The following is a 119,166-nucleotide window of genomic DNA, read 5'->3' as shown; positions in this document are numbered from 1 at the left end:
TGTGTAAGGTGATTTCATCCAGAATGTTATTTGTCTTGCTCATTATTATGCAAAAGAGTATTTCCAAATAACTTTCTTCCTTATCTATAATTTGCTTTCTTATAGCTCTTTCTGACTGCTTCAAAATTTCCTTATTTGAATTCCCATGGTTTGACTCTCCTTTCAGCAGGAGAACAGGACAACTTGGACAGTATATCAAAGTATTTTGAAGTTGCTGGTATTGCTGATATTAGTTTTCTTTCCTTCAAGCTTAGCTTTTTCCTACTTGGCCTTTTTGCCCATCACGTTAGCAATATCCTTGTCTGTGGATGTCTTGCAGAGCAAGCATCCTTGAAGTAATATGCTGTGTTGTACTTCTCTAATGCTACTTCTCTTGTTCTATTTCTTCTCCAATTTCTTCATGCTGGAAGATGTCCAATAACACAGCTCTAGTAGTGCAGATATCACGATACTTAAAGAGTAGCAAAGTGACTTTTTAGATCTTCACACTTAAATGAGGCAATCTTGCTTTTATTTCTTTGTAGATATTTAAATACAAGGAAACTTTTACAGACTCTGAAAAGAATTACTCTAAGGGATAGACCACAAGCAGGTTGGTTAAGATATCTAGGGGCACAAAAATACCAATTCTAGTTATAAACCTTCAAAGTTCAGAATGTATAATTTAAAAGTTCTTGGCCTACCTTCCGACAGCTGCAAATATAGGCTTTTTTACACCTTCTAGTAAACATCCCTTAGATGAGGTAATCCTTAGGCGCATAAAGGAAAATACGTGCATATGGACACTGTAACTGAAGCAGCAAAAGTATGGGCATCGTTATGGCTATCTTCAGTGATAATTTAAAGTGATGCAATTAAATGTCTGTACTGATGAACTGCTAAATTAGTCCCTTGCATATATTGACCTGAGTGAAAAATAACCTCCTGACCAGCTTCACAGTACAAACTGCCTATGCCAGGGCCCTTTCCCAACAGGCAGGTTGGAAGTGGCTACCCTTTTTCAGGGGCTAGGAGGACAGCATGGGCACAGCCAGCCAATGCCATCTGGCCTGGGAATCTATGAATAAAGCATGGGATGAGTTAGTTCCCTGTATAGAAGTCACTTTCTTGTCCACTGAGTGCTTGATGAGGTTGTAGCCAGCAGTGAAACTGTGGTTAGATGGATGAAAACAGAAAGAATTTGGTCAGTTGTTTTCTGCAAGGATTGCAAAAGATTTTGCTGAAGCAGAACTTGAAGTACTGCTACAGATCCTGAAGACAGGTTAATAGATGCTTACATTTCTACTAAATTCTTATTACTGAGATTACAATTTTCCAGGCATATGCTGGAGGACATATATAAATAATAAGGCCCAGTTATTACTACATAGGCACAAGAGTAACAAACATAATGGATTAACAGTCATAACTAGAATATGGGTTTTTGCACCATGATGAGTTGATAATTGAGTCATTAGAAAGAGATCAACATTTAGTAGCATAAAACACAAAGAAAAGGATTAAGGAGTAGTTTCTTGAGCTTCTGCAGTGAGTTAGGAGCTCAGATTGAAAAAAAAAAAAAAGGAACAAAAAAACCCATGTATCTGATAGTGATCCTGTGATAGATTGATATGATAAAGCCATATAAAAAGAATTTCAGCAAGAGTTTACCTGGAATGTAACATACAATTATGCAAATGAATTAAGCATGATAAAAGGCGGAGAAAGATAATTAAGATAATTAAGGGGAAAAAAGGTTTTCTTCTGAGAGGAACTTGGCATTCTCAGTCTAACAAAGAAGAGGTCTATAATGTTGCATGCTAATACACCAGAGAAAAGCTATTTGAACTAATGACTACTGTTGGCACAAGAACAAATGAGCATATCGTGGCCATTAATAAATTCATCCTAAAAAGTAGGCTTCTAAGTATAAGAGCAACACAATTTTTGAACAGCTTTCCTAATTGCTGCCAAAAAATAAAAAAAAATAAAAAAAAAAATTTAAAAAGTTGTTAGAGAGCATGATCACAACCAAGAGTAAATGATGTGATTGACCAAACAGCAGAACTCAGATGCTTTTTTATGGCCTATATTACTTGAGGGAGACATTACACAAGGTGTTGAGTAATAGAAGCAAGGATCCTGGATGTGTGTCTGAATTCACTGCACACTAATAACAACATCTGTTTTTACTGATTTTTTGTTTGCCTCACTTAATGCTTGTTTTCTGTATCTCTTGTTAGTAAAGAAGAGTTTGTACACTTGATTACATGATGTTTTACTACTGAGATGTTTAACTACATTTTTTTATTATTAAAGAATTAAAGTAATTAAATATCTCAGTCATTAGATGTGCACTTATTCTTTCAATAATGATGTATTGTTACATTTCAGTTTGGCATGCTGATGCATAACGCACATTCCCCTCTTCTCTTAGGTTTCCATTGGTTGTTATAGTTACCAGCCATTTCTCCCCTCATGTCATTTATGTAGGCTAAATTCCTTATGACACTAAATATCTTATCATGCCCATCTTGCTGTTCCAATTTCATGGAAAGGCAATGCACACAGCTTGAAATAGGAAGAAGACTTAGGAAGAAATGAATATAGCTCATCTGCATGACAACCTTGGTCTACAGGTCTGCACTGCCATATATTTGAAATCTATGTTGACAATAACCCAGCAAGGTGTTGCACATGCTGTAAAAGAGACTGTCTTGATATTTAGTATTTAATCTATTAAAACATTTGGCTCTGTTCACACACAGTTGGGGAACCAATTAAAAGTCCAGAAAAACCATACACATTTTCTCATGTAATTAGGCATTTCAGGGCATGCTATTAAGGGCCATCTGTTTTCCTGGTTGACTAAAACTGAGAAATGAGATGTTTGCTTTTGCAGTTGGGGTTCCGTCTGTCTTGAATCTACATTTGATTAGTGCTTTAAGGGGTGGAAGTTGAATTTATCTATAATGGCCTTAATTTGCATTGTCTGCTAAGTATGTTTCATCAGATAGGATGTTGAAGTACTTACCATTCTAGATGCCCTTTATTTTTTCCATGCAAATAAGTTTCTAGAACAATTTTCTCCATCATTTTTCTTGTTTACTTTCCTCCACCACCTTTTTTTTCCCTCCTACCATTTATCCCATTTTTCCATGAAGTACACCATCACAACCAGAGAGAAATAACTGATTTTTCATGCTTATTGAATTTAAAATCAAACAGATCTGAGCATAAAAACATACATTGTAAAGGTACAAGAATGGTCTCGCTATCAGCTCTGTAACTTCTGTGTAGTCCCACTGAAGGTAATACAGAATATGTGATACAGCAGCACAATGTGGAGGTACCCAAAATAACTTTTAATTCAGGCATTCTTGCTATTTCACCAGCCCTGTGTGTCACTATCTTTGAAAGGAGAGCTCAGACCCTTTGAACTGGTACAGCTGGTTCTCCACATCTTTCTCCAAGCATCTCTATATTCTACGAGGGCAGTGATACATAGCAATACTTTCATTTAACATTTCTAACAACTAATTGTTTCAGATTGATTTTTACTCTAGCACAGACATAATTAAAGCCTGCACCTCCCTCTAAAAAATACTTTTACATATAGGTTAATGCAAATAAAATAAAAAGTCTCATATGATCTGGCAATAACAAAATATTTACAAATGCTGTGCCAAGCCACCTCATCATTCTGCTTTAGTTAAGACATAGCACACTAATGTTTCACCTGCTGTATGTACAGCAGCAGATACAGTTATAGCACTATTCAAACAGTGTATCTGTCCATTCATTCAATCTAATGCTATCTTGCATGAAAATTAAAATTGAAAAATGTGTTTATAACAGAGACTACTGCTGGATCCTTCTCACTGTTAATGTTCCTGCTCTAGCACTACCCATAGGAATGTTATCCCTAGCACTTGCTCAGGCTGAAAGTCTTACTGTTGGATTTTGAAAGGGCTATCAAAATCCACAAGCAGTTTAAGATCAGTATTTAATTTTATTTTATTATCTGATAATTTTATTATCAGTATTTTTTAGACCCTTAGGGTAGGACCATTTCACCAACATTTAGAGAAAGTCAGTTATCAAGGAGCGAGTTACTTACCTTTAAGGTCAGCAGATAATAATGAGGATTTCTAAGCAGTGATTATTTTCCCTAACTTAGAGAGGGTATGTAATTATATGTAATTAGCTATCTTATTTGTAGTGAGATGAATCACCCAGGAGCCAGCAGCTCTTAACAGTAAGAGCTAAACTTTGACTTGTCTGTCTAACTTCTGACTCCCGTAAAGTTGATTTCATTCCCCCTTAACTCCACAGACGGCTTCCTGTCCTGCAATAGAAAGAACTCAGCATTTTTCAGCTGTTCATAGATGACTAGAGATGTTCTTCCTCCCTCTTGAAAGCAAGGGTATGCATTTTTCTGCAAGGACAATAGAAATGCAGCCACTGTGACCATGAAGCTACAGCTGTTTGTGATGCACACCATAACAAACACAATTAATAAAGTCGTCCGAAGTTTATTATCCAGTGAGAAGGAAGTGTGGATACTTCTGGATGTAATTGGAAAGAGAATTAAACCTCCTTTTCAAAGAAATTTCCCTGAAAAAATAAGTTCCTTTTTATTAAAGTGAGTGAAGTTGCTTAAAGAACACAAGGAAGCTATTAAAACTTTGACAGATGTTCTGCTCTGTTGAAATGTACAATTGCATGTTAATTTTAACCTAAATGACATAGAGTGTGTCAGAACTTTTTGTTACAATGCTTTTGCAGACTGAAATATTTCTTTTTTTTTTTACCCCTTAGAAATTACTTTGTTTCAAATTTGTAGTTATTCTGTAATCAGAAAACTGGAAAAAAGCTGAATTATTATTTCAGAATTTTTTATTTCATAAATAATGCTCGAAAGCATCAAGATTGGAGAACTGGAATCATCTGAGAAAAGGAATTTTCATCATTTTGTGCACTACTTAAAGGGCGATCTTACAAAGGTTTTTTTCATCCTGGGAGCGGTCATGTCTGCTCCACTGTGATAATGATGTACAGCACTTCACACAGATTTTATAACAAATCACTGCAGATTACATCATTACAATAGCACTATGTTTATGGATGTTATTATACAAGACAAAATTTTCTGTGCGTTTTAAGACTTGTGTGTTCCAAGTCCAGATATGCACACAAATGCTGAAGTCCAAAAAATGGCAGTGCAATGAGCAGAATGGAGAAAGATGACTTCTCCAGACCCCTTGGCTTTCCTATGCACTAGGGAAAGCATGCAGGTTCTCCAGGCTCCTTTCCAACGTCAGTAAATATGTAAATAAATACTTATAAGTCTTCATTACAATCTTAATATCTACAATTTCCATACAATTTTGACTGAGTAGCCAGAGATTCAGTGAGGTCTCTGCTAATCAACGGCAAGAGTGCTTTTTCATTCCAGTACTTTACCAAGAGATACAACAGCCCACTGACTCTCAAAATTTAAACCAAGATCCAGTTTTTATCTTAATGCTGTTACAGGTTTGATGAAAAAACCCTTTAGTGACATCTATAGTTTTCATGTTACACAGTAGGTCACAGAAGACCACCACCTCCTGATCCAGCTGCAAGAGTCCCTGAAAACTTTAGAGATGTTTTCTCTGACTGCCATGGAGACAAATCCCTCTTCACATCATCAGCCCTCCTGCATTCCCTCTGAGAAGAAATTGTCCATGGAGTTTGTTTGTTCTCACTGGCAGATGCTTTAAATCCCTTTGTCCCTTGGCCCAATAAACTCTAGACATGCCTGCAATCTGTGTCCAGTCCCTGCTGCACATCCTCATGAAATGGGTCTGGGCTAATGCAGCAACACAAACAAAAACACAGCACTCAGTGCTTGGGGAGCTTCTATTTCACTTGGATTAACTTGCCTTGTTTAAATCCTGCATTAGTAAAGATACAAATAGTTGCACGTATGTGAAATCTCTCCAGTTAGCAGAGCATTTTAGACTCCATGTTTGATCTTTATTTTAATCAAGGATATAAAAAATACAGACTGAATGTTAGAGATATTTTAACAGGCAGAAAGAAGGATGAGTGAGAGCTTAGCAGAATAACATGGGCTTGGAAAATAAGATTCAATGACCTTTTCATCACTGGCTTTCTGGGTTTGTAGAGGAAGATCATTTATTTTCCCCGTGCTTCAGTATCTTTCAGTGCAGTGGAAAACTTACTTTAAATCAGCCTAGTGGGGAGAGATGTGAAATATTGGAAGTTTATTACGGCTTTTGATCAAAGCATCACACCTTGCTATTTAATTGGGCAAGTAAATTACATGTGTAGAAGCAGAATTTCAATATAAAATAGGTCATCAAATGATGATGTAGTAAGGCATTCTGCTCTGACTCTGGTCAGAAGGTACTAGAGGACCTGTGGTATCTAATGAGACGTTTGTACCATGAGCTAAAAAACAACTGGACGTTAGAGAGCCTTTAATAACCTTCAGAGGAAAAGACGGGTTATCACTTTTAAATCTGAAATTACAGATAATTACATTTTCCTCCCTCAGTTCCCATGTAGTTCCAATTAGAGATGCTATTTCTCACTTCTCCTCCCAAAGCGTGGCATGATGCCGCTATGCATTATTAAGCAGCTGCCTCATTTAACCCCAGAGGTGACTGCTTTTGGAACTGGATGGAGCCAGCCACACAGATTCCTTGACTATACCACAGAAATATTGTGACTGGTTTAATTAGATAATGCTCAAGAAGTGTTGTGAGATACTTGGATTAGAAGCATTATGTAAGGCCAAATTAATTATGAGTATCAATACGATCTTGATCTAAAGAGTAATTTGAATAAAGGATAAAATAATAATGAGATCTTTGTGAGTCACATACAAGAGTGCTTTGCCTCACCATATAAAATATCTCCCACATCATTTAAAATGTTTCTGTGGAGCAGAGCAGGGAGGGCAGTGCCGCTCAGAAGTGACAGAAATACGCACTGCTGAATGTGAGTCACAGCTGAACTCCAACACTCTCTCCTTTGTTCGTGTAACAGGCATAAGACATCCTGTTCCCTACTACAGAATTGCCTGCAGTTACCTTGATAGAAGGGAAAATGAAGAACCTGACAGACTAAAAGGGTTGTTTGGTCTTGTTTAAAGGAGTGGGGGTTTAGCTTTACTCCCTGTACAGATCTCTGGTAATACGGCACAACCATTCTCATCACAGGGTGAAATTCTGATGTTTCTGAAATCAAGGAAATATTTCCATTGACTTCAGCAGAATCAGGATTTCAACCACTTTTTTAGTGCCGTGCTCTTTCGGGTTTCAAGAAAATGCAGAAATATTGAGAACGGCATAAACATATATGCCATGCAGACAATTTCCCTACAAAAACAAAAAATGGAAGTCAGACTGAACTGATTTGACTGTTCTACAAATCTCTCTCAACAGCTGGGTGGCCAGCACAGCTTTCCGCTAAAGCTTTTGACCTGGTAAGTTTTATAGATTTTATTTGATATACCAAACTAAAAAGTTTGGCATCAGATTTATTTTAATGAAATTTGAATGTATGGAGATCAGATTTTTAAGTCTCAAGTTCTTTTATTTCCTAGGGTAGATTATTTTGATTAAATAAATATATCTACAGGATATGGAAGACTGCTTTAGTGTGAACTGAGCTGCTTCTAGATTGGCACTGAGTCTAAGAGATATCCGCAGAAACTAAGCAAACTTAGTCACATGGACTTTATAACTTTCTACTTAAGTTTTGGTAAGTATTTTAGAGCTTTAATGACACGGGGCTTAAATACTGAACTATTTAATGATACTAAGCTAGTTAGCACAGAAATGTGAGTACAGAATTGTATTTTACTTTTAAAAGCAGTATATCTTTGCAGATTTCTTCTTTTGTTTACTACACAGTGGAATATTTGAACTGAACAATCACTGTCTTTTCAGGTACCGGACAAATATCTCTAATGACTAGTCTTCACTTGAACTCCTCTTACAATACCACATTTTCACATGCAGACTTCCTCATTATGTAAAACTTCAGTTTGGCTGACTACAGCAAAACATATAAAATGATGTTCTGAACATTTAGTTCTAGTTCTTTTATTTTTGTTTACTTCCGTACTTCATTATAATGAAATACACATTTCTGTGTGTCAAGGATTATAATTACTCATGTCCGTAGAGCAGCTCACTAGAGACTATAATTATTGCTTGCATATTGGCTCAAGGCAAGAATTAGACTAGCAAGTCTGACACGGTCATGACTCTTACATTTTAATTTGTTCACCTCCTGGTAGCACCCAACAGATCACCTATGCCTCTCCTAATTTCTCATTACAGAGAGATGAAAGTCCTGCCCATCTTTTTTTTTTTTTTCCCCTTTTTTTTTTTTTTTTTTTTCCTGTGAGGATGCTGTTCATTCCTTAGAATGAAGTTCACATTACAAAGTTGCAGAGCTGTCTGAATTTTCACCTGCTGCAGTGAAAAGAATGGCACATGGGGTGGCTGACCACACAGCACAGCCAATGCCACAGAAACGTCCAAGGCCATGGAAACATTGGGTAACAGAGCTGAGCGCACAAGGCCAGAAGGCATTTTCTTGTTTGGGTGAATTCAGCAAGGTCATGGGGCAAGCTACCAACCTACCATGGCTGGAGAGATATATTCAAGCTGGAGGCAGCATATTACTTATGGGCCTGGTGTGACTGCATCCTTGAAGGCAGATGCTGCAGTGAGAGTCAGCACCTCCCACTGGTAGCCACTCCTTTGCTATTACATAACCGACAACTTCTTACTTATTTCATTTTCTCTCTGGTAGATAGTTTAATTTCCTGAGAATTCTTTTGCCTCAATCTATCAGAAGTCTCCACATTTTAACATGCTGGCATTATGGTTTGAGCTACATCTTGGACTATAGTAAACAAATTCTATCAAGCAATACAAGCAGGTAATGTCCTTTCTTAGTCTATTACCTGTGAATTATGAGCCTCTAAACCACTGAAAAACACCAGGCATTCACACTTTGTCTGAGTTGGACGACTCTGACTATATGCAAAGATTTTCCTCCACAGAAGGGAGCCCTGACCATGTCCTGAGACATAAGCTGTGGGAGCTTGATTTGGAAATGACAGCCCTGGGTATAATGCTAGCATCAGCCAAGACTTCTCCATGAGGCCTTGATAAGGTACCTGAGAACATGCAGAAATGGCCTTTCTCCTCTACTTGTTATAACTGAGTGAACAGAGCAGCCATGTCTTCCTCTATACCAGGCACGTTCAACTCAGCCTGTGGGCTGCACGCAGCCTCATGCAGCTAGTAATGCGGCCCCATGATTAAAAACTTCTAACATTATGTATTTTTCTGCAACATTTTTCATGAGCTAATTCAACCTAACTAGCAATAGGACTAGACAGAATGGCCTCAAGTTGCTACTGGGGAGATTCAAGTTGGACATTATAATACTGCTTCTCTGAAAGAGCGGTCAGGCACTGGAGCAGGGTGCCCAGAGAATAACCAGCTCTAGAGGTGTTCAAGAAACATTTTGATGTTGTACTGAGGGACATGGCTTAGTAGGAAACATCGATGATAGGTGAAAGAATGGTAGGACTGGATGATCTTGGAGGTCTTTTCCAACCTTGGTAATTCTACGATTCTATACAGCTTGGCTGTGGACTGCATAGAAGGCAATAGAACACTGTATAAATACTTTTCAGAAAGAGTGGTCAGGTGCTGGAACAGGCTGCCCAGAGAAGGTGCAACTCCACCTCTTGTGTCCACCACACAGGTGCAGTCAAATCAAAACCTGCCTGTAGTACACATAACATGCACTTGTGCCACTGGGTGAGTAAAACATAGTGATTACTGATAATAAAATTTCAACCTACCTATGTCGTCTCAAAAAAAAAAATAAATAAATAAGTAAAAAAAATTGGGGATGAAGGAAGAGCGTACAATGAAAAATGCACCGGTGAGTACTTCTTTGTTGAGACAAATAGTAAGGCACTATGCTTAATTTGTAAGAAAATCATGTCAGCTTTCAAATATGACAATTTGAAAAGACATTACGTGCAAAAAAAACCACTACCAAGTTCAATGCATATCAAGGAAAGTTTCCTATGGAAAAAACAGTGGAACTGAAAAAAGTCTAAAAAAAGTAATTGTTGAAATGATAAAGTTACAACTCAAACATTCTATTATAAAAGCAAGTTATGCAGTAAAGAACTTGAATGCAAAAAAAAAAAAAAAATCAAAATAATTTATTGATGGTAAGTTTATTAAACAATGTATGGAAAGTGTGGCGGATATAATTTGTTCCAATAAAAACAATTTTTTCTAACATCAGTTTGGCTCACAAGACTATAGCCAAGCAAACTGAAGAAACAGAAAAATACATTGAAATAAATTTGGAGAGTAAAGCTGCTAATTTCAAATTTTACGTTTTGTCAATAGATAAAAGAACTGATTCTAAAGATGCAGCTCAACTGGACATTTTTATTAGAGATATTGATAATAAATATAATGCCACTGAAGAAATGACTTCTTTGGTGCCACTGATAAACAGCTAAGTCACTTGACTGTTTTAATAAAATATATAAGAAATAAAATGTTTTATTACTTATATACATTAACTGAACTACAGATTTTATATGCAGTTCAAGACAATTCCTGTTCACTCAGTGCCACCCTAGAAGGCCAAAAGTTTGGACACTTGTGCTCTGTACCCTTGGCTGAGGATGTTCCTTTCACCTTGTCACCATTTACAGTTGGCTGCATGGACTTTACAAAAACCATGTCTACCTTGAAGCCAGGGTAAGGAAATAAAGCATCTCCAACCTTCTCTTCTTTTTTCTGAATCATGATTAATATTCTGTCACAACATTTTTAGTATTAGAAGCCAGTTGCCAGTTTGGCCATTAGGAGCTTTGTTGGTTGGAATATCTCACTTATTGTTAAAGCGAAACAGAATTACATTAAATTCGACATGGGATCAGAACTCGTGGGAGTTCCATGCAAACACAATTGGAATGACTTGAATGTACTATTTATCTCCTGCCTGAATTTAGCCCCATACAAGTTCTTATAAAACAATATTTTTTTGATAAATTTTTTGATAATGCAGATAATTGTCTGCATTACAGAATTGCTGGAAGTGGTAAGAAGAAAGTGAATTAGTTGTAAATATTGCATTTTCTGTTTTAATAGCTCTGTGTTGTAAATGTTCACCAAAAAAAGTGTAAATCAAAAAGCTAGTTCCACATAATTTAAGTCCACTTGCTTATTTTATAAGACATCTCACTGTTAGGCGTTTTCACAAAATTGCTTTAAAAAAAAAAGATTATTCTGTACTGTTTGCATACATTTGATATATATCTTTGCAACTGTTTGTTCTCCTGAGTTCTTTTACTTACAGAATAAAGACTGTTTAAACTTTTACTAAGACAACTTGTAATTTCTTAATAGCAAGTAATGAAAGCATTTAAAGAAGCATTTAAAGAAGATTTAAATACAAGAAAAAAGCTTTTCTGTGAGAGCACAACTGTTGAAAAATAACATCAGCTCTGACACTGAAATCTTTATTATTTAATGAAATCACATTAAGCAGTACTTTATTTCATATGTGTTAGGGATTTTCAGTCCAAGAGAATGAACTAATGTGTACTTTGGGAGAGAAAGGCACTGGGAAAATATTACAGCAAGACATCTCAAACTTAGTTGGCTCAGTTGCTGATAACAGCAGTTCATGGTGTATGCGTGCAGGGAAAAAAAAGAGTCCTGCCCTTTCCTTCCCTACTCACCAGCTACAGTTATCTATACGTTGATACCTAACTTGTCTCACTAGCCTTCTGCTCTGCATCACCGTGACCCAGGTACATCTCTTAACCCACCTATCACGTTTAACAGAAGCTCTCTTTTACCACCACACAGAACTGTTGTCTCTGCCAGCAAGTCCAGGTGTGGACACAAGCTGCCAGTACCATATAGGAGGCTCCTGGCTTCTGGTTCCCAAGGCACTGATGTACTGCATGCAGCAGCAACGAGCCACACTCACCAGGCAACACCTGCCACCTCCATGGTCATGCACAGTTGGGTACCTCCACAGCAAGCTGCAGCTGCTGCTCTGCAATGCCTCTGCACTGCTGGTGGCACCTGCACTCCAGCAGAGCAGGGAAATGCATTAAGACCCTGAAGCTGCAGTTTCTCTCACCAAACTCAGCTGTCTAAAGCTCAGAGATCTAGGTACTGCTGTGCACTCTTCCTAGCTAATGGAGGGAGACAGGAATAGCTGTGCTCAGAGCCAAAATTCCCAGAGAATCTCACCACTCTCTGAAGGCGTCTGCCCTCAATCTATGGGGAAGACAGCTGGCTAACACCAACTGCATGTGACACTTGTAACTGCATGAGGCACCATTATGTCTCAGGAGTTACCAGAGTTTGTCCTTAACGTACAGCAAGTGCACTTTAGTGTTAAAAGAGCTCCCTTCCCTCAGTGAGCAATTTGCTCTACGTAAGGAAAGAGATGCACGCAGTCCTTGCAGTACCCAGTCCTGATATTTCAAATTTCCCTTGAAGATGTTAAAATGCAGGAGAAAAACAAGCAAATAGTGTTCTCAATGGCAATGAAATACTGTAGTTAGAAAGCTAATGAAATAACTATCCCACACCTTTCTACACAGGTTTGCCAATATCCCAAGGCTTTCCTGAGTTCACCGGAAAGCATTACAATGACTCACTTTTGAAAATTAATGAAACATAAAATCACACTAGCTTTATCTGAGCAAAATTAAAGATGTAAGCAAAAGAAGTGGAAGCAGATTACTTGCACTCCTCAAAGATTATTTCTGGACACATGTATAAATGGAAGGGGGAAATTTAAGTTGATACCAGTCAGAAGCCAGTATATTTAAAGTAATACTTTCAAGAACATCTCTAAAGTATTGATCCACTTGAAAGTGATATAACAAAAAAGAACAGTATTCTTGTTATGTGAAGTGCTTTTTAAATTAAGAGAATCACAGAAGTCACAGAAAAAGTGACTTACTGAGTAAACCTGCATCATTCAACACCTGCACAGAAGATAAATCTTATCAGTGAAACAGAAAAAAAATTAAGCCTGTTTTTGTTCAGTATGAAGTTTTTTACTTAAACTTACTCAGATTTTTTTTTTTATGTCAGTACCATTTGATTCTTTATATTAAAGATGTTTCTGAACAGAAAACCAAAGTCTTTTATTTCCAAATAAGAAATAACTTGAAGTTTGATTAAATACATTTGATCAAATGACAAGTATGGCACCAGTAAGCGATTGTGAAACCCTTCAAGTATAGTAAATGACTTTTTTGAAGGTAAAAAGTTACTTGCTTGATAAAAAATACACTTGCTGTACCTTACCTTTTATAACAGAGCTGTTTTGTCTGATTGTGTAGTTTTAGAAGTCAGTGAAAAAAAATGCTTCACTAAAGTGAACGTCTTGATCAGGCACTGCTGCTTCTTAAAGCTGAAATAAACACAGAAGCACATTTCTTAGAACCCTTAGATCAAACTTTCCATCTGCTCACAAATAAAGAAATCAAGAGAGGAGGCAGATTAGGACTTTCTCCAGGCCCAAAAAGAAAGATGGGGGGAAGTTTCTCCCTAAATTTCTTGTAGCACCATACCTGTCTTCTCTTATGTGTTTTCTGAACAAGGTTTTCAACAGATTGGTGACAAACGTGGGTTAGCATAACCATCATGAGTGCTACTGGGAGCGACCAATTGTAAATATTTCTCCTACACTGACCTGAGGGACACTTGCTCTTTCAGACAGTCCAAAAATACACATATAGATGGATATAAAAGGTCAAGGCCATTTATATAAATGAAGCTCAGTTAGTTGTATAGTCACTGAGCTTGAGCTGAAACACTAAGGCTGAGAAAAGACAGAAGGGTCTTCTGCCATCCCAGGCACTGGAGGTGGTGCTGAGCTGGTGGAGGGGCAAAGAAACCCTAAATTCCACACCTCTCGTGTAATTCAATTTCTTCTCAGAATTCAGTAGACACCATATTTTTTCTTTCAACTATTACTGAAATGAGGAGAAATAGCTTTCCACATCGAACACTTCCACATCTTTTGCCTTTTTAAGTGGTTAATCAGCATTGTCTTCTGAGATAATAACAAGTTACGCAAGTCATGCTGCTAGATTGTTGAAATTTGTTTGATCCTGTGCAATGTCAAGTTTTTCCATCTCTAGCTCAGAAACTTATACCAGAGTAACAGTTTTCAATTTGTTGAAGAACTCATTCCTAGTTGTTTCCATTCGACTACCTTTCTTGGATGCTGGGTTGTTTGTTTGGGTTTTCTTTCTTCTTGGTTGAAAGGTATTGTTTATTGATGCAAACATTCCTTTCTACACTGCATCCATCCCAGAACATGGAAAATGAATTATGCAAGTATGAATGTGTATATACACACGTGTATACATACCACAGTCACACCTCCGAAATCCACACTGAAAATTAAAGAGTCTGTTTGATATCAGAACACGTAGATGCCAAACTGAATTGAAAATTTGAATAAATTTTTACCTTATAATTTCTTCCTATTGAGACTGCCAACTTAACTAATATTGGTCACGTTTTCAATTAATTTTCTAAACTTTTTGGTTTAAATCTATTTCTCACCTAAGTTTCAGAAGTGTGAGATTCCATAATTACATACTATTTCACTAAACAGCCTACTTAATCAGCTCAGTTTTCATTTACTTGTGAGAAGAATATCAAAGAATCTCAAGATTTTCTTTGATCTTCTTATAAAGCTTTAGAGATCTCTAGCAAGAATCAAGATAATGTTACTGATTGATATAAACAAGTTTGACACCTGAGAAGGAAGTCACTGAATTGACTGAAACACTGAAATTCTTTGAAGACCAGATTTCTTCTAAAAGATATCTCCCTCCAACAACTGACTTGGAAGTGCTCAGTGAAACTGAAAAGCCTCATAGCTTCCCAGTTAAGCTAATATTAATTCTATTAACTAAGCTTATCATTAACTACTTATATATTAAGTATTAGAAACAACTTGCCCTTCTGTTAACCAGTGTCTTAAAAACCAGTTGTAATGATCAACCCTAGTGTCATGGCTGAACCAACCCAAAAAGGCTTAGAGAAGTCTTGGCTCTAGATAGGTTTGAAGTTTGAAGAGCATTTTCAATGCAAAAATAACAGATGGTTTCCAAGCAGCTTTTCATTCTGTTTCCTTATATTATATAAGATGGATTTTTATTCTCTTAGTACCAAGAAGGAGCTAGGAAAATTGAACAACAGCCTAGATAGATGGTTACACATAAGATATTGAGTATTTGAATAGGATGTGACATGCTGCATATTGCAAATGATAGAAGTCATTAAAAACTTTAATGTTAAAGACACTTAAGTAATTTATGCAATTTATTGGCTAGCCCACAAGTCAGTGTTTCAAGATTAATAGTATACTCTTATGGGTTGCTGAACTGCCAGTGGTCAGTTACTTTCTTTTTTCACCACCTTATTTTGTGGTTGTCATTAGCAATATCACATAATACTTTACTGAACTTCCATTTGCCTGTTTTCCCACTGCAAAGAATCACAGAATCACAGAATCACAGAATGGCCAGGGTTGGAAGGGACCTCGAGGATCATGAATCTCCAACCCCCCTGCCACATGCAGGGCCACCAACCTCCCCATTTAATGCTAGACCAGGCTGCCCAGGGCCCCATCCAATCTGGCCTTGAACACCTCCAGGGACGGGGCATCCACAACCTCTCTGGGCAGCCTGTTCCAGCACCTCACCACTCTCATAGTAAAAAACCTCCCCCCTGACATCCAACCTAAATCTCCCCTCTCTCAACTTAAAACCATTTCCCCTTGTCCTGCAGTTATCTACCCTTTCAAAGAGTCGATTCCCCTCCCCTCTGTAGGCTCCCTTTAGGTACTGAAAGGCTGCAATGAGGTCACCCCGCAGCCTTCTTTTCTCCAGGTTGAACAAGCCCAGCTCCCTCAGCCTGTCTTTATAGGGGAGGTGCTCCAGTCCCCTGATCATCTTCGTGGCCCTCCTCTGGACCCTCTCCAACAGCTCCCTGTCTTTCTTGTACTGGGGCTCCACACTTGGATGCAGTATTCCAGACGGGGCCTCACAAGAGCAGAATAGAAGGGGACAATCACCTCTCTGTCCCTGCTGGCCACCCCTCTTTTGATGGAGCCCAGGATCCCATTTGCCTTCTGAGCCGCAAGGGCACACTGCTGGCTCATGTTAAGTTTTTCATCTACCAAGACCCCCAGGTCCTTCTCCACAGGGCTGCTCTCAAGGACCGCTCCTTCCGGTCTGGAATGGATGCCTGGGATTCCTCTGGCCCAAGTGCAAAACTCTGCACTCCGCCATGTTGAACCTCATCAGGTTCACCCAGGCCCACCTTTCTAGCCTCTCGAGGTCCCTCTGAATGGCATCCCTTCCTTCAACCGTGTCGACCGCACAACTCAGCTTGGTGTCGTCAGCAAACTTGCTGAAGGGGCACTCAATTCCGCCATCACTGTCATTGATAAAGATGCTAAAAGATATATTTCTGTTCCCTGCAGCCAAGTACCAAGACAATACTATAAGTAATATCATTTTCAAAATTTAGTGCCATTATGCATACACATAAGAACAGAAAAATATTTCAAAGACCAGCAAATAGAGTCAAGTCAATCTTGGATAGCATTGTTAAATTATGATTTTTCTACTTAGACTTGTACATTCATTGAATTATAGGATCACACAGTTCATAAAAAATACTAGGTTATTTCTACTGATTTTGCAACAATACACACCATTACATTAGAAAAATGGAACAGGAAAAGAATGAGAATTGTATTTTTTTATTAATCATTGAACAGCGTATAAAATTCTACTCCGAGCTATTCGAAGTTTCACCTGAAAATTTTAGCAGTAATTGGTTATTGAAATACACATATAGCACAAGAGAGAACTTTATTAACTTCATTAAAATGGAAAAACAGATGTCAAGCACAAAGAATTCCACAAATTATTAAATGTTCCTTTAACATCATCCTCCCCATAAGGTAGCTGCCTAAATGGATTACCTAGTTGTTGGATAAAATACCAAGCCAAACACTGTTACTTCAGTCTCTTATTTTTAAAAAAAGTTGCACAGTGCCAAAATATTTTATTCCTATAATGTGACAGTTATTTTTTCTCAGTATGCCTTTTTGTTTACTTCATGAAATGAATGAAAAAAAGGATAATAGGAATAAAAAAGTGGAAGTTGGGGCTAAAATAAACTATTAATAGTCTTTCATCTCTGTAGAAATGCTAAATATCCTTGACCTAAGGATAATTGCAGCCTTGGGTGGCAAAGGGCTTAAAGAGACAGGTTTCTTTGGTAATTCTCAGGCTTACAGGCTACTTGCAGAGGAAGTCCACCTGTTCAGTCCACATCTACATCCCCTGACATGGTCACTCTTGTCATGTGTCGTCTTGGAGGTTTGTTGGAGAGGTATGACAGGAACAACCTTTCCTAATCCAGGCAGATGCAAGAAGCGTCTGTCTCTTTTATAGCATGATTCCTTTGCATCACCCACTGATTCAAACCATGCAATTAGACTCACTCTGAAGAAGAAATATAGAGAAATCATTCTATATTCCATCCCTGAAAAATTTTATTGTAGTGTAAATTACAATCAGTGAACAGAGGATGGATAAACAGATGTTATTCTGGTGTGCATTCCTCTTTTGTTAATATTATCAATAAGAAAAATCCCTCGCCTTCTCAGGCGGGCTGGGAAATACAAACATCTGAGACTTGACTAGCTTATTTACACAGGTATTTTTTGCTAAATAGACACATTCTTGTATCTTCACTACATGAAGAAGACAAGGTAAACAAATATCCCATAGAGACTGCAGGTACTTATTTAATCACAGGACCATTCACTTGATTTTCTTAAGCTCTCTGCATGTTACTCACTTGATTTCAAGCCCATCTATTACACAGAATAAGCAATTCACCAAACTTTTAGATTCAGACATCAGAATAAGTCTGATTTATCTGATCAAGTAAATTGAAAATAAATTTTCACAGTCCCTGACACATTAAAAGAAAAATCTTTCCCTTCCTTGCTCTCCCTCACAAGCTTACACCTTGTCCCAGAAATTCACTGGAGAAGAAACCTGCTGCATGGGAACTGCTGAATCATGGCCTGAACCTCTGATTGATCACCTGAGGCAAGCAATGAGTCAGCCCTCGGAGCACAGGTGAAGGCAATTCACCTGTGCTGCCGGAAGGGGTGGAGACTGGCTCCACCTCTCCTAGATCCATTTAAGAGCTGACTACCAGTGCAGAAGGCTCTCTTCTGGAGATTCCCTCCTCTGGGGTTTTATAGTGAGCCTAGGATGCAGGTAAGCATTCTATCTATTCTGTTTTGGTATAATAATATTCTGTTTTGGTATAATAATATTCTGTTTTGGTATAATAATATTCTGTTTTGGTATAATAATATTCTGTTTTGGTATAATAATATTCTGTTTTGGTATAATAATATTCTGTTTTGGTATAATAATATTCTGTTTTGGTATAATAATATTCTGTTTTGGTATAATAACCTGCTTAGCCAAACTCTCTGGTATATTTCATAACTATAGCATCTATACATTCATTGATTATACACCTGTCAACTACCAAAGCTACTAACACTAAAACTGGAAGTAGACAGAATATAGAAAAGTGTTTCAAAATTAATGCAGTAAAGAAATGTGGCAATAATAAGGGTGTTCTTATGCTTCTGTTTAGTATTTCCTCATTTGGGTTATTGGTTTGCAGCATCAACATCTCCTTAGAGCTCAGGCTAAAAAGAAGGCTTTAAGATAATATAGCTTTAGGCAAGAATGAAGGAAAAGGGACAAGTTTTCAAGTCAGTGGAACTGTGTGTGAGCAGTAAGGAAAAAGGGCTTAACTGTAGACTTAACATGGAGCAATTACACTCTTGCAAGCTCTAAATCTCTTCCCCACCCACAATCAAAGGTATAGGTAACTTCTTAATGTACAGCAGCCGACAGTTCAGATGACTGAAAATCAGTATCTATCAGTCTCTGTTTACCTCTCGTTACATAAGGGGAAAATCAGCCATTCACAGAATACATGAGGGACAAAAAGAGCTTGACTAGCAGTGTAGAGATCATTTCCAGTATCATCTATCAACTCTCTCCAGCAGTACGTAACTGGGTGTTTCATTTGCAGAATGCAGGTGGATATATCAAAAGAAGAAACAACAGCTTCAATTACCCTTTCAGGCAAAACTTCAAGATCCTAATGACTTTCTGAAAGTCTCTGCATGGTTTCCTAAGCTTCTTTGTTTGCTTTTTTGTCCTCAGAAAGATAATTACCAGAAAAGTTGATTTGAACTAGTAAGCATTCATGAGGAGGGGGGGAGAAAGGAAAGGGTGTGGGATGTTAACAAGCACAATTAATCAACTCCTGAAGTCTCTCTTTAGTTTGCTTTAAAGCTTATTCAGACCTCTAACCAGATCTGTAAGAAGCTTTAATACCCAGTACCTCATCAGGGCCTTTCAGTGCTTAGAGGGCTCATGGGTTAGAGACTTTTTTACCCCTTGTCATATTCTGCCCCTTCTGGTCATTTGGGAAGCCCAAGTGAATTACTGGCACCTCTGCTTCCTGGGCCAGACACCTCCTTTACCAGATGCTCAATCATCGGTTCATGCCATGACATAACAGCTTTCATATAAATGGCTTATATGTGCAGTATTCATTTGCCTAGGTTACTTGCTTGCCTGCCCTTGCAACTATATGAAAGTCTGGTAGATTCTTGCTAAAAGCTGAAAAGCAGCAAATCCTTCTGTTGTCTTCAGAAGATGCAATGGCCCTGACCTGAAAACCTACTTCTCTAAGCAATATGTGGAAGGAGCTGAATTAAACCTCTCCAAAACATCTTCCAAAAGAGAAAAATAATCTGCAATCTTTGGAATATCTTGAGTGCTTTGTACAATGTTATATCTCAATCTTATGACATTGAAAAATTAAATCAAAACCTTTCTGTGTCACTTCTGCTGCTTCAGGATTGTATTTCAGTTTCAGATTGGCAGCAGACTAGGGCAAAGTAAAGATAGCAGGTACTGATCTACATTGATATGATTTACCTTTTTTATTCATTGACCTAAGTGATTGAAGATCACCCTCATAAAAACTGGCACCAAAAAGGCCTGATCAGCTGTTTTTCACCTCACTAGTTACTTTACTCTACATCTGCAGCAGTATTTTTATATATGGTAAGAGAAGATTCTTGCTTTGATCTGAGAATTTCCTATGCCTTTTTTATCAGTTCAATCACACCCGGGTAGCATATTTTTGTTTAAACATACTGCACAGAGATTTGTATCAAGAAAAACAATGAAAGAAGTTATTCTTGGTTCTTGTCTACAGTTTCTGTGCAGAAAATTTCTACAGTTCTTCCAGTTTCTGAATCTTGGTATTTCCTACTATTACCAGGTTCTATTGAAAAGACATTACAAGGTGTTTGGTTGTTCTACTTCAGACATCAGAATAAGGCAATTTCCTCAATAAGTTTTAAAAACATACTTTAAAATGAGATGTTGCCAAATATTTCTACAACCTTTCAAAATCAAAGGTATATAATCTCTATACCTTTTGTAACAACATTGTTTTTGTAGCTTTTACAACTATGTTTGCTATGAAGCAGAATACTGAAGGATAATATTTCTCCTTCCCTCCCTTCCTTTCTTTTTGTCTCTTTCTTTGAAATTGATTATTCAATCCCTCACCGAAAAGTATCACATAAACACCATGTAAGCCAATCTAGCTTCTTAGAAGTGTGCCTAGACATTAAAAAGGCTACTGTTAGCCTTTATTATATTGGGAAAAATAATAAAAGGTATGGGAAACATTTCATGTGATTTTGTGGAGTCTCAACTTTAAGACTTGAATTTCACATTTATTTTTCATTTGAAAACAGCAATTCACATTTTTATCAATTTTTAGCTTTAGCTGTTTTAATTGCCTAACCACAGTTGTTCATGATTTTATTATATTAATAGCTCAGAAATTTCCCTTTCAAGGATCTCCTTTGAAAACTCACTAAGCCCTTACAAAAGTCTGATCAGAGATGCCTTTATGATTTTATAGCTAAGGACCTGTCAGCTTTTCTATTATAAAGTTTTACTGTCAAGGACATTTACATCATCTCTGAATTCTTTCAGGGACATCTGAATGATTCTTTCAGGGTTTCCTATATTTGATAGGAACTTGCAAGTTTTGTGAGCTACTTAAAACATTTAACAGAGACTTTCTTAGGTCTGTGGTGCAAGCTTATTGTATACAACTCATGCAGCTGTGACTTAAGTACAGAAAATCAGTACGGGATGACACTTCACAGAATACTTGATTTGTACCCGAACACCCTGCTATCATGTAGGATCTCTGGGAGTTCTCAGATTAAAAAATAAAAACAAACAAAATACCTGTCTTGCAAATTTGTGAAGATTTTAGTACTGAGTTTAGAATGACAGTTTGTACACCTCCTAAAATCTACTCTTTTGAATTTATAGTCAAATTTATACCCTAAGCACTTGGATTTTGAAAACTGCATTAACATCTCTGTGGCTTTACACAGCCACATCTTGGCTTACAGCTACCACTCCTCTGGAGGAGGAGGAGAACAAAAACAAAACACAAGCTCTACTCTCTAAGTTAGTTGTTTAATATATTTGTTAATCACATAGGTTAAATTGGATAACCATCTCTGCTGGGTGGAGTGCTAGTATAGAAGCTGAAGACAGAAGTTTAATTTCTTACTCTGTGGTTGATTCCTTGTGTCACTCTGTTTAATAAAGTTTAAATAATGGCACTTTTCCTACCATGAAAATGGCCTAGGAAAAAAAGGAAGATGCTCAGCTATGGTAGTAATGAAGTGTTCAAAACTGTTTAAATGCTGAAGCAAAGTGCAATGGAGAAAACAGATGCCAGCCAGAAGTCTTCAAATAATTTTCTAACAGTCTTTTCCAGTGTTGTTGTAAGAGAGAAAAATAAGTTAGAGAGGCTCTGGGTCTGACCCACTGGGGACTCTTATGCTTTCTGTGCACTTCCATGTTTGGTGTCACTTCTACTGGACTTACCTGATATGGAGACCCAGGTGAAACCCTATTGTCTGAGACTCTAGGGAGTGATCTGTGTTACACTGGGATAATCTGTTTGCCTGTGTATTAATTTCAAAATGCCATAAAGTCCCAGAGCATTCAATTAGTTTATCCTTCTCTGTTTTCTACAAAGAAATTAAAAACGATGAGGACAAGTTCTGCCAATTTTTGTGAATACCAACAATTTCTAGCTAGGAGAACAAATATATAGGTAATTATTTCAGAGGGAGAGAGGTGTTCATGGCATGTGAGGAAACACCAGTGACAACACAGGTTTCTTTGAGCTCTGGCAGTGCCTTAAGAATTCTGGAGCAGTCTGGAGCATTTGAAGTATTATTCCTTGAAGATATTTGATAGTATCATGAGGATTACCTAAATAAATATTTCAAATGAAGAAACAAAAATGAAAGCATACATTTTACTTTTTATATTTACTTTTTATACCATCTTGCTTGCAGTGGCCTTAATTATGTTTGAGAATGAGCATCTATCATGATGTTCAGAGGTTTAAGAACTTAACCTACATTTTTTTCATATTTTTCACTACCCAAAAATGAATTTTCATGAAAGTGTGCTAAAAATCCACTTTGGCTGGTCCTGAGTTGGAATATGAGCAAATAGATTTTAAATCATTTGAAAAAATGTTTAGGGTGCCCTTCTATACTCCAATTCAAGTAACATTTAGCTTAACTTATACCTGCCTTTGGCATGTTTAAAGAAATCTGGTTTTTTAAATCACCAAGTTATGCATCTTAAAACTACATACCTCAATCACAACTGTGCCTCATTGCATATTTATTAAAGGCCACATTTTCCCTTGAGAAAATGACTTCTCTGAGAGTCATACACATCTTTGTGTAGAATTTGGTGATAAAGCATAGATAAAATAGTAGAGTTGAAGGAATGAAAACTGTTGGAAAATAGCTCCCATCCAAATGCAAGGTGCATGGAAATACAAGTGGATTATCTCCATAAATACATTACTTGGCCCAATTTCACCTCAGATTCTCAAAGATAAGTGCAGAGGAAAACTGTGGATTAAATCTTACTTTTAACTCTTACAGATCTTAAGGAAATTACATATAAGCTACATATGTCAAACGTTACATATATTCTACCAAACTCAGATTACTTCATTCTTAAATATGAATTATCCAAGTAACCTACATAAGAATTTCAGTCTGCTGATTTGCTATTTTATTTTATTGTCCTCCAAATCCTTGAGAATTCAAGTTATGCAACAAATCAAGCTTACAGTAAGGGGCGCTAAACCAAACATTACTATGCACTAATTTTATAGAAACAGTGAATTTTACAAAAGTAGTGAATTACTTCAACAAAAAGGCTAGAATCAAACTCAGAGCTGAACTAATTCAGTTAATTTTATGAACATCACTTATACAGCAGCTTTCACAGATTTAAATGAAATACTCACAGGAATCTTAGTGATGTTGTAAATCATGACCACTTGGTCTAGTTCCAAAATTACACATCATAAATTTATGGTCACCTTCATTGCATATTCCTTCCTTATAGTCATTTGTTTCGGACAAATTCCTTGCTGAGTAATTGAGAAACCTTTGACTTTTTTCTTTAAAGTTCCTTCTGATGTTTTTTTCATTTATTAGAAGTATGATTAAAGATAGCATGTGTATTTTGTCAGATGGACCACTGCCTCTTAAATACTCCTACGGAACAGGTATTAGTGGAGTCTTTCAGGCATGTACAATTTTCTCCCCTTAAAATATACATACCCTAGCCTTCGTGGTTCTTTTCTGCAACCTGCAGACTACTTACACCTGTGTATTTTGAGATGGATGCAACGGGATTTGTTACAATTCCATTGAATCTGAAATCCTGTCACTTGAGCCATGCAATTGCGTGCAATGTCATACAGATACTCAAATTTCAATATCACCATTTTATTTCAGGCATGGGAACCACAGTAATCTGTCTCTCTCATGCTCTCAGCAGAAGCTCCTCTCCGCAGCAGCAGCTCAGCAGCTGGAATTTTTGCCGGGTTCTTCCTTCCCAAATGGGCTTCAGGAACCCTAAGAAGCATAGCATATGAGTTTCAAAGCAGATTCAGTATTGACTGGAGCTTCCTTGATGTGCTAAAACTACGTTCAAGCCTTTAGCTGTAAAGGACAGTAGGCACTGAACTAGGATGTGATTTTTCTGAGGGAAGGAAAATTGCCTGTGTAAGGTAAAAAAGTGTTTGCTTCATCTTTAGAAGCCAGTTGGAACATATTAGTCAGATAACAAACATTATTTTCAAAGCTTCTTTATGATAATTTGTTTCACTTTCACTTGTAACTGTCTGCCTATGTATCTGTTAATCTAAATGTGTGTATGTACATCAATATAAGTACATATTTCTGTACATGAACTATTCACAGTATATATTGCATTAGAAATTAAAGTTATAATTCTAAAAAATATTAAGTTTTTCTGAGCAGAATTTCTTTTTTCTCCTGTCTGCTTTCCCTACTTGTTAGATACAAGGAATTCTGGGCTTCAAGAATCTACATTTTAAAAAATTTAATCTGAAGCCTACACTTGACACCAGTAAAATTGAATGTGTTAACTGTTTAAGCTTGTTAAACACAGTGGGACACATTTACAATTAGAGCAAACTGACAAAACTCCTTTCAATTGAATGAATCCTTGATAATTTACTTTGCTGATTAGATTGCCCTTCCCATCTAGGAGAGCAATGTACGTCTTTTGAGGGAAGAAGTTGCCCTAGTTTTGAAGATCAAACAGGACTGCTTGGCCCTTAGGAGTAGGTCATTAACCGCTAGTTATGTGCATGCCTCTGTATGCGTGTGTGCATAGGCTTCCACAGAATGAGAAAATGTTTGCATTTCTTTTTGTGGACTGAAGGAGGAAAAATACTTTGGGCCATATCCAGTTCACAGGCTCTAGGTCTTGAATAGCCATGTCTTTAAACACTGAAGCACAGCCAACATCCTGATTATCTGCTTTGCCTTTTTTCTTGACCTGGATTTGTGGGGATGTTTTTGTTTCTGAATGGTGATATTCTTCATTGGGAAGGTTTTTTTTTGCTTAATGTATACCATACAGAAAAGATAATGACAACCAATTCTGTTCTGACTAATTTCATAGTGTTATATAAGTGAGACCCTGGAGCGTGTTCAGAGAAGGGCAACAAAGCTGGTAACAGGTATGGAGCACAAGCCTTATGAGGAGTGGCTGAGGGAACTGGGATTATTTATTCTGGAGGAGGCTCAAGGGAGACTTTATCTCTGTCTACAACTACCTGGATGAAGGTTGTAGAGAGGTGGGGCTTGGCCTCTTCCCATGTAAGCAGCAATAGGACTAGAGGGAATGGCCTCAAGTTGCTCCAGGGGAGATTCAGGTTGGACATTAGGAACTAGATCTCCGAGACAGTGGTCAGGCACTGAAACGGGCTGCTCAGGGAGTTGGTGGAGGCATTCAAGAAACGTTTAGATGTTGTACGGAGGGACACAGAATCAGAATGGTTTGGGTTGAGAGGGATCAGCTTTAAGATCACCTAGATCCAACCCTCTGCTATAGGTAGAGACACCTCCCTCTATACCAGGTTGCTCAAGGCCCCATCTAGCCTGGCTTTGAATGCTTCCAGGAAGGGGACATTCACAACCTCACTGGGCAACCTGTTCCAATGTCTCCCCACCCTCACTGAATTTCTTCCTAATACCTAGTCTAAACCTAGTTTAAAACCATTTTCTCTCATCCTGTTACTATGTGCCCTTATAAAAAGTCCCTGCCCTGCTTTCCTGTAGGCCCATTTCAGGTACTGGTAGACTGCTATGAGGTCTCCTCAGAGCCTTCTCTTCTCTAGGCTGAAGCCCCAGCTCTCCCAGCTCATCCTTACAGGGGAAGTATTCTAGTCCTCTGTTCACCTTCATGGACCTTCTCTGGACCTGCTGCAAAAACTCCATGTCCTTTTTTGTGTTGGGGGGGCTCTGGAACTGGATGCAGTATTTCAGATGGGGTATCATGAGAGCAGAGCAGAGGAGCAAGAGCAGAGTAGAGAGTCAACATGGTTTAACAGAAAATATTAATGATAGGTAGGCAGTTGGACTGAATGATCTCAGAGGTTTTTTTCCAATGTTGGTGATTCTGTGATAACATTTAAATAAATCACTGTGAAATATCTCTACCGTGGTAACCAATGGCATATTGCCTCTTATTGGTAGCAAGTTGTTTCCCTGTTCTCAAATCGTGTCTAACTTTTTACATCCCTTTTGGAGAAGGGGGATTTTTACTGCTTCAGCTACTGGAGTATAATCTCCTTCCTGCTGGTAATGCTTTATTTCTGAGCAGTAACAAAGAAGTGATTGCATAACTCCCTGAACATCCTAAATCAGATGATTTGTTTAGAATTGCAGATTATGATCAAAGGGGCTAATAATATACCCAAACCATATTTCTGTCATCATAAATACATACAAAATAGAGCAATTGAAAACACTTTACGATCCGTTTTGAAGAGTGTGATGCCAAGTAATCAAGACGCATGATGCCAAAATTTTTATTCTTAATTAAATATGCACTGTAACACAGAAGAATGAAAGCACAAATGAGAAGACACTGGTACTGTTAGTGATTTTCACTCATCCTTCTCAAGTTAGTAAGCACTTGTTCCACATCAGCAATACAAAACTGCAAACTACATCATTTGAGACAACATATTTTGTATGTGTTTTCAGGCATTTTCGGCCCATGGGTAAATTGAGATGCACTAAAACATAAAGATGTCTAATGAATTCTGACAAACTGTAGTTCTCCAAATGAAAACTTTTACTTTCATGTTTGCTTAAATTGTTGTTGATACTGTAGGCATCCAGTAACAGCAGGGCCTGCATGTTCTACAGAGATATAATTTATTTATACTTAACATTTGATTGAAGGTCGTGCTCTTATGTTCTTAGTTGACCACTGACCTGTTTGTAAATATTCAGCATATAGATTGATTAAATACTGAAATTGCATGACCTCTAATGTGATTAAACACCAGCACTGCTTTTATATTTAATTATTAATAAAAGCAGCTAATTATTTTGCATGACCTTTTGCCATGAATATATCTTTTGACTGTTTTTCAGATCAAAAGGCACCTTCAGAAATAGAGATCAAAGGAATTTATCTTCAGCTAGTAGAATTGGCTCCCTTCATGATCTACAAACTGCTTGTTTGAAGTCAAAGCTTGGTTTTACTTTTGCTTTGCCTGTGATTACATGAACTGCTAATCACTCAGTGTTTGGATATTAAAATGGAAATTTTTTATTTATTGGTTTTCCTTAGCTTGCACACATGCACAAATTCGCACATGCTCACTCACTGTTACTTGATTATAAAACTGATCTGTTAGATTAGATAATCACCAAGAACACTGAGGACAAAGTTAATACAAGTTTAAAAAAACATACAAATTATTTTTGAAAAGTGTTCTTCAATAGACCGGAATCATATATCTCGAAGTGAATTTGCAGTTGATTGTGCCCTTATTTGCTGCTTTCTGATGAATAAGAAAGAGATGCTCTGTTTAACCATGGGTTAAACAGAAGGTGAGGGGGAGGGGAGGAATCAGCTTTTTCCATCTTGAAAAAATTGAAATTCTTCCATTTTAAATGAAAACCTAAGAACTGTAAAGAAGAGCAGGATAGCTGGTATTCTGCAGGTTGCATACAGTGAGTTTAGAAGTACGTGACAACACTGCTTTTAACTACTACTAGTTCCAAATCCAAAATAAAAGGGTCATGCAGCTAAAAGAAATTTAAGTAATCTTGAATGATTAAATACAAAATAATCAAGCCTAAATCATCCTATCCCAAGACAGCTGCAGAAGGTCTCAGATTTGGTGCCTCTCAGTTAGCCTCCACTTGCAGGTATGACTTGTACTCTAAAATAAAGCAGTCAGAGCCCCTTTCATTTTTAAAACAGTAACAAACTTGCTTCTGTTTAATTCTTCCCCTAGGTTTGGAGGTAAAAGTACTAATGTCTTTCTTTCAGTCATACCTAAAAATATTATGTGAAAAGATGGATGTTTTGTGCTACATAATGAATGACTGCTTTGAAAAGTATCTGCATCACTTGCATGCACAGAAGATGCACAGAAAAGAATATATGCATTGTGGCTGTAAAAAAAAAATTAAAAAAAAAGGCTGAAGAATATTTTATTTTCTTATTTTTTCCCCTGGGCTTCATTGAAAATTCAGTACAAAGCAAGAATGAAAATATACTCTAAATTATTCAGTCAAGCTTATTTTTATCATTTGAAGTCTGAAATGAAAGTTCCAACGTGTTAATATTTTTCTCCAGTTGAGATGGTAAACTTATTTTTCAAATTAGATTTTTTAAAAATACAGTAGATCAGAAATCTAGCACTATGTCTCCTGATAAAAGAGCTTTTATGAAGGGATGGGCTTAAAGTGTTAAAAACAAAGCTGTGCAAGTTATCTGAGAATAAAAAAAAAGGGCTTGAAAGTTGTAAAAGTATATACTGCTTGTCATATCTGCTTACAAAGACCAATCTTCCTATACTGAAAAGTCTCATGCATTCTGATCAACCTAACTCCATCCCATGAAACTGGCTGTTACTGTTTTCTCACCTTGCCTCCCTCCCTCCTCAGCTGCAGACTCCATTTCTGGCCCAGAAGGCCTTAATTCAAACTTTTCAATAGTTTCTGTAAAAAATATAATTGTACATACAATATTAACTTCTTTGATGAGACAAGGGGAAACGGTTTAAAACTGAAGGAGGGAAGATTAAGATTTGATACCGGGGGAAGTTTTTCATTCACAGAATGGCAAGGTGCTGGTACTAGCTGCCCAAAGAGGTTGTAGCTGCTCCATCCCTGGAGGTTTTCCAGGCCAGGTTGGATGGGCCCTGGGCAGCCTGATCTATTGCCTGATTTAGTGGTTGGCAAGCCTGCTCACAGCAGGGGTGTTGGAACTAGATGATCTCTGAGGTTTCTTCCAACGTAAAGCCATTCTATCATTCTTAAATTGACTGACAAGCTTTGGTCACACAGTTTTAGCCAAAAGGAAGAACATATTTCCAGTGTGCTGTGAATGAGATATTGATTCCAAGTGTCATGAACTCTCAGACACCCAAACGTAAGAAATCTTTAAAGAGACTCAAATTAAACACCACAATCAAGCTTCATTCTCAGTGCTGCAACTAGCTGGGCTTGACATCAAGCACACATCAGTGCAAAAACGTGTGCAAGACCATTTTAGGTGACTCAGCTGATAATGGGCTCCAAATAAAAGCACTACTGTATGAATGTTGCTTCTGTGTTAGAACAAGATAAATATTTTACTAATAGTTCTTTTCAGAAGGATCTTTTTGTTTCATCAGAGGTCTCTGATAGTCTTCGCATGCTCAGCAGATAGATGAAATAATTCATGGTCAGAGATTAGGCAGATGGAGTAATTTATAGGTAGGAAGAGTTCAGCTCTTGTTTGTCCAGTCATCTGCAATACCTCTGAGCCTTGAGTTAAAGACAAGTTAGCCCACAAACAGTGTGACAAGGACGCCAATAGGCTCGTTATGTTGAAACACTACTAATTTTTGGTGCTGGACAGAGAAGACCTGAGTGACAGAAAACTTAAAGAAGAGAAGTAAGACAATGAGCAATGTGTATGTTCAGATAGCAATGATTTATGTTTAGCAGTTAAGCATCAGGAGTGTTTGTGAATGTGAAGCCCTCAGCCGATGAGGAACCAAGGGAGGAAGAGAGAAGCGTCGGGTAATAGGGCATAAAAGATGTAACGTTCTCTGATGTAAAAGATGTAATGTTCTCTGCTCGCGCTTCTCTTTGCAGGACGTCCGCCATTGCAATCGCAAATCTGCCGAGCAGGGCCCATAAAGCCTTGGATCCGGGTGACTGCTTGCCTCGGCGCGGTCCCTCAGCACGGAGCCGGGCCGCTACCCTCGAGGAGGCAGCGTGGAGTCGACGGCGGTGCCTGTTGAGCGCAGCTCCCCGCCACCGCTCTTCTCCATGGAGCCGACGTGCGTCCCCCAGGGCGAGGAAGTCGCTGCAGGTAGGTTGGAGCTTTCCGGAGCCTCGAGCTCGGTGGGCTGGGGAGGCGCTAAGGGAAGCTAGGCGAGCTCGCGGCCTGAGGAGATGCCCTGGCCCGCCGCCATGTCGGGGCCGCGGGTGGGCGGTGTGTGCCGTGTGTGCCGGCTGCGGCTCTTGCGGCGTCGAAGGACTGCCGTGGCCGGGCATGGCTGCAGGCGAGACTCTGATGATTATTTTTGTTTGTTTCTTTCTTTTTTTAATGCAAATAACATTTAAGCACGTTGTGTTGTTGCTAAGTTGTCTTCTATAGGTGCGATTTTTTTTTTTTTTTTAATGCTGTTCGGCTTTTAAAAATCAGTTTGCATTGTCTTTTTCATTCCGTGCTTTTATCAGTGACAAACAGAAGACGTTACTTCCTTTTCTTAATTTGAACGAAGTAGCTCTTCAGTTGAGTTAAAGTGCCAAAACATTATTTATTTTCTGTGGTCTCCATTGTGAATGCCTGGCACCTCACATTCTTAGTCTGCTGTCTTTCAGAGCTTCATAAATTATTACTCAAATGCTTCATTATGATTATAGTTAAGTTAGTATCTATAATGTAGTAAAGCTTTGGTCTTTTACTGTATACTTTTCCGTAGGCTTCTAAGACTCTATCTCTGTGCCTCCTCTCAAGAACGTTTGCTTACTTGTGGGCCATCTCACCTTTCATTCTTCCAGTAAAAATTTGGGAAGTAAAGCCAAGCTTTCTTGTAAGTTATCTGAAGGAAACTTCTCCACTGAGAAGTACTGATGTGGCAGATTTAAGAACTTGTATGAGAATGGAATTACTTGGATAAAATTTGAAAAGTATGGTGGTGTTCTATTCAATATATATGGGAAGAGGAAAGAGCAAAATAATCTCCGTGCAATCTTCCAGGCTGTTGTTGCTTTTTTTTTTTTTTTTTTTTTTTTTAAACCTGCTCTGAAATCCTATGTTTAGGAACAGCTTGTTGCACTTGTTGCGATAGGTAGAACTTGGAGGTACAGCTACTTGTCAGCCTGAGATTATGATTCAGAGTCCAGAATGCCAATTGTGGATTTATATTTAATGTAACTGAATGTTGTTGGCACATGTGAATGTTTGTAATTGACTAACCGTCTGACTTCCGCTTGTAAAGCTGTAATGAAAAGCATATCCTTAATTTCCAAAGCAAGTGGGGTTACATCCAATTGATTTGATTACAGCTCTATTTTGGAAAGGAAGCATCTGTGCCAATGTAAGAACAGAAAAATGCACACCATTGAGTTATGCTTTAGTTTCTGAACAGCAGGCTTTATAGGATAAGTTCTCTTTTGTGTCCACCCCTGAAGGATGTGGTATTAGTAACAGTAATGTGTGGCAGATTGACTAGGTAACGTTGTAAATGACAGAGCAAAAACAAACAAACAAATCTGCTTGAAAAGTGAAACCAGTGCAAGATGAATTCTCCACTTATACTTAAAATGTATTCATAATTTAAAGCAATCAGAAATCTCTTGCTTATGTCACGTTTTCTCACTTGGTCTATTCTGATGGGAATAGAACAAAAGCAGAATCTTTTTACCTCTTTAAGCCTTCTGTATTTCATACGCTGTCCTTGCTATCAATCCTTTGTAACGTTTCTTTAATAATAGTGTTAGGGTTGAGCTTTTGAGTGATTTAGGATACTTCTTTGTAAAAACTGATATGTTTTTTCTCTTACAGAAGTATCAGTATAGCAGTATGCTGGGGAGGCAGGGGGAGGGAGAAAGGTTTTAAGAGAACCAACCCTGTCAGCTGATTCTGTTCAGAAAGCAAAATGTCAAAACAGCCCAAATCTGCAAAGAGCTAAATATGTAATATAGGTGTGGCAATATTGATATTCTTGTTGCTGAGAGAGTAGTTTTCTTTGGTATTTAAAAATGTGAGTTTGCACATTTTCAAATGGGAGGGAAATAAAGTACAGTTTCTTCATGTGATCTTACTGAACTCTAATGTATAGTAACATTATGAAGAGCTAAACAGGTTGGTTTATGCACATTTAATTCTGGATGTGCTTGATGCTTCACTTGTCTTACTCAGCTCGTGTATGCAAAGTTTTCTGTGCGTGAGTGCTACTAAGTATTCACAAAGCAGTTCTCAATTTTTTTTCCTATGATTTTTGTGTTTTGTTAATTTCTTCAGAGAGATTCCTAAGACCTAGGATTACAAACTTCTTATTATAAGTGCTAATTTTAGCCCTGCATCATTTCCCTCTTTGGTTAGGCTCTTTTTTGAAGATCTGAGCTTTAACTGCTTGTGGTGCACTCATCTCTCTGAAGTTTGCTGTTTGTGAGATGTGTTTGTGCATCACATCTAGTCATCTGAACTCTCTCTGTAGCCCAGGGAGGGAAACAAGTGTTTCTGGGGCACGACTGACTTAATCACATGGCAGATGTACAAATCACTTCATTTATTGTTGACTTTAGAAATCCCTTTTTCTGCCCATTGATCTTAAAGGAAATCTAGACAGCTCTGCTGAAGCCTTCTACTCTGTAGATTTCCGTAGTTAAAAGGAGATAAATTCTGCCTCTTAAGTCTCACTGAAATCTGGAGGGGGTTATGCTTGCTTATGTACTTAGTGCTAGGCAATGTTTTATAGTTGGTGAATGCTAAGAAGCTCTTTAATTATTTTTGGGGAATTTATCTGACTTCTGACTTCATTTTAGAGGCCAACATGATTTAAGAATTAAATGGTTTGAAGAAATAAATTTCACGATACATTTTAATTGAGTTTCTTTGTGCTTTTGACATATTTCAGATTTTTTTTTTTTAGTTTTAGTATCATTTTAACATTGTGAGTTCTTTTTTATAAAAGGAGATTTTGAAAATGGGTATGCTGGAGGTAGTGTTTAGACTAATGGTAATAAAACTGAACGTTTCAGTAAGTATGTACATGTTATGTATCTTTGTTTAAAAATGACACTGCCAAGCAGCCTTGGTTTAATAAACATTTTACATATTTTACAATAAAAGCTGCTTAATTGGAACACAAGGCATACTTTAGTTCATCTTGATTATACAGCTGTCCCATTATCATTATTTATTATATACATAAAAGACAGCATTATGTTAGGCATACTAATTAAATCAAGTTTATTTTATTGTTGCTTAATATTATAGCCATATGCGTCTGCAGCTCAGCTCAGTTCCGCTAGAGCGCCTGCATCATTTTGTGATCTATTTTGTGTTCCATTATAACAGGTCAGTAACTTGGTTGCCATCATGTAATGCGTGAGATCACGCAGATATGGCTAATTTTTCACCTTTATCTGCAGCGTGTAATTGACAAACCTGTTAAAGTGAAAATTGTGCAGACAAAACTGTTTTTCCTATTATGCTTGTACCATTAATGCCAGACCATACACTTAATTTGAATTGTAAACTTTTAAAGTATTTATAATGTGATGTTATGTGGGGCTCTTAGATAACTTTCAGCTGCTCAGCAGTGGTGACAGCAATTTAGTGCTGCCCTCATAAGTCCTTTAGTTTGTAACCGTCTATTTCAAATATGAGGAGAACAGAGCCTTTTGATGCCTGGACGTTAACTGCATTATAGTCTATTTTGTGTCTTACTGCATGAATTCTTGAAGTTTTCAATCTTAGATGATGATCTGAACAAGAAATTGATGTCCTCAAAACAGTAAGGTTTTTCTCAGTGGCATTTGAAGTTTCTTGCATTATTAGATGTGAGTTACGTGTGTGAACTTAAGGTTGATGCCCACGTGTGATGTCCTGTAACAGCAAACAGTTCTTCAAATACTTAATGATTTCAAATAAGTTCAGGTTTTGGTTTTATTTTCAAAGGCCTTACCACTTTAAATCTCAGTATTTCCCTGTTTCTATAAAGACCACTGATCTAACCCTCTTCCCTCCTATCATTGTGGTATCCATGTCTTCAAGGTCAGTCAAAAATTTATAGGTAGGGTTCAGAAAGATGAATTATTTAAAATTCACCTCGCTTACCCACAAACACATACTGAAGGACTTCTTAAAAGTTCTTGAGCAGAGGCTTTGCCTGTGTGAACTGATTAGCTAATCCCTCAATGTCTGGGTTATGCAGGCGTTTTCTGTGATAAGAGCCTGATAGAGGAACCCAAAACTGCCTAGGGAACACTCGGCTCATCCCAAGGTCACTGCTTTGGTGGGGTTTCTTTTGTTTGTTTTACTTCTTCATTTTCTTTTTCTCCTTAGCGAGCAGTCCAATTTGATCTGACAGCTGACTTTAAGTTTAACCCTTTCTGAGCTGACTGAGGTTCAGGATGGATTTTAGGGAAAGGTTCTTCACCAAGAGACTTCCATAATTTCAATGCACATTTTGATATTTTTTTAACAATAATGTGAAGTCTTTGAACTTTAGAGTAGCGCTACGTATATGAAGTTTCCAACTAAGAATAAAGCAAACTTTAAAGATGATTATCTAAAATAGGTGTTTTTTTCTTATTTTTGGGTATTTCTTTCTGTTTACATGTTGTGGGCAGCCTCAGAACTGAAGTGAGATCTGCCAGAGAGGTATCTCCCTGTACCAAGTGGTATAATATGAACTGCTGCATCAAATGCTGCTGCAGAAACAGCAAATCACTGTAGTAAGGTCGTGTTTGTGTCTCAGATTTAGCCTGATTATTTCTGCTTTCTTACTAATTTTCTTACCTGAGGGAATGGCATGGAGCTGCTTCAGAGGAGGGTCAGGTTGGGAATTAGGCAAAGATTCTTCACCAGAGTGTTTGGGCACTGGAACAGACTCCCTGGGGCACAGGCCCAATCTTCAGGAGTTCATGGAGCATTTGGACAGTGCTTTCAAACATAGGATTTGAGAATTTTGGGTGATGCTGTGTGGAGCCAGGAGCTGGACTCAATGATCCCTGGGGTCGCTTCCAAATCGGAGTATTCTATGATTATATCTAAGGTCCTCAAAACATCTTTTACCACCTCCTTGTTCCTGTTTGTCATCTACCATTGAGCTGTGTAGGGCAGCTCGTGACTGCTTGGTTTGAGGTAATCCTAAATAACTATATAAACTGGGAGAAGAATTCCTTGAGACTTCGGGGTCCTGGTTGATGAAAAACTTAACATGAGCTGGCAGTGTTTTCTTGGAGCCCGGAAGGCCAATGGTATCCTGGGTTCCATCAGAAGTAGGGTGGCCCCAACACAGGGAAGATGAGAAGTTGTTGAAGAGGGTGCAGAGGAGGGCCACAAGGATGATCCAAGGTCCGGAACACCCCTCCTGTGAAGACAGGCTGAAGGAACTAGGCTTGTTCAGCCTAGAGAAGGGAAGGCTGCAAGCACATCTCATTGTGGCCTTCTGATATCTAAAGGGAGTTTATAAACATGTGGGAAAACAACTTTTCGTATGAGTAGATAGTGACAGAAGAAGGGAAGAAGATTAATCTCCCCTTAAACTAAAGGAGGGGAGATTTAGATTAGATGTCAAGGGGAAGTTTATACTGGGAGAGTGGTGAGGTGCTGGAACAGGTTGCCCAGAGAGGTTGTGGATGCCATGTCCCTGAAGGTGTTTAAGGCCAGATTGGATGAGACCCTGGGTAATCTGATCTAGTACTTGCTCTGGTGGCTGGCAACCTTGCCTTTGGCTGGGGAGTTGAAACTTGATGATCCTTGGTGTGCCTTCCGACCCAAGCAACTCTACAAATTTATGATTTCTGTAATTTCTTTTGTACTTCTTTCAGTATCTGAACACTTACTCGGTGATCCTTCACAGCTGAGACCTACCTTAGTAGGGTTTGCAAACAGGGGGGCTGGAGATAGGTTTCCTTCTTTGTGTCAGGAATCTGGAGACTCCAGTCCTGTTTGATATCCATATTAGCTGATCCCGTCCTCTGACTGCGCTCATAGAGGTTTGAGGCTTTGCATAGGAAACTTGTCATCTGTCTGTACACCTTAGTGAGGATACTACTTCTAGCTGGGCTACTGAGAGGGACAGAGATTTCCTTCTTAGCACTGAATGAAAACAGAGCTTTCTAAGTTGTTATTCTTACTGTAACTTGGGTACCAGACATGTTTTTGTGAATGATTCTTCTTTCTATTCCTGTTGATATATTTTGACATTAGGAGCTAGGATGCTTGATGACTTCTTTCTGCTCTTGTCGTGGTCTTGTTTTGTAATTTTCAGTCTAAAAAAATTTCTGGTTTAGTTCTTAGCCTTTTTCTACCTAGTCTATAGTGTCATTTCTGTGCTGATGTGAGCAAAAATATTATTGATATCACTGTAGCTGCCAATATGCTTTTAGTGAAATGCATTCACAGTTGCTTGTCTTTGGTGTGATACTTCCTGAAAGCAACAGCTTGCCTTGCAATTTTTGCTAATGCACAGTTGGCAAATCTCTAGCAGCATCATCCAGTGTGTAATTTTCTAGGAGTTTTTTTATACAGTGGTTTGTGAGAGAGCAGCTTTCCATTTAGGGAGGTGTGGGAAACTTGAATTGATTTCTGCAATTCCTGCTTTTAGTCCTGGATACATCTTTTTCTGTGATCATAAAAGAACAATGAGATGGTGACAGGAAGAGCAAAAAAAAGAAGGTAGATAAGCTGTTTATTTTCTATAAAATCTTCATAGAATTCATTGTTTCTAGAAATGCACATAAGTATATCACCATTAACCATGAATTACCTGGTTTCAAGGTTCCAATAGAATTATTTTTCCAAATATTGCTTTGTTTTGCCATGTTTCTAAAGAAAACCAACTTTGTTATCAGTACTGTTTTGTGGGCTTTTTCGTTTTTTGTTTTCTTTTGAGCAGCCCTATGAGGGTTTTTTGCACAAAAGTAATTCCCTTTTTCCAGAGTGAGAACTGCTACTGTACAAGTCTGTATAGAAATTTAAAGAGGAAAAAGCCTCTTTAAATTCAAATCTCATTGCTTAATTCTGTGTTGTGGGGATTAATGTGGATTGCTGTTAAGTGTTTTGATAACTGGGTTTTAAAGCAAAGCTAGAATGGTTTATGTGATTTATTTATTTATTTACTACTCTGAATCACTGGATATTTCAACTACAAGGGCTGAAAACTTGGAATATTCAGAAAGAACTTGCTAATTTCTTGGACTTCTGGTAATGTAGACATCCTTTCAGTAGTGGATTTTCAGAGGATGTATGGATTTATTGATTTACTTTCATAATGAAGAGTATGGGCCAAGGAATATGAAGTGCAGGATCATAAAGCATCAGTGGTCAAACAGCCAACTGATTCTTTGTCGTATGAATAGAAATAAACAACATGATAGAAAAAAAGTATTGATGTTGATTTTTGTAATGATAAAAGTGTGTGGATAGTCATGAAGCACTTCAATTAAATACTGTTTCCTGCCCCATACCTTCTTGCAGCTTTCTTGAATGTAATTTGTGAAAAAATGCTTGTACTGACAAAATATATCACAAAGCAGAAAGTTAGTATTGCCTTTCTCTTCTATAAAAGCAGGTAAATCAGAAAGATTTTGCAAAGAGTTCCCCAGAGAACTCAAAATGAGAAAGCAGCAATAAAAATCCATTTGAAAGAAGAATTTCTGTCTGCCTTAATCTATAGCTCTGTTCTGCAGATAAACTTTGTAAGAATGGAACTTGATGTGTGTGTCGAGTGATGCCTGGGTGAAACTTATGTTTAAGACAATGAGAATCTGGGGAGTGTATTTCAAGTTCAAAGGCAGAGATCTTTGATCCTTAAAAGTTACTACGTACTCTTCTTTCTGTGTGATTCTAGGTATTTCATTTCATGCAGAGCTTTGATAGTACTCAATTACTGGCATGGTTCTGTGTTTGCAAAATACTTCCTTTGATGTATAAGGCAAAGAGCCTTACAGCAGTTTATTGTCCCACAGCAGTGTAGATTCTTTTTGGGGGAAGTAACTTATGCTTTTTCCATGGAATTCTTAATAAAGTTGTGTGAAACGGATTTCAAAAGGCAGAAATCATGCAAAAATATTGTTTATGTATTGAATGATATAGGTATATAATGGCATAGATAGTGTTGGTTAGTTTCTAAGATCTTGCTGTCTCATTAATCATTATCGGTACACTGATGCTTAGACTAATAGTTTTTGCATGGGTAGAGCAGAAATGTAACATTTCAAGTGGAGAACAATAATTCTGAGCATGATCCATCTGATCCATCTAGATGGAACCCTAGGAATTCTTATCATCTTACCCTTCGTGCTCATGTTTCAAGATGTGACTGGTGCGTATCTGAATGGGTGGCGTGCAAGGAATGTACAGGAATTCTTTGTGTGTTTCAGTAGCACTGGGAAGGTGGAAAAAAACCCAACAACTAAAAGGCATCTACTTTTCTAAATACCTCTGCTGGATAAATAAATACATAATATTAGGTGACTTACTGTCTAAAGTTGAGGGGGGAAATTATCAGTTTAGGGATATCAGATGATCTGGTGAAAGGATGGCATAAAATACCTCACTGAATTCTGTGCTGTTACTATTTCAGATACTCTATACAATTTATTGTAGTGCTTAATTTGTAGCTTCTTGGATAAAAAGATTTAAAAAATAGGATGATGGAGAATTTTTGTGTTAGGGCTAGGAGAAAAGCACAGGGAGGATTTTATTCAGTGGAAGTTTCTTTGCTGTTGCAAAGAACCTTACTGATATGTGAATTTGTATAAGTTATGTGTGAACATGTGAATTCCTGTTTTGAATGGAAAGGATTAACTTTACAGATCTTGATGGCAAGAATTGAAGAACAGACACCTTTACTCCAGCCTGAGTCTGCATTTTATTAGCAGTATCTCTGAAAAGACCTTTCTGCAAGTGTGAGACATGATGCAGACTTGAAACCAAAGCAGTATCAGGTATCCAAAACTGGAAGCAACTAATATCCTCAGGTGTTTGTTTTTCTTTTCAGATAATTGAGACTTCTTGATACCCTATCAAGAAATCATATGTGTTGGGTCTAAACTAATATAATCCCATTCTTCAGCCATAGGACTTTAGTGACTCTTAGGATTTTTAGAGTTTTCACTTCTGTTTTAGTTGAAATAACATTGCTATTTAATATGTTGCTAGTATAAGCCTATTTGAACTGTTTTCTTATTTCCATAATTGTTATCAAATTCTATGTTTATTGGTGTTAGTACTGAAGCACAGCTCATGTATGTTTTATTCTCACATTGTGGACAGCTATTTATATTTCTTCTGTTGTCCTAGATTGATTTTTGGATTGTGGTAGAAATAAAATAATTGGTCTCACTGTTAAATGGTTTTCAAAGCTAAGGAAAGTGTGTACAACTTGCTTTAATAAAATCATGGTGAAGATATTTTTTTTTTTCTTTTTTTTTTTTTTTGTATGCAATAGAAGTCAAAGGCAGAAGAGAAAATCAAATCTGGTATTTGAAAATATCAAAACTGGCACTGGCTTTTGCCATTATTCGCTCCAAACCAGCAGGAAAGAGCTGCAAAGAATACACTGAGCACCTTGCCAAAATTGTATCTGAACAAGATTTTGACTGGAAATCAAAAGTTAAAGCACTAGAAGCTGAAATTTTTCGATTACGTCAAGAGCTTCTTTTGAGCAAGATCTGTCAGAGAGTCTGCTTGGAAAATGGTGAGTTTCTGAAATCATTTCTGACAATCACCATGATGCAGTAGCAAGAAATAAAACAGCTTTTATGTTGCCTGCTCTGTTTCTTGTAATGTAGATACTAGAGTTCTAAGTTCTAAGTCATCTTTGTGGCTTTCCAGAAACGCTGAGGCTGTAGGACAGTTACATCAGCTGTGATGAGATTTAGCTTGAAAATTTAATACTTTGTCAGAACTTATATTTTAACGCTCAAAATCAATACATGTCCTATGGAATAATTCCAGAAAAATACAAATATTATTGTATGCGTGTTAATTCAAAATATTACTCTATAGTCTGCATGATACTAGTGTCTTGAAGACACTGTTGTTTTTTTTTTAAACTGCTTTAAACAAGCTTAAAATTAGAACATAGGCCTCATATGTTGAAAGCATGAATCCCTGATACGTATGACAAGGAAAGGTAGGACAGGCTGAGAACGATACGTATGCTCTCTCTGTTAATGTGAACAGACACTGGATTCTGTGAGTATTTTGTGGAATTGCAGCTCTCCAAGATCATCCAGTCCAACCAGTTTAATTATGATAAATGATATAATACTGTAAGTTTGACATTGTAGGATCCAGGGAAACCTTTAAGTAAGGAATATGATAATTAAAGACTATTTTAGATGTAAGGAAGGGTATCTAGCTAGTTGTTCTCAAAATTGTGGGTTTTTTGGTTTTTTTTTTTTGAAGTTATCTAATGGAAAACTTAATGAGGCCTTAATGACGAAGTGGGATTAAATGCACTCACAACAATTTTACTGATGACACTAAGCTAAATGGTTGATATAACAGAAGGAAGGGATGGCATCCAAGGGGACCTGGACAAGTCTGAGAAGTGGGTCCATGTGACCCTAATGAGATTCAGTAAGGCTAAGTGCAAGGTGTTGCACTCAGGCTGAGACAATCCCAGATGTGTACAGACAGACTGGGAGAAGAAATCATTAAGATCAGCCCTGTGGAGAAGGACTTAGAGGTTCTGGTGGATGAAAAGCTTGATGCAAGCCTGGAAGGCCAACAGTGTCCTTGCATCAAAAGAGATGGCCAGCAGGGCAAGGGAGAGGTGATAGTCCTGGTCCACTTTGCTTTTGTGAACACCTGCAGTATTACAGTGAGGTCTAGGATCTCCAGCACAAGATATGGAGCTGTTGGAGCAGATCTACAGGAAGGCCACAAAAATTATCATAGGGCTGGAGCATTTCTCCTAAGATTAAGGTCTGAGGGAGCTAGGCTTGCTCAGCTTGTAGAAGAGAAGGTTTTAGGGAGACGTCCTTGTGGACTTCTAGAACTTAAAGGGAACTTAGAAACGGAAGATTGATTGATTTATTTTTACATGGGCTAATAGTGATAGGATAAGAGGGAAGTTTTCTGCTAAAAGAGAGGAGAATTAGATTAGGTGTCAGAAGAACACTTTTATTTAGAGGATAGTGAAGCATTGACACAGGTTGCCCAGAAAAGCTGTGGATGCCCCATTCCTGGAGGTGTTCAAGGCCAGGTCGGATGGAGTCTCAGGCAGCCTGATCCATTTGTTGGCAACCCTGATGACAGATAGGGGTTTGGAACAAGATAATCTTTGAGGTCCTTCCTAAGCTGTTCTGTGGTACTGGAATGCTTTTATACTAAAACTGCTGTTTTTATTGCCTTGTGAGAATATTGAAAAGATTTCTAGATTATAAATATAACTGGGAAGAGCAATGTGTTAGACTTTACTTAGAGGTTTTGATGATTTACTTTTTTTATCACTAGACTTTCTCTCTAGAACAGTGATTTACTAACTATTCATATTTAGTTATTCTTTATATGCTTCTTTTCTGTAACTCATTCCAAACATGAATAGTAGTTGTGGTTATAAGATGGGAGATCAGCAGAACATGTCAGTAGACTACAGATTAAATCAGTTTGCACTGCTGATAAACCTTCTAGTTAGAAAATATTTTGACATTTTAAATATCTATAGTTGTTCACATCAGCCCCTCCTACCTCACATGCTGTCCAAGATGAGTAGGACATTCACATTTTTTCACAAGGGCTTTCCTTAACATTAAAAATTCCCAGTTCTTGGAGTCTAACTTTGATATGTTTGTCTTTTGTGGTGTTTCTTTTGACTGATTTGACTCTTCCCCATCTCCCCCGCCTCCCCCCAACCTTAATATGGCATGTAAAGTTTTCTGATAATGAAATTGAACCATCTGTTCTCTTGGAAGGAAGATAATCAGATATGTGACTGCTGAGTGAGCATTCATAGTTATGGTTACACTGGAGACATGCTCAGTCTCTTACTTTTGAAAAAGAAAGATCATGGATATCTGATGGGATATCAGTTGGGGAGTTCTATTCATTCTTCTGTTGGTCTAGTTGATAATTTGTATTAAGAGCAGAACACGTAAGACTAAAATTAAAGAAAGGTGATTGTAGGGGCAAAACCTACCTGAAATAAGGGACTCTGCACTACTGAAATCTTCTGCTCTGGAAAATAAAGTTCTCTGTTGCGCCTGTCTTGAGATTTTCAGGTTTTTGGATAGGAGCCAAAAGGTGTCTACTGCTGAGATAGGAAGGCACAAGGAGCTTGACTCCCTTTTAGAAAGAAAGTAGTATAAATGGGGTTCCATCCTGTTTGCCTGAAGGTTACTGTATAGACACCAAGTTTTCTACCTAATGTTGTACCAGAGAAGTTCTCCTTGGGGCTGAGAGTAGATGGGATTGTTCCTAGGGTCAGGTGTCTAGAGACACCATGGATTTTCTTCTGCCTCCATTCATTTCCACAGCCATATATTTGGGGTTGGCTTTCTGCCTAAAACAGTGCAACCTTTTAGAAGAATTCACATCCTCAGCTTTCCTTTGGCTCTCTTGAGTTCTGTTTAACAATTTTATTAATGCAAAAATAGCAGAGTTTCACAAAATGTGTCACTAGAAAAACTCGCACAGTGAGCGTCAGATACTGTTCATCTCCTGCTGCCAATTGAGAGCTAAAGAGTTTGTCTTTCAGCCAAGGTTCACCTTGCAGCTGAATCTTCCCCACACTGTGTTCTGAATAATAATAATAATAATAGTTTTTTCTAAGGCTTCAAGAATTATTAGAGATGGCCTATGGAATTTTATTTCCTTCATGTTAGAAACTTGTGAGCTCTTTGAAACTGTGATGGTTGTTTTCTTCATGTAAGTATAAACATGAAATGGATGTTCAAGCACGTGAAGAGGAAAACAAAAAATAACTACTTTTAAAGCCGTATTATCTGAATTATTTTTATCCAACCTTGCTAGAGACCCTAAAAAGTGTATGTATCCTTGATGAAGGGAAGAAACATGGTTTACTTAACTAATTTGTTTTTCAGTATGAGTTGTTACATTTTAATGTGTTGTTTATGAATTTGCTGTAGTATACATTCACTCACTCTGTCTGGAAACTCTTACTTGACTTCATGTGCAGTTTCTTTCTGAATGCAAGGACTTTGGTATCCCTTTCATATGGTGGTACTTTGTATGTCAGCTATCCAAGAAGCAAATCTTTTTGTAGAGAGTGTGACAGACTGGACTAATGGAACATCAGGCAGTCCAACAAGAAGTGCTAAGTCCTGCACTTTGGGCGAAACAACTCCAGGCACCTGGACATGCTGGGAGCCATCCAGCTGAAAAGCAGCCTGGCAGAGAAGGACCTGGGTTTCCTGGTGAACTCCAAATTGAACATGAGCCAGCAATAAGCCCTTTCTGCAAGAAAGTTAATAGTATCCTGGGCTACATTACGCAAAGTATTGACAGGGAAGTGATTCTTCCTCTCTGTTTAGTACTGCTGATGCTGTACCTTGAGTGCTCAGTCCAGCTCTGGGCACTGCAGTACAAGAGGGACATAGGCAGGAGTGAGTCCAGCAGAAGGCCACCAGGATGATGAAGGAACCAGTGTGCTCAGTCCAGCTCTGGGCACTGCAGTACAAGAGGGACATAGGCAGGAGTGAGTCCAGCAGAAGGCCACCAGGATGATGAAGGAACCAGTGTGTTTCACCTATAAGGAGAGGCTGAGAGAGCTGGGGTTGCTCAGCCTCGAGGAGACTCAGAGGGGATGTCATCAGTGTATAGAAACATCTGAAAGGAGAGTGTAAAGAGAACAAAGTCAGGCTGTTTTCAGTGGTGCTCAGTGCTAGGTCAAAAGATAATGGATATAAACTGGAATAAAGGAGATTCCTTCTGAACATGTCTTAGTTTTCAACTGGGTTGGAATTTGGGGGGATTTTTTGGTTTTTTTTTTTTTTTTGTCAGAATGTCTGGTATGATGCTATGTTTTAGTTCCAGAAGAAAAACAGTGTTGATAACACACATGCACACATGTAGATATAGTTATAACAATTATCCTTTTCCCTAGGCTAGAAAATAAATAGTTTGATCTCAACTCATGAGTTCTACTTTGCTTTTTTTTTTTTCCCTCAATTATCTCCCACAGGGAAGCTGGGGGAAGTGAGTGAACAACTGTGTGGTGCTTAGCTTCCTGTTGAGTTAAACCACAATACAAGGAAGCACTTCTGTGCTGTGCTGGTGATGGAGTGCTGGCACAGGTTGCCCAGAATATTTGTGGGGTCTCCTGCTTGGAGATGTCCAAAAGTCACATTGACAGAGTCCTGGGGTAAGAAGCCAAGAGTGTTGGATCAGTTGACCTCCCGAATTTTCTTCCAATCTTGTGATTCTTTATAGTTGTTTATTTTTCACCTTTCCAGTATTGTCGTTACAGCTATGCCTATTGCTTTAAAAGAAAAAAAAGTTTATTGCCTTTCATTTGATTCAGATTGGAATTTGATGTAGAGGAGGAGGCACTACTGAAGAATGAGAACAAAACATTTGAACATACTGTTGCCTCTTTGCTTTGAAGCTGTATGAAAAGACAAAAGGTCTTACAAAGTATTGATTGATTTATTCACAGGCTGAAGCACCTGTCATCTAAAGCAAAATTCCTTAACCATGATCAATTCATCAAAACAACAATCGTATTGTTTCTTGGCAGCCTCTGCTGAAGAGATCTGGAGAAGCTTGCAGCTGTTACTGCAACTCAGGAAGGCATTATGGAATACTCAGCCCTTTTTTGCCCAGCAGATATTTGGGGAATGACAATTTAGAGGAGATAGATATGTTGCTTTGATTGTTTTAGGCTGATAGGCGTGACAGGTTCCAAATTAGTTATCTGGGATATTTTAGCAAAACTTGTACTGTGCATGTCTTCTGTTTTGCTTATCTTCACCATCAATCTGGGTTTATATTATTCCCTTTTTGTGCAGGGGGCAGAAATATACTGAACTGGTTGCTTCTCTAATAAAAATTAATAATCAGGGTTTTTTTCTGCTATTTTTTGATATTATTTTACTCATCCTTTCTTGTATCATTTACAGCAGGTCTTCGTCTCCCCTCCTGTGTTTATAGCTTCAATAGTAGCATGTAGTTGCCAGCACATCCTTCTGTGGTGTCCCTGTGTGAGAAGGTAGAAGCTGAATTCTGATTCACTGTATGTGAGTAACATGACTGGATTTTTTTTTCAGCTGTGTCTTGAGGCTGCATTTGACTTTTCAGGATTTTGTCCCCTGAATTCTGCTTACTGTGCCAAGACTTCTGCAGCAGCTTTTACCTCTTTAAGGAATAAGAAATAGGGACAAAAAACATTTTGTATCCCTTGTTTTAACTTCTTAACTTAGTGTGTTTCTTGAGGTATTTAGCTGTACCTGTGGAAAAAGGAAGCAGTTTTCTTTGTAGATTAGTATGAACGAAGATGCTTCAATCTATTTTCTTCTTACTGTGAGTTAACACTTTCTGCAAAAGCAGAAGCATATAGAATTAGAACAAGCCAGATCTGAAATAAAACTGGTAAACTTTACAGAACTCCATGTAAGTATACTTGTTTTGAGACAGAGTTCAGCTGTATCTTCCCTTTCCGTTTCCCCGTAAGTCATGGGTTGAGTATTTCTTGCCCAGCAGATAGCGACAGAACTTCTGGGTGCTCAACGTAAAGCCCCAGCCTTTCCTCTCGAAGTAGAGGAGGGAGTCAGAAGTCCTGCTGTTTCGAGTAGAGAGAGGGCTAGCCAGTGAAAATATTTTCTGAATAATTTGATACAAACTTCAGAAAAGGAGAAACTTCACTGTGACTTAAATAGGACCTTGTGGTGTTTCCCTTCCTGCTTACATTAACAAGAACAGTGGGAGAACATAATTGATAATTTTTTTTTTGCTTCCCCCTCTACTTCTCCTCCCCCATTCTTTCTAGAGAGGAGACAATTAGGTGAATTCGGAAAGGTCAGACCAAAACATTTGCAGATTTCTTAGTGAATATATCTGCAATCTTGGAAAGAAATGTTGTTCTTTAGTGGAGCATCTTTGGCTTCTTTCTTTCTCTATATACTACTTCTAATGTGAGAAGATTTCTTGTTGGGCTGAAGTCAATGTTTAGTTTGTTGCTATGGAAAAAAGATATGTTTACTTCTGTCTCATGTTTAGGGTATGAAGAGATTTATTTTTTTCCTCCCTCCCCAGTGACAAAGGTGGCCTGCTGTCCATACAGATCCATAACGGGAGCCCAGTCTACCTAAGCACCATGTCAGCACTTTCTCTAATGCGGACGGTACTGCAGTAATGAACAGTCACTTGACATCAGTGTACTCTCGTGCTTTTACCAGCAGTACTAATGCAAGTGGGCAGCATTGCAAATTGTGTATTACAACCATAAGAGTATTTTGTTTTTTTAAGGAGGGGAGTAGGACAATAAAAACAGATATGAGGTGACAACATTGGGGTTAAAATGTGTTTAGTGTAGAATATGGCTTTTGGAATAAGATGATGAGATAAATCTGTTCTCTGTAATAGTAGTGACACAGTGAGGAACTTAAGGAAAGCTGAGGCCTTTTCAAGATAATTAAATAAGTGAATTTGCAATCTGGAAAAAGCACCAGCTGGAGCATAATCATTCACTGAAATTTCAGAGTACAGCTCCTTCCATGTATTGCAGGTCTGTTTGGGTTGTAGAATTTTCTCTTTGAAAGCTGTCTGTCTAGTCAGGTAGAATTGCTACAGCTGTCCTAAACACATACTTGGAGCAATGGGATTCAATGAGCATCCTTTTCCTTCCAAGTTTCTGTATAACAAAATCCTTTAGAAGTGAAAACAACCCAACTATCCCAGCAAGACAAAGAGTTTGTGGTTATCATGTACATTTCTTGTATTTGTCAAGTTCCTGATAACATGCACGGGAATTTTCAGGGCTGAGGCTCACGCAAGCGAGTGGGATTAATAATTTCTTTCTTTTGGTAAACAGAATAATAATACTGGGAAAAGCAGAATGCATATAATAAAAACTAGAATAAAAGTGTTGCCAAGGCAATTGGGATTCTCTTGCTTGTAAGTCTACTACAGAGAGCTAAGAATAAGTTAGATTGTTCTCATGATTTCTGCGTGCGCTGGCTGATACTTGTCACTTTGAGCAGCTGAGTTTGTTTGAAGATGCAAGCTATTTTTAATAAGACCTTATATTGTACTTGCAGTTCAGACAGGTAGTCTTCATGGGTAACGCGAAGCATGTCAACCTAAAATATCTTAGCTTTTAACAGAAGAGTTTTCTTTTCCAAGCTGGTATAAAATCCACAGAAATGTGTAAGTGTTGAATGCAGGTCTTCTAAAAATTTTTCCTTAGAAGAATCCCGGAAACTTATTTTTACTATTATTTCAAACTATTCAAATAATAATAGCTTGAATATGTGAGAGATCTGGAGAAAATTTGCTTTGATACATACAGAATTACACCTTGGTTCCAGATCAGGACAGTTTGACAGCTTTTTTTTTTTTCCTCAAACAGCTTTATTAATAATGAAAACAGCGAAACAGAAACAGGCTTTAACAAAAAGCCTATGAAGAAAATTAAAACTGTTCGTGTATGTGAGGAGAAGAGAACAAACTTGATTCACCACTCATGGAAAGTGCACCTATAACAGATCCATCAGTGAAAGTTAAATGGAAAATAAGAGTGCTGAAAAATCCGAAAGTGGGGAGTTGAAAGAAATACAAATCATTTCATATATTTCATCTCCATTTAGAAGTTACTGTCTGAACACTTAAGAAGCAGAATGCAGTATCACCAAAGGGTTTCTAAGGTTCTGAAAATTACCATTAGTCTCATTTTATTTTTTTTTTAAGTGAACTGTGCACATCGTTTCAAGCAAGCTTTGTGTTAATCTATGTGCACTCACAAGAAAGAGAATAAAGACAATGCCAAATGCTTGAAACTGCACTATTTTTTCACTATGCAGATTTCCAGTGGTCTTTTCTCTTTGTTTTTCTTACATCTGCCACCTTCAAGCCTGTCCTTTGAGAGAGCATCTTCCACCCCCATCCTTTTATTACAAATGCTGCCTTTGTTATTGGGCAGGAAGAACTATGAACGTTCCTTTGTCTCTTCTGATCTCTGAGAATCCTTATGACTGCACTGCTGGCTGCAAGCTCTCTGGCAACAAATGGTTTTCCTGTACAGATTAAGCAACTGATTACTCTTTTTTGTCCATGAACTCAGTCTTGGTGTCTGTGTTAAGGTAACTATTCAGAAATGACAGAATTTGTTTCAGGGGTAAGGTGGACTTGGTGTTGAGAGAACTCTTCTTTCTCAAGAGTAGCTGAAAACTTCACCTTCTCTGACTATAAGACGCACTCCCATTATAAAAGCCACTGTGCCCTGTGGTTCAGCAGCAGCATGTGCATCTGAGTTATGTTTCACAGGGTTCCTTCAACCTTACTTACGTACTGCTCACTGTGTAGAAGTCGCATTCTTGTGATTTGCGGAATCAAACTCTATAACCCAGAGTTAGGTTATAAAGCAGGTATGTTTTATTCAGCATTTGGCGCCAAGCTGGGTGCAAGGGGGATAGCTCCTCCAAACTTGCACACCGTAAGGAAGAAGCTTGGTACAGATATAGGCCGAACGAATACACAATCAGTGGAATTTAAATGCATATTCATTACATTCCTGATGTATCAACATATGGTCCGCCATGAGCAGTGGGGGTCTCCTTTGCATGGGAGAAGACCCATTGTCTCTGACAGAAGTAATCCTATCCTGACCCATTCCTTGTATCAACAGTTTCCAGATGCCCTTTTCTTATCTGGCCACACATCCTGCTTACCTACATTCCTAAACAAGAGTTAATCCTTATTTTGTCCTTTCCTTACTCACTTGTTCCTCGAATAACTGCTGATTTTCAGGCCAGATGGTTTCCACAGTGGTGGATATGTGTAGAAGGGTGCCAATTCTTCAGCCTTTGCACCCCAAGGCTTTTCTTGTGTCAGCACCTTGCTTTATCTGGTGATACCAACTGTGGCCTTCAGCTCAGGATCTTAATTTGCAGAAGAGCTGAAGTCCTAAATGGGAATAGGGAGTCTAAATATTTCATTGATATGATGTGACATTTTTAAGGAGACTATAAAATTATTCATGAACAAATATTTCATTACGTATATAAAAGCACTGTAAAATTTTGTGATTAGTGTATAATGCTCAGTATTTTTTATTTCTTCAGTATTTTTATAGTCACATTTTCTTGAAATTGCCCCTGAAAGATTGTTGTTACTGTGAAACAGGCTTAATATTGTTCTTTTTTTTAATACCTAATAACTACATGGTGTGAGCATCAAGACTATTTTCACATTTAAATGATAGGTAAGTAGAAAGTGATTAGTTTTCCTCCTTTCAAGAAATAAATGATGTTTAGACATTTTGAGGGAAATAATGAATCTCATTTCCTGTTGGGTGATTTATTTATTTATTTTAAATATAGCTTCTCATTGCTCTCCATGTGACTGGAAAAAATAAATCACGGAACATTTTTTAAAGCGTTTTCTGTATTAATGGAACTGGAAATGTGTTGCTACTGGGGGCTTACTGTAACACTTTTCTGAAAGCTGATCGTGACAGAGAAGTTTTCTGTTTCAGTGAGTAGGAACTGAGACAGATAAGCAATATTTGTCTCCTGCTGGTTGGAATATTTTGTTGTATACGCTACGTCTTTGGTTTTGAGATGGTTTTGTTTGGTTCTTACACATATTTATGCATTGTTATTTTCTTCTCATTATACTTCTTCCTCTTTTCTTTCACATTATTTTTTTTTTCCTTTCATATAATTAAAAAAAACCCAAACATATTTTTTCATATACTTCTGTGCTTTGCTTTTTCGGACTCCTGGAGTTATGTCCCCATAAGTAGTTTCCACGTTATCCCATGGGACTAAGGACTGAACAAAATACTCATTAGCAATACTCATAAGGAGTAGATGGGTTCTCTAGAAGAGCTTCTTAGCAGCAGGAAAAAGAATTTTCAAGTTGTTTTTTTTCTGGAGTATCTTTTGCTTAAAGCAATAGGGAGAGAAGACATGAAAGACCGATACCTGTTTTTGTTACTCAGACTTTTGTTTGCTTGCTTGCTGAGTTTGATCTGGAAACTCTGTTAATAATATCTAAAATGCTAGGCTCTGCTTCTTCGGTCTTCTGGAAATGTCTGTTGATTTCTCTACAGTTAGGCCTGTCATTGTGAGTCAGTTGGTGCCAATCCTGTTCAGTTTTGACTTTGTCTGAATTTTAAAGAGGCATGAAGCTAAAATAAATTTATAAAAAAAGGTTTGTGTTAGGTATGGGGAAGAATTTCTGTACTCTGAAGATGGTTGGACATGGAAGTGGCTTTGTAGTGAGGTGCTTGCTGTCCCAGACCTGTCAGTGTTCAGGAGACATCTGGATAAGCTCTCAGTAACAAGCTGTACCTAATCAAAAATGATTAGCCGTGAAGTGGTCAGGTGGTTGGACTCAATGATCTTCGTTCCCTGAAAAAAAAACCTGAAATTTTCTACCAATCAAAAGCAGTGCTACTGAGATTGAAACTCAGTACCAGAGTATGTTTTTAGTGACTGAAGTTATGGTCAGGATTCAATTTGAAACTATATTTAATTAAGTCTTTAGAAACGTTTAAACAATATTTTTTTTCAGCAGTACAGAATATCGTAGACTGCTGTCATTTGATGCTTTCAATATTAAAAATGCTTATTAATTTGTCATGGATGCTTTGAAACGTGTCATGTGGTACGGTGTTTATTATGTTTATTTGCCATTTATATATTTTTAATTCATTTGGGAATGCAGACTCAGAAGTGTACATTATCGCTTGTGGAAAATGTAAACAGTTTCAAATTGAGTGGACTTTGTGTGACTCTGCTCTGGTAAATGGGGCACAGCAAGAGCTTGAGCAAACAGAGCTCTAGTTTTGTCTTGTAGCACTGAGATGATCAAGTGTGTTGTTCTTCCACTTCACTGCTCTAATGTCTCTTGCACGTTTTAACAGTAATCTGTTGCCACAGGCTGGATGTAGCACAGTGAGAGCCTCTTGTCATCTGTCCCTATGCCCCGAGGTACCAAATTGCATGCATCTAAGACGAAATAAAATGGTAGAGATTGTACATTGCTGTATGGAAAATAATTTCTTAGCAGTGCAAATGTAATAAATGCCATCTGAAATACAGTTTGTGTGTTTTTGAAGAAGATAGTGTAAAATAGAGTTGAGATTTCTGTGTATTTTTCTTTGTTAAATAATAATAAGTTCAAGCATAATGTTCTGTTCAACTTTGACTGTTAGAATTCCTTACCTGGCCTAGTGCAAAAGGTGGGTAAAGGAGAAAATATTATTTAATACAGTTACCGTAATAAGTCCTTTCTATTTTTTTTTTTTTTTAAACATCCTGAATTAATGAGAATAAAAGCAGTGAAATTTGTTTCGGAAGGCAGAAATTTACATGCATTTCTTTTCCTGGGAATCAGTGGTGGTATAGATACCTGTCTGCTTAAATTTTCTATGTGATGTCTGCTTCGGTTATCCCTATGAATACTTTGAACCATTAGAAATCTCAAACTCAAAATTGTTATACTACTGTCTGCATAAAATATCCCGTTCACAAATGTGTTACTTCCTAATAGTTTTGACTTGAAAAACATCACCTTCCACAGCAGCTAAATGTCAGTTGTGAGTAGTTCTTGGGCAGCAAGCACATATGATGTGATTTTTGCATGGAAGCAAAAGGAAGACAGAAATGGGGCCTACTTTTTTAATACATATAAATGTTTTAACTACACATAAATGTAACTTTCACATTTGTATTTCAGGAAAGCCAGGTGCCTCTGCTGAAACTCTTCTGGATGAGGAACATATAAATCCAGTGAATTATTCAAGCCAGTTACAGGACTCTGGATGTGATGTGTCTAATGACTATGCATTTGAGTCTTTAGGAATAGCTTCTGATTTCCAAGACCTTGAGCATACTGTCGACACATCTAAACACTGGTTGGAAATAGTTCCCCCACTGAATCTTTGCTGTTCTAGCAAGGAGGAATCTTTGACTGTCCCAGTACAGTTTTTTCAAAATCTGCTTGAAATAAGAAAACTGTCAGAAGGAGGAATGCTGCAAGCAGACTTCACAAAGCTTGAGAATGATTCTTTCACTATATGCAATTCATTGTCTCAGCTGCTTGATGGGCTAACTGTTTTTTACAACAGTCCTAAATTTCCAGTTTCAAGTTTTCTTACTGAGGCAGTTTGTGTTTTGATCAGATTAGTAACTGACACTAAATTATCTAATCATGTTCTGATGAAGTGTTTCGGGAAGCTTGAAGAATTTATGAAAAATCTAATTCAGATTATTTTAAGAAACAGCAATGTCAATAGGGTAAGTTTTAAACATCTTCCTTCTTTTCTATACTACTTAAGTATTATGTAATACTCTTCTGGCTTTATACTTTTAACATTTTGAAGAATACTTCTTATGAGTTGTTGTTGTGGCTGTTTTTAGTTGGTTTTTTTTTTTTTTTTTTTTTTTTTGTGGTGTGGACAGTAAATGTTGCAAAGCAGTTGAAAAATTTCTGCTTATGCATGCAGATTCTTCTGATCTACTCCCAAGTATTGGACTTTTAAACTGTTAAGAAGGCACATTAAAAGAAATTGGTAGAAGAAAAGAGACAAAAGTAGGTTGTTTGTCTTGCTGAGGGTATAACATAGATACTCAGAAAATAACAATCATATAATTTTTATTATTATTCTTTTGAATGCATCTAGATAAAATGTTATTTTACTTCAGTTCACATCTGTAACTCTCTAGACATTTGCAGAGTTGGGTTTTAAAAGTAAATCAGCAAATGAGTAAAGAATACAGGAGTGGCACATCCGTGGCACATAAAGCAAATAGGATTAAGCTGCATTTTATCTGTATTCATTTTTCATTGTTCTGTGCATCTCCTTTTAGTTTCTTCTTCTGGCCAAAAATCCCTAGCTTTTCTTCACAGAACTTCTCTTGTATTAGTTTCATTGTCTGTCTTAACATTTTTTCTTTTTACTTTGACTTTTAGAATAACTTTAAACAGATGTGCTGGAATTGTTTGAACGTAAAACATCTCACTGTATTGTCTACATAAACATACCTACACTCTCATGATAATAAATGTAGTTTGTATTCATGGAACCTGAAGAATGCTGACTGGATCTTAGGTGTCTGTTGTAGGATGAGCTCTCAAGTTGCCTTGAGCAAAATGAGAGGTTAGACATCTGCTGTGCCTGTAGATACAAATGTGCATTTGTCATAATTTAGAATGAATCCCTGAGTCACTGTGTGTGTAACTCAGAATGTAAAAACAACAACAACAACAAACAAACAACAAACAAACAATCAAAACCCAAAAAAGAACAGTATTACCAAATTAAGGGAGGGAGGGGACATGGATGTGCCTGGATTTTGTTTAGAGGTAGAAAAAGTAAAGCTTTCTGAAATAAATGTGCTTTCCAGGGCTAGAGTCTTATGTCTCTAACACAAGGATGCTTTCTGTTTCAGTGTCACTGTAGTGTGATACTTACTTTTTTCTGTAGATATGTCCCTACTCTGTATCTTGAAAGGATGTCAGCATGCTTAATGTTTGTGTGATGTCAAAAATAGTCATGCAGGTGTGTCTCCTGTTACCCGTTTGAGTGATCACAGGATATAAAGAGAAGACATGAGTTCACTGAGGCCTTCTTCATAGTTGACGTCCATTCTTTCTACTTGCTTCTTTCCTCCACTCAAACTGGAATTTTATAAGTAATAGAAAAATAAAGTTAATTTTAGCCGCAAAACTGAGAGGCTCTCCAAGCAGGGATTGTTTGTTGATTGGAGGAATTCAGGGGGAGAACAGAGCACAAAGAGAAGGTAAGGGAGAAATGTTACGGATTAAATGAGAGAAAATATCCTGATAGTTATGGAATGTTGCAACTCTGCAAAGTGCTTTTAGAAATCATTCAGGAAGAGTGGAATATGCCCACATAATTTGCAAGTGGCATCTTTCCACTGAATAACTTCACTAAACAGATGGCTTTTTATGAGATGTTTTATATCTTGCTTCTACTGCAATATTGACTGAACAGTCATTCATGTCAGCAGTCAATACTTAAATCAAACAGCTTTCAAAGTCTTGAAAAATTGTCTAGGAAAACTGTTAAGGGATAATCCTGATAATTTCCAGATATCCAGGGAAAGGGTAAAATGTGTGTGGTAACTGCAATGTTTATAAAGATTTTCTGAAAAAATGTGTGTATATTTCCACAGTTTTGATTCATTTAAAATGAGCTAAAAATGGAGATAAACATGTAAATTCCAAATTAGTAGTGGAAGTTGTGTAAATAATTCTTCACGTGTTGTGTAGCAGATATCTCCCAGAGACACTTCATGCTTCACTGTTAATCATCACTGTTTACTCAAATGGTGATTGAAATATCAAGATTATAGGTTTAAAATAAAATTGCCATTAATTACAAGGCTGTCATCTGAAAAGAGTGGCAAACTATGAATTTTGGTTCCAGGAGGATGCTGAAATGCCTGCAGTATAAAAACATTAGGAACTGTGTTGAATCTAACCCTGCTAGCTGTCAAAAAGCATTTGTACAGCCAACCATCGGTGCAGCTGTAGGATCTGATGCAACTTTCCCTTTGCTGTCCTCACCTATAAAACTGTCAGGATCTGTCAAGGAGGACAAAGAGCTGTAAGAAACACCTTCAAAAAGTGAACAAAGAACCAAATGGCTGTTGATTATACTGAATGCCTCATTTTCAGAAGCAATCTCGGCGTTTTGCAGGGTGAATTAAATAACGTTAAAAACATTTGAGAATCGTAGGAAAGATAATTATTTCTACATTAGATGTAAAGAAAGAAAAACAGCAGTAAGATTACTTGCTTTAACTACCGAGTCCCATTGTTTGGGAGGTTTCTAATTATAAAGCACTGGAAGTGCTTCAGGAGCCAGAAAGACATTTACCTAGAGCTTCTCTGCCTGGATTCAGTTGCATAAAGATGTGCACATTGGATAGAATTTTTGACCTGAAACTACAGATGGACACAAAGCAAAGAAAATACGTCTTTCATTTAAGATAAAAAGGTAGAATAGAAGGAAATACTGCATAAAATATAAAACCATTTAAAATCAAAGAACTCCAATTAACCTTTTGAATTTTTCCTTTTTATTTTTCTTTTCTCCCTCCCTCTACGTACAACTGGCAAACAGTCTTTTTGCAAGGAGCCATCTGGAAGTATCCAGAAGGGGTCTTAAGTTATTGCTGCTAAGGATGAAGAATGAATGCGTTAAGGATAAATCATCTGTTAGAAGACCTGTCTTTGCTCCTTCTGCCAGCATGATCACACAGCCCTGTCTTGCTGACACAGAAAAGCTTGTGAGCGTCTTGTATCTAATTCTGGTACAGATGAGCTCTCACACTGTGAAATTTGTGACAGTCACTGCTATCTTTGGATCAAGCTCTTACTTATCACCCGTATGTGAATCTTCAACACTGAGACTCTTGGAGGTTCACGTGGATGTGTTGCTGTTGGTGTGTTTGTTACCTCTCAGTGTGCGAATTGTTCATTCAGTTAAGAGTCACTCCTCTGTCAGCGGAGCCACTGTCCTATTTAGATGGATTCTTTGCAAGTCCTGCTTTGTTGCAAAGACAGTAATGCAGTTCACTTAAAAGAAACGGGTTGTGTTTTGGGAGCCATCAGCTGTACTTTTCAAATGTTCTGTTCTCAATACCTGACAAAACAGACGTCGTTGCCCAGCGGAGTAGAAACTTTGCCTCTTCTGATGAGATAGAAAGCAAAGGGATGCTGCTTTTGTTTAATCAGTCTGTTCGAGAATTGACAACAGCTATCTCACTCCCTTTTCTCAGAATCATACTAAATGAATGTACACCTATCCTGCTTTTTTGTTGTTTTTTTGATCTGTCCAGCTCCAAGATGCATTACTTACTCAATTTTCCATGGTGCACTGGAACTAAGGCTCCTGTCTCCTGCACTCCTGAAAGTGCAACAATCAGGGACACTGGGAATTCCAAACTCCTGCAGTGTTCAGAATGCTGTTTGTTTCATGTTTCTAGGGAAGGTTTTGCACAGCTTCTTGAAGTAGAGCATTTCTGAGGGGATGCTGAATTCCTTTTACATGGAAAGCTTCCTGGAGCCTGCCTGCAAATCTGCTGTGGGGAATCTGAGCTGGCTATAATTTCATAGCATATGGAATTAGCTTTAAAAGTCAAATCAGTGTAACATAAATGAAGTTACTTTGTACATGTATTATTTACATCTTTTGTATATACAGCTGTTCAAATCATCAAGCCAATTATTGGTAAGTGTTTTAGAGTGTAGTTCAGTACTTTGGAGAGAACTTTTTCATGTTGTTTCCTTCTGTGGAAGGAATCTACAGTGTTGAACGGTGCTCAGCACTGTAGAGGCCATCTACTGCCACAGGGTTCTGCATTACAAAGGATTGATGTGATGTGATCTCTGGTGATGTCAAGATGCTGATAAACTAGCGTGACAGAAGTTCACTTCTCTGGTCGTCTTCCTTCGGGTGTTGCTTGATAGTGTAATTTGAAGTATAGCTGATGCTTCGATTATGTGCCACAAGATCCCAGCCTTCGCCATGGGTTCCTTATGGAGAACCGTGCCCATTTGTTTGGACCTCTTGCTTTAAGGACTGAATGAAATCACTGAAATAGAAGACGAATTCTGCATTGCTTGAAGGATTTTCGACTACGTTTGTGCTGTGTAGGATTTTCAACTACGTTTGTGCTGTGTAGGATTCTCAGGCTATACTATTTTGTGGTGCTTGGTTTCTGTTCAACAAATACGTCACCCATCTATCACCCCCACTCTTCTAATCTCTTTCAAACAAGGCTCAGAAAGAAAAGAGCCCCATTTCAGTGAACCGTGATTGTTTGCTGCTTCTTTGCTCTATTTAACACATCAATACTTACAAAAGATGCTGTCAAGAGTCACGAATTGCCTGCACCATTTAACAAAATGAAAAATGTTATTTGCTGTTTCCTTCCATTTTCTTTCTTTTTTTTTTTTTTGCCCTTGTACTTTGAGAATTGGTACTCTACCTCTAGATAGCTGTTTGAAGGTTTTTTTTTGTTAAAGAATATCTGAATGGATGCTGAGACATGATCAGTTTGTAGAAAATGTATCCTGTTTGAAACTTTGCTTCTCATTTTGATGTTCCTTGTTTATGTTCCATCTAATAGTCTTCATTAACAATTCTGCAAAATTCAAATATTACTAATAGTACATTTAGTAGAAAAGCAAATGGAAAAATTCCTGGTAGTCGCTTCATGCTTTTGTAAGAAAGGAGTCACAAACACTGATGAAAATGCCAGGTTGGAAATGTAATACAGTGAAAAGCAGAAAAAGGGAAATAATTGAATCTTATTAGCAATTGTTATGAAATATATGGAAGTTGGTTCATGCATATGAAAAAGTGTTATGAACTAGAACCAGAGTTTCAAATCTTTTCTTATCTAGGATACAACTTGAATGATTCATTAAGGACTGAAATTGCCCAGTAGAGAGTAATCTTATAATTTTGATGGTTTAAATATATGGAGCTGTGGCTGGCAGTGAGTCCCCCAGACAAGTATGGTTTGCAACAAGTTCTGGCAGCAACTGCCAGGACTGGACTTGACTCCTCAGTTTACAAAAACCTTGCCTGCTCAGGGGCAAGTAATAATTAAAAATAGTTACTCATATCACCAATGGCTCTCTAGTATGAAACTAGTGAGCTTCAGTTTTCTGAAATTAATTGAGTTCAAGGGGGAGTATCATGTCTCTTGATAGTGCGTTTTGGTTGGCCAGAGAATTTCGCATACATAGTGGAAAAGCAGCTCATTTGCATGAATATTAGAATGCGTAGCTGGAATTTTATGGTCTAGTAAGAGTCAATGTTTGAATCACTTGATTGTTGAATTAAATTTTCTCAGCAATCTGTTGTCCTATATGGAGAGCTATTTAAGTCAAATGGTAATCAGAGTCCATTGTCTTGTAAATCGCTACAGTCTAAAGCAATCACCAGATTGACTGACTCATTTACTTCAGCAAAGTGGATCATAGGAGTAACTAAACAGGAATGAATGAAATAAAATTTTGTCTGCCTCTGAGACTTTTGTCCACCTTCTTAAACATCCTCAGCTGATATACACCATGAACTAAAGCTACAAGTTTTAAAGAGTTATGGGATGAAGTTAGCTGAATTTTATTTTATTTTTTTTTCTACCATTAGGACAAAGATTTTTTTTTTTGTGGTATCCAAAATGCCTGTATTGCTGTAAATATGCATTGTAGTTTTGATCAGTTTTTTAAAATGTTTGTATATACTGAATAACAAGAACCATAGAATTTCTCTGTTCTTTTGCCTATTTGCTTTTCTTGCTGCTTAAATTTGTCATGCTTCTCTAGGAAATACTTGTGTACCCAACAAGATGTGTGTTTTTCTTGCAGTGATAGGATAGAAATGAAGTAACCTCTATCTATAGAGCCTGTTCTCTAAAGTCAGTTCCAAAAGGTATTCCTTGTATAACTTGCAGTGCTCAATTCTGCAGTGAAATCTGCAACCCTGAAAAAGGTACCTGTTCCCTTCATGCTATGCATGCTAGGTACTTTGCACTTCTAGAGGGTTTGGTGGTGTTCAAAGTTGCTGGCACGTTGTGAACGGAGGGGAGTGAGAGATTGAGAGATAAACATCTGAAATCCATTTTCATTTCCAGATATTGTCTGTGAATCTTAATCAACTAAGTGAGACTTTGATTTGCATTCTTAAAATTCTTTAAGGGTAACCTGCTCACACTATAGTTTCATTTTTAACCTTTAAAACAATACTGATTTTATCCGATTTTATCCAGTATTATTTCTAAGCAGTGTTCAAATTAAAAAATTGAATCCATAGCTCTTCTCTTCTGGCTGAGCTCACTCTTGTTGCTTACTGTCTTCTGCATCTTTTAGCATGGTGCAGGCACGCAGCATCAGCAGGCAGATGGCAGTTCTGTACACTTACAAGCTTCTGACCATTGCTATCTAAGAAGAGAGGATCAAGAGGAGTATTAATTTGCATCTTGCAGACAAGGAAGATTTAGAGCTGCTTATAAATAATCAATAGATTACTTACACTAGTTATTTAAAAAAAATGGGCGGCAGCAGCAGCAAACATTCACATGAGCGGCTGTTCTGAGAATGTTGTTTGTTTAAGTTAACAAAACAGAAACACTGTTTTCTTGTTGACAGTGTTTACTGGTCCCAGACTCGTGGATGATTTAGATGTGTAGATGCCTGCTTCATGAAATCACAGAAAAGATGCAGACGTTCAAATATTGCCCCCTGCCAATGTAGCATTGCTTAAAGTAGTGATGAAAATACGGGATCTAGCAGGATTGCAAGGGTATTAAGTAGTTAGCTGGATTTCTTTGTAGATCAGTTTCTTGTATGTAGTCTTCAGAGGTACTCGTAAATTGTGTGTTTGTGCACCCTAACGTAATATGTCTTTTCTCTAAAAGTGATTGGGCTGAGGTGCTGTAAGCAAGATGGAAATGGGTACTACCATGTTGTGGTAGAGTAAGAATTAAATTTGTCTGTGATTTACAGTCCTGAATTCTTTTAAGATTATCTAGTTCATGCTTTGATTTTGGGGATTTTTTTTTTTTTTTTTTTTTTTTAAAGAACAACTCAAGAGATTACCACGCTACAACCAAGAAAAAAACACACAAATCCACAACAGAGTTTACTATATTTATTTTATCTGATCAACAAGATGTGTTTGTTTTATGTCTTATATTTTCTTGATTTAGATAACACATTCAAAATTGGAAAGAAAAAAATTTATCCCATTAAACTGAATGGAAAAAAGTAAAATTGTGAGTTTAGAACAAAAGATTTGAAGATGGTGTTATTGTGACTGTAGAATTTCTAATATAGCACGTTCTATAATTGAGAGTGAAAGAGGAAGCTATTGGGTAGCAGTTTATCTCAATAGCATACAAAACTCTACGTCACACTGTCCATCAAAAAGTTTTTCAGCTAAAGCTCAGCAAAACAGTACTGAGGTTCTGCAATATTAAAAAAGAAACTTGCAGCAAGGAAACTAGTTTGTTGTCCTCGTAGTGAAAATAAGTTTTAGAAGAGTTTTAGAAGCATGAACAAGATTATAAAGGAATAAGTGCAGAGCAGGGGTTCATAGTGAAGCGTACAGAGCCAATAACATAAGAAATTCCTAGATTTGGAAGACAGGAGAAATAGCACAGTGTAAGCAGGGGAGTAGAGGAATGGCAACGACCAAATTAACAAAAGAAACAACATGACAATAAGATAAGGGGTACTAATGCTCTCTGTAAATAAGTGATTACTTTCAGTTGACCTTGATGATTTAGGCATGAAAGTTAGGATGGATTAAACAAAGTGCAAAGATAATGTAAATTCAAAGGCAAAAATACTGCTTTGCTTTTAGTACCCCATAATTTGAGGATACCCGTTTAATTATTTGCATTTGTCTTATGTTGCCACATACACCAGTTGCTTGAAAGAAGAGTGCTGTTAATTGACATGAAAGCTGTAAGCAGCTGAAAAAGAAACTAAGGTTCAATTTTCATAGTCACAAGATTTACTGAATCATGCAATTCAGGAAGGAATTATTTTGCTTGCATAAGAACTAACAATTTTGAAACTCACGTTTTGAAATTGAAAGAATTAAAGTCTAACATATTCTAAACATATAGTTGATATGTAAAGATTTTTATCCCAGTTTTCTGGGGAAGCAAGTTTGAGCGCTATTTGTCTTCTTGATCACTCTTTTACTTACTAATAACTTTTGAAAATCATAGGCTGTTTGAAATTGCATGGAAAGAGCAGTGAAAAGTCAAAAATACCTTCCAGTAGGTTTTAAAATTGGCAAGTTGCAGGAGAGACCAAATCGATAGGCTTGAGGCAAGCAGAACATTGATATTGTATATTCATTTTGGCAGCACACACCTTCCCAACCACTGGGAAAGGTTGCTGTGCATCGTCAGGAACATGGGAAGAGAATAGGAGCTAGTGTGGAATGAGGGTTAGGGGCAAAGAGTCTACCAGACTCCATTGTTTTCTTGTTTCTGGTATATTTTTTCTTGCTTTGTTTATTTATTTATTTATTTGTGATCTGGTTTTCTGACTATTTCTGAGAAATTCTGAACAGCGCAGGTTTTATTTCGTCTATACCACCTCAAGGGATTAAAAGATTTCTGTTGGTTTTTTTAATGTTTGGTGATAGATTTGAGAGCTGAGGAAGGGCTTTATTTTTAATGAAACTACATACTATTTGAACTATTATCAGTTTGAGTGCTTCTAGAGTTTAATTAGCAATGTATGAACATCACTTTGAAGGATGAAGTCTTGCTTTTCTTCTGTATTTATGGATTTCTTTCTAATCTAATATAAATTTGGTGTGTTTTTAATGTATACAGCCTCTGAGGGTTTTGTTTTTTTAATTCTTTGCTTTCTCCTTTTTTTTTTTTTTTTTTTTTTTTAATGTACTAAGATACACCAAAATGCAACATTGAATCTGTGCTCTTTAATAAATCACTAGCAGGTGAGATTTTTCAGAGACACCAATACTTATATCTCAAGTTCCGTAACCATCATTATAAAATCCGTATGTACTTAATTTAGTAGAGGCTTAGGCTTTAAATTTGAAGATTCCTTATCACCTATTCCTATGTAATTCCTACTAGAAAATGGTAACTCTTGCCAAAGTAGAAAGAATATAGACTTTTTTGAAAGATTTTCTTTTGAGAGTGTTCTTTGGGAAGAGTAGCATTGAAAACTACTTTATCAGACCTAAAGCAGACTGTGTTATTTGATTTCTGTCTCTAAATTATGGTTGAATCAATGAGTTTTGCCTGTCTAAGAAGCATGGAGTACTGAATAATGTCTAATGAAAGCTCATTAGTTTGTGAAGGTGTCTTCAGATCACATTTTATCTTTTCATTCCTTTACTTGGTCTCATTTTGCTTTTTTTCTTCTAGTGATAGCTGCAGGTATTTTTTTATGGAACATTTAATTTTAACGTTTTAATCTTGCAGATTTTCAAAGCTATATGTATACAATTTCTGAATTTTCTTTAATATCAGGATTTATTATTTATCTGTGTCAGCACAAAGATTTGATGCTGATCATAAGAACTTGGCTGTCTTTTATAATTTTCTTGTATTTATTTTGAGATTACACCTAAAAGAGGTGATTAATAGCAAAGATTCACTAAAGTTTGATTGTTATGATTGTGAACAGGAGATTGTCTCATAATGGGCAAATGATAGCCAAGCTGATTGGTTGTATTAGGCTGGTAAATAGGCATTACATCAACTATCGACCATTGTGAAAGTAATTGGGAAGCTACTGATTAACTACTTCTACAGTGAAATTGGAAAACGGGTGAGAGGAGGAAGATGCTGGATTGCTTTTGCAGGGTGTGACCATACTGACCCTTAGTCACGGAAAAATTAATGCAGGGTGATTGTATTTTATTACTTTCCTCAAGGATGTGTATTCTTGGTAGAATTGAAGGCTAAATAACTTACAGGATATATGTATGAAATCTCCATATATTCAGATAATACATGAACTTGAAAACTGGAAATGTAAACTGTGATATCCTTGAGATTATAACTCTGTGGAGAAGGGATCTTGAACAATAGAGAATTGGGAACCAGTACTAGTTTCACATTGGAATGAATATAGTCTCAACACCATAAATTGCTGGGATACAGTCAAAAGATCTGTGGTATAAATATGCCTGAAGATACTGAGTCAGTGTTGTGGGTGCTTCCATAGGCTTATAAAAGTCAAAAATGTATTGTCTAGGACTAATAGCTATGTAAATGTCTAGTAGGGTGTTATTAAAGTTGTAACTCTTAGAAACCTTAGCTAATAAATGATAGTTAATCCATTTAAGATGTGAAAATAAATAAATAAATCTGTAAATTGTATTCTTCTTGAACCATGGAAACCTGAGCACTTCAATGCATCCTAAATGCCATCGCATCACTTTAAAGACTGATTGATTTCATGCTTGTGTAAGAATTGCTTTTTAAGTAAAATGAAAGATATCATTAGCAGTGTTTTTGTTGGTAGTAGCAGTATTTTAATAGAAACTGGAACCAGTTGACTTGGCAGGTAGTGTTTTGAAACAAGGCAAAAATGTAAATATGGATTCATTGATGTTAAAGGATCCAATTCCCTGCTCAAGCAGGCTCAATCAGGGCAGGTTGTCAGGGGCTGCATTCAGTCATGCATTGAATATCCCCAAGGATGGAGGCTCCACAATCTCCCTGGGCAACTTCTATCACTGATTACTCTCACAGTAGACAGGTTTTTTAATTGCTTTTTGTTTTTTTAAATCATATTTAAATAGAAATTCCTGTGTTTTGGCTGTTGTTTCTTGTCATTTCACCAGGTACCACTGAGAAGAGTCAGGCTACATCTTCTTTACTTTTCCCCATCAGATATATGCATTGATAAGATTCCTCCAAGCCTTTTCTTCTAAAGCTGAGTAGTTGGAGCTCTCTCAGCAGCTTTTTGTGTTTCAGACATTCCAATTCCTTCATTGTTATCTTTGGTTTTTTTACTCCAGCACATTTCCTTCTTCTCTGCTGGAGAACCCAGAACTGAACCTCAAAACTCCAAATGTCTTTCACCAGTGGTGAACAGAGGGTAAAGATCACCTCCCTCAATCTGCTGGCAGTGCTTCTGCTCTTGCAGACTGGGGTGGTGTTGGCTTATGACATGTTGCTAGCTTTTTCAACTCTTTGGTCACCAGGGAGCCCACCACTCTTTCTGCTTTTGTATTGTCTTCAAACTTGCTGTGGGTGCAGTCTGTCCCATCATAACAGAACTTACTCGTGAAGATATTAAACAGGCCTGGTGCCAACAGTAAGCCCTGAGAAATACCACTAGTGAGTGGCCTCTGGCAGGATGTTGTACCTCAGATCACAGTTCCCCAAGTGTGGCAGATTTGGCAGTTATTAATCCCTCACACTGTCTACTTACTCAATATTTCATAATTTTGTTGAAATGGGTATTATGGGAGACAGTGTTGAAAGTCTTATTGTATCAAGGTAGAAGGGTCACTGTTCTTCCTGCACCCATTCAGCTAAACATCTAATCCTAGAAGGCTATCAGGTTGTCTAAGCATTCTCCTTTGTAAGTCCACATTGATGATTCATCATTACCTTCCTGACTGTCATCTGTTTGGAAATGCTTTTCAGGAAGATTTATTCCATTCAGACTTGTTAAGTGGTGGTTTAGTTGAGAATGTGAATATATACAGAATCATAGAATCACCAAGGTTGGAAAAGATCTCAGAAGTCATCTAGTCCACCTGTCCCCCTACTACAGTATTTCCCCTCTAAACCATGTCATTTCGTTCAACATCTGAATGTTTCTTGAACACCTCCAGGACAGTGATTCTACCACCTGCCTAGACAGCCCGCTCCAGTGCTTGACCACTCTTTTCTGAAAAGAATTTTTTCCAAATATCCAACCTGAACTTCCCCATAAACTCATAGCCAAACAAAATGGACAAAAAACAGCAGTTGGTCTAAGTACAGATAAGCATAACTTGGCTAGAGGAATTAACTACTTGCAATAGTGCTTCTGAGTGGTTAAGACAAGGTCAGAGTACTGTTTTGTCAGTCAAGAATATCCATCTGCAGTGTGTTAGCTGTTTCAAGAGATACTGTACAAGTGCTACTGAATAAACTGAATGCTGTAGGGGTATAAAGTTTTATATTCATTATATGTAATGTATTTTTGAATTCTTACATTAGAGAAACATATTCTAGTAGCGTTACATGAAATGTTTTGTTGCTGTCTAGAGCACTATGTTACATAAATTACAACATTATATAATAACAGTACATTGTATTTATGGAAACTAAGAAAATAATTTTTATTTATTTTAAATAGAAAGGAATAGCAATCATAAATCTCATTTAAGTTCACATAACTCCTTTTGTGGTTCAAGAGACATGCCTAAGTAACAGCCAGTTAAACAACAAATTGCAAATGAATTGTTTAAACTTGAAAGTCCAGTGCATCTTCAATCAGTTTGCATTTAATCAAGTTTATTCTTGATAACTCTATTGACTGAAACATCCAATATAGCTCTTAGCTTACTTATTTCAAATTATTTATTTGTTCATTTGTCTACCTGTGACAAAATTAGTCTCTGTCTGTGCAGAGTGGTCACTCATTTGCTATGACAGCAGGAAGGGCATGATGACTGCTAATGCCCAAGAGCTGCCCCCTGCAGAGTTTGCAACCTTGGAGGCGTTTCTTTATATGGTGTAGTGCTAAACTTAAGAGAGGACATGATTTCTGTGTAAAGGATGTGGGTTTTCATAATGGTATATGAGAATATATACCTCCTATATGCTGTATTTACCTTAATTACATATATAAATTATATGAGTTTGCCTTCATTCTTAAAAAAAGTGATGTGTAAGTGTTGTTTCTGTTTAAGGGATTCATTTGGGGTAAAAAAAAAAAAAAAAAAAAAAAAAGCAGGTTTTGAAAGATTACATTTCTTTTTAGTTTCAGGCACTGGATGCTGTATCACACACTCTTGTTTTGCTAGGAAGGAACAACACACTTCGAAATTCTTTAATGTCTTTTCTACTGTCAGAACTACAGCAGTTTGCTGAGCAGATGTTGCAAGCTTACCAGGTACTGCCATCTTTTCTTCTGGAGAAAATCCAGGGATTGGCCTTGGGGCGTGTTTTTTTCTATATCTATTTGTTTCATGGAATGTAGTCAGTTCATCATTCTATAGAATGTTGTACAGGGTCTGGCTGGGAGGGAGTTAGCTTTCCTCGCAGCACCATACAGTGCTGTGCTCTACACTTATAGCTAGAATGTCATTGATTTACAGCAGTGTTTTGGCTATTGCTGAGCAGTGCCAGCATAGCATTTTAGTCAGTTGATCATTCTATAAAATGTGCAGGTTTAAGAATCCTAATTTTACCAGCAGATTCAAAAGAGATATAAAGAAAAATAAAAATTCCTGATGGGCAAAAGTAAAATGATCGGAGTATATAATAGACTGTATAGGTTATAAGATCATGCTGTGTAATTTGGAAAATACTTGAGTTAATATTAAGAGTTAGTTGAAATTAATTCTTTAAAGATGTAAATTGTGAGCTGTGTAGGCATACAGCTTTGGTATCCAGCTGGACCCACAAAGAATTATGTCTCTTTTTCCATTTGTACTTGAGATTGAAAGTTGCATTATTTATCTTCAGAATTAAATTTGTAGCTTTCCATTATATTAATTTACATGATACAAATGTTATCCAGTGCTTAAAGTTGTATTTTGTTGATTGTAATGAGTAGGAGATGAAAAGGGAAATGGAGTGGAGATAATATATTTGGTAAAATTGATTTCTTATATGGATTTTTGTATTGAAATGATGTGGACTTTGAATAGATGGAACCAGCATCATTTTTTTTCAAGTAACCTATGGAGTTGGAAAGAAAGAGAGAATAAGTAGATGTGCCTTTTAAAATTTGGAGAAGATGTAAAATCATTTAGGTTTTCATATATTTTTGTGCAATGGTATACATCTAATTAAAAATGGTACAGTCTCACTTGGGAATATGACTTGATCGGGTAGTGTCCTACAAGGGTCAATGAAAAGAAAGCATGCAGCTTGTTATTAAGTGAAAAATGAAGTCATTTGCATGTCTAATAAATATTTATCATAGGTGTATCACCAACAGTATGGTGCAGGTTAAAAAATATCCTACGTGTTGCTTGAGTAGTCTTTATATTTTTCTGTAAGTCACAAAAAGGAAAGATTACAAAACTGTATTACTTGAAGTTGAGAAAATTAGATTATATATGATTTTAACCACAAAGGATTCTCCTTATACAGTAGCGAGTTGGATTTTTCCAATGGTAATTTGTTTTTATTACTTGCATAATATAACTTAATATAAAATAAAACTTAATATAAAATTTATATATTTACGGGAAGAGAATAGAAGATTGGATTCGTACATAAATATTAAAAAATTGGTGATTTAATCCATGAACAATTCCTATACAACAGCTGACATAGTAAATGAATTAAAACTCTGTTTCTCAAGGATGGCTTGATGCCCTTACTGGTTGTGTACAACAATTTTGCACTTTGCTTTTTAGCCAATATAAGCAGAAAGAAATGCTATAAGTGGTTAAAACTTGTGCCAGGAATAGTTTATACTGTAGAGTAGGTACAGCGGAAAGTTTAAAAGATGCCACGAGTTTTTCCTCGCTCTCTAATAAGTTGTTTTCCTATGTAACCCTTACATAGGAACCATCTTTCCTGCCCTTCATCAGGTGGATTTTTGTATGAAATGTCTTCATGGCCCAGTTTCAGAGCTCAGGAGAATTTCTGGGCAGACAGGAACTTGCATTCAAAAGAAAAAATAAAAATTCTTTTGATCTTTATATTTACTATATGTTAAAAAAAAAAAAAAAAAAAAAAAAAAATCAGGACAGCAAAATGCACTTGTTACTTCACTTTTTCAGCTTCAGGACCAGGTCTCTTTTCAGGTAAATTCTTTGCTATCTATAGGTCTTCTCCTGTTACATTTTACTTACCTTATATTTGTGCTTACTGCAGATCTTTTCTGTTACAATGCATAATACAAATTTCCAGATTTTGTACTTACCAAAAGCCTTTACAAAATGCCTCCCACCTTTAATATGAGGAGGCGTATTTTCGCTATTGTGCAAAGGGAAGCATAGAAAGATTTTCTGACTTAATGAATTTTAAAAGCTTAATAACTTAATGAGGTTCCTTTTTACCCCTTCTCTAAACAGCACTTTCTGTGCACCCCTCTGAAGATCTTTTTGGATCATCTCAAATCCAAGAATTTAGAAATATGTTTCCATAAAGAAAGTTTACTGCTCTGCTTCTATGTCCTTCCACTGTTAAAAATCTGCCTTTGTTCCTGAAATGATATACCCTCTTTTATGTATTTCTGTTTTTATTTTCTTCCCAGCAATGTTGCACAGGGGTGATGAAGGCATATTGCCTTCTGGTATTTGTGTATTTATATTGTTCCCATCCAGTGTTAATAGTGCTTCCTGGGAGTTTAATTGACCTTGATCAACCAATTGCAAACTCAGGGCTGGAAAAGGAGTTTTATATAGTCCTTAGCTTACGGTGCTTTCTTTCAACTCCTTTAAAACACGCACCTTTTAAGTATCAATCAGAAGAATAACTGAGTTTCATATACATAGGAAATCTCCAGTGTTTTACAGTAATAAAGCAGTCTGGAAGTGTTCATTGCCAGCATGGAGGTCAGACTTTGTCTGGGAAATGGAGAAGATTCCAGGTGACAGTATATGTAACTACAGGAACTGTATGCAGATATCTCTGTAGATGACCTTTTTAGAAGTACAAGATCTTGACAACTGCAAGTCCATGTAGTTCACTGTACATGACTGGAGTTCTGGCTTGCTGAGAAATGAATATTTTCAGTTTCATGCATTTGTGTATTTAGTTTTATGTTCATCTATGCACATTTATGTTTTATGTTCACTTACAAACCCATGTACATTCTGTAAGTGATCATTTTTATGGAATTTCTGCTTAATGCAAGCTTCTCTACTTAGTAGAGTAGAACACTAAACTCCAGTATTTCTGACAGCCTGTTTTACAGACCTGTTTCTGAGTGTTTCTGACTTTATGGAGCACTACTTTTGGTAGGCACGATCAACTTCCATTAACTGACTGTTGTCATAATCCTGTTTTATTACTTAAGCAAAACTTCTATTAATTGCAAAGCTATTTCATGTCTTCCATTTCAGAAAATGGAATTAGGGACTCTTAGGTTTAGTTATGGTAAGAGATGAACAGGAATGTTGGATGTCTTTTTGCTAGCCTGCAATTAATTCCTAAATATTTGGTGAGACACAGAAATTGAAAATAATGGCTTTTGCATCCAAGCAAATTTCTTTGATTTTGTACAGTTACTTTTCTTAAAGTTGCTGTTTTCTAACATTGATTTGGATTGAAAACAAAATTCCTTTTAATTTTTCTAAATGTATCCTGTAGGTATTTCAAGGTTTTTAGTTTAATTTTAATTGATTTGTATGTCATGGCTTTATGTTTTTTGGTTTTCAGTATTCCGCATCAAAACATCATGTAGTGTACTGGAATTAAAGTGTTAGTGCTCCAATTCCAGGTATCTATCCCTATACATTACGGAAGTGGGGCGGTCTCTTACTGCCTGGCAGTGGGTGCTGGAGGGTGCTTTCCTAGCCGTTCCAAGCTTTTCAGGCTTGACTTGGTCTCAGGAACTCTCTCTCTTCTATCTTATTTGATTTATTAGTCTCAATTTCAATTAGATTGTATGATATTGTGTTATCTTGCATTCCGATATCATAGTTAGTAAAATAAGTTTTCCTCCATAGATTGTTGCTATTTTTTTTTTTTTCCTCTCTTCCTTCCTTTCCATTTTGTGGGGCTGGGGGGGAGTGGGCAGCAGGGGCCTACTGCCCCCTGTCATGAGTATAGATTGATCTAGTTAACTCTGTGACAGCTTTTGGTGGAGAATGCGGGCATATCTACTTCTTAGCTTTTAGAACGAATCTCTCTCTCTGCTCTTAGGGAGCTTCGTTAGGGAGCATTATCAGTAGGTTCAGGTTTTTGTGCTGGAAAACTTGACCTTGAAAGACCAGGCGTACTGCCAGTATTCTGGGATATTTGTAAACTTTGAGCACTGCTTAGTCTAGGTAGTGCCTTTTTTCTTTTTTACCCCCTCCTCTTGTTAGCTTCAATTCATTAACCCCTTTTTAGCAGAAACCAGCAATGAACCCACTCTTTATTGTGGGGGCGCTGTGTAAGGGATTAAAAGCTATGGTGTTACTCGCGACCCACTGGCCAGTCATCAATGTCATAATTACTTGTTGTGGACTTGTGTTCATATATAACCGCATAAGGGCATTGATGGAGACACCCATATGGTACCTATATTGGTACCTATATTGCAATGTGGTATGATATGAATTTTGACACTTGCATCCCAGATGGAATGGCTAACTTTACAAACATCTACATCCCAAATGGAATAACTAATATTACAGACAACATAATGTTCAGACCAGTTTCCAGGCTTTCCTCTCAGTTTGTCAGACATTTTTCAAATACTTAGTTAATGCTCATGTTTGTGGGTGTAGCCCTGTTCATGTTATCAATCTCCCTAAATGTATTCTAATACAAGCGTGGTAAGTGGAAGGAGTCTCCTCAAAAACTGGAGAATGCTTACTGGCAGGGAATATGGAGAGGTTTAGGAAAAATCTTAGAAGCACAGGGATCCGCAATGTCATGGGATTTCACTCTTGAACACCTGTGGGATCCCAAGAAACTAAGCCAGAATTTGAGTCAGGGATGGTGCGGCTTACATAAATCTAAAGAGGTACAACTTATTTGGGGTTTGGCTTGTACTTACCACGCCCTGTATAATATTATTCTGGAGAGAGAGATTTTCCGAGCTGAGGTTCCAGCCAAAGGGGAGAATCTCCAAGTCAAATCTGATCAATTACAGGAGACACCAGTAACAATATCAGTTGCCCCTGTGGAGGGCAAGAAATGGAAACGAGTATCCTCGTGTCTAGAATGGAAAAAAGAAGCGAAGGAGGAGGTGGAGGAACATCCAGGTGAGGGGCCATCCTCAGAACCATCATCATCGGGAAAGGCAAAAGGAAAAGCTAAGAGACATGCAGAAGAGAGTGATGAAGAGGAAGTCTCTATTACTACACGTCAGCTTCTGAACATGACTGAAATCCAAGGCTCAAGAAAGGAGTTTACACGGCGCTCAAATGAAATTCTCGTTTCCTTGTTGGTTTGCTATTGGGACGGCGGGGCCAGTAGCTTGTCTCTAGATGGTAATGAAACTCGCCAACTAGGAGCCATTGTCAGAGATCCAGCTATTGACAGAGGAATTAGTCAATGTTTGGATGGGGCTGCCACCCTCTGGGAACTAGTGTTAATAGCCGTGAAGGAAAGGTGGCTTGAAGCCTGTGATAAAAAGGTGGGATACAGTTGAAAAGGGTATCCAGTATTTGAGGGAAATAGCCGTGGTGGAAATGTTGATGACCCTAACTTTGTTCCTAATCACCCACGCCAAGACCACGACCCTGAGAGAGTGAGGCAATGCCAGATATATGGCAGAAATTCACAACAACAGCACCAGACAGATACACCGGTACACTAATGGCAATGTTTGACAGATACCAGGACCAACAGAGAAGACCCTAAGTTTTTTAATTGATTCTTACGCTTCAAAGCTATGAACAACAGCTACCCCCAACTCATGCTTCCATTTCCACCATCTCACAAATGACGGAGCAACTGAATGAATTGCAAGAGCAAGTGTCTTTATAGATTAATCGTGACAAACCTGTTGTAGTATCAGAAATGCTTGATGAAGATCAGGATAATCAAGAGAGTCTAATGAAGGAGCTGATCAAACTAATGCAAATTCAACTAATTAAAGATGATGAACCCTTCTTCTCATATGCACCATCAAAAATCTCAGCTGTTAGGGGCAAATGCTTTCCAGTAAGGAATCCTACATCGCGAATTGCCTTGTGGCGTTACTTACGTGACCATGGAGAAGACATGAGGAAGTGGCACGACCAAGCTACTCCTGTACTACAAGCACGGGTGAGAGAATTACAAAGCAGATCAACCGCCAGTGCAGTTGCTCCGGTTACCACAGGTAATGAATAGAGGGGCCCTGCCCTCAGTCAGGGAGGGAAAGGGATAATAGAGTTTATTGGATTGTGTGGATTCGATGGCCTGGCACATCAGAACCACTGAAATATAAGGTATTGGTGGATACCGGTGCACAGTGTACTCTGATGCCCTCGAGTCATGAAGGGACAGAATCAATCCATATTTCTGGAGTGACTGGGGGCTCTCAAGAATTGACTGTGTTGGAGGCCGAGATAAGCCTCACTGGTAAGGATTGGCAAAAGCACCCTATTGTGACTGGTCCAGGGGCTCAATGTATACTAGGTATTGATTACCTCAGAAGGGGGCATTTCAAGGATCCTAAGGGGTATCGATGGGCCTTTGGAATAGCTGCTGTAGACACAAACAACATTAAGCAGCTGTCTGTTTTGCCTGGCCTGTCAGAAGATCCGTCTGTTGTGGGGTTGCTACAAGTAAAAGAGCAACAGGTACCAATTGCTTCAAAAATGGTGCGCGTGTGGCAGTATTGCACAAACAGGGATTCCTTGCTCCTCATTCATAAGTTGATTCGTCAATTAGAGAGTCAGGGAGTGATCAGCAAAACTCACTCGCCTTTTAACAGCCCCATATGGCCAGTGCGTAAAGCCAGTGGAGAATGGAGGCTTGACAGTGGACTACCGTCGCCTGAATGAGGTCACACCCCCACTGAGTGCTGCTGTGCCGGACATGTTTAGAACTCCAGTATGAACTGGAATCAAAAGCAGCCAAATGGTATGCCACCATTGACATTGCTAACGCTTTTTTTCCCCATTCCTTTGGCCAAAGAATGTAGGCCACAGTTTGCTTTCACCTGGAGCGGTGTTCAGTATACTTGGAACCATTTGCCCCAGGGGTGGAAACACAGCCCGACCATTTGCCATGGGTTGATCCAAACTGTATTGGAACAAAGCAGTGCTCCTGAGCACCTGCAGTACATCGTTGTGTGGGGTGATACAGCAGAAGTAGTCTTCACGAAAGGAGAGCGAATAATCCAAATTCTTCGGTGTGCCGCTTTTGCTATTAAGTGAAGCAAAGTGAAAGGATCTGCTCAGGAGATTCAGTTCCTAGGTATAAAGTGGCAAGATGGCCGTCGTCACATCCCGACAGATGTGATCAACAAAATCACTGCTATGTTTGCACCCACTAGCAAGAGAGAGAGACAGTCTTTTCTGGGCGTAGTGGGCTTTTGGAGAATGCATGTTCCAAACTATAGCTTCATTGTAAGCCCCTTTTATCATGTGATGCGAATGAAGAATGAGTTTACATGGGGCCCTGAGCAGCAGCAGGCTTTTGAGCAGATTAAACAGGAGGTAGCCTGTGCTGTGGCCCTAGGGCCAGTACGGACAGGACAGGGTATAAAGAACATCCTCTACACTGCTGCTGGAGAGAAAGGTCCCACTTGGAGTTTGTGGCAAAGAGCCTCAGGAGAGACCCGAGGCCGACCCCTGGGATTCTGGAGTTGAGCATACAGAGGGTTGGAAGAGGGCTACACTCCAACGGAAAAGGAGATCTTAGCTGCGTATGAGGGAGTTCGGGCTGCTTCTGAAGTAGTCGGTACTGAAACACAGCTCCTTCTGATGTTTAAAGGAAAGGTTCCCCCCACCCATCATGCAACTGATGCGACTTGGTGTAAATGGGTTGTGTTGATTACGGAACGAGCACGGATGGGGAATCTCAGCCGTCCAGGAATCCTAGAGGTCATCATGGACTGGCCTGTAGGTAAAATGTTTGGAACATCACCAGGAGAAGAAGTATCACAAGCTAAAGAGGCCCCACCATACAATGAATTACCAGAAAATGAAAAAAATTATGTCCTGTTCACAGATGGATCATGTCGTATTGTGGGAAAGCATCGCAGATGGAAATCTGCTGTGTGGAGCCCCACACGACAAGTTGCAGAGGCCACTGAAGGGAAAGGAGAATCAAGCCAATTTGCAGAGGTAAAGGCTGTCCAACTGGCCTTAGATGTTGCTGAATGGGAGAGGTGGGCAGTGCTTTATCTTTACTGACTCATGGATGGTGGCAAATGCTCTGTGGGGGTGGTTACAGCAGTGGGAGCAAAATAACTGGCAAAGAAGGGGTAAACCTATTTGGGCTGCTGAACTGTGGAAAGATATTGCTGCTTGAATAAAAAATATGGTCGTGAGGGTTTGCCATGTAGATGCTCATGTGCCAATAGTCGGGCTATTGAAAAACAGCAAAATAACTGTAGAACAAGCTGCCAAAATTGAGGTGGCTCAAATAGACCTGGACTGGAAGAACAAGGGTGAATTATTTCTAGCTTGGTGGGCCCATGAGACTTTGGGCCATCAAGGAAGAGATGTAACATATAAGTGGGCGAGAGGGCTATTTTTTTTTTTTTTCCCCTCCCTTCCTTCCTTCCCATTTTGTGGGGCCAGCGGCCTACTGCCCCGGTCACGGGCATAGATTGATCTAGTTAACTCTGTGACATTGTAAAATGCTTGTATTCCAGATTATGTAACTTTCTGTTGCCTTGACCCAGGTGCAAGACCTTGCATTTGATTTTGTTGAACTTCATGAGATTCTTCTGAGTCCACTGCTCAAGCCTGTCTAGGTCTCTCATGATAATTTCTCATTCCTCAGATGTGTCAGCCATACAGAGTGTGGTGTCATCTGCAAAAATTTTGAAGGTGGCCGCAAGTTGTATCAGAGGAGGTTTAGGTTAGACATAAGGAAAAACTTTTTCTCAGAGAGTGGTCAGGCACTGGAATGGCCTGCCAAGGGAGGTGGTGGAGTCGCCATCCCTGGCAGTGTTCAAGAGGTGTCTGGATGAGGAGCTGTGAGATATGGATGAGGAGCTTGTGGTAGCAGTGGTAATGTGAAGACAGTTGAACTAGATGATCTTATAGGTCATTTCCAACCTTGTAATTCTATGATTCTGTGCTTCTGTCTTACTGTCAGTGTCATTGATGATGATATTAATGTTCCAGTACTGTCCCTTGAGGGGAGGATACCACTCAATACTGATCTCCATCTGGACATTGAGCCACTGACCGCTACTCTCTGGGTACAGTCTTGCAACTAGTTCCTTTTCCACTGATCTGTCCACCCATCAAATCCATATATTCCCTATTTGGAGAGAAAAATGTTGTGAGGGACTGTATCGAAGACCTTAGTGAAGTCTAGCTAGTCAGTGGCTCTTCCCTTGTTCATTTGATACCATCACAGAAGGCCACGAGGTTGGGCAGGTGGGACTTCCCCTTGATGAAGCCATGCTAGTTGTCCAGTATCACCTCCCTCTCTTCCACATTCCTTAGCATAGCTTCCAGGAGGATCTGTTCTGTGATCATTCCTGGCACATGGATGAAACTGACAAGTCATTAGTTTCCTGTGTTGTCCTTTCTACCCATATGTCCAATCTCCTCAGACATATGTCTGTGTTATAACAATTGTAATAAAGCATTTACATGGGATAGAAAAATTCCTTGCTACTTTTCCCAATATGGTGTAAAGTGGCTTAATTTGTTGATTAGAAGAAAGTAGCTGAGCATATTATGTGACTGTAAAAGATACTAAAATGACTGGTCAGCCTTTTTGGATTTTTGCATTTTCTACTTTTACTTGCATATCAAATTAGTAATACTTCACCCATGTAAAAGAAAAGAGAGTTATGCTATGCAGACCTCATGAAAATAATTGAACTTGCATCTGGACATCTGTTCATCCTTTTTAAGATGTCATTTCTTTTCTTTTTAAGCTGGTAAGCACAGATTGTAACATACTTCAAACTGTGAATGCTGAAAGTTGTTGCAAAATAGCACCCTGGCTAAGTACAGAATTATATTTTTATTTCGTGTGACTGTTGATGCTACTGGTAACAAAGGAATTAATGGTTTTATATAATAATCAGTGGATCTGCTTTTTTTTTTTCCCTCAAAGATACACACCTGGTTTGGAGATACATATTTGTGAAGTCATACATGTTTCCCCTGAAAGACAGTGAAAGAATCATTCAGGACTCACTATATGTCAGAAGAGGGCCATATATCTTTGAAGCATACGCCTACTTTTGTGGCGTATGTCATTCTCTATTAAAGATTAAATTTAAAGATGCATACAAAACAGTATGGCATGTTAAAACCAGAAAATTAAAAATGGTTCACAGTTTCTCTACTCCCTAATCAAATAGATGTGCTCCTGTTAACTTGCTTTCTTCACAGGACATACCAAGCTTTGATGTATAAAATAGCATGATGTTAGAGAAAATTAACCACCGCTTCCTTAGTGCTTTTGGATATTGGTGTTACCTGTGTGAATTAGTGTATCCTACCGTATGTGCTCTTAGAAGTTCACTTTGTAGGTGAGGTAATTTTTAATATCGGGTTTACCTTTTAATTTTATTTTGGACTTGTTTAAAATCTTCATTATGATGTACTTTTAACACAGCTTCACCAAATGCTTTTCAAGAAATGGTATAAGTGAATAGTTCCTCTGTTAATAGCTTGCAATATATTTTCTGGTAGTATTTTATATCTGCATATAACAGAAATGGGAAGCATAGTAGCCCTAGAATTTCTAGTTAGTAGTTACCAGTAAGTGGATTTGAATGTTTGAAAGAGTAATTACAGTTTAAACTGTCTTTAAATAATCACCTAGTTAAAAATAGTAAAATGTAAGTGGAAGGTAAGGAAGCTAGTGACTTAACAGTGAAATCGTGGCTTCATCCTTTTTTTATCCAAAGTGATCTTTTCATTTTACAGGACACTTTATATATTTAAATTGCTTCATGCTTATTTCCCTCTCTTTAAATATGTAGGATGGTTCTGTTCATAAAGAATTCGAGCATTGGCCTGCCCCATTGGGAACCTATTTGTAGCTGACTTTTTTGTTAAAAAGTACCTTTGAAACTGTGGCTATCAACCTATTGAGTTTATGTATAGACATCACTACTGAAATCACAGTGTCTGGAGGATTAGTTGATGTTTGCTCAGTACTTTCTGAAATGTTAAAGCACCGTGAGATATAACCATGAAGCACATGCGCAGTGGTATATCTTCTGTGGTGTTCCATCAAGCATAGAAATACTGTTTCTAATCCTTACGTGTTCTTTGGTAAGCAATATTTTTGCTTTGCAGTCGGTTTATCTGTGTGCTTGGGCTGAGGTCTGTGTTTTCAAGGGACCGTATGGCCTGGCTTAGATTGTTTGTTGGGATGGCTGATGGTCTTACACCTGATTTAGGTTTGGGATTGCAAAATAAGGTTGTCAGCAAAGAGGAAAAAGTTTGAAAGGTAACATTTGTCACAACCTAACAAGCTGTGCTTATTTTGCTGCCTGGGTTTTAGTCAGAATAGAGTTGTATTAGAACAAACTCCCTAGATATGCCGTGAGCTGTGACAGTCATAGACAACATTTGTGGTGGTGGTTTGTTTTTGGGTCAGCTCTTCCTGATGACCTGCAATGAGCACCACATCTAGTCAGAACTGTTGTCTCAGGTTTACCTCCAAAATGGGCAGACCTCACTGCTAGTAGGTTTTGAGTGATGTACAAATGATAAAGAGAGTGGTTTTATGTCTGGGCTGAAAGGATTGGCTATTTGAGGCTTGTTTTGTAGCTAAGGTTTGAGTTCTGGTTTGTGTGGCTGAGGTGTGTAGTAGGTTAAATCTAGTTTTGTAGTTAGTCTACATTTTTGGTGTCAGCACTCACCTGACTGGTTAAGGCTTGGTCTAGCAGGGCAGCAGTGATATTAATGATGAGTAGGAGGTAGGTTTCAGGACTGAAGACAGCGCAGGAACTCCCAGAATTCACAGGATTTCTGACATAGATTTAATGTAGGGAGATAGGATGTGGTGAGCTAAAGTTAAACATGTTTATAGAGCTAGACTTAGAGCTGTCATGCCAAGGGCTTTCGAATTTGGAGTATCAGTTTTAATCAGGCCTTCTTGATGCAGCCTTCTCAATCCACAGCTAAGTCTATGAATGTAATGCATGCTTGGGTGAGTGCAAGAATGAGAAGTGAGTTTGTTAATGTATTTGCAATACTAGGAGATTTGGAGATGCAGGAAGAGGGTGCTGTGCTAGATTTGTGTTGAGGGAGAAAAGCAGCAGCAGCTGACTTCGTTTAGATCTGAGTATCAGTGACGTGGTCTGGTGTTAAGCTAGAGAGCAAGGTTTGTATGGCCATGATTTGTGCAGCGGAGAATGTCTTGGAAATGTTGAAAGTATTCCTGATAGAGGTATGCTTGAGCAAAAAATAATTTATTTGGTTTGATTAGATTTAGACTTAAGATGTTGTTGATTGCATTCATTAACTTGAATGAAATACATGCAACCTGATGCTTTTGTTCATCTGAACCACATTTGTAGATGTACACATTCATAGTATAATTTAAAGTAGCACAATTTGTATTGTTTGTCTTATAGAATTATTTCTTGCCTGCTGAAAGACATTTGAAATTAATGCAGCACTAACAGAATTAAAATTAGTTTTAGGAAATAATAATCTTGAATCTACTCAAGTTCACTTTCCTATTGTTTAAGATGGTGCATTTTCTTTTGGTTCCAGTAACAGCTTGCAAAGGAAGAAATAAATTGAATCAACTGCACAGGAAAAGAAAATGGGAAAAAAAATGCAAGAAAAATAAGAGAAAAAATTAGTTTTTTATATGTCTTTTTTCTTTAAGTGTTGGCAGTCCAAGTTACATGATTATAGCTCAACCTTTGAAGATTTAGCTTGTGTTTTGTACTTTCTTGTGTCTGTCAATCCCTGAATTTAGCTGGCAAAGCACAAGTAAATCTCTAGGTGTTAGGTCTTGAAATTTTTGGCTTCATTTCATTCTTAAAATTAGTTCTTTCATTAGAAGTTACTTCTAGGCTCTGTGTTTTCAGAGTATCCAACTTCTAGCTGAAGTTGCTATTTTAGAAAACTTTTTTTTTCATGTAGCCTTATTATTTAATGAAAACTCTTCTACTAAGCCTAGATATTACAGTTCCCTACAGTATCCTATATTAAATGTATATGAATGAGAGAGAGGTTACAGAGAGATTAAAATCAGAGTAGTACTTCTGCCTATTGGAATAAATTATTGGCAGAGCTTAGTTTAGGTTAGAATATTCAGTTCTTCAGTTTGAATCCTTCCTATAATTTTGAACTACAATTCAGTTCTGTTAACTTGCTTAAATAAAGTGAGTTCATCAGATGACCATAGAATTAAAAAGATGGAAAAGGAGCTCTGGAGGTGATCTAGTGCAGCCCCTCTGTTCAAAGAAGGTTGCTCAAGCTGTGTCTAATCAAATTTTGAATTTTTTCAACTACGTAGACTACAACATTCTCTTTGTGCAGCCTGTTCCAGTGTTGGGTAACCTCTAGCAGTTTGTAATAAAAGGCTGTCAGGTTCGTTAAATGTGATTTGCTTCTTTATAAGTCAACGCCAACAATACTTTCACCATATTGTCCATCGTATGTCTGGAAATAGTTTCCAGGATTATTTGCTATGTCACCTGCCCAAGGATCAAGGTTAGGTGAACTGACCTGTGTTTCTCTGGATGTTCCTTTTTGAAGATTGGTCTGTCATTCTTTATCTTCCATTCTTCAAGAACTCTTTAAGTTTCCAAGGCCATCCAAAGATAGTGGCCTTGCCATGACATTGCTCATCTCTCTCAACAATCATAGCTGCATACCATCAGATCCAATGGTCTTATATGTCCAGTTTCTTAAAATGTTCCTCAACCTTGCTCATCTCTACTCAGGGTAAATTTTCCCTTCTCCAAACTTTCCCACTGGTTTCAGACATGCGGTCCTCCAGAAAGCTGATCTTATTAATAAAGTTCAATCTGAAGAAGGCACTATGTCCTTTATCACCTGTTCCTTTGCTACATTTTTCCTTATCTTCCTTTTGCTCTGATGTACCTCTAAAAATCTTGATGCACTTCATATTCCTATCCAGATTCAGTTCTAGATAGAGTTTTACTTTCTTAACCCTATCTCTTCAAATTTGGACGATGTCTTTTGTATTCTTTCAGAGTTGCCTGTCCTTGCTTCCACACCTTATTGCTTCCTTTTTTATTTTTCAGTTATGTCAGAAGCAACTTCTTCATCCATGCAGGAGCCATGCAACTTTGGCTTACCTGTGTATCAGGTAGAGCATTCGTGAACTTGAGCCTTGAAAATTATCTCTTTCACATACTTCTTTTCTGCAGAGTCATATCACATTGCATTTTTCCCAAATACATTGCTGAAGAGGCTGAAATATGTTCTCCTGATACCCAAGGTGGTGACCCTCCTTTTCTTTTTGATAAATTTTTCAGCAGTAGGTGAGATTATAGTTGCAAATTAGTTGAGTTCTTGAGGGAAGTATTAAGTCATAAAGAAATAAGTCACTTTTCCAACCATCAAGAACAATCTTTCTCAGGAAGTTTTATAGATGCTTCAGTAACACTCTCAAAGTTAGCAATCTGATTTATGTGGGGATAATTCTTATTCAATGCAGACTAATAATTTCAGTTTGTGGGAGTATAAGGTGAATATTGAGACATGCTCTGAAACTTCTTTACATTGAATTCCCTTTTGTATAGGTAAGACTGAGTATGGAATCTGTTCTGGAGAGCTCTACATACTAGATTAGCCTCTAGTCTTCCCTAGACAAAAGATATCTCAGAGGAAACTTAAATGACAGGTAGAATGAAGTGTATTCAAGTATGCCTCAGGTCTTTGTTATTTAATTAAAAAAAAAAAAAAAAAAAAAAAAAAAAGGTTTTCTTTTACTTAGTCAAGGAAATAGAGAAAATAACATGTTACTTTCCTTAAAAAAAAAATTAACATGTTTAATTTAACATTTCTCTGATTTTTAAGAAGGGTCTTGAATAACTTCAAGCAAGAAAACATAATTATTTAACTAGCAACCTTAAGACCAAATGCTGCTTGGATCTCTTAGAAATTGCTTTGGCTGTCATCATGCTGTATATCAATTTATTGTAATTTCAGCTGCAAATTTTTCTTAATAAAGCCTTCTTTTGTCTGCTTTTATTGGCAAACTTACTTTCTGCTTTCTATACTTCTGAGAAGTACAGAATCATAGGATGATTTTACTTGGAAGGAACCTTAAAGATCTCATCTAGCAATGGGCTGGAACACTCACCACTATATCAAGCTACCCAGTACCCCATCCATCCTAGCCTGGAACACTCCCAGGGATGTGGCAACCTGTTCCAGTGCCTCTCCCCCCCTCACTGAGAAGATTTTTTTTCATAATATCTAATCTGAATTTCCTCTCTTTTCATTTAGAACCATTACCTCTTATTTTATCACTACACTCATAGTATACCCTTCTCCAGCTTTCCCATAAGCATCCATATATGTTAAACGTTTGTGTTTTCTGTCATAGAATCATAGATTCCTTAGAGTTGGAAAGGATCTTTGAAGATAATCTAGTCCCACTGCCCTGCAGTGAACAGGGACATGCAGAGCTAGATTGGGTTCCCTAGGGCTTGATCCAGCCACACCTTGATAGTCTCCAGGAATGGGGCATCAACCACATCTGTAGGCAAGCTGTTCCAGTGCCTCACCACCCTCACTGTAAAGGACTTCTTAGTTATATCGATTCTGCAGCCGATTTTTCATCCACTGAACTGTCCACCCATCAAATCCATATCTTTCCAACTTGGAGGTAAAGATGTTTTGGGCCAGAGGCCTTACTGAAGTCCAGATAGATGACATCAGTGGCTCTTCCATTGTCCACTGACGCAGTGACATCAAAAAAGGCCGCTAGGCTGGTCAGACAGGATTTGTCCTTGGTGAAGCCATGCTTCCTTCTCCAGTGTCACCTCCCTATCTTCCACGTGCCTTAGCATAGTTTCCAGGATGATCTTTTCCATGATCTTTCCCTGCACAGAGGTGAGACTGACTGGACAATGGTTCCAGATGTCTGCCAGGTCCAGATCTTGTTTTCACTTGTTTGTAAGTTTTGGCAAATGCTAACCTTTCAAGCTGATTTTTTTTCCTAGAGGTATCTACCTCAGGACTTTTTGTATGTATTTTTTATTTTATTTTTGCTTCTGTCAGTGCATGAGTACAAGTTTGAAGTTCAATGTGTGAGAGCTCACAGCTTTGATAAAAGCCAGTAGGAGCTGTGCTTTGAATTCGTGCATCTCTGTGTAATGCCAGACACCGTAAAATCACATCCAAGTTCTCTAAGTTTGCCATTAGCAGACAGTGTGATTATTTCAAAGATTCAGTTGTAATAAATAAAAACATTACCTCTCTGTAAAAGTGCTAGTGAATTGTAAGTAATACATGTCATATATGTGAAATTGTAGTAATGATTGTCATTAAAGAAATAAATCTGTATTCAGAGCAGAAAGTGAATGCTGTGCATTTTACGTTCATGCATATAACAAGGATAGAAATAGTAGTGAATAATAATATTCCTCTTATTTCAACATGCTTAGTAACAGAAGCAATTATCCTTGTAAAAACAAAAACAAAACAGTAATTGATCATGTTACTAAAACTGTAGACATAAGAGAGTCAAATTAGGCTTACAATATCATTGTATTGGTTTAAAATTGCTATTCCTAATTGAAAGCAGGTAGCTAGCATCAAGAAACCATATATAATAAATCAGATGATTCTTTTACAGTATTAAATAACAGTCTGAATTATGACCCTTAATTTTCTCAGTGTTTCACAATTCTGCTTATGAGATGTTTGACCAACCCTTGGAATATATACAGCTAGTTCATTTCTACATGGTGGTTGCTCAGGTGTCACTGAAATTAGGTACATAAGGTCTGTACTGTAGGAATTGGAATCATCTAGTCTATCAGAGAGAGGCTGGATGGTGAGAGCAGCTGCAGTAGTCATCCAGAATGGGAGAAGTGGCCATTATAGCTCCTAAAGTGAACAAGAAGAAACACACTGGATGAATAAGTGTTATAAGCATGTTTTGTTGTTGTTGTTAAAATGCTTTAACATTATTGGCTGTGTCATAGGATGTATGGATTGAGCACATGGGACCAGGCAACACAGACGACTTCTCATTTACAATGGTCTTTCAAGTACATCCATCTTTTTGGAGAGACTTCAGTATACTTAACCTTGGGAGTTTGGACTAGAAATTAATCGCCTGAGGACTACTTCAGCTGTAAATCAGAACTGTGCTCACATTTATTTATTACATTAATATTTCTAAGTATGATCAAAATTTGAATCAATTGCTAATTCAAAGGGAGGGAGGGAAGAAAGGAAAACTCTACTGGATACGTGATCTGTAGATTTATGTAGAAAAAAACTAGATAAATTATGAGCAAAGCATAAGCAGTTCTCTACATGATTAACATTATATCAACTTGAGTCAATTGTATTAACTAAATATTGACTTATTTATTATGTATTTGTTGTTTATTTAAGAAAAATCTATTTTTACAAAAGTATGATTGGGTTTCCTTTTAGCTGGGAGTTCGTAGTTTTCTTCAGCTAGAAGATACTTCGCATCGGTCATTTTTATTATGGCCCCGTCTAAAGCATAATATGATCATTTCTAGTTCTTTATGAAAGCACTCATAATGCTGCCTGCACTTATCAGTGATGTTTGCCTTGGTTGTCTGCCCTACCAGATGGTCTGACATAAGTTTCTCTATCTCCCTTCTCTGCAGAGAGTATCAATTTCAGCAAACTTGAAGTGCTCTGTTTGCATTCAAAAACTTCTTATCAATCACTGCTGTTATTATTCATGTAAGATGGAAAGAGTAACAGTAGTATGTATTCAGTAACAAATGCAAATATCAGGTTTAAGGAGAAAACAGTAGTGTAAATCTCTTCACAACTGTGATCAATTTCATGCCATCCATACTTTTTGTTTGTACAATTTCAAATTACAGTGCAAGATAATTAAGGAAGAAGTTGGAGATTTTGAGAGGCTACAGGGGTACAAAAAATAAGATATTTGAGATTGCTCTAGCAATTCAGTCTTATTTGTTCTTAACAGGAGGAAGATGTGTCAAGCTTTTAATTCAGCCTCCTCTCCTCCCCCAAGGATATGATTGCTGTATTATTTTGGCTATGAAAAATACATAGCATAGTTGCCATGGCAAAGCATTTGTTCTTTCTCATGACAGTCTAAAAACCTAAGAGGGCTCTTGCTTTACTGAATGACCTTGACACCCCATTGGCCTCAGGTACTGTAGCACAACAACCAGCCCTGACAGCCCAGCAAGCAGTAGGTTCTCCCTTTAAAGCTGTAGGGCCATTTGCTGCCTCAGCACCACAGCACATCTATCAATTTCAGGTAACTGGTTGAGTCTTCTGCCTGAAAAGTAAGGGCAGAGGAACCAAAGCCAGGCATTTCCCATATCCTGGGGGAACTTGTAAGGAGACTTTAGGAAAAGTCTAAGAAACTGTTACTGTTGCTGGTATGCACAGCTTATTCTTCTAATAGGCAATGTAGTAGTAGGGGAGGAAAGGAAATGTCGTGTCTTTTTTTTTTTTTTTCTCTCCTAATTGGTATCAGCATACCGTTGTGGTTTCACTGTGGGTGATTGAGGGTGACGTGTATGTGTAGAATTAGTGGCTCCCAATGAATTTCTGCATAAGCCAGAGCTGGTTTAATATGTGTATGGCAAGTTTTATTGTCGTTTGTATGCAGGGCACTTTTTTTTTTTTTTTTTTTCTTTTTTTTTGCATTTGATTTATTAGGAGGGAGATTTGTGGAATTTCACTCATAGAGATGAGATGTTTGTAATCATTTGGTCTGCAGTATCTTCTCTGTAAAGTATCAGCCTGTGCTAAGGACCAACTTGCTTCTAAGGAACTTGTTTCATTAAGCTTAAGTTTAAGGAGAGCCAGGAGTTACTATTTCGCGTGATATATTTGACTGGAATATTTTGAGAAACTTCTATCAGTGTAGTTATAAAATTGGGCTGACAGTACAGCCTGTAGAATTTTATTTATTTATTTATAAATGGAGGCAGATTGATTTAATTGTCCTTGTGGTATATTAAGGATCTGCACAAGAAGCGGTGACCAATTATCTGTCATTTTTTAATTGTTTATATTACTGAGAAAATGCCTAATGTAAAAGCATTAATCTGAAAAACAAACTCAGATCCAGTTGCAGCTGGCATATTTCTAACAAAACATTCAAGACTTTGTTGCTACAGTGGAATACTAACAATTAATGTGAAATCTAATAAGTGAGCTTCTTCTAAGTTAATAAATAAAACATAGGTTGGTTTTACTGGCTGCCAGTTGTATCCAGAAACGCAAGCAGTGAACTGTGATAAATTGGCATCATACGAATACTGCTTGAGAACTAACTATAGTCCCTGAAATGATTAGCCATAATAAGAATCTTTTCCAATTCTTCATGCTATTTTAAGATTAAATATATAAAAGTAAGTTATGATTTTATTATTTAATCAAGTATCTGCTACCATGAGGGTCTTTCTGAGGCAGAAGGAAGATCTGTGTCCTTTGATAATCCTCATTTGCAGTCCAAACTGTGAAGTATTCTGTTTGTATTGTACACGGCACATTCTTGCCCAGGAAGCTTTGTGATTTTTTAATATTTAGTGCGAACATAGGTGGCAGAACCTTGTTCCTGTCCATTCATAACTTCATATTGGAATATAGTACAAAGGAAATCTACTTCGCAGGCAAAAGCCCCACTGCCTTCTTAGCAAATGCTTTATCCTGTTGAAATAGATCCTCCATACAGTAATCTAGGGCTTAATATACACACATCTGATGTTTTAACGTGGGTCTTGACATTATGAAAGAAACATTAGAAAGGCACTCTGAAAAGAACATTGGAAGCATCCCTTATTAAGGTGTCAAGCTGTTGCAGATGCTGTTTTATATGCCCTTTTTTTCAGTTCTGCACAGAATATATAGGAAATAGCCTTTCATTGTACTCTGTACAATTGTATAGCAGTAACTTGACTATTCCTGCCTTTTCTGCTTAACTACTTAGTTTTCATGCCTGCTTGAAAAAAGGGTGCCCTTGTTTTTCTCTGGTATTGTTTTTATTTCTAATACGCTTTAACATTCTTTTTATTTCCTGTAATCCCTTTAGCTTTTCTTATCAATCACTTGTATTCTAAATTTTTGCCTTATCTTCAGTATCGTTAATTGCTTCATCTTCTATGTGTAGATTACTTAATGCTTTATCAGTGCTTTCATGTTTTAATAGGTTTGTTTTTACATCAGTATACTTTTTCTTCTGTAATGTTGACACATATGTATTCCACTGACAGATGATAAGAAAAAATGGTGACTTTCATAGTTTATCATCTGGAATAGAAAGCTAAGCACTTTTCTGAAAGATTATTTAAATGCAATTCCTAGTTTTAAAAAATCATGGTTTTTCCTGGAGAACTTCAATAGTATCATGTGATTCTATGATTCTAAGGTTGGGCCCCTCACAGCCAGAAAGACATTGAGGCCCTGGAGCAGATTCAAAGAAGGGCGACAAAGCTGGTGAGGGGTCTGGAGCACAGGCCTTATGAGGAGCGGCTGAGGGAGCTGGGATTTTTCAGTCTGGAGAAGAAGAGGCTCAGGGGAGACTTTATTGCTCTCTATAACTAACTATGGGAGGTTGTACTGAGCTGGGGGTCGGCCTCTTCTCTCGTGTAACTAGTGATAGGACTAGAGGGAATGGCTTCAAGCTGCGCCAGGGGAGATTTAGGCTGGACATTAGGAAATACTACTTTTCTGAAAGAGTGGTCAAGCACTGGAATGGGCTGCCCGGGGAGGTGGTGGAGTCACCGACCCTGGAAGTGTTCAAGGAATGTTTGGATTTTGTGTTGAGGGACATGGTTTAGTGAGTACTATTGGTAATAGGTGGATGGTTGGACTGGATGATCTTGAAGGTCTTTTCCAACCTTGGTGATTCTATGATTCTGTTGGAACGGACCAACAAGATCATCTAGTCCAACTGTCCTCCAATGTCAAGCTTTGTGGTTCCTTCAAAATTTAAAATTGAAGAACCTCAAGAACATGAAATCATTTTTCAGGAGTAAATTACTTTTGTTTCTGCCTGTTTCTTTTATGTAAATACTTTAAATGCAGGCATTTGTTCTGAAGAATCTGGATTTGTTTACTTAGTTTTTACACTCTTCCCTTCCAGGCAAGTTATGCTTTAGAAATGGCAGGGACTCACTCACTTCATGTGAGTGTAGGATTAGGAAAGGAAAAGTAGCTGTCATAACACAGCAACAGAAAGAAAAGCATTTTGAGAATTAACTTAAAAGTAAACAAAGTAGCAGCAAAGGCGGGTTTTTGTTTTATGAACTGTGTAGAATTCCAGGCTATGTGTACACACACTCAAAATAAAGTTTACGAGCTTAAAGGAAAGCTAACTAAGGACAGACTTATTGTAAATTCTGAAATTCTGATTTCATATTGCTGTTGACTGCTTCTGGTTCTTCATTTGTGTGAGTGCCTGAAGCTAACATTTAAGCAGTATTTGTGATTTTCTTGTTAGAGTACACTTCTCAAACTGGGCTAGCGTATCACTATCAACTGTTTGGCTTTTTGCTGTCAGTTTTTGCAGCTTTTTTTCACAGCTTTCTGCAACTTCTATATTTCTTGACTGAAGAAAACAAACAAAACAGAAATGCTCTGTCTTGTAAAACTTCAAAAGTTCCAGCACAGTGGGACATAACTGAAGAGGAACAGTGCTTCCACCCCTGTGTGCCTAGTTCCCACAGTGAAATCTTTCAGTAAGCTTCTGATCCAGTGCTCAGGAAAGTATTTAAGGACAGTCTCGACAGCAGTAGGTACAATGAGTGGGAGACAGCTGTTCTATGAAGTAAGGAAAGTTTAAGAAATGGATGTTTCTTAAATTGTGTGGGGGTTTGTTCAGTGCAACTCGCCTGAGAATTGCAGTTTACAAACAAATTGATTTTCTTAGTTGAACCAAAATCTTTTATTTCGAGTTAGAAATGGAAAGGACAAGATTTCCATATACTGTTTTAAATGAGGTCATTCAGTGACAGTGCTTCCAATGTCCTATTTTCCTGGAGTTTTACTTTCATCAGAAATGATAGCTTTGTACAGTTTACAGTACAGTTTCATCTCTGATTTAGACTAAGATTGCATTGTTCTTAGCAGTTTACTAAGTTTCTACCATGTGATATGAAATACAACTTACATAATATTCATACTAGATTAAGTAAGGAAGCAAAGCAAAACCAGTCCAGTATTAAATAGGGAATGTAATTCATACAAAATACTTGTTTCTTGTGTCACTCTCCATAATAGTTGTACACTACAGAAGAGTTAGTAGAATCAAGACTACACCTGCCAGACACATTACATTTTTACAATCTTGCTAATTCATAGTTTCATGTCAAAAATATCTTTAAGTATAATACCTTATTAATCTTATAGGTTATCTATATTTGTGTTGCTTTCACACCTTTTGTTTTGTTACAAGTCCTGTTAACATCCAGAGTTCCTTCTTAAAATGCAAGGGCTGCTCCAAAAATAATGTCTCCTATTTTGTGATATTAGCCCACAATGTCAAAGGCAGATGTTGCTGATATGGCAGTAGGAGTTGAACCTTCCCACCAATATCCCATTACATTTTGTCACTGTGCAACAGATGTCAGCAGATGGGAAGTCTGACAAAATAGTGTCTGACATGGAAGTGTGTATAAAACAAGGTGAGGAATTTAATTCCTCCATTTGGCAAAAATGGCACCCATTGACATTCATCGACACTTGCTGAATGTTTATGGAGACTAAACAGTGGAAATGAGCTCAGTGAGGCAGTGAGTGGTGTGTTTCAGCAGTGGCATTAAGAGTATAGCATGCTTGTTCATCACAGATGAAAATACATAGCTAATGGGGGTGACTATATTGAAAAATAGCTGAGAATTTTTGCAGGTGAAAATTTGCTCAATCAAATGGTGCGAGTGTGCTCTTTGTATTTTTCATGGACATAAGTGGTAATACTTTTCTAGTGACCCATGTAGTTGTCATATGTGCATTAGTCTTTTAAGTATTTGTATCATTATGTTCTAATAGTACTGTGCTGTAGCTTTCTAAAGCAGTTCAGAACTCAGTTGTCTGTCTCTTTAGTGAGCACTGCAGCTTCTGGAATAATCACTGTACTTTAATAATTCAAGTGTTTAAAAAAAAAAAAAAGAAGAAATACTTTCAGATTTGCACAAAGTCAAAATAAACTAAAAGATATGCTGCATTACTGTATAGTTATTCCCAGTTAGTAACTGCCTTCTCAAAGGTTTTTAATATAAATGCAAAGGGGGCATTTTAGAAGAAAAGTAATTGAAGGCTATTCAAAACTGCTTGCAAATATGAATATTACAAAACCGATAGAATGGCAATTACAGTCTGTATAGAATATTAATGTGCTACTTTACATGTAGTAGGTCTTTATTATGAGCTCATTTCATAGGTAAGCCAGTGTAGGTTGTTTTCAATATGAAATATGATAGGCAGCTGTGTTAATAAAATCTTGTTGCACATAGAGCCGTCTCTTAATATGCAATTAAACAGAGTTTTAAATTGTAAAATAAATCATACTGCAATACAGAAGCAGCAAATTAAAAAACACTCCAGGTTCTCTATCATTTTGTAGTAGTTTAGTGTAGCAAGATGTTTCTTACTATTTTAGATTTAAATTTGGAAGATTTCAGTTAGTGTAATTTTTCATTTTTAACTGTAATGAATTATTATTTTCTTTTACTGCTACGAGTGAATTTCATATTATTTGCAGAAAACAGGTTGTTAGCTGTTATTTCCAGGCAGAGCAATTATTTTAAACTAATTCCTTTCTTACTAACTACTTAATAAACTACTTCCTAGGACTATGAGATGGACTAATACAGATGTAGATTTTGAGTTGCAGCAAGTTTAGTCAGCTTGTCTTAGAAAATGCACAAAGAATAGAAAGGCTTCAGATAAGAGCAGCAGATCTGGAAACATGCAAGGTCATCTCTTGAAATAGAAATTGTTTTTTAAGGAGGAAAAAAAAATGAAGTATACGAGGCAGAGAATATACCTTTGTTCTAAACTAATATCTTTTCTTTCTCTGCCTGAAATGCCAGAAATTTTCTGCTACTTTCTCCATGAAAATTCTCACTAGATGAGCTAATTCTCTGAAATCTTTTTTTTTTTTTTTTTTCTTCCCTTCTTTGCTTCATTTTTTATCTTTGGACTATTGATATCACTTCAGGTTTGTTTCTTTTTAAGGTAGTAATTTTCGGCCAGTATTTTATGGTTCTCTGAGTATGCAGGTCTGATGGATCCAAAGGGTAAGAAAGAAAATCAAACATGTTTCTATTTTTTGTTTTGGCCAAGATTGGAAGGGACCTCAAGGATCATGAATTTCTAACCCCCCTGCCACATGCAGGGCCACTAACCTCCACATTTAATGCTAGACCAGGCTGCCCAAGGCCCCATCCAATCTGGCCTTGAACACTTCCAGGGATGGGGCATCCACAACCTCTCTGGGCAGCCTGTTCCAGCACCTCACCACTCTCATAGTAAAGAACTTCCCCCTCACATCCAACCTAAATCTCCCCTCCATCAACTTAAAACCATTTCCCTTTGTCATGAAGTTATCAACCCTTTCAAAGAGTTGATAACTGAGTTTCTAACATTTATCGTGTTCCTAGAAAACTACCCCTGACGTTTTTAAATGTTTCCAAAACTTTCATAAGTTTCTCAGAAGGAAAATGGGACACCTAGGCAGCTGGCCAGGATGGGAACATCGTGTACAAAGTGAAACTACTTCCTTTTCCCAGGAGTCTCCCACCTTCAACCACTAGCTGTTTCTAGGAATAACATGTATGGATTATTTCCATAGAAATATTTTTAAGTGCTGCACAGCTCATATGTTGAGCTGTTTTTCTGGTGCAAATGATTCCAAGGTGGTAAACAGCATTGGTTCTAGAAGAGGGTGATGTTCAATATCTGACTCTCCATGCTGCATTAGAATGGATAGCAGGACACTATCTCTCCTGCTAAAAGCCAAATATATTTTTTCTTTGTTAAACTTATACATGTTTGCTTGACACTAAATATGTGTCTTAGGACAGGCAAGATGAACTTAGTGCTAAAATGGAGCTCTGAAATGAAATATTTTTGTCCTACATGATGATGATTTTCAACTTCTGAGTAAAGATGGCAGAAAACTGCCTTTTCAAGTTCTACTACCTTTTTTCAGCATTTAGAATAAATTCACAAATCTTTGTACAATTTGTGCTGCTAGTAACTTTATCTGTTAACTCGAACAAAATAGCAAGAGCCACTGACTGTACCCAGAAGAAAGTCTTGTGTCCCATTCTTAAGCAGCAGCAGAACATACATAGATGGTCTGCTATCATTTCCATTCTTGCTATTGAAAAATCATGGTATATTAGAAGAGTAACTCTTGAAACTACCTTAACTCATTTACCTCACCTCATTTGAGACCATCTAGCTTGAGAATTTGGCTCATAAGTTTTTGTTTTCAGATCACAAAATCCTCATGAAGCAGCGACTGACTTGCAAGTTCTGCCATTCCATGAGCATAGGGATTCTACTTCTCACAGTCTTCCTCTTCTTGGCTGTTGGCTGGACACATGCATAGGGGAAGCAGCACACTTCATGCCCTCTTCAGAGATCAACTACAATTATCATCTCCATGAAAGTCCTAAGAGGAAGTACTTCATTGTTGAATTTATGTATACTCTATGCTTCTGGGGAAATACTACATTTTTTTTCCTAGGCTGATCATTGAGGTCTTTCAGCCTTTAGGCAGGCAATACATCCTTTGTCATCAGATGTTGACTCAGTATCCCTGTATTAGTAAAGCTATCTTAAATCTGACAGAGTCATTATAAAAATCTCCAGTGCAAGCTATCTGAGGAACTAATAGATTAAAAAAACAAACAAAACAAAACCAACATAGATTGCTTGACTTTTCATTTGGTTTAGCTGCATGGTGGCGGGAGTTGTTACTTCTGAAGTTACGTGGGATGTAGATGGTGGATTATAATTATAGAACAGCAATACTCTAGAGATGAGACCTAGAAGCGTGATGGTGGAATTGGAAATTGGAAATCCTTGCATCATCAGTTTCTACTCGCTAGACATCAGGCTTTCTATACAAATTCAAGGTTCTGCATAACCTGGACCTTGCTCCTATTTTTTTTTTTTTTCTACTGACTTCAAGTAGTTTTCTTTCCAAGCCTCATTCTGTTCATCATGATATTGCTACAGGCAGCAATGGATGTGCTTGATACTCCCTCTCATACAAAGGCCATACCATTCTTGTGAGAAGCATCTTCTAGTTTTAGTTGGTAGTGACTACCCAATTATTCTTTCTGATGACATAATGGATGAGGTCTTTCATTAAAGATTTTAGGAGCGAATTAAAAGCCCTTAGTGACACTTCTTGGTTGTTCCACCAGTAAATCCACTGAAATGGCATTAGTGTCACCCAGTTGAACACCTCATTGAGTTTCACAAGGTTCCTTACACTCACATTGGAGACATGCTTAAGAGGCCTGATGCATTCCTTTTTCAATTTTCTTTCTTGTTGCAGTTTTCACTATTATATGTAGTATGTACATTTCTTGAAGAATTGAATTCTGTGCGTAAATTGTATTAGCACAGCTAGAAGCTGCTAGTTTTCCATATGCTCATTCTGAATCGTACTAACCCTCCTTTTCAAGGATACTGTTCCTGAAGATCTTCTATGACAGGTTGGGTTTTTTTCCTCCTTTCCGGGATGAGAAGCAGTTTCCTGTAAAATGAAAGAAGGCTTTGCAATTTATGAACTCTTATCTTGAAAAGATGTAGGATGGAAATTGGTCTAGAACACAGTCATTAGGTTCCTTTATCTATACTTGAGTTGATAACTCTTGTACTTTCAAGGTCAGGGGTAAAATATGTACATGAAGTGCTTTCTTGTTTGTTGATAAATTCATGTGTTATCCAGGGACTAGGAAGATGGGAGCAGGTCTTGAGGCATATTTTATTCTTAGAAGAGATAACTATCAAGAATCATCATGGTTCCCTTTATGGGAAGGTAAAGCCACAGAGTGGTATTGGCCGCAGGCTGCCCTGGTACAATTCTGAGAACAGAGACCCCACTGAGGGAACGAAGATGGGAAAGATCTAATTATCCCTTTAGGATTAAGGAATTCAAAGTCTTTCAATTCTTATTGTCCAGAGGACTGAGGACTGAAAAGATCATTAAATGAACCACGTGATGTTAAGCCCTCCATGTATGGGAGGGAATCTAAAATACATGGTAGTAAGGGAACGAGATGGACCTGTGGGGGGAAAAAAAGAAATAGATTATTTTTAAAGAATTTATTAACTGGAATGCTTAAAAATCCATGGCTATATGCCTGTATAGCATAGAAGGGGTGGAATTAAATTTAAATGAATTCAGTCTGATAGCAGAAACAGTCACAGCACGAGTTCCTTGTTGGGTAATGTGGTATCATCAGGGAAAACTCTAGGAATATATTTTATGTCTACTCTAAAGCCATTAAAAATGTAGCAATATTCTCTTTCCTGTTCGTGGTCTGAAAATCTCTTTATTGTCCCTGAATTTTTCTCTCTGCTTGGTTAGTGCTCTTTCAGGGAATAAGTGCAGTAAAAATTAAATACAAAAAAAAATAAAATAAAATTAGCTTTAGATAGTGACTTTCTTCTAATGAAGAAACTTTAACCATTAAAACAAGAGTTTTATTAATACTGCAGCTGTTGTCTCTCATTGGTTGATAACTAGGTCATATAGGCGACATCTAAAAATAGGCAACTAGAAATTTACTAGGTACAGCATAACAAAGGTGATTGGTGCACTTTAATTTTGCTTCTTCTCTCATCTTTTAATGAGTCAGTCTGTAATGATTTCCCATCATATTTTTCTTAATGTAATTCCTGCAGTCATCTGAAATCGTTTTGAGGAGATTTGTAACCTATGTATTTAGTATAATTTGTTAATGCTATATTTTAATATCTTGCACAATAGTTTTAATGCTTGCTAATAAATTAAGCATTATGTTAAATTGCATTAACTGTACAGCATTATATCTGTTTGAAGTAGCAAAATTTGATAGCTGAAGAAAGAGGAATGCTATTGTGTTGCTAACAGCACTTAGAGATGTATTGCTGCATTCTTGTGTGCATTTGCCTACTGATAGACATTAAACAGAATCAACCATTAGAGGTTTTTTTGTGCAAAATAAAGTATCAGGTATTTTAAATTAGCACATCTGGCCCACAGTTAGAAAGAAGCACTGTTTTATTTCTTCTCCCAGAACAATTTAATTCCATCAATATACACACACACACATCTCATCTCAAACTGAAGTTTGGCTATCGTTTTGGAAAGTTAGTTATCCTTTGAAGTGTTGAAAATTTCCTAATCTTTAAGGGCAAATTCATAATAAATATTGTGACATATCTAACATTACATTCTCACTGCGCAGTAAATCTGACATATGCGTTGCAACTAGTCTGCTTTGTGCTCATTTAATAATTGGCAGGTACTGTGACACTGACAGAAGGAACCTGTAGGTTACCTTAGTATGATGCTGTTTGTTACCTTCTGGTATGATGCTATTTGTTATTGGGCAAGAACTGTCATGTTGCTGTCTAATGGTTGGAAGAATTAAGGATTGTTCTCTGTAACCTCCTTGAAATTGTGTTATGCTCCTCAATTATTCAGTAAGTGTATGTACCATAATCTTATTGCATTTTAAAACTTTACTTTTCATACAAGCAGCATCCAGTATTGTGAAGTTCATAAGTAATACCTTGTTCCTGTGGGGAGATCAAACCAATTTTAAAAAATATATATCTTTTCAGGTTCAGTATTCAGAGATGCAAAGAGCAAATGAGTTTGTGGTGATCACTGAAATGCAACCAGTATGTATCAGATTAGTGGGGTTTTGCTCTTGGCCTAAAAGAGGGGCAGCTATCATACCATGTCCACGTAAGTGATAGCTTCTTTCTAGAAACTTCAGCTTTCATCAAGGTTCCATACAGACCCTAGTAAGTAAGTTTATGTCAGCATTCTGCAATAGCCCTAACACCTCAATCCTCATATGCTGTCTTTTAGGTTTCTCAGCGCAGGTGCTGTTTCACTGGTCTTTGTTCAAATCTTTTTGATTTTGGTTACACCTTAATTTATGTTTGTGCAGCTCTTCTGCCTGGAGAAGGCTCTGAGGAGACCTTACAGTGGCCTTCCAGTACCTGAAAAGAAAGCTAGGGAGGGACTTTTTATAAGGGCAGATAGTGACAGATCAAGGGGAAATGGTTTTAAACTGGAAGAGAGTAGATTCAGACTATATCTTAGGAAGAAATTCTTTATTGTGAGGGTGGTGAGACACTGGAACAGGTTGCCCAGAGAGGCTGTGAATGCTCCCTTCCTGGAAGCATTCAAGGCCAGGCTGGATGGGGCTTTGAGCAACCTGGTCTAGAGGGAGGAGTCCCTGCCTATAGCAGAGGGTTGGAACTACATGATCTTAAAGATCCCTTCCAACCCAAACCATTCTATGACTCTATAATTGTTTCTAATGAACGTTGGAATTTGTGATTCTACTTCAAATCTAATTCCTGTAAATTTCTATTACATCTCTCTGTTTAGGTTCAAGAATCTGATTCTGAGGGACTCAATGAAATGCAGTACGCTGTTCATCATTTTTAGTGTTATTTTTCTGAGATCTTTGGCTTACTGTGGACACTTGATGCATTTGGTAGTACTTTTGCTAAGGTACTCAGCCCTTAGTTGCCCAGCTCAATAGCACTGAGTTGTTCCTCACAGAATCCTTTTAAAGGATAAAGTGGCTTGTACTTCTCTACCAGCTGTCAGTTTTAGGTAGCGTTAGTGATATGTGCTGATGACTTGGCATAAAAACAAATGATGCCAAAGAATGAAAAATCACATGCTTCTCCTGCCATATGTAAATTTTCTAAATTTTCTTTAACTTTCTTCTAGGTCATTTCAAATTCCCATATTCATCATTTCATGATGACATCCTGCTAGCACAGTGAATAGGTTCTGCTCTAAGTGGCAGTGTGCTTGCTGAAGATGTTATACATACAAATTTTTATGTAACTGCACTTTCTAGAATCTTTTTTTTTAGTTAAGGCCAATTCTGTCTGCCAACTACTGACAAATAAGACTTTCAGAACAGTCCAGATTGGAGATTTGGCCATGCACGCAGTGTTACTTGCACAGCAGAGATCTTGTCCAAGACTACATTAAATGGGGATCTTAAGTATTCCAAAGTTGAGTATAGAAAGCTTTTGGATTATGTTCAACTTGGTATAATATATCTCAATAATAATAATGCTTAAACCACAGACCTTTCCTCTAAATCCTTTACTGATTGGTTCAAATTATATTGTAATGTAGAATTGTGGTTTTTTTTTTTTTTTTTTTTTTTTTTAATACATAATTCTGTCTGTAAAGTTTCTGCTTCAAAATTTGAAGGAAAAAATATTTGGTTCCTAACAACTAAATTGTTGTGTGATCCCTCTCAAGTTTTCTTTATTGTGGGTTTTTTTTTTGTCTATTTGTTTGTTTATTTTTTGGTGTTCTGTCAGAATGCTACAGTGTTAATACAATACTGCAGAAGTTTGTCATTTTCAAAAAACTATTTTTAAATGTAGCTGTCCTTTAAAGAATCCCTCCTGGCATTCTGAATTTATAGAGCCAGTCTTGAACTGCATATCACTACTTTCTAGCAGAGGTTCTGCTATGACACAAGTTGCAAACTGCTACTCTGAAGCTTTTAAAATCCTTCTTTTTGTACTTCTGTACTGCTATAGCATTTAAAAAGTAATAAAATACATGCAAATTTTTAGAAAACTACTGGTCTGGGATTTTCCAAGACAGCATGACATGAAATTAATAGAAGAGTAAATTTGCAGGAGAAACCATATTTGCAAACAGTCATACCATTTAGTTACTGTAAAGCCTAAAAAGATTGTAGGAAATAATCTGTTCAATTTTATGTTTTGTCATGTTCTAGGCAGGGGAGTAGTTGTTCCTGTAATTAAGCTTTAGAGCATATATGCAATCTTTTGGATATACTATGGTGTGCTCTTTCATGATATTTCATGTTGTGCATGATTTTCAAGTAAATATTTTGTTTCTATAGTTCCTCATAATTTTAAGCTGAATAAATAACATCATTTTCATATGATTGAATTTTAGCAGTCCATTCAGTGTTTATTCTACAGGTATATTCATTATATGCGAATTTTGTTGAACAAGTAGCACTACATGTCTATTGTCTCTAATATTCATGAAATTACAGTATCCTACCATGCCTTTCAAAGCTTTTAGATAAATTCTGCCTTTGACAGTATCCTGTGAAAGTTTGGAGGAGGTTTTGGTTTTGGTGACATAATTCCATTGGAAAGCTGGTGTTTTATGCAGATGTTTGAATCGTACCGAGACTACTTGAGGTGAAAGAGAGAGCATCAGTAAATACATGGGAAAAACAGAATTTGAAATCCCATTGAATGAAAGATCAAAAATGCTTGAAAGGTTGTTTTGTTTACTGTAAGTTTAAATAAGGAATTGTAGGTGGTGTGAATTTTGCACTAAAAGAGAATGTAAATCAGTTTGAACTTTCTTGGCAGGTTGATGTGGTTAATGGGGATTATGATTACTGGGAATGCTGTTAGGGAAATATGCATTTCAAAAACAAAACAAAAAGCAATTAAAGAGAAATGCTAATCATCTAAAGACTGAATCCTGAGGCACAGCAATTTGTAAGATAATTACCTTTTAACAAAAGACAGTGGTATTAAATCAGGACAAAAATATTTCCTGTGAAGTCTTTCATGCGTGCCTGCCTTAAATATTTTAGAGATGCTTGTCAGCGCATTATCAAAACACTAAACAGCAATTAGAGATACCCTCTATTATCCTACTGTGTGCTTACCTTTATGATGTGTGTTGTTGACTTTTGTCTGCTTCAGTTTCTACATAGTAGTTATTCACATCCTTGTGGAACACTGAGTTAAGTCTTTGTTGCTGTGAAGTAAAACGCTCTGTTATTCAAACATACCTGAAGCGTTCCGAAAAAAAGTGTGTGTTGTGCTTATGGCAAGAACACAGCGATGAATAGACTGAACAGGAATTTCTTGAAGGTAAAGCAACATGTCAAGAACAGAATTCACTGTTAGAGCTGATCTTCATACAATGAGAAAGAGATAGTATCACTGTCTGAGGAAGCAATTCAGTCATTCTTGAAAGATATTTGCAATAGCCTCTGGCTCAGAGGCTGGGGAAAATATTGGTTTTACGCCTGATGATGTATTAGAAGAGTGTTGGAAACATGCAAATAATTTTTGTCAGGACGGTATCTCTGATAAAAGCAGATTTTATTCGTGATTGCAATGGCAGGCGTCCTGCAAGCAGGAGTGCACCTATGTTCACAAGATGACGGTCTTTATACCCTGTTTTTCCCTTTACCCATCCCCCTGCCCTGTTTCCCCATTGGCTGGGTACTCCAGGTTCACAATCTTATCAGTTTACGTTTGTTGATTCGTGTGTTATCTGGTGTCAGTCAGCAGCCATCCTGTTGTTTCCAAGATGTCTCAGTGCTCTTCTTGTCGTATTGATATGATTGTCTCCAAAGTCTTCGTTAAACAAAGAGCACCGGGGGGGGTGGGGGGGGGGAGGGATGATGCCAGGCCTTCAGATGTCTCTTATGTCTCTTCAGGCGCTTCCTCGGGCATACCATGATTTGTTCTCTGGTTTGATCCCGTGCAGGATCTTCTTGCAATGTGTGTGACAAAATATACATATATACACCTATATACAGAGCGTGCATTCCTGGGAAGATTTGGCTAGAGGATGAGTGATGTAAACTATCAGAGATCTTTCCCAAGTTAAGTAGGTCTCCCAAAAAGAACTATGACAACGGAGTTCATGAAATAAAAAATATTATCCAATTCTAATGCAGAAACAACATTTGATTCCCACAAGAGAAAATTTTCAACTAGGATGGTGAATTTGTTCACTGAAAAATTCAGCATTTGAGTGGTAGTTTCCAATCAGTCAATTTAGAAATTATTTTACTGGAAAGTAAAAAGTATTGCTTCTAATTTAATGACTTGTTTTTGATAATACAGTTGTTAGGACAAATATATTGTTTAAATACTGCAAATGGTTTCAGGGCAACATTTTTTCTATATGTAGAAAGTGAGCACAAAAAATAAGAATAATAAAAAAAATTCTGTGGACTTGGATGTCTGTATTTAGTTTACTGCTGCCTTGTTCTTTAGTCTCTTAGCTCTACTTGGACCAACCCCTTCCATTTCCAGAATTCAATACAACAAATCAGGGATCACACTGAAATGCAGTGATAAAGAGACACTGAAAGTAGAGAACATTTTAAAGTAATGCACTCTAATTAAGATATTTTTAGGATAGAAAATGACAAATACTGAAAATATGAATATGGTGCTACTCACAGTCTTGTCGCTGTCATCATTTGGTCGATTCTGTCACCTAATCATAAAATACCAGGTTTTGTGAGTTGAATCTGTTATTGCCTGGCTTTGTTTTGATTACCACTTAATGCAGATGTTCTTTTCCAAGTTTTCTTGTACTGAAATATTTCCAACTTTTCCATGACGTTTTCATCAGAAGTAAAGCACAAGGAACTTTCTTTTGCTGCTGGACTGTATTTTTTAAGGATGTTGTTTTTATCTCCACACTTCTCACTTTGCTCTTACTGTAGCTCAGTAGGTCTGACATTTAAAACCCTGAAATTATGAAGAATTTTGATAGGAAACTGTCAAATTCTACTGTTCTTTTTGCAGGATCAGAGAAATACTTCATTATCCTGCTGGGAGGTTACTGTGCTTTTTCTTAAACCGTATTTTGTTTTCTTTAGGGAAAAAGTGTTAGTGCTTTCTCTCGTCTCTGTTACAAACTAAACATATCTTCTAGATTAAAGCACTAACAAAAGCCTTGGAGTAGTTCACTACTAAAACAAGCAGTCCCAGGATTGTCTGTCTCTGGAAACATGTAAATGATACTCAAACATTTTCTAACATTCTAGTCATGCTGCACTTCAGAGAGGAAGTATTTTTATCCGTGCCGTGTGGGATGTCAACTTACACAAGTTCTGTGGCCTCTTAGCCCACAAATCTTTATTTTCCTGCCAGGAACTCAGTCTGCACTTGTAGCTGCCTGTGCCAACAGCCTTTTGCAAGGAACCGAGGGATACTGAAACTGAGATGATGAGTTGGTTGGTGATAGATTGTTTTAAGATAGATATGTGTTCTTTGTGCTGTTCATCAGTCCTCTAAAGAATTTGTAGGAGCTTTGGTTCCATTCGTCTCCCTGAGGTGGGAACAGCTCATGGAGAAGTTCCTGCTGGGAATGGATGGGCAGACTTGGTTGTTCTGTCCTTGGTGCTCCCCAACAATGGGAGTGGTTATTTGCAGCTGAGCTGCAAATGCTGCAGCAAGCACTGCCTCTGCTTTGCCTGAAAGGCAGTATTAGCATAGCTTTAGCAGGCCGTGTTTGTTTTGGTCTTTTTTTTTCCGGGAGAAAAAAAAGTATGCATGTGAAAGAAGTACCAGCTTTTAGCACTTCATATTTCAGTGAAATCTCAAATAGGCAGAGATACCTCAGGAACATACAAATTACAACTGCTGAATAGTAAAAATTTTCCAAGATATGGAAAAAATTCAAGAAAAAAATTAGAATAAAACTCTCACAGTGTGGTGAATTGAGAAGGCTTGGGCAGGATAATTTTCTGTTAAAATAGCCATCTAATATAAATGCCACTTTTATCCCTTTTTAAATATCAAAACTGTTGTATAAACACTCATCTTTCCAGTTTGATTCAAATCTGTATGAGAGCTTTTGAAATTTCTGTTTGTATTTTATGTACTTTATGTAGTATACATAATTATTTGTTGCAGTATACATTTAAACTTGGTGTCTTTGTAGGGCTAGAAACCCTAGTTTCCATACTAGTTTCCCTGAACATACTCCATGTCTTTTCACCTTAAAATATGTTTATATTTGTAAGGTGAGTGTTGTCTTCACAGTGTAGGTCCTTTGAGGCATAAAAGGAGTAGAAGTTATTTGCCTGCACTCAGAAGGTAGTATCAGTCTTGTGATGCTGGTGTAAAGTTTTAAAATTCCTAGAGCCCCAGAATGTCACCAGAAGTGGAACACTTACTTTGGCTAGCTGTTACTTTTCGTTTAACTGGAACTTTATGAGAATACGGCCTGTCTTTATAAGACAGCTGAGCACTGATCATGTAACACTCCTGTGCTTTGGCCCTCCTTTTCACTGCTCTTATATCTGTCTTTTTACATTTTCATCTCCTTCCAAATAACCTGCCCCTAATTATATTTTCCTCACTGTTGCCTATTTTGCTGTTACTGCGCCCAGATTTCATGTTGCTGATACTACTGTCCAGATACAGTGTTAAAACTTGTATTGCTGACACAGTTGCTCATTTGTCCTTGTTACAGGATTCCTCTCTCCCCAAGGTCCCCGCAGTTCCCCTTCGGCTGGCTGTGATGCTGGCTGCTCCTTATCTCACATTTTCACCTAAAACCAGCCATCCATTACTTGTGTGAGTTTCTCCCATTGTACCTGCCATATCCCACAGCTTGTTGCATGATATCCAGGAGTTTCCGTGTCAGTTTTGGTTACTGTAACCTTGAGCCAAAAGGCTGAGTAGTCATTCACCTCAAGAACTACAAGTAACAGCATGCTGGCACTTGTTCTCTGCAAGGACATTTTTCTGTCCTCTCTAGAGCAGTAGTTTCAGCTTCTGATTTCCTGAGTGCAAACATCTGTTACATACAGAATAAAAATGTTGCAATCCTTACCTTCCCCTTCCAAATCTCATTTCCTACATGGAACTGACGCAGCTGAAAGCTACCTTGATGTAGAATAAATGTTAGATCTCAGCTAGATGTTTTATTCAGAGAGCAACTACATGAGCTAGCAGTGGTACAAAGTAGGGAACACATGGCTGTCAGCTCAGAGGTAACTCCATCCCAGAAATAGCTGGGTTCTGCTCACTTGAATTGCTGCTTGTAGAAACTCATAGAGTCACAAAGATTATCCCAAGTTGGAAGGGGTCCCCAGAAATCAAGTCCAACAACTGGCTTCACACAGGACACCCCCGAAATTTAGATCTTATGTCTGAAAGCATTGTCCAAATATTTCTTGAACTCGGGCAGCAAGGAACCGTGCCCACTGGCCTGTGGAGCCCAACAGTCCTGGGCCAATTGGAAGACTGCATCGGCTGTTTCTGTCATACCCTATGATTTTGTAGAAATCAATGTATGGGAAGAGTGTAACACTGTTTACATTAATCATTTTAATTAGCGCTGTTTTGGGGAAAAAAAAATGCAGCTATGAAACATATGTTGGAAGGAGGGAGAAATGCTTGTGGTTAGGATAGTGACTACAGGTAAGCGAGGAAAGAGGAAATCTTTATACTGTAGTAGCCCAAATGTTGGAAATAATTTTTAGAGAACTAAAGTTACATGTCTAAAATGATGTAACATTTAATTATCTCAATTTTGCGTCCCTGGAAATGTTCACTGAGTCTATCAAACAGCTGTAGAGAACTGTAAAGAATTGTTTCAAAGCTAATATTTACTCTCCTGTTTTTGTTTTATATTTATATTACTAAAAGCGTTTAAATAAATGTTATAAATGGGAGTGAACTACTAAGGCAAGCAAACTAATATATTCTGTTAGCATCTGCGAATTTTTACGGAGTCCTATTGAATAACCCAGCCTTTGGAAAAGTCATCCACCATTCCGTGATTATTACTTGAATTAGTTCTGTGTGTTTACAGACTTATTTTTTTTGTCCAATTTATTTCTGTAAATGCCAACTCCTAATCTGTCTACCAAGACAGCAGTGGCTTGAAAGCTTACGGAGTCATCTGATAATATTTGGCTGTTGCTTTGCAAAAAGGAAGTATAATAAAGGCCAACATGAATACAGATTGACTTTTAGCATTCTGACTGCTATTGCTGCCTAAATTTTTGAACATTTCCTTTTAGCATATTTGAACTGTTGTGTTTTGTTTTGTTTTCCATGATAGTATTGTAAAGAAAACTAGTTATAGAATTTCTCCCATGCTTTCAGAGTATGTAGTAAAAATGTCTGCTGTGGTTACTCTCTAATATTTGAGAAGATGGGGGAATTTATTGCAGCCTTTGATTCATTTCCTCTGTTCTGTATTTGGTGATATAGACAGATGAATTCTGATTAATAGATCATCTAATGCAGCCATAATATCCTCATACTATTGGTTTCCACCTTTTATAAAGCTCAATCTTCTATAGTTAGTAATCTTTAAAAATATTTCAACTCTGAAAAGTGTTTTGGATTGTGAAATCAGAATAAGAAAATAATTTCTAATGTTAAATTGAAAACTGAATTGTCTACAAAATGCACCTTACTATTATGAAACATGCTTCCAAATACTTGGTGAGGAAAAGAGGAAGATATGTCAAGGATTGGTCTCATTTCAAACAAAACAAAACAAAACCAACAAGAACAAAAGCACACTTGTCTGATCTTGAAAAGGATGATTATCTTAAAATTCTTTCTGAAAACAGGGTCAGTATAGGACTTATTTATTGTTGATATGTATATATTTTGGAATTATCGTTCATATAAAAGGCCTGCATTATGAACATAGCTTCTGAACTTTCTAGATAGATTAAGTATATTGGTGCTTGTATATGTCTGTGTGCATGTACATATGCTGCTACTCATATACATTGGTGAGCAAGGAGAAAAGGTTGTTACCTTATTAACCATCAGTAGCTGTAAATGTTCCTGTCTACTAATTCTAAGGCATAACTTTCTGTTGGTAGTAATTACATCAATTAGTGTAAAAAAAAAAAAAAAAAAAAAAGTTTTGTTGAGATTATGTTAAATGGGCTGGAAAGATTTGTAACCCTTGAACCAGAAATAGTTGTAGATCAATTTTTTTTTTTTTTTCCCCCCCCTCTGGTATTATAAAAGTGTTTTGAAGTGCATTCATCCCCTGCAAAGCAATTACCTCAAAAAAAAGAAAAAAAGAAAAGGCTTCCTCTTTGCTCTCATAGAATTACCCTTTGTGTGGCTAAAATCATTTTCTTTTAGGGAAGCAGTATTTGTAGATGAAAGGCAATTAGTTACCTTGTGGTTTCTATTATATGTAATCAATTAGGTAGTTTACTAAGTTGCAATTAGGTGCACTTTTTGAGATCCACTGAAAGTAACACAATTGCTTAACTGCTTCAAAAAAGCCAAGGATCATGGGGATAAGTGGAGTGACATAATCCGCTTTTCTAAAGTATTTTCTGTTGATCACTCATATGAAAGGAAGATATGAGTGAATTTCCAAGTCCAGTGCTTAAGACTTTAACATAGGTTTTTGCTTATAAAATGTACTTCAAATATTCACATTACAGAAGCTAAAAGCATAGAACTTCAGTCTATGTTTCTGTGTTTCTATTTTGCTGTGCAGAATCATACTTTACCACTGTAAGTTATTTTTTTCCTATAATAGTTAATGAGAAATTAATATAATTTAATAAGCCATGAATGTTCTGTTACAGAAGAAAATGTGTTTTCAGAATGTTAGTCATATGGTGATGACATAGTTTCTTCTAGCATGCAACAGCAAAAAATCATTTGCATCATGCAGATCATAGTTTGAAGTTATGGAAAGAGGTTTTCTCTAATTATATAATTGGATTTAATTGGATTCTAAAAGTATGTAAGTACTTAATACTGTGCTTTTATCTTTTTGCTATCTGTTGTGTTAGTGTTGAATTGTCATGGGGTTTTGAAGTGCAGGTTATTCTCACCAAGATCAAGAGAGACATAAGTGGAATGTGTAAGACTAGGGGTAATACTTTCAGTAATTAACATGATTTTCAAGATGTATAGAAAACTCAGAAAAAAATCTTTACTACAGCAAGAGTTTGCAGTAAGATGGCTGTGGTGTCTTAGCATTGTCACTGATGTAGAAGCTGACCTGAAAACTTAAGACTGGATGCTTCAAACTCTGATTTTGGATCGAAGAGCTACTATTTCACAATAACAGAGTAAACAGTCCCCTTAGCCACCATGGCAAACTGCTGTCTTTTCATTAGATTCTAGTGGAATCAAAAATCACTTACTTAGTCAATAAAAATAACTGTTCTGTTATATATTTCACACACGTTGGAACGTCTGGCAGCATACTGTTTACAGTGGTGCTGATTTAATAGATCCATGTCAAAGCCTAGATCCAGTACAGCCTGGTACCACAGGCCCAAATGTAGACGTTAGAGCTATTCGTCCGTTTCTAAAATATGTACTTGATTTTCTAGCAACTTTGATTAACTTTGGAGTTCTGATCAATCAAATCTGTTGTAATTGCAGTCTTTTTCAGAGCAAGTTCATCTCATATTATTGGTAGATTTTACTATTAAGCAAGATCCAGAATTTCACTCCAAAAAGCCAGCTCCCCGAGGTTTAAGGTTCTGTCTTATCAGTCGTTCCACATGTACAGCAGAGGCTGTAAAAGCTTCAATTTGAAAAAGCAGTTTCCAAATGCAGGACAGGTGCATTAGAATGAATTTTAAGTTTGACAAACTCTCTTTCCCTTTGTAATTGACTCAGAGCTGTAGTACTAAGTTGGATATTTTCTATTGATATTGAGAATTCTAATATGTTTGGGGTTTGGTTTTTTGTTTTGTTTTGTTTTCTAGAAGCATTATTTGAATAGCAATTCTTCATACTACAAAGATTTATTTACTTTTTTTTTTTTTTTTCTAATATATCAGGAAGTAAAAACCAAACAAATTTAATCATATGTCTAAAACAAGAAAGGTTTTTCTTGTTGTTGTAAATCTGTAGATCATAACTACATGTCACAATCTGTGGATAATTAGAGAAAGTCTTCTATGCATCCTGGACAAGGTGTTATGTTGACTTCTCATTTGACAGTTTGATGGATTATTAGCTGTTTGGCTTCCCAAAGAAGAAAATTTTCCTTAGAAATCATGTCTGAATATATAGCCATTCTAATTATAGAAATATTACTTCAAATTTTACCATTATTCCTTCAACTATCATCTGAGATAATGGGATTCAGAAGTGTTATCATACTGTGTTTATGTATCAATTTTTCTTTATTCCCAGATCCAGGCGATGTATGACATTACCCAGTATGAGAATATTTTTTCTTTGTTCATGATTTTGGAACAACTTCTTCACAATGAGACAGAAGAAAGTAACACTTCAGACTCAGGCTATGATGGAGAAGAGAAAATCAAATTTCTGAAGAACCTTGATCAAATTATTTTTCACCTTTCAGATGAATTCCCTTTGTTTTCTTTATATTTATGGAGAGTGAGTGTTCTTTTGAACTCAGCTCAAATACAAATTGATTAAAACAAGCAACCTACTTTAAAGCAGTGCATTGTTGTGAAACTGGATTGGAAAATGTTTGAGTCAGACAGGAAAACTGTAGTTATTGGAAAATATTTATTTTAAACTTCTATGCTTTCACTTCAGAGGTAATGAAATTTATTTCCAATTTTAAATATTGAGAAATGCAATAATAATTCAGGCCCTGTTCATTTGTTTTGTTTTGTTTTTTGTTTTTAATAAATGCAATTTCTTGTAACAGAAAACAATATATTGGTATTTGCATACACAGTGAAAATGGTAACAAAGAAAATAGTTTCAAGTGGTGCTTCTTATAAGCATTATGAACTTTGAAGTTGAGAAATAATGAGAATGTAGAGCTAGGCTTCTGTATTAGGAAACTGTAAGTTGTGTACCTTCTCTGTGCTTTAGAGACATAGGGTAGTTGGGCATATGGATAATATGAAATAAGACTGATCATCAGAAAGCAGTTGTGTTGCCATGCTCAATGTGATGCAGCAGAGATTGCTGTCTGATGATAAAATCAGAACTAACAAAAAGAATATTTTTAAACTTGGTAACACCACTGTTCTTCTAGAATAGTCCTAGTTTTTTGTTTAATCACAGTGATTACCTGGCCAACATAAAATCTGATGCTTGGTTTTACAAATTTCTTGTTCTTGGCTTTACTTGTGTATGCATAAGCATCAGGCCTAATTCACTCTGAGTTGACCATTGATTTCAAATTAAATTTAACTCCTTCCGTGGTTGCTTTAGATCTTTTTGTTCAAAATAAATGAATAATGATAAAATCTCCTTTGTATGCTTATGTACTGATTTTTTTTTTTACATTTTTATTTCTGTGCAACAGAATTGTATTGATAGTAATTATTAAATTCACATATTTGTGGAAATATATAAGGACTGTAGAAATGAGTTCAACAGTAGCTTAGCCAATACAGAACAGCTTTGATAAATTTGGGGAAGGAGGGTACAAGTTTTACAATGATAGCATTATTTCTAGTAAATAAACATCATTTTAGTTTTGTTCTGTCTTCTAGTAGGGTATATTCATCAAAAATACAAAACATTTCTAGCATTTACCTTATTCTTTCTTTAGTATTTTTTTCAAATGAATTTTTAATGCCCAAAACATGCTCTGAAATGTGGCTTTATTACTGTAAGTAATTGATCTTGTTCATATTTATCTTGTTAGTTTGAATGCACTTATTTAAGATAATAAACCTATTTTTTCTACATAGTTAGAAGATAGTAACATTTGCAAAACAAGTTACTTTGATGTTGAATTGGCATCTGAAAGAGATTCTTTTAATTGTTCATATACTGTCCAGCACTGGTATGTTTCTTAAACTTATTATTTAGTATGTTCTATTGTAACATTTAATTCTTTCTGTTAGCAAACTTTCAACAGAAATCTGTTTTATTTGCAAAAAGAATGTCCACAGTAGGAAATTAGATAAGTCTTACTAAATTAAGGAAAACAAAAATAAGTAAGGTTATAAATTTGGCAGGCACTCAAGAATTATTGTGCCTTTTTAGTTGTCTTATTAATTTTTGTTTGGACAAGGTTCTTCCACCTCCTTACACCATTCCTGTAAGAGCAATAAAAGCATGATTACAAAAAGAGCAAGGAAAAAAATAAATAAAAGGGAACTGATATCCATTTGATATGGTAATTTGTGCAACATTTGGTCATTTTCATATATGAGAAAGAAACAACAAAGCACTTCAAAAATGTCTTGCATAGAAATGATTCAGAAGACAGGAAAATAATGGAATCTGAAAAACAGTAGAATGTGTATTGTTTCATGACTCCTTTCCTGAAGGGCTTCCTTCCTTGCAGAGCATTGTATTTTCTCATCAGCAAACTTTCTAGGCCACTGGAGGAGCGATGGATGTTTTGGGAAATATATGCATCATTCCTAAGTTCTGAATCAACTTCTGGCTTGAGACATTATTTATGAAATCTTATAAGGTTGTTAAACAGTTTGTTATGGAGTTCTGAAAATATTTGAGCAGGGTAACAGTCCCCATTGTAATACCATTGTAGCAGTTCAGACAGTTTTTAGCAAGTACTGTTTACCCCTGAGCTCTCCTAGTCTGTTTCATTGCAAAATTAAATAGTTGGTTAATCCATGTTAGTGAGAATATTTCAGCTTTGGTGGGAGAAATAACCTCTACAACTGGGATGGTTGTTTATATCATTGTCTTAAGTTTTCTGAAGAAGTAGTTCACCAATGTGGGACTTGCCTCGACAGGATGGTGGCACAGATGTAGACATGTAGATATCTCTGTGTAGTTGGGGTGTCTGAGCTATGAAAAATCTACAAAATGGAGCAATATTTTGTGCTGAGTCTCCAGCTGATACAGCAAAGGAATGCAGCTCTTAAAGAAGACCTGAATGCTGTTTTCGTGTAATTGCCTCTAATACCTGGAGCATCTTTAGTAGCACTGCCACTAAAAGTGTTTGGGAAAATGTGTCGAGCAGTGATGGTACTTGGATATGTAGCTAACTATGGCAACAAGATGCATTTCAATGTCTTACTCTGAGAATTAAATCTCACCTTGAGATATCTATGTTTTTGGGAGTAGAAGAGCCTAGGTTTAAGTCCGTGCTCTTCAGTTTCTGCTTTTGCATTAATTGTTAGGTATGACTTACAGAAACATCACTGTCTTTAGTTCTGAAACAAAACATGATGACAGGGCCAGTCCTGTGTTTAGATTTTACATATATATTTTCTGAGGCAAGGATCCCAGTTGCAACCCTTCTGCGATTTGGACTTACTCAGTGTCTTAAGTACTTGCTAAGAAGGTATGTCACCGTTCAGCTTTTAAATATCTGGCCTCCAAAGAATCCCAAATCCAGAGAAAGTACATATGGTCTTTGCAGAATGGGGAATATTAGATGTCTCTAAAGAACAGTCGAGAAGTCCCGTGTACTGGGCATAACTTATCCTAGGCTCAAAGAACAGGGAACTCTGAAAGAAGAAAGTGGTCTGACCTGTTGTTTCCTGGGAATGTTCTACTTGAGTTAGCTGTACAGGTTTAGTATTAACATTTCAGCATTTATTTCATCATACTGATTTTCTTTTCATGAATGTATGTACTTTAAAAATTAGCAAAATGCCAGTGTTCTGAAAATGCAAGGTATTGAGGCTTTTATATAGATGTATATAGATATATATTGACCTGGTCAAATTATGTTTATTATATATTTTGTATATATTTTAAACATTTATTATATATTTATATCGTCAAATTAGCATTGTTAATTCATTAGTAGCCAAATGGTTAATATTTTGTAATTTGTTACTTTGCCTGTTTTTTTTAAATTGTCTGCATCTATTTTAAACAGAATTTTATGTTAGTGTGTCTTATTTTATGAGTAGAAAAATTACAATGCAAGGAAAATAAATGTTTATTATTACTATTGCTTCTCCATTGACTGTTCCATTCACTCAAGAATTTTACATGTCTTCTAATAATGACAGTAATGGGTAGGATTTGAAGTGAACTATCTCAAGATGTTATTATAAGCTTAATTTGGAACCTTTTAAAAATATGTGTATGATGTACTGATTTGAGATAGTTCTTGCTTATATCTGTTGGTAGTAGTAGAAATGTAATTTTACCTCATTTTAATCCTGTATTAACATTTTGTTGTTGCTCTAGTTTTCTGTATGTCTCTAACTTATAGTTTACTATGACTCAACATTCAGCTTATGTTCTTATGATCACAGGAGAACTTGTATTGAAATGGACCTCAGAAGTCCAGTCAAACCTCCTGCTTGAACAAGCAGGGTTTGTTTTGAATTTAGACCAAGTTGTTTGTTGCTAGTTCAGTATCCAGTCTGGTATTGAAAACTCTAAAGACAGACTGTACAGCGCCTCTGGATAACCTCCTCTTCTGCTTGACTGTCTCCATGGTGAAAAAGGTTTTGCTTATAAACAGTCTAAACCTCTGTTTTATGCTCAGTGTCTTTAGTCTTCCCACCATATAGAACCTAGCTTTGTTCCCTTCGTATCTTCCTCATAGATCTGGAAGCTGCTTTTAGGTCCTCCTGAAAATATCTCTTCCTCAATCCAAGCAAGCCCAGCTTCCATAAGCCACTTCAAAGAGCAGATGTTCCAACCCTGACCATCCAGGAGGTTCTCCGCTGAACATGTATCAATTTATCCTCTTTTCACTGGAGGGGCACCAAATAGCAATCGTCTGGGTGTGAGATAAGAAATGCTGAATAGAGGTATTACCTTTCCTTGAGCTGTGCTTCTACTGGCGTTCAGCTTGCTGCCAACTAGGCCCCCAGGGCTGCTTCTCAGCTGGGCACTCCCAGCCTGTATCATTGCACAGGGCTTGTCTTTCCAGGTGGGACATCTTGTATTTGTCTTTGCTGAATTTCACAGTCTGTCAGCATGTTCATCTAGTCCGCGTTCGTACCTCTAATGGCAACTCCGCCTTCAAACACATTGTCTGGGACTCCCAGTTTGATGCCATCTGCAAAGTTGGTGAGGATGCCCTCCATCACCTTCTCCAGAATAGCTCCTTGTGATAGTTCACTTGTGACAGGCATCCAGGTACAATCCTTTAAAGGTTAACCCATTAACTACTGTGTAAGCTCTACCATCAAATCATTTTAAAACCCACCTGGTTTTTCACCCATCTAGACTGGAATCTCCTAATTTGGATGTCCATAAATCCAGTCATTTTATCCTAAAAGATAATCAGGTTGTTGTGCTATGTTTTACTTTTAATAAATCCATGCTGCCTATTGCCAGTTACCTCTTTCTCCTTGATATGTCCAGCAAAGTGCTCCAACAGGACTGTCTCCATAATTTCTTCTCCACAACCCAGCACTCTTCCTTCCTCTGGAAAATTGTTGGTTTTGATATCAGAAACAAAGGAATATGTTTTAAGTCAGAAGAAGAAACATTGAAAGATATTTTTTTTAGTTTACTATCTTTCTACTTAGTGACTGACTCCTTTGAATCTTTTTTTGAGGGGAGAGGGGTGGGAAAGAGGACTAACTCCTTCCATGGATAGACTCTTTGTATCCATTTTCAAGACTGATTTTCATAGGGTGTCAGAATGTCTCACTGACATTTGTTTATCATGCTGCAATCAATATCAAGGCTTCTCAGGCCTTAGAGATAATGGAGAGTCAGATATTCTTTCATTTTATTTTAGTAGCTACCCATAAAAAAAAGTCCCACAGGCTGATATAATTCCATGTTGACCTTTCCTGCAGCTCTCCTGTCCTCAGAATACAAGGAAAAAAGAGACAGATAAGATGAACAAAGAAATAAGACAAACTCTTATTAGACCTCCCTGAAACTGCAACCTCCAGTGAAAATTTTTAAAAGCCTTCAGCAGTGTCATCTTTTTCAGCCATGTCCAAGCTGCATGATGAAGTAACCTGATGAAGCCTTGCTGTTTCCTTGCCACTAGGCTGGAGCTAGCATTCCCACAACCTAGTGCTGTGTCTTAAGTTCTGTGCGACCATAGGGTCTGCATCACTGGCTAGTGAGCATTGCCGGGGGACCCACTGGCACTTTTGGCAGAGCAGTTTGCTACAGCTCATCTGAATAAAATTAAAAATAGTTTCCTTTCTAAATAGAAATCTGGTTGAATTTTTTCATATGTTGCCTTTTTAAAAATAAAAATAAAAATGTTAAGCGTTCCCTCATAAGTGAGTAATTAAATTGCTAAAATCCCATTCATTGTTAATTTTTCCAGCTAATTATAACTTAATTTCTAAGGCAAAAAAATTAAACCCTTTACTTGCTTCTTTTCTTGTATTTGTCTGAAGGCTCTTTTGAACAGAGAGAATTTCTAAGAAATTATGCAACATTTTGAACATTAGAATATAATGGAATAGATTATTTTATAGGCTTTTGGTGCAGCAATTTGTTGTGCCATTCAGAAAGCATTTTGTACTGTTTGTTCCTTAGAAAGTACATTCATATATTAGAATTTAATAGAAGCCAAAGGAAGCCTGTTTCACATGGATACCACTTGAGTCCCAGTTCCTTGTGGCACTAAGGTATTGTTACAAGCCCTTCTGTGTAATACTAATGTAAGTTTCTTGAGCAGCATGCTCTACTTCCCTTTTCTTTTTTTTGGTCCAAGTGATTATATAAAACAAAATTGACATTCCAAACCGTAAGAAGTAAACAGACTGTGAACTTTAGCACTCTGTTTGGCACTTACAGTTTTTTATTCCAAATGAGAAAGAAAATCTGCTTAAAATAATTTGTTACCATATGAAAATAACTGAAGGCAATAATTGAAACAAGTGAGTTAAATAAATATGTGTCAGTCATGTATATCACTGGAATTACTTTGTTTTTTCACTTACTAGTTTGTATTAAAGTTAGAAAGAGTACTGGAGGCAGCTTACTTTCAATTCATTTTGCTTGAAGTTAATGATCCTGTGCCAGACAAATGGCCTTTATGTTTTTTGTTCTTGGTTTTTGTTATTGTTGTTGTTGTTTTTATATATAAATGAATGTTTTTCATGACTAATAGGGGAAAACATTGACAATTGACGTGCTTTGTTGCATTCTGTGTCTGGACTTCATGCAAATACCACATCTACCATTACTATTTCTTCAGCTTTGGTTAAGCAGACCATACAGTGAGAATTTATCAGCTCCTGTTGGGCAATTAACAAGAAAGATAAAGTATTTAAATTGTGTCATAATTGTGTGTTTTAAAACAAAATGTTCAAGAGGCTTTCTTATCTATTTTAATTTTGCAATATGTTACACCTTTATTTTGGTTGCTGCAAGCACACAAACAAAGCTGTTAGATTTTACACTCCTTACTCAGGGTAATTTAGTGCACGTGGGGTTGTTTTTTTTTGCTTCAGTTTCTCATTAGTTTTTAAATTAATCTATTTTAACTTAAGAATGCATACATGATACAAGAATGAAGAAACGAGCACTGTCATGAACCCTGTGCTCCCATAAAATTCCTGCCCCAAAAAGCAGAAAAGATAAAAAACCTTATGGATAATATTGATGAAGCCTGTGTATTTTTCCTTTTCTCTCTCCTCTCCTCTCCTCTCCTCTCCTCTCCTCTCCTCTCCTCTCCTCTCCTCTCCTCTCCTCTCCTCTCCTCTCCTCTCCTCTCCTCTCCTCTCCTCTCCTCTCCTCTCCTCTCCTCTCCTCTCCTCTCCTCTGTATTTCTTCTAGATAATTTTCAAAAATTTTTTGAAGAAAACTGTTTATGGTAACCAAACTATCAAATCCACTTTTGGGCTCAACAACAGAGTTCTTTTCAGCAACAGTGTAAATTGAAAATTAGAATACAGAAGTGAACAAACATCATACTAATTTCCAGACTGATGAACAGCAGGTTGTTTAACTTGTCTTTGCAATGTGCTACCAAGTATTAATAAACAGGAATACATCCATTTAATATTCTGTAACCCTGGTTAGGACTTAGAATCTTCATTTGCTTTCATTTGCTCTCTTGACTATTCGCTATTATTCAGTCTTTTCTGAAGACTGATTTGATAATGTATTTCTGATAATATTATTACGCTTGGAGAGTAATATTTAAATGTGAGTGAAACTTGAGTGAATTGATTCTGTGTATGACTGAACCATATCATGTCCATGTTGTATGTGTTGCTTATTTCAACTGAGATGAGTTTTGTCTGTAAGCAGGAGAGCAATTCAGCTGGATGCGAGGCCACTGTCATCTCAGTCATGGACAGCTGGAAGTATTGGGAATAATTGGGAAACAATTTTAAAAACATTTTGATTACTGGCTCCTGCTTTCCTCTTTGTGCATTTAATTCATCTCTCTCTCTGCCTCTTTCCTTTCTTCATCTTCTTGTGACACATATCTGTATTACTTGCTTTACCCACCACATAGATTAGAAGAAGACAGCGTGATCTGTAGGACTTCCCACAGAATGCATTTGTGGCTACCTTGTTTCAAAAGTTGTTCCCTGAGCGCAGGAGTAAAGATGTTTGTGCTTTCTTTTTATGGAGTATCCAGGTAGGTCACTAGAATCAATGATTCCCTGCTCAACCTTTCAAAGAAAGGCTTGTGGACAACTATTTTCAGGAAATGAAAGCGGTAGTTCCCAAGTCAGTCGAAGTACTTTCCTATAAAAATGTAAATGGTTACATTTAAGACACATTCTTGTTAATCTCGTATGAGCAGAACATGGCCTGGATAAGTGTGTGGGCATTAAATAGCTGTCTGGCTGTCTGCTAACTGCACTGTGTGCTGCAGACTCTGTTTGAGGCTTGCAAGACGTGCCACGCTGGTGAGGCTCAAGATTGAACAGCCACATTCATAACACACACAGCCACATGGCCAGGGGCTTCCTCCAGCCTACCTGTGATCCAGCTCTGGCCAGTTCAGCGCTCTTGGTCTTCTAAGCAGAGCTGCCATGTACAAATCGGGAGGAGCAGTCTCTGATCTGTACCAGTGCCTGGGCTGAATTGTAAGGAATTGCTTGGAGGGTTCCTAATGAGCAGCATGAAATGCTTAATAGGGACTGCTCTGGCACTGCAGTTTGATAGATGATTTACTCTAACACTCTGTAATTGTGCAACAAAGTCCTTGGGTTTCTGAGTCCTAGAGGGATAGAAATAAGATTTTGTTGTTGGTGTTTTTTTGTTTTGTTTTGCCAATATATCTGTTGTCAGAAATTTGTGTATATGTGTTATGCTTTGCCTAGAGTTTAGTTACGTGTGTATTTAGAAATTCCAGTGCAAGGTTTGTGCCCTTTGCTTTAAATGTCATCATATCCAAAAGGAAATGTCAACAGGGGTTCTCAGGAGGCCTGGAGAGCTTGTCAGAGGAAGCCCTAGAGGAAGCAGGGAAAGAGAGCTTTAGGCAGGTGATAAGCCACAAAGTTTCAACTCCCAGGAATAAGAAAAGAAACTCAGAAGCAAACAATTCCTGAAAGATAGAATTAATGTGCTTGCAAAGTACAAGAGCTAGATCACAATTCAACAGTCTGATATGGGAGATTTTCCGGGGCTAAAACCTCAACTATATTTGAGACTGTATTCCTCCTGGAGGTATTAATTTTGATTTTTCTGTTAATTGAAAAATTCTATGTTTAATTTATGTCTCTGATTAATCTTTCCTCTTGATTCCTTTGCCTTGTTTGTAAGTTCTCTCCATGTACTCTGCTAGTGTTTCAGAGGATCACTAATACAACCTTTACTCCTTCTTGCAGATTACTTATAACAGCATCAGCCAAAGTCAGTTTTAACACCATTTTCTTCAACGCACCCCAGGATAATTGTCTGCAGTCAGCTTACCATCAGTAGTCATTACTTTTTTTAATTGCTTCTTTGGTCAGTTTTTAATTCACTCAGGTTGTTACAGATATTAGCCCAGAGGAAGTTTCCAAGGGGAAATTGGAGTGACAGTCAGAATATGGTCTCTGAGGCAGAGGAGAATGAAGCAGACTTCAACAGGGGATGATCAAAGCTAGAGGCCCTGTTATTTATTCAGATTCCATCTTCAGCACCTGCTTAAATCTTTAATAGTCTCACTGATCTTATCCTTACATCAACTCTGGTGTTTATCATCCTAAAGGAAATAGTAACAGTAGGTGGGAGCAGCTGACAGTAAAAGAATTAAGACTCAGGGGAGGGGAAATCACACAGAATAAAGAGAACAAGATCTTGTTTTGACCTTCAAAAGGACAGCTTTAGTTGAAACACGGCCTCCAACTATACTCTGGAAAACTTGTACAAAAATCTGAGATAATTTTAAGAAGTGCAATAGCAAATATCAACTGCTAAATGAAGACTTTCTCCTGAAATGGCTATAGCTTGAGTACTGCATTAGGAAGACACTGAAAGTGAAGATAAGTTCACTGAGCAGCGTGCAAGAAATTCAGTAACTCAACAAACATAATACAACTGGGGCAAACAGTGGCAAACATTACTGACTTCTTCAGCCTTAATAAGCTGATTAGTTAAAACTGAGTTTTGTGTTACTGGAGATTTCTGTTCATAGTACTTTAAACTTTTTTTACAGTGTTGCTAGGTGAAGTCAGGAGAAATAATTCTTATTTTACAGTGTAGAATTAGACTGATGAATTGGAGTTGGTAGTCTCTTGTCATTGAGCTATTCTATGTGCTACTTTCATTAGAACTTTACAATCAGCTGCTGCTTTTCTACTTTTCATGTGTTGTTTTCATTCTTTATTTTTATTTTTTGTCAGAAACCACTAACTTCATAAAAAATATGCAGATTTTGAAACCTGTAGTTTAATTTCTGAAAAACAGAGGTCAGTTATACCCTGTACCAACTGTTACACATTGAAGGCTTAATAATTATCGTAGAATTGTAGCATCACAGAATGGTTTAGGTTGGAAGGGACTTTAAGATCATCTAGTTCTAACCCCCTTGCTATAGAGAGGGACACCTCCCTCTAGACCAGGTTGCTCAAAGTGTCGTTCAGCCTGACCTTGAATTTTTCCAGGGAGGGGGCATCCACAGCCTTACTGGGCAACCTGTTCCAGTGTCTTACCACCCTCACAGTAAAGAATTTCTTCCTAATATCTAGTCTAAATTTACCTTCTTCCAGTTTAAAACCATTTCCCCTTGTCCTGTTGCTACCTGCCTGTATAAAATTATATGCAATTTAAACATAGAGCAAAATTGTTCCAGTGTTTTGTATTCAAAAAAAGTGGCTCAACAGAATAGTAATATTTCAGAATTTCATTCAGCAGATCAGATTTCATTAGGAACAGCTCAAAGTTGTTTAGACAAATGTCAGTGATGAATTCTGTGGAAAGAAACGTTACTCATTAATGAGTTTGAACCCATTAATATGCAACTCTTTGAATAAGTAAACTGTAATTATATTGGAACGTAATCCTCTGATGGAACAGCTCCGAAGTTTGTCTCTTTCTAAAAGCTTTTCCTAATGCCTCACTGATTTCTATTTCCTACTCGGTAAATTATGTTCTAATTAGTGTAGAGCTTCATTGCAGAGAAACAGCTTTCACTGTTTAAATGTCAATCTTTCCATATTTGTACTTTCAACAATAGTCTGTCTACGAGTGATGCTGTTCTTCATTGAAGTTACCATTTCATTTATGGTTACAAAATGCTGAGGTGATGAGAGGTGTGAAAATCATGATTATGCACACATAGGCGTTCACTTGTTTCACAGCTGAAACAAGTATTATGTATGTATGTATTATTTAAAGATAAAACAGGAAACAAAATTCAGGAAGAAAAACTGAGGAAACAGAATTTTAACTTAGTGAATATTTATTTAAGACTTTTACATTTTCTTCCTTCCAGTGCAGTAGAAAAGAAAGCTTGAACAGGATAGATCTCTTGCCTAGATCCAAGTGCAGGCACCTGGCTCTGCTGCAATCTGGATAAGGTATGAGCTTGAACCTTTTTCTATCAAGCTGTGTACCTTAGTTTACCATTCAGTCTCTCACATTACTAGTATTCTTACTGTGACTAAGATCTGTTTAATCTGGTATTTCAAATCTGATAAAAATTTCTACTTCAACCTAAGAAACCTTTCCAAGTAAGATTTATTTCCTTAATTATGTCTTTCTATGTCTGTCTGTAATAAGGCTTCTCTTGAGCAGGTGTATATTTTGCCCCCAAAATTTACATGTGTATTTCCTAGAATGTTCCTAGTCAGCTCTATTGTGCTGTTGCAGGAGGAAAGAGGAGCAGTTTGCTACCATAAATCAAGCACAGCACTTACAAATAATTTGTGGAGCAATTAAAATAACTACTAAGATTTTATGGTGTGCAATTATGTTTCTTCCATCAGAACATCATTAGGAGGAAACTTGTTTACCCTTGCAAGTAGAGCTTGTTAAACGTAAAGAAAAATGCAACTTGCAAGCAATAAAGGGGCAGATTAAGGGACAAATAAGATGTCCAAGGAGTTCTTTATAAGTGAAGCTTTTTGTATGCTCAGCTTTTGGTTTTGTATCCTTTCCTGGAATTTGAGCTCAGCAAATCTATTGAAGCCCAAATAGTTGACTCACAGATTTAAATGGAAATTCATGGATGAGTAATTAAAGATACCAGGTTATAGTTAATTAAAAAGGTTGCATACAGTGAACTTATGCATTCAGTAGTATATTGTGACATTCTCCTGTTCATTCAGACATTTAGTCAACCTCCAAAAGGCATCTGTATGATTTTGAGAATTGTTGGAAAATTCAGGCTTCAGAATGTCAAGTTCAACTTTCTGCTCAACGCAAGATCAGTGGGAAGGTGGAACCAGGTTGTTCAGTGGGTTGTACCATCAAGTTCTGAAAACCTCTGAAAAAGAGACTGAATGACTTGAATCGTAGAAAGTTTCCCAAGGCTTGTCCACGTATCAGACTATTACCCTCTGCTCTTCTTCCATGAGAGCACTAATGATACCAAGGGCAAACTGTAAAAGATTAAATGAGATTTCAAGGTTCTGGGAGTAATTTTCTCATTAATCTTGCCTGTGAGGGGGAGTAATGTAAAGAAGAGTAGGTGGATTTTGCAAATAAACAACTAACTGCATCAGGAGAGCGTCAGCAGGATGGGGCCAAGCTTTTTTCTGTGGTGCCTAGCAACACAAAAAGAGGCAACAGGCTCAAACTGAAACATGGGAAGTTCCATCTGCACATGGGAAAGAAATTCTTTACTGTGAAGGTGACTGAGCATTGGAACAAGATGCCCAGAGACATTGTGGAGTCTCATTCTCTGGAGATATTAGAAGCCTGCCCCGATGTGGTCCTGATCAATGTGCTTTATGTGACCCTGCTTGAAGCAAGTGGTTTGGACTAGATGTTCACAAGTGGTCCTTCCAACCTTAACCATTCTGTG

At 37.3% G+C, this 119,166-nt stretch overlaps 1 protein-coding gene across 2 annotated transcripts; it reads left to right on the top strand.

The window, feature by feature from the left end:
* The first annotated feature begins 18,365 nt into the window (after positions 1-18,365).
* Positions 18,366-109,550, top strand: MEI4 (meiotic double-stranded break formation protein 4). 2 transcript variants are annotated; one of them, XM_090136108.1, is made up of 6 exons: positions 18,366-18,409; positions 30,016-30,235; positions 39,561-39,809; positions 51,980-52,539; positions 65,768-65,899; positions 106,089-109,550. In XM_090136108.1, the coding sequence occupies exons 2-6, from the start codon at positions 30,193-30,195 to the stop codon at positions 106,338-106,340; spliced, it is 1,236 nt and encodes a 411-aa protein (XP_089992234.1). In that variant the 5' UTR covers positions 18,366-18,409; positions 30,016-30,192; the 3' UTR covers positions 106,341-109,550. The 2 variants fall into 2 exon arrangements, with proteins under 2 accessions (XP_089992234.1, XP_089992235.1); XM_090136109.1 differs by lacking the exons at positions 18,366-18,409; positions 65,768-65,899 and having other exon boundaries at positions 28,587-30,235.
* Positions 109,551-119,166: the final 9,616 nt, after the last annotated feature.

The sequence above is a fragment of the Phasianus colchicus genome, chromosome 2 (assembly GCF_987193195.1).
Source record: "Phasianus colchicus chromosome 2, bPhaCol1.hap1.1, whole genome shotgun sequence".
Taxonomy (NCBI): Eukaryota; Metazoa; Chordata; class Aves; order Galliformes; family Phasianidae; genus Phasianus; species Phasianus colchicus.
Note: the sequence above shows the minus strand (reverse complement) of the source record. Positions and strands in the feature narration are given on the sequence as shown.

What these genes read in the sequence shown, in the direction of transcription:
- MEI4 (XM_090136108.1), top strand. Translation starts at nt 30,193, where the DNA reads ATGGAGCCGACGTGCGTCCCCCAGGGCGAGGAAGTCGCTGCAG. An exon ending in GAGAGTCTGCTTGGAAAATG is followed by an intron (nt 39,810 to 51,979) that starts GTGAGTTTCTGA and finishes TTTGTATTTCAG; the next exon opens with GAAAGCCAGGTGCCTCTGCT. An exon ending in GAAACAGCAATGTCAATAGG is followed by an intron (nt 52,540 to 65,767) that starts GTAAGTTTTAAA and finishes ATTTCTTTTTAG; the next exon opens with TTTCAGGCACTGGATGCTGT.